The following is a 129,280-nucleotide window of genomic DNA, read 5'->3' as shown; positions in this document are numbered from 1 at the left end:
GGTTAGAGTGAAGGCTGAAAGCCACAAATCCAGCTCTTCCCCTTCCCCCCGACCATTCCCCACCCTCCCCACTTTTTTTTTTTAGACCATGCTTCGACTGTTACTCTGTTCTCACTGCTGGGAATGGCACCGCCTCCAGAGGATCCCAGGCTCGGCTCCTTAGGAAGCCTCGGCACGCCAGCTCTGCGAGTCAGCATCCCCTGGGTAAAGGGCTTTTGGTTTGGGATTAAAGCAGGCAGGCAGCACCGGGGAAGGGATGAAAGTGCAAACCCGGATGGAGTGGAGATCTGCAGCGCTACTGATCCACTTGCTGGAGGAGGGCTCAGCTGGAAAGAGAAAATGGGAGACCCCCCCCCAGTGAGCTGGGAAAGGGGGAGAGGCTGGCACTGGGACAGGCATCATGGTAACAGGCAGCACGTCAAGCGGCTGGTGTCCCTTCCTGGCTTTGAAGTGTGTCCTAATCGGTTCAGACAAGCATCAAGGAAGGCTCTGGTAGGTTCAGCTGCAGTTCACCTATTGATAACAGAGCAGCAGGTTGGTGCATGTCTGCAAGAGTGAATTTTGCATGAGATCAGGCTGGAGACTCTGAGCTGCAGGCTCCTGGCAGCCTGGTTTCGGCAGAGGGCTCTGAGGGGCTGGGAGGGAGAAATGCAAAAGCGTGCTGGAGCGTCAGGGACCTGGGCTGGGGAAATAAGGAGCAAAGGGATTCCCCTTCTTGTGGAGCCCCACTGTGGGTGCAGGACCCGCAGTTGGCAGGCAGGGAGGCGTCTGCCCTGAGGGATGCACTGCAGAACAGAGACTGGAGATACGTCCAGCTCTGGAGCCCTCAGCATAGGAAAGACATGGACCTGTTGGAGCAGGTCCAGAGGAGGGCCACGAAGACGATCAGAGGGCTGGAGCACCTCTCCTGTGAGGACAGGATGAGAGGGTCGGGGTTGTTCAGCCTGGAGAAGGGAAGGCTCCGGGGTGACCTTATTGTGGCCTTCCAGTACCTAAAGGGAGCCTACAGGAGAGCTGGGGAAGGGCACGTAGTGATAGGACGAGGGGTAATGGCTTCAAACTGGAAGAAGGTAAATTTAGGTTAGATATTAGGAAGAAATATTTCACTTTGAGAGTGGTGAGGCACTGGAACAGGTTGCCCAGAGAAGTTGTGGAAGCTCCATCCCCGGAGGTGTTTAAGGCCAGGCTGGATGGGGCTTTGAGCAACCTGGTCTAGTGGGAAGTGTCCCTGCCCATGGCAGGGGGGTTGGAACTCGATGATCTTCAAGGTCCCTTCCAACCTAAACCATTCTGTGATTCTATGATACGTTAGAGGGCAATCTGTTTAAAATCAAGCAGTTTGCACTACAGAGTTTTTTGCAGAGAGGTGTCAGGCTGTGAGAAGTGAGGTGGCTTCTGTGTAGCCCATTAGCCCCTGGGTTCCTCTGCCTTGCTCTTGTCAGGGCAGGTTGGCCTGCACTGAGCTCTGTGCTGCCCCTTCTGTCTTGCTGGAAAGGATCTCGGCGGTGTTGGGCAAGGAGCCTTCATGTCACTGAAGCTGCATGCAGGCACCCAGCTTTTCCCTCTCCGTCAACACATCCCCAGATCTCTCGTATCCCTGTTCTCAGAAAAGCTGTCTCCTTCTCAGTCAGCTCTCTGGGGGAGTGCATGCCAAATCAGCCAGCGATTTCTCCAGACAGCACTGCTGCTCAGCCTCACCATGCTTCCCTCATCCACTGGGGCAAACATCGACTGAGAACAGCAGGTCTTGGGTGACAAGAGCAAGTCCATTAGCACCTGGGCATTTGAGCTTGGTGTCTTCCTCTGCATCCATTGCAGAAGGGCAAGATGTAACAGCAAACAGTAAGGCATTTATTTAGTTTAGCCGGTCTTCCCCCTGCCAATTTATTAATGAAGGGTCTATTTCTCTAGTCATGCTGCTGTATTGTTTCCTCCCAGGTCCTGGGGAGGCTGCAAATGTACCCTTCCACCACATCAGTTCTCTTTTGAAAATAATCTCTTGCTGGCAAGCCTGGAGTTGTCAGCTCCTGTGGGAATTGTAAGGCTCCACTTGTCTTTGCCCCCAGAGTGGTATGTTGTTCTGTTCTTTGTGCCTTGCGTGTCCTGGTCAGTGTCTGTTGCCCGTGTCCTCCTGGATCTCGAGTGCTAGACTCCAAACAATGGTGATTTGAACAGAAAGACTCTTAAAATCCCACTCTCTTATGATTCTGTCTTGTAATCTGCCTTTACTATCCCTACCAGAACTAGATGTTGGCTTAAATGAGAGGGTCCCTTTGACAACAGGGAAGCATAAGGTCTCTGGTGTGGACACATCCTTCTCCTTGTTTTGTTCTCATCATTATTGGCACAGATTCAAACTGGGTGAAAGCGGCTACGGCCACCTTGGCTGCCCTGGGATTTTCTTGCTCAGTGGTGACATTTGGCTTGCTGTGCGCTTGTGCTTCTCTCTCCAAGGGCCTAATGTAGGCCAAGGCCAACGCTGAGGGTCCTCGTGACTCTGGGGAGATAATGGTGTGTGCTTGTATGTCCTGGTGAATCAGGAGACATTCAGTCATTGAAGCTGCAGTGGGTCATTAGTGAGGAACATGGTCCGCTTGTCCTTCCCAATGTGTTGTCTTTGAAATCTCCTACGCATTGCTTAAATTAGGCTGCGATGGCTCGTCTTTCTGTCTCCAGCCTCCAAGGTGCCTTGGACAGATGGATTTATCAAAGGTTTGGCAGGCCTTTTAGGTCCCTGGGGCAAAGACAGTCCTCAGAATAGGGACAGATTAGTAGGGTCTCTGTGCCCCCGTGCTTTAGCACCTGCAGCAGAGTTCTGCTTTCAGGGACCTTGTCCTTGGCTCTTTCTAGGCCTCTTGATGAGATTGCCTCGATTTATTCCTCTGGCCCCATTTTCAACCATGAAATCTTATTCTGGAGGTGGTTTGTCCAGGTGGATACACGTGTCTTTGAGGCATGGCTGGTGCTCTGGCCTGTGGGATCTACACAGTCTTCCTGCTGCTGAACACCTTATCCATGCACATAGTGCCAGCTGCAGCCAGGTCCCAGATGTAGTCCCAGTGCCATGGTCTGTGGCCGTGCAAGACCCACAGCACCCTGAGAAGAAGTGAGACCTCTCTCACTAGTGCTCTCTGCTGCATGCCAGGATTTCTTGGAGATCCCTTCCTCATATTATTGGCCCTCCAACCCCACTGCACCTGGGGGAGCTGCCCCCCTGGTCCAGCCTACTCCATTCTTGCCAGGCTGGAGAGCTTCCTGCCCTGTCTTAGGCTCAGGAAAGGGGGCTGGCATGCATGGGAATGGGACTGGGCAAGAGGGACAGGAGCTGCCTGGTGGCTTGGCAAAGAAGTAGTGGAGCTGAAGAGGACAGACTGAAACTGGGGTTGTGTTCCTTCTCCTTCCCCTTGCCTCCAATGGCAGGGCAGCATGTCTAGCCAGGCAGGGAAGTTTACGGCAGGCAACTGGGCCGTCCCTTCCCACCCCCAGCATGGGACGCAGCTGGCAGTAGGGGTGTGCGTGCGTAGGTTCCCTCCGAAGTGTTGGCGAAGGACCTCGTGCCCTGGGCAAAGGGCAGCTGATTTAATTCTCTTTGCAGCTCAGGTTATCAGCGTGGATATCCAAAGACAGTCTGTCCCTGTTCTGGCACGCAGCTTCTCCGTGGTGGAGTGGTCCCATCTCCCCCGGCACGCAGACATCCACCCGCCACAGCTCCGGGCTGAGCAGCAGTCAGGCGCCTGCTCTTCCTCCAGACTTGTGTCTGCTCTCTGCCGCGTCTGCGTCGGTGACGACGATTCCTTTGGCAGCTCAGTCGATGGCCCAGTCTGCTCCTCTCATGATAGCCTGCTCCCTTATATCTAACCTGAATTCTCCCTGCTGTATCTTAATCCCATTACTTCTCCTTCATTGACTGCTGAGTTTAATTGGCTCTGCTCCTGTTCCCCATGGCCTTCCCGACACAAGCAGGCGTTATCTGGTCTCTGCAGCCTTCCCTTCCCCAATCCCAGTGTCTTCTCTCCCTTCAGGATCTCACTGGGCAAACCCTGGCTTGCGTGATGGTATGCAAGTTTTCCCTGTGTAGCGGGAAGTCTGTCCTTCCTGCTGTGGGCCTGGCCTGGGCGAGAGGAGAGGGCCGAAGGTGTGAACAATGCCTTGGTCTGTCAGGCTGGCTGTGTCCTCATTTCTGGGGCAGAAGATTTCTCCAAAGCGAGCGAAGTAAACAGCGCAAGGGAAGTGTAAGGGAAGCGCAAGGGAAGCGCAAGGGAAGCAGGACAGCCTGCGTCACCCTTTGGGAAGGTGAAAGCCGGGTGCTTGTCAGTACAAGTGGGGCATATAACTAAGGGATCTCGGCAGCCAGACGGTTTTTTTCCATACATTATTCACCCGTTGCAGCTTTCCATGGGCTGAGAGTCAGGCTCAGCATTGCACTTGTCAGCAGGCTTTCCTCTTATAGCGGGAAGAGGGAAGTGGGAATGCTGCCAGCTCCTCTTCCTGGTGCTTTGTGGTGTTATTAATACATCCCTAGAAGAGAGCTAGTCCTCGCTGCTGCAGGGCTGGATAAGAAGTTTAGGCTATTTGGTGTTTCCCGTTGCTGCCAGCATACTTGCCAGGTACCTAAAAGCTCTCCAGCTTTCCTGAACTAGAAAAAGAGAGAGAATGAGCGTGTGAGAAGCTCTGGATTAGCTGATCTTCAAGACACCTCAACACCCATTTATCCATCTTTCAGCACACTCTGGAAGCTTCCCCGATAGCGCCCAGCTCTTTGTTCATGGAGAACCTGGCAGTGACAGCAACGAGCCTGGTCGTACTCCTTGAGCCCATTGCATGTCATGCAGACCATGCCAAGGAGGGAGATTTCAGAGAGGGCTTTCGGGTTGAGCAACTGTAGGGGCATTAGTGAGGAGGAGGAGAGGGAGTCTCATCTTACGGCCCATGCCAAGCCTTTCAGAGCCGCACAAGAGGCAAATACTCAGGATTAGTGCTGGGGAAGCTGCCATTTTTCCGATTTCAAACAAGCACACCCCCCCTCCCTTTCTGCTCCCCATAAAGGGCATGTGTTGGAGACCCAGCCCGTCCCTGCCCTTGTCTCTCCACTCGCGCTCGAGAGGCTGCAGAGCTGTTTAGTAACTCTGGTGGATGCCCAATGAGGGGGGGGACTGCAGGAAGAGGTCTATTAGGTGGAAGTTTAGGAAAGTTCAGCAGCATCCGATGCCAATAACTCACTGCCTGCTGATTAGCCTGTGGGAAGAATAATATCTTTTAAGCTCTCTCTCCGGCCTTTCCAACCATGGCTCCAGTATTTCTGTCTAGTATCACCAGGGTGCTGCCTTACTTTTAGCAGGGTACAACCTTGCTGCAACGTGCTCCTACTCTGCTGCGGTAGCTGTAGGGCATGGGGCTGAAATACTCTAACACCACCAAGAAGTCGTGTTACCAAAGAGCTATAAGCCTCAGTTTGTGATATGTGCTTCTAATCATGTTTCATTCATATTCAGTAGTTAGAATAAGGTCTGTATGAATATGATCTGGATCCATACAAGCTCAGAAATGGGACATGGTTTAAGTGTTAAGCTCTATTTGGTAATACTGCCTCCTGCGATGCATGTGGGCCTGGAGTCTCCACTGACCCGGCTACACATGGGCACCAAAGGTTGGTTCATAGGACCCGGGAGCCCAGTGGGGACTTGGAGCTGAGCCCACCTCGGGCTCTTTTCCCTGTGGGCATTCTGAAAAAAGGGGAAAGGGGCTTAGTCACGTTTCAGGTAAAAATCAATGGGCTATATTCATTCCTAGTGTAACTTTATTGAAGCCAGTGGTACTATACCAACGTGAGCTTGGCTTAGCAACTTGTCAGAGCGGTCTGTCCTTGAGACAAATTGATCTGTCACAGTGTTGCTTTGATGCATAGAGCTTGCGTTGGGACTTGACCAGCATGAATGAATGTTGAATATCTACTGTCTCTGCAAGTGGTGGGTTGAATTGTTCTGCTCTACTGCCTCCACCACAGCTGCACCACCAAGGGAGATGTTAAGCCCGTGGATGTGGTCTCGTCAACTTCCTCAAAAGCAAGCTAACAAGCAAATTGACCTCCACTGCACTGGGAGAGGAGCCTTCTCCCACAGGACCATAGCCTTTCCGCACATGAGGGAAAAGAGGTCCCAAGGACAGAACTGAACCTGCAAGACCCATGGCCTCATGGCCTCCCCTTCCTCCTTCTCTCCTCACCTCGTCTGTCTGTCTTGGGGGAGGGACAGTTTCTCTGTGGAGTTCAGCAAGCTCCTCTTCCTGCAGCTCACAACCAGGCTCTATGAACAGGTATATCATCCACCTATGCAACACTTCCAGAAGCTGACGAGGTTTTCAGGAGCCCATTACAATGTGCAGCGTGGCCATCCAGCACTGAGAATAAGCACAGCGGCTGCTGGAAAGCTAAGTGGGTTTTATTCTTCCCCTCCTCCCGAGAAAGACTTTTTGTTGGGGCTTTTTGTTTGTTCGTTTGTTTTTTGTAAAATTCATTTGGGGAAATGAAGCTTATGAGAAATTGGTGCCCATCCTGAACCCTCCCCAGTCCTTTGAACTTCGGGAACGGGTGGATCACCTACTGTGATTATAATTTAGCGGACTTTGTAGAGCAAAGTAACTTCACACACAGACACACGAGGTTCTTTCACTCTCCATCAGCACAAGCTGCTTCTGCAATCTTAGCTACTCACATTAGTGAAAGAAAAAGCCTAGCTAGAATGTGGTGAGATGACTTAGTATTTTGTATCAGTCCCATGGTCCCAATGTCCATTAGCAGCGCCGTCAGCTGCCGTGCTATGAATTCAGACTTTGGATGGCAGCCCACGAACTGGTCAGGGTGAAAATGTTTGGAAAAACCTGAGCCTGAGTCTATACGCCTCTCCAGAAGCAGATGAGGAGAGAGCATCAGCTGAAAGCAGACGTCAACTCCTGCTCAGCCCAGCCAGAAACTGGTGGGCTCTGTTTGTGCTGCCCCTGCCCTCCCAGGGAGAGCCTGTCCCCAGGGACCAGCAGAGGGGAAGGAAGGTAATGGACCATCTGACAAAGCAGTGTGCACAGCACCGTTCAGCCGGTTAGGAATAAAAAGGTGACAACTAGACCCCGAAATAAGAGGATTTCACTTTGGAAATGCCAATGGCTGTTTCAAACTGAAATGAGACTAAAAGCCCTTAACAGTTGTGAGGAGTGTTTCAGGTTGCTGTTCCTTGCTTAAAAAATTTAATTTTTGAGGATGAGGTGGGTTTAAACACCAGCTCTTCAGCCATCTCTGATAGAAATGTGCAGTGCTGGTGGGGAAAAAAAAAAGGTCAAGGAAGATTGTGGATGGTGGCCCAGTGGCTTCGCAGTGGGGTAGGCTGATCAGGAACGCAGGCTGGAGTTTAAAGTCTTCCTCTGCCCCTGGGGGGACCTGGCCATCCACCCAAGCGTGTGTGTGTGTGGCAGGGTGTGCTGCTGCGTGCCAGGACCCGCGGCCGTGCAGAGTGCTGGTGTGTTCATGGCTTTGGTCTGTTGTCGCCCATCAGGACAAAGTGAGGGCTTTGCAGGGTGACAGAGCATTGCTTGTTCCTCGTGAGATGAAACTCCTGACCTGTTTTTTGAGAGGAGATGCTGTGAAGTGTCGCATTTGCTGCAGCAGTGGCAGGGAGCAGAGGTAAAAGCATGGAGCAAGCTGTGTTTGAGAACAAGCTAATCCCTCACTGGCTGCCTGAAATGGGAGAGCTGCTGGATCTGCTCCCTGGCCAACCCTCTCCAGCTCTTCTCACCCTCCCCAAACCCGATGTGCAAACTGTCATTCCTCTGAGCTAGCCAAAGCATCCCCCTCCCCTGATCTCCTCCGAGGCTGTGCATTTGCATCATTTTGGTCCTCTCCCTGCTAGGCGCCACGGGCCAGCCGTGAAATGCCAGCGGACGCGTGATGACCTCAGACGTGCTGGTGGCCAAACCTTGCCATAACCCCCTGGTTTGCCTATGCACGGCCTTCCAACAACGCTCCGTGCCCTGGCATGTCTTCTGCTTCCTTGGAGGAGAGCCTGCAGAGTGTTGCCATACACCCTGGTCTCACTTCTACATCACTTCATACTTTCCCAGAGAATTTCACGGCACTTCTCTGAGCCTTTGTAGACAGGGTAAGTTCAACAGACCAAAGTTAGAAAACAGAAGCCCTTGACATTTTGATGGTCCTGATCTCCAGAGCCCTGGTGCTGTCCCTGGGGAGGAGAGGCAGGCCAGCTGTTGTGGCAGTGTGGCACCAGGGGACAGCATCGTGGTGAAAGCAGCATGTCTGCCGGGGGGGGTGTCTCCAAACAGGGGCTCTGTGCTTCTCCGCTGGGTCCAAGGGCAGCTTCACTGTGGGCTGAACAAGGCGCAGCTAATGGAGGAGCTAGCAGAGGAGGGCAGAATAGCAAGTAAATGCTCAGCAAGACGTGGAAAAGAGGGGCTGTACGAGAACAGCTGTAAAAAGCTTTCCAGATGTGGTGGTTTTCACAGGAGCCACAATGCAAGAGAGGGCAGGAGGCTGCTGTGCTGGAGCACCGCTGCAAGGCAAGGAGGGTGGGGGACAAAAAGAGGGAGCGGGGCATTTGATGGAGAAGCCTGGGAGCAAAGCAGTCTTTCAAAGCAGGCTCTGGCCGAGGAGACAGGCGGGAGGTATTTCGAAGCTGAGGTGCCCAGGCCAAGCCTCACCGCATCATCCGAGCAGCGATGTTGCCTCCCAGCCCAGCGCTGACAGCTCGAGCACGTGTCACCAAACCACAACGGGCAATGCAGCCACAAGGTGTAAATGTCACTAATGAATAAATTGCCTTGTGCCTTGGAGAGGCTAATCCGTCACGGCCAGGGACGGGGATCTGACAGGCTGGGCTATTTCAGGCACAGCCTGTAGGGAGGAGGAACTGCTTCATTTCTGAGCCATCCCCTCTGCCCAGGGAAGCCGGTGCAGGGCTTGGCTCTGTGCTGCTCCTCGGCTTCCCGGCCCCATGAGCTCAGGCTTCATTCCTCTTCACTGTGACTGAAGGAAGAAGCAGGAGAGGGTCTAGGTTAGCCAAAAGTGCCCTGTCAGCCGGGCGGTGTGTGGGCCTCGGCGGGGGCTAGCTGGTGAGGGGATTTGGAGGGAGGCTGCTGCACACAGGGGATGGGTGGTGTAGGTGCTGATAGGGGTCAAGCAGCGGGTCCCCAGCAATCAGGAGAGCTTGTGTCAGTTGTCTGAGGGGCAGCGCCGTGGCCTGCACCGTGCGAGTTTCAGGCCAGCGGTGGCTGGGGCCATGTTTTGCAAACATGCTGTTTACTCCCCAGTTCAGTTTCTTAGCTTGTCCCGATAAGAAGTGACCTGGACGTGCTCCGAGGCTGCCCCAGCCCAAGCCCTCACCCTCTCCGGAGACATGGCTCCACTAGGTTGTCCCAGGGGCACCGCACAGGCCCTCCCATTTCCCCCATGCTGTTGAACCCCTGCCACCAGCACCTCAGCTGGCTGTGCAGAGGGCCAGCAGGTCCCTGGCGGGCAGGGACAGAAGCTCAGCGTGGACATATCCAGCCCCGTCGGCACAAAGGGATGCTGAACGCAGCAACGATTTCCATGCACAGACTGTGCCCATCCTGGCGGCAGCCTGCTCCGCCACCCCCAGTCGGTGCTCGAAATCAACCTGTCGTCCTGTTTTTACGGCATATGCCAGCGTGACACCTTGCAAGCCGATGCCTGGGTCGCTGTGAGCAGAAGTCACCAGGCTTGGGAAGCTGGCCACCGGCTCCTGTGCTCAGAAGCCGCTGAAGCAGGGCTTGCCATCTGCTGCGGGAGGGAGCCAGCCGGGTGCCCCTGCTCCGGCCCCATGGGGTGCCCGCTGGCATAGTTGAAGTGAAAGCCCTTGTGTCATTCCTCTTCCACCCCCATGTCTTCTCCCCCCCCCCCCGCCATCACTCTGGCACAGACCCACGGGTGGGGGGATGCTCCCAGCTTGGCTGGAGTCCCTCTGCTGCTGAGTGCTGCCCGGTTCTGCTCATGCCGCATCAGCAGATGACGGCGGGAGGGAACACCAGCTCCCAAGCAAGGCGCTGGAGGTTGTTCCGTCCTCCAGACGGAGGCCCACAGCTGACACACCCCTCCTCCTCAAAGCCCTACGGTATTCCTTGGGTGTGGGTCTCATGGGAGAGCTAAGGGGTCCGTACTGGCCCTGTGCCATCACGTGCCCTTTCCAGCATGGATTGACCTGCTAGTGACAGCTCTGCAAGGCAGTCCCACACCTCAGCCACCGGACCTGTAGGTGACAAGTGACTCATCAATGATGGAGTGTTCACACTCAGGCAATCTGCTGTTGCTGTCAGGGCTTTCATTTTTACCAACTTGGGCAGTGTTTGAAATGTTTCGAACACTTGCAAACAGGCCAATAGTTGGTTTTGGGTGGGAACGAGTGGTGCAGGCTGCTTGGTTTGGGCTGTGCTCTTTGGCCAAGAGAGGGACAGGAGGGAAGGCAAAGGTTCTCCAGGCAGCAGCTACCTGTCCAGGCGTTCCCATGTGTGGCAGCCCAGGAGCGTGTTTGGAGGGTGCTCAGGAGGTGTTAACAGTCTTGGCCATTTGCAGGAAGAGGAGCCATGAGTATTCTGGAAAGCAAGTCCACAGTTGTTTTGAGGATGATACGTTTTCCCAGGCCCTTTTCTTTCCATCCCTGTTCCTCGCCGGCTTTGGTGGCCAGTTTCTCCTCATGTGTCCGCTAGCATGTCTGAGGGATCTCATCGCTGCCCTCCCAGCACGAGCTTTCATTGCACAACTGGCTGACCAGATGCAGCCCTGCACTTGGAGCTACAGGCAGGCTTGCCCAGGACCAAGCCACCCCCATCAAGCCCCTGCACCACCCTCGCTGCTGGAGCTGTTCCTTCATCAGCCTGATGCTGATCTGGGTCTTTTCTGCTGTTTCTGAACACGAGTTCTCATCTCATTCAGGTGTGTCATTCAGTGGAAATATTTTGTAAATGCAAATAAAAAGAAATAAATCTATTCAATACCTCGGTCTCGAGGATGGGAAACAAGTAGTGGGAGACGCCTGGGTGGGCAGGTTTCACAGCTGCTGCCACCGGTTAGATTTTCTGGCGGACGTAGCCCCTGGAGCATCCGTGAATAGTTGGGAAGGGAGCTACGCAGACCTGCGAGGGCTTGGGGCTGAGCCCTGTCGGCACCCCTCGCGCGGCCACCACCGCCGGGGACAGCCTCGCACTCCATCCTTTCTGATCTATAAAAGGGGTGACACGGCGCAGGTAAAGGTCCTGTCGGCCGGGGGCCGGCGGCACCGCGGGCATCTGTATCCATCAGGCAGAGCAATGCAGAAGCGGGTACGTGGCGAACAAATTTCTTTTTGTGAGCACTGGGAAACAGTTTTTACTTTTCAACTCTGTCAATATGATCTAGCTCTGTCTGTCTCTCTATATATGTACAAACAGTATATCACAATGTTGCCTTTTTTGTTGGAAATATCAAAGTACAAAGATTGTAAACCAAATCGGTGTAATAAAAGTTTCAGATGATTCACTGAGGTGGCTGCCAGCGGTGGGTCTGTGAGCGCTGGTGCCGGGCATGGCTGGGAGACACGTGAAGCCCCTGTGTTGCTCAGAGGGCGGGAGGGGACGGAGGTCAGCCCGCTTGCTTAATTGCCCGCTGACCTCTCTGGAGGAGGGGGGGGTCAAAGGACCGAGGCGATCGGTGCCCTGTCCTGTCCTCAGGTGGCCACAGCCCATGGGACAGAAGGAAGCTGCTCCGTTTTCCTCCAGGCCCAAGGAAGCTGCTTTCCCTTTTTCAGCCCCGTGGGATGCGTGGGCCAGCAGTCCTGCCGGAACCCCTCTAGCCTGAAGTTATGCAAAACACAGATTTTTCTGACCGATTTGCCCAGAAGAGCCTCACTGACTGGTGAAGGTGAGCATCTGCTTGTAAAGAATTTGCCTGTTTGCAAAGCAGTCTAGCACTGAACAATGGCATAGCAACCCAAAGCAGGGAACTGGTGGAGAGACCTATCTTTTCTTGAATTTATTTTATTTTACTTTTCACCCCCCATATCTGAGACTCCAGACAGGTTTTGCTATAAAAACAAATAAATCCTTGAGCAGAACAATAGCCAGAAAAAGCTGCTGAGGAACTAGAAACAACATTACCTCTATCCTCTATGCATCTCACATTCCCCTCAGGAAAAAGCCCAAAATAGCTGTTTTCCCTGAAGGTTAAGTCTGGACTAGACCATTTAGATGGTGGAGAATTCACCTCAGCTGTTTTACAGGTGGAACAACATCCAGCTACCTGAACTAAGCTTGCTGCCGGAGCACATAAGATTTAGTCTCAGGTACAGTGAGAGAGAGAGCTCAAAAGGCAATCTGCTTCTGCAACGCTGCTGCAGCCCCATGAGGTCTCGTGCCTGTCTCATGTGAAGACACAGGTTGGATGATGGAGATCTCTGAAAGGCGGCTGCTGTGGCAGCTACAGGTTGAGCGTTTCTCAGGAATATAAATGAAAACAAGCCTCTGAAATACAGTGTCTCCAACACTGCACCTGAAAAGCTCATTGTGTTCTGGAGCGTTTTCTTCAGAGGAGCGTGGCGGGGGGGTGCTGCAGAGACCCCATCCTCGCCGCTTCCCGGTTGGCCCACACAATTTGGTGTATGAGGTACTCGGTCTCCTGGCCCACCTCTGCCAGGCGGAGGTCGAACTCGGTCAAAGCCTTGTTGTCCGCCAGCCCATCAAGCAGCTGCTTCCCACCATCCTGCAAACAGGTGAGAAGAGGGGGTTAGAGGAGGAGATCCAAAAGTGAAGCGTGTTCCTCCCTTTCCTCCTTCCCAGAGCAACTTCTGCTGCACTTCCATCCTGCCGGTGATGGGGAGCCCATGAGACAGTGACAAACGTGACAAAGGCCTTTGCACAAACCCAAAGTGTTGCTCACAGAAGTACAGAGAAGGAGTGTAACCTTATGCAGCACTCAGTGATATGACACATGCTAATGACTCCCTCTGGGTACCGTGTCAGGAGTCCTCAAGCTCAGGCTGGTTAATAGCACGGCTGACGATGATAACCTCAGAGGAGTCTCTGCTGTCCCCTGTCCCCCGGTCCCTAGCTCACTGCTGGCTGGGGACAAAAGGCAGTGTGATTCGGTGTGCTGCTTCTCCTCCCTGCAGTGGCGAGAGCCCCAGTACTGGCAGGCTTCTGCCTGGATGCCATTTCCAGGCTGGGTTGGCTTTCCTGGGGGGAACATCTCACGCAACTGAAATCCCGCCTGCATGGGACAGAAAATGCGATGTAGACACCCTTAGGGAGGCAACTCACTTTGGGGCATTTCCCTCCCTTACCTGAAGCACTGTCTTTAGGGATGTGACAATTTGACTTCTTCTTCCCCCCACAGCTATTCGCTTTCAGGTACCAAATACACCTCCTGCCCTCTTCTCCTCCATCCAGGCGGTCCCCTCATCCCAGCACCCTGCCTCTTAGACCTTTTGCCAAAAAGGACAGAGCAAAAAGGACCGTGAAGGAGTTTCTTTTTAATGGGGTACAGAGGTCGGCATTTGATGCCTCTGTGGCAAAGACACCCGTTTCCCCAAAGATCATACCACCAGCCCACTTGCGGGGCTGCTGTGGACCTTCACAAATGGGTACCAGGAGAGCTCATCAGAAGGAAGATGCCAAGCGCAGCGATTATTATTTAGTAAGCAAAAATCCTTCTCTCCTTTCCAGCCTTTGCCCCCTTGTATTATTAAACTCAAATGGTTTTCCATGTCCAGGATCATAAAACTCAGAACTCACTAAAGGTTTTCTGCCATCAAATCCTTTTAAAACCGTTGTCAAACACATCAATGCCGATATTCCTGCCAGCAGGGACAGCTGGTCTTGCTGTCTCTTTATTGTGACAGTCAGAAAAATTGAGGCAGCGCAGAAAGTTTAAAAGCCAGCATGATTGCATTTGGCTGTCTAGTTTCAGATTTCTAAATCTCTTTTTAATCAGCAGAAGAGAAGCGGTCTGGTTGGTGGGCATGTTGCATACTGCAGCTCTTAGGGATGCAGTAAAGTCTGTGGATGCTCCTCTGTCTAGAAAACGTAAGCCGGTGGTTTAGGAGCCACTTACAAGCACCCAAATGTGACACTTTTGACCTACCGCACTGCTCCAGAGCTGCAGGATGAGTTTAAGGAGCTCAGCAACCCAGCCAATTTTCTAACAGTCTCCTCTGAGTTGCGTGATGGACAGGAGAGATTCTGGGAAGGGTGACACTATCTGTGTGCTGCTGAATGACAGATGGCATAGCAGATCGAAAGCACAGAGGATATGCATAAGGCCTTCGTCTCATGCCGCCTATCATTATTATCTACTCACACGTGTGTGAAGCGCCTGTGATTTTTCCCAGACATACTCCCCAGTTTTCAGTTTCCTGGGGGGGGAAAATCCCTCTCTGCTCAAAAGCCCAAAGCCTGGAAGCCAGATTCAGCCCTGTAAACGGAGCTAGATGTAACGAGTGAGATAAACCCGTGTGCGTGCACAGAAGATGTCCTTCTCCTTCCTGCCGTCTGCTAGAGTCTTCCCTGCTCACAACTGATTGTTATCACAGCGGGACTGCAAAGTGAAAGATGCATTTGCCTCTGTGGCTTCGAGGCAGGGCAGGCTCAGCATCTGCTTTGCTGGGCCACCACGCCAGCTCACAAACTGCCAGGGGAAGGGGTTTCTCTTACCAGCCCCAAGTGGTTGCATGAGAAGTTGACACTCGTCAGGGTGGTGTTCTGAGCCAGGACCTGGGAGAAAAGCGTGGCAGTTGGCTCTGACAGGTTATTACTTCCCAGGTGGATAGACTTCAGGGTGGTGTTGGTCAGCAGGGCACGGCCGATCGCCTCCCCGCCTTCGTCCTCCACGCAGTTGAGACGCAGATTCAGGGAGGTCAGGGTGGAGTTCTCAGCCAGGGCTTGAGCAAGAGCCTGAGCCCCCACGTGATGGATCTGGTTGTTACACAGGTCGAGGATTTCTAATCTGCCGCGATTGATCAACTTGCCAATAGCTCGTGCCCCCTTGTCCCTGATAAGATTGTGGGACAAGTTCAGCTCCACCAAGCAGGGGTGATCCAGCAAGTTATGGACCAGCAGCCTGGTCTTCTCATCATCCACTTTACTGCGTGTCAGCTTGAAAACCTGTGGGGATAAAGAACAGGCACACTAAACCAGCCAGATCTCAAGAGAGTTAAGCCCATGGACCACCAGACAGGATTCATTTCCCTTCACCTCAGACCCTTTTAGCCAGCAGGCTCAAGTAGTCGCTTTTATAGTGGGCAGATGCTTCCAGCAGGCAGGACATGCCACTGATGTCCCACGCCTGTTCTAGGGAGAAATGGTTCATCTCCTGGAACCCCCTGTTCCTCTCCTCCGAATCCACAGGATCTCTGGGGGGGGACTAAATTAAAATGAGATAAAGCTGCCCAAACATCTGCAGACAGTAACAGCAGAACTCCCCCCAGATCACAGTCAAACCCTGTCTGAATGAGCATATGCAGTGGTGGTAACCACAGTGCTCTCCGTGACGGGCAATGCCCTGCATGGCCTGGGCACCTCAATAGCCACAGGAGAAGTAATTTCTCTTCTGGAAGCCAAGCAGACAAATATTTCCCAAAGCATGCTAATCTGCGGGGAAAGCATTCAGCCAGCTCCCTCTGGCTGTGCTCTGGCTAGCAATGCCCGCTGACCTTTTGGAAGGGCTGAGTGTCTGCGCTGCAGTTGCCACAGACCTGAAGATTATGTTAGCATCCATAAAGAAAAAGCCTCATCACTCCAAGGCAAGTGTGAATATTTCCCCATACTCTTCTTGGGAGGTCTCTGCAGCTCCGGGGCACGTTGATATATATTTACTGAGCATAACCACCAAGAAAAGCTCTCCAGGCTTCTCCTCTCCTCCCTCCCAGAACCATGTAAGGAGTTAAAACAGGAGTGTTGCTTTCTCTTGGGTTACAGGGAACATGTTTTGTGGGTGCAAGTATTTCTTTCACCGACCCTCTGACAACCTGTTCTATCAAGGACATACGCAGAACAAGACACTCAGCGCTAGGGCAGCAAGTTAACATCTCTGTGCTCTGCTAGACTGCAACTTGCAAAGGGAAGGGTCCTGCCAGCGACCAAAGCTGGTCCCTGGGTTTCTACTCCTGGGCAATTTGAAGATCTAGCGGAGGAAGAAAGGTTCAGTTTGGGACACGTTACTTTCAAGTTGTGGCACTTCTTCACGGCAACAGCCAGGTTGCAGCAGTCCTGGTAGGTGAAGTTAAAGAGGTTCCACTCGAAGTTCATGCCGCAGTCCTTCACGCCATAAGTGAGATGAAGCTCTTCAAGGTGAGGGAGAGCAGTAATGAGGACTCCCAGGTTGTAGTGATGCACAGAGACCTCACCGAGCCCAAAATCACTCCCTGTATCAGAGAGATCATCTCTCTCCTCCTTTTGATCCACCTTCACCGGTGGCAGGAACTGATCAACCTCCAGTTTCCGCACGTAGTCTTTGCAGATCGGGATGAGGTCTAGGACCTGGTTGGGGTCTGTGGTGTTAGGGATGAAACATTTCAGGATGTTCTCCAGGTGACGTTCGAAGAACATCCGTTTCCAGCTGTCTCCGTAGTTGGAGATGTCACAGACTTGCCAGCGCTCAGTGCAGCACCTCTTCCAGTAGTCCTCATCGCTTATCAGGTTGGCAGTCACAGCAAGCGGAAGGCCAGTGGAGAGCCTGTCCAGCACCTTCCTTTGGTGCTCAGGCAGAAGACGGTCCAAAATAGGGTTCTCTGGATGGGATGAAGAGGAGGAGAGGTTGGTCTGGGCTGTAGGAACCATGGTTGGCACTATGGTTCTGCCTGGGCCCCCAGCTGTGTGCCCATGGCCTCCCCTCTGCTGATACTGGCTCTTTTCTCTGTTGCCAGCAGCTATTGCAGGGAGCTAAGCTGGCAGAAAATGTGTAGGATTCATCTCCTACACTTCTGTGTAGGATTTCTAACTTTTACAATAAAACATCAGCGTAATTGGGCTTACTCCCATAATATTTGGGAACTGCATCAGAAACAGCTCCTAGTTTAAATTTAGTTTGAATGCAGTTTATATTCAGAGCAGGACTTTTGCTCCCAAGAGAGCTAAGTCAGCCTTACAGCGATGGGAGAGCTTGGCTTGTCATTTGCTGAACTTTCTCCCTTTGGCTTCTAAGCATATTGAAGGACAATATTTGAGAACAGCTGTCTGTGTGCTCTTCATGCAAGTCCTTGTGCCTTTTTATCTTAAAACTCATGTGTCTGTCTTACCCCAAACTGATTCCTGTTCCTTTCAACTAAGACGCACTCTTAGCCTTTAGGTCCACCTTGTTTAAATAAAAGTTCTCTTTCTCCCCTCAGCCTCTTTCCTGATGCTTGCCCTAAGTCTCTGCTGGTTTCTGTCTGATGGAAGTTCTTTGTAGTAAGAAATGCCAGAGAAAAGCCGTATGTACTCAGACCATGAATGCTCAGTGACACGTACATGGTAGTGTTGAGTAACAGAAATCATCAGGGGAGAGGCCTACCTGCACATGGGAAATCAGATTTTGAGATACAAAGTGGGGTTAGCTTTATATTTCCTCTGTCTCTGTGGCATTTCCTTCCTAAGGACACCCAGAGTTTTACCACAGCCTCTTCCTGGTGTCTCTTCTCCACTGTCCTACAGCTGGTACTGCAGTGACCTTCTCTGCAAAGTCCCACAGTGCAAGCAGAGGTGGGACACGTATGGGCAGAACTGGGCTACCGTCACTCAGGCCACAGCAGTGGGCAAGATGCAGCTGCACAGCTCAGGTAATGGCATGAGGGTCCCCATGACACCAAGCACACTGTTTTTACGTGAACCCAACGTAGGTCCTTTCCATTTGACATTGAACTCACTGATCAGGCTGCTTGATAGGACTGTGAGGCTCTCCCAGCTCAGATCCCCAAGTACCGTCAGCTCCTGGCGTAAGGCAGCACTGAGCTCCTCTGTACTGTCTTACAGTCCCAGTGTGGACACAGCCTTTGTTCTTTGCTGTCACTCCACTGAGTCAGTCAAAAAGACCCCCCTCCCCGTCAGTTCCCAGGTGAGACATGCTTTTTCTGTCTTGCTATGCTTCATCAGGCCACTTGCTTCAAAAGCACATTCCCTGCTTGGTGAGTCACCGGAACAGGTTGCCCAGAGAAGCTGTGGAACTTCCATCCCTGGAGGTGTTCAAGGCCAGGCTGGATGGGGCTTTGAGCAACCTGGTCTAGTGGAAGGTGTCCCTGGCTGTGGCAGGGGGGTGGAACTAGATGTTCTTTAAGGTCCCTTCCAACCTAAACCATTCTGTGATTCTATGATATAACTTGTCACATCACCACCAAAAGCTGTGGAAAAGGCCTGAGACTGTGAGTACAATGCGTATTATGGGCTGGTAGCTCCTCTGAGGAGCTCTCCATCTCTTTGTATGGCACTCAGCACAATGGGGCTCCATCCTTGAGTGCTACCCTAATGCGTACATGGGTCAAGAGAAGGAAACAGCGACTCCACAGCCCTGGCCATGGTTAAGGTAAGTGAGTCCAGCAGAGCAGGGAAGGAAGGAGAAAGGATAGGACAAGGTTAGGGCAGAGTCACATCCTGGACAGCAGCCCAGAGGACTACAGCTATCCCCGGAGTGTACAAGTACACACTTAGCAACTAAACAGCTTGTTTAACTAGCTGCCTGAGGGCGTATTTCTCCCCAGCTGTTCCTTTGGCAGGGCTGGGTACCGCACTCTGCCTTGTTGACCCTCTGCTCCCCGGGACCGACGCTGTCTCTCCACGTGTCTGGGGGAAACGCGCTCCCAACTTACTTTCGAAATTGTGAACAACGTGCCGGAGGCAGAGCTCAGTGAGGTGGGGGACAGTGGCGAGGGACCACTCGGGATCCTCAATGATGCGGTGTGCAAAGCACGAGTCAGCAGCGAGGCTGGTCTGGGATGGACGCAGCCAGGGAGAAGCTGGCTGCTGCATCCTGCTCAGCATCCACTCGGCCTTCAGGAGAAGCCAGGGGAAAATCACTTGAGAGCAGGAGTCACTGCCACATTTTCCAGCTGGGCTGCCTGCAAAACAAAAAGGCAACTTTAGAAAGAGGCCAGTGACGAGAATGCTCTGCTCACACTGCTCTCCTGTAATGCACTTGGCCCCTGCCCTTTGCCTGCCTCCTCTGCTCGGACTGGGAGCACTGCAGCAAAACAACTATTATTCAGCCTTATCTTTATACACTGCCCTGTACAAAGAGGTCTCTAGGTACCACGTGTAATAAGCAGATAATAATGTGGTGTTAATTCAGAGTGCTGTTGAAGAGGATGGACAGGAGTTGGTTGTTTACTGTCTTTTCCAATAAAAGGTGAAGCTGGCAGGAGCTGGGTTTAAAGCAAAGGAAAACAATGTCTGCAGTTGAACTGGGGAATTCCTTGTCATGGGGTGTTGTGGATGCTGAGAGTCTGTGCAGGTTCCAGGACAAGTTGATAGAAGAGAAACCCCTCGAGAACAATTCAGTGCACAGAAACTACATCTGGCTCAGTGCGAGTTGAACACAGCTGGAGGCACGGAGAGTGCTGGAGGAGAGAAATGCACATACTTACATTGTTTTTATACTCTTCTCCAAGCATCTGCTTCTAGCCACTGTCAGAGACGGGATACTGAGACAGACTATTCCCTGGGCTGATCCAGCATGCCTGTTCTTATGACTCTATAAAGATGGATGCTTTACAGATGAATACCCTATAAGTGTATTCAGGGTTCTTTTTTTTCTTCTTTTCTCAATTACTCACCAGCTGAACTCCTTCCAAACATCCATTAACTGGTGAGATGGGTCAGACCTGTTCAGACCGCACTGAGCCTAAGCAGATACGAGCTAAAAGAACCAGCCTGGAGCAGAAGGCATGATGCCCAGTCCTATTAGCTCTGCAGAGCTTTCCCAGACCAAAGTTTCCCATTTGCCATTTCCTACCCCAACCTCAGGGCTGACACTTTCAGCCATCAGAATCCCACGTGTATGGCTATTGCCTGGGAGTCCTAATGGTTCCCTCACCAGCCCTGCCAGGCTGAAAGAGGCAGAGAAGACACTAGGAAGGAGTCTGTCTCTTGAGTTCTGGGTTCAACAGGAGCGCCCCAGCTTGGTGAGCATCTCCCATGGCATACAGACCCATGCTGATCCTTACTGGGGCTAACTGGACTTAACAGCCGGGCAGTTAGAGACTGCAGGACACCTAAAAGAAGCGTGAAGCAGATGGATGGATGGCAATGGCAGAGGTGAGGACAGCTTCCTGCAAGACCAAGAGCTTGCCTCAGGCAAAGGTGGCTTCCCACCACAGCAGGGCCAAAAGGATCCTGTGATAACAACCTGCACAGAAGCCAACTGCCGTGCAGTATCTTGTGCCACAGCATCCCTCACCCAAATGGCACTTTGATCCCAAACAGCTCCCCCTTTCTGAATGGTGTGAGCCAGATGGTGCTTCCCAGATAAAACATCTTATGTCCTTCTCCTGCACCGGGCTGCTCCCTTCTCCTCTGCCCTCCCAGTTTGTGTTTTCTCAGTCAGCGTAAGCCCCTCTTCCTGAAAGCTTTGTATCTGTCTTTGCTAGTGTTCATTCCTCTGGTCCTCTCCCCTCCAGAAGGCATCTGAGGAATGGCCTGCAAAGGAACCTGCAAAAGGGGGAAGAGAGGAGAGCTGTGAAATGCCGAGAACTAGAGGTGAGGAACAAAAAGATTCATGCTGCGCTGCAGCAAATATGCCAGCAAAGGCTTCTTCCAATGCACTTGAAGTGGGTCCAAGAAGAGAGTAACCGTTTCAGAATGAGAATCAGGAAAGAGTGGGGACGGCAGAAGCAGGGCATCCTCTGGCACAAAGCAGGAGGATGAAGGGCACCAAGGGCAGGGAAGCATTATTTCCTGGGAGACACTGGTGTATGGATGACAAAGGCAAAGGCTGTAGAAAAAGGGAGCCTGGTCTGAAGAAGGGTAGGTGTGGAAGGAGAATGAGTAGGTGATAGGCAGATGTGAGGACTAGGAGTCCTTTCTCTGCGAAGCTCCCTTCCCCCAAAGGAAGGTGCTGTGGTGGTAGGTTACCATTGAGGGGGAAGAGAAGAGTCCTGATTCTCCACAGCACACCAACCCAGCTGAAACCCAGCTCTCCGTGCTTGATGGGCTTCAGCAGAAGCGCAAAGCACAGCCAGATGGCAGCGAGGTGGCATTAACAGAGGAGAAGTGACTGGGAAAAATGTTTTCTCCTTGCCCAGACCTTTGTCCTATTCAAAAAGCATCTGTATCACTCTGTCCCCCAGGCCAGTGACAGCTAATTGGAGCTTCAGATGGCTTTCCTGACCTTTTGGAACCAATCATTAAAGGCCAGCTGTTGGGGAAAGCCAGTGCAGCATCGGTGGCCTAGGATTATTTCACGGCTGCGTTCCAGCAGACGACCTGATTGCCAGTTTCCCGATGCCAGATTGATTTTTGGAGGGTACATAACCCATAGTGCATGCGGGGCTGCCAAAGGGGCTCCCAGAGACCGAGTGGGAGACACAGCTGCCCTCAGGCAGAGCTGAACCCCACCTCTAGAAACAGTGCAGCCCCCCCGTCCGTTGGACGCAGCTCGCTGAGCGAAGCTCGCCTGCAGCTGGAGCTCAGCCCCCGTGCGCTACCCAGCTGTGGACCAGCCCCGACGTAGGATGGCCCCAAAGCAGAGGCAGTCACCTTGGGGTGCCACTGTCCTGCCTGAGGAGTGCGGAGGAGCTCTCCCCGGACCTGAGCTCTGCACCACATCAGCTCTCTGCTGATGCCGCCATCCCCACTTTGGCATTCGGCGTGAATCCAGCCCGAGCAAGGCTGCCGGCGTGCGACAGCCGGCCCGCAAGGCGGCTGAATCAAGCCCACGCCTGCGGTGCCGGGGAAGGGGGGGGGTGAGTCTGCCACTGAGTCACCGCTCGCACTGCATCCATTCCCACCGCCCCCAGCGTGCTAAGCACACCCCACCGGGATGCAGACCATCAAGGAAAGGGCCTCTTTCACCCCTGCGTCTCCTCCGCCTTGGCTGCAGGAGTCTCACCCAGCCAGAGCTGACACGCCAAGGCAGTTCCCACAGCTGGGTTTGCTGAGCATGTATTTAAACACTGGAGAAGCGTCGTAATTCGCTATCAATAAGTCAAGTCGACGGTGTTAATGCATGCTCCTTCCCACCCACTCTACATACATATCAGACACCTACGCTAAAAAGGCTTTGTTAAATGATATACAATGAATGGGGTCATGTAGTAAATTCCCAGTTTATGTCATTTAACTCCTAGCTTAGGCTGAAAGGTAAATGATACTAAAACTTCTAAAAAAACCAGAAATGACACTTCCCTTCCCAGGAAGAAGCCAACAGAAATCCACTCACAGCCAACTTACACTGCAACCTAGCATGCCTAACAAACCTTCTTCGGTTGAACCTGTTTTGATCTGGAAGTAAAAGATTTCTGCTCTTTTGATTCACACCAAAGCCCAGAGAGACCAAAAAAAGGAGAGTTGCATGGAAACCGGTGACCTTTGGCTGATGCCTCCTACCAGAAGTACAGTGATCCAAGAAATGGAGCAAGTGTAAATACCGTGTTTACTGAAGAGTTTGTAAGTGCAGGAGAAATGGTTATGCCCTGGCTAAGATCACGTTTGCACTGAAGCTCGGTCTACCCAGAAATCAAGGAAGTTCTCATATCACTGGATTGTTCACCCACTAATAGGGAATGTGAGCTGGGATTAGACCATCATGAGACAGGTTAGTTTTACCCTACTGGTGATGTGTCATTGCAATAGCAGTGCCCTGAAAATGCCGCTGTTCTGCAGGTGTCCTGGCCTTTGGGCTGTTACCTCTACTCCAGGTGGGCTAGCGGGGACATCGGCAAGTGACCCAGAGTGCTGGCTAACACCGCTGATCCCGCTGTCACCTGCACAGACTTGTGACACTCCCTTGCACTTCGAAAGGCTGATGCTAAGTGTGCATTAGGAGAGCGTATCGTGGGCTCATCAAGGGGCTGAGTCTCTGCAGCAGGTTTTAAGTAAGGAAAAAAAAAACCACACAAAAAAGCACGCCAAATGAGGAATCTATTTAGCTTCAGGCATAAAGGAATTTGTCTGTGACTGGAGATTGGGCAAAATGAGGCCAGCTGGCCGTTTGGGAATATGGTTAATGTCATCACTGTAACCCAAAGGGCCGACACGCGGGTCCCGAATACCTCGGCACCCCAGACCCTGCCCAGACGAGGGTCACTGCCCAACAGGGGCTTCAGAAACACGGCAGCCCTTTAGGACCCGAGCATTGCCTGCTTCAGCCCTGGCCGCTGCGCACAGCTGGCTCTGTCCTGCCAAGCCCCCGGGGAGGCCAGGAAAACATCTGGCCGCCGCTGGCCCCCCCCCCCCAGCCCACCTTCCTGAAACGCTGGCGGCGCTACCCTCCTCCCAGCAAAGCTCCTCTCCGGAGTCCCCGAGAGGGAAGGAAACCTCATTAGCCCGGCCGCTTGATTAAGAATCATCATTAGCCCGGCCGGCCCTTACCCGCCGCCGCCGCTGCCGCCGCCGCCGCCGGTCGCTGGGGACGCGCCCGTTGCCGGGGCGGGGGCGGGGGCGGCGCAGGGCTTCTGCGGGGGGTGGGTGGAGGGAACAGGGTGTGGGGAGCCCCTCCGGGGCCGGCCACGCGTGGCAGCCCCATGAGGGGGTGGGAGGTACGTGGGGGAACTGGTCCCGCGTGGCAGAGGGGGGAAAGGAGGGGAGGGGGTGGTCGCGGGAGGGTGTCCCCCCCCCCGCTCCCGGGGCAGGGGGCCGTGCTCCGCGGCGGTGGGCGTACCGGGGAAAAAAACAGCGGGAAGGCGGAGGGGATGGGGTTTGGGACGGTGCTCCCTCGTCAGGGTGCCCCACCAAAGCTGCTGGAACCCGGTGCTGGGCCTTGGCGGTGCCGGAGAAATAGTAGAAGGAAAAGGTACAGTGAACCGCTGTGCAGATGTGGCCCTGGAGAAAGAACAGGAGGACGCCATAAATTAGCCAAAACAAGGCGATATGGAGGAAAGCACAAAGGGAACAGGATTGCTAACAAGGCCAAAGAAGTCACTTGAACTGTCCTAATTAACATAGTAAAAAACCCACCCTCGGGCAGGGAAAGACCCCTACTAACAAGAGCCCCCCTCCTCACAGAGCGTTGGTAGTAAAAAAGAGAGGATGCTGTGACACTCAGTAGAGAAGGAGGGACAGCAACTGTTGTTCAAAAGGTATAAACGTTTGACTGTGTGCCAGCTGAGGCATGCTAGTTTTGTGGATGAACCACCTAGCACTCATCTCTGCGCAGAAATTAATTAAACAAATATCTCGCCTCTGTGTGTACATCGGCTTCCTGCTCACTGGGCTACAAAAAAACCCCAGATTTGGGACAACAGTGGGAGCCCCCTTTTCCAGCACAGAATTAGCATGTGAGCTAACCACAATGTCCCTCCCACCCCATTGCTTCTCCTGGAGTGCTGGTGGGGATATTTGCCGATGTCCTGTCCGCTCCTGTGGTGACAGCTGCTGCGGCATGGAAAGAAGAGGGCAAGCACTGCTCCATGAATGGTTAGGTACCAGTATGCAAATGGTGACTGCTTTGCTGTGCTCAAGATACTTGTTTTGTTGCACACTTGTATTGTAAAGTCCACCAGTATTCTCAACCATTTACTTGGTAAAGATACGCTGTCGATGCCTGAAACTGGCTTGCTTCAAGGCCTCACATTTCGGGGCCGTTACCCCTGAATGACAGGTCGCGGGCAGGTCCGAGGGGGAGGAGAGCAAATCTGAGAATTCCACTGACAGCAAGAAGATCTTGGTCCATCTGCTGCCTGCCCATCTCTCTCCTCCTCGGTCTGCTCCTTTTTCATCCTGCGGAGCAGGGGGTAAAACCCCAAATCCTCGGCACAGCAGTGACTGCACACGTAAAGCTGTGGCATAGAGAGAGTAAACAAAGGGATGAAAACGTGCATCTCCTCTTTCCCATTTCTCAGTTCTAAGCATTTTGGTATTTGTCAGTAGATTCTCAGACTGTGGCTTTATTTCACTCCTCCAAAATGCTGACGCGCTCAATAGCGGGTACATGACAAGCATAGCCAGCCTGTGCCCTGTGGGAGCATACATAATACTGGTGCCAGCTCTCATGATAGTCTTGCAAGTCCCACAATAGCTGGCATTTTTGGGAAGCTACACTGACTTTCATATAGAATATGATCTCCTGGTCGTGAAGAGGATGTTACAAATGTGATCCAAGATTACCCGACAGGCTCTGCAACAAAACCATAAATGCAAGGACGCATAGATTAAAAAAAAAAAAAAAGGGTCAGGATTTTGAGGCCTCCTTTGTGAGTTTCAAAGATGGGGAGTTAGGCTTTGGCAGCAATGTACTTCTTTTCTAGGTGTGTCCTCATTCTGTCACTCAGCTCCCCAGAAGACAGTGACACCGCCTGCGAGTCAAGCTGGTGTTTCACACAGCGGGGCTGTCAGACGCCTTGCAGAACCCTTCGCAAACACTGGCCCCACACTGACCATGTTATTCTTGGGAACACGTCTTCAGGGCTTTCATGATCTTGAAAAGTAGAAATGAGAGCAATATAAAACTAGAAATACTTTCTCTTGCACTGATTTCCATGCACGTCTTGGGTTTGACTCCTGAACAGCGAAGGAGATAGCCAAACCGGAGCCACAGAAATAGCCCCCCCCCCCCCCGAGTTGCCTGCACAATTGTGCTCAATTTCTGAGCTGAGCCTTCAACAAGCCGGCAACAGGGAAGTCTTTAGCCCACCTCACGGCTAATGTAATGCAAATGTCATGTTTTGAGGACTTCATGGTCCAATGGAGTCCAACGTTTCTTCCCAGAGTCATTGATTCCCAGAGACAATACTGCCCCAGTATTGCAGTCATTTGTTGAACTGGATGCAATCATGCTTGAATCAGGTGCTGAAAACAAGTAGTGGTAGTGGAAAAAAAAAATGGCTGTGTTAACCCTTTATCTACCTTAGCATTTCTTTCCATGCGTGTAAACGTCAGCATGTGTTTCCAGCGGGGTGCACAGTGGCAGTTACTCCTCAGATGCTACGGAGTAGCTGACGATGTGGAGGGTAAAACACCCGTATTCATTCCCATTCCCCCTGTTCACATGTGAGGGAGGGAATGGGGCAAGGCGCTGCTTCCTGGCCTTACTGACTACAGCATCATCCTATCAGCAAATTCCAGCTGCCCTCTGTATCCCTTCAGGGGTCTCAGATTTCCCCCAGACAGCACCTATGGTGCTGTTGTGCGTTATCAGCTCCGCCGTCTTCTCCTGGAGTTTGAGGACAGTGTAACAGTAGTCGAACTTCATACCACAACAAATAAATAGGAAAGGAAACAGGTCTTGCAGTGCCTTGTGGGGGGATGATGTATCCCACAGGGCATCCTCTGCTGCTAATGTGAAGATTTGGGTGCTGTTCTGGAGACGGGGCTGTGGCTGTGGGGTGACAACCTTTTTTAGTGTCCCAGCCGTCACGGACTGGAAGCAGGTTATCCTGCCTGGCTTCTCCCACCCTGATTTCTTTGGCTCTTTGAGGGCATTTGTAAGGACTTGCTGGGAGATGAGCCGTGTGGGGATGAAGGCAGTACCACGTCATCCTGGGAAGGGGAGAGAAGGGAAAATCCTTGCTGTATCTGCCCACGACTTAAGCTCACAACTGGGTGTGATTTCTGGTGCTGTGTCCTGACTTGAGGTAGAAGAAAACCAATTTTCTTTTCAGTAATTTTACTTTTCAGTTAAGTTTCTTCTAACTGACTGCATTCTCTGAAATTAATGGTATGTTTTTCAGACAGTGTCTGTGCTTCAGGCAGTGATAACCTCTGATGCTTATAGTTAATACTAAGGAATGGTATGCAGGGAGGGTCTTATTGTTATAACACCCAAGGCAGCTAACTTCGTTATTTGCCCCGTTGGAGGGTCGGAAGTGCAAAAGTGTAGAGGGGTCTCATCTGCGGGGAGGAACGGACAGGACAGGTGACCCAAAACTGACCAACAGGGTATTCCATCCCATCTGCCTCATGTTCAGTATAAGGCTGAGGGATCAAAGGAGTCAGCCCTCTCTTCTTCAATGGCCGGTGTCTGAGGAGGACTCTGTCCATTCTTCTGCCTTTGACCCCAATCTGTGTGTTCCTGAATCCAGTTTCCATCTTCTGCTGAGTCCAGTCTGGGATTTTCCCAGTGCCTGTCGGCAATGTGATCGCCATCCTGGGAGATCAATATTGGTTTTGTATATATTTGTATATATTTCATTATCTTCTTATTAATATTATTATGTTTTCTTTTTATTGTTAATATTTCATTAAAGCTGTTTTAGTTTTTTTCTCAACCCGTAAGTCTCTCTCCCTTATTCTCTCTCCCTTCGCCTTCTGGGGGGAGAGGGGTTAAGAAAACATCTGTCATTCATTTAGTGGCCAGCCCAGCTTAAACCTTGACAAGCTGGGACATCAGAAGCTCAGGCTTTGTCAGAGGGCTACAAACCCCTGCTCCATCCCCAAATGGTCTTTCATAGCACCTCAGGCTGCGCTTGCTGAAGACCATCCAGAGACTGGTGGCCCGTGTGTTGCAGGGACCTGCAGAAGTTGAAGACCATGTTGCCCATCCCATCCATGGCTGGACTGGGGAGCTCTCTGTTTCGACCCAACCTGCGCTCTTAAGTTTCTCTTCTCGTTTGTCATGGTTTCTTTTGGCAACAGGCTCCAGCATGAAGCAGAGCCTTCCTCCTCTGAAAGAAGGTGCTGGATGTGGCCCCTCTCAACCTAGGCATCTTCCATTTCAAGCTTAGCAGTTGAGAGAAGGGGACCCAAGGCAAACCCTCACCCCAGCAGCTCTGAGCGCGAGGATTGCTGACAGCCCAGCGGCACCGGCAGTGAAACCGTGCTGGGTGTTGCTGGGACAGGGATTATTGCCAGGCATCGCCTAGTGCCAGAGCAGAAGAGGACAGTGCCCAGGGACAGCAAGGTGCCTTTCCCTCCTGCAGCCTGCTTTGCCCGGCCACCGAGACACCCCGCAGCCAAGCAGCTCTCCTCTCCTCTAATCTGCTTCTTGGTTTCTCCCTGGTGGGGTGGCACTAGCACCAGCTGTCTCCTTGGGGACTGCGCAAATGCATGTGGTGAGGTTTTTGCCTGTGGCAAGCAGCAGGCTGTTTGGTTGCAATGGCAGCTGGAGGTAGCAGGAGTGGAAGGGGGACAAAAAACACCCACCCTCTGTGCATGTGTCCACCCGGTCAGCTCTGCTAGTGCATCTCCTGCAGCCCCCTTTGTCCTCACATTGCTCTGTGACGGCCAGAAGTCACCATACGGGGTCAGGATATCATTTTATTTGCGTCCTTTACGTGCTGTAGGGCAGCTTCTGTAGCTGACGCCTTCGGCGAGGCAACCCTCATCTGTCAGATGCGCTTCATCTCCCCAGGGGGAAGAACCGCGGGCGCAGCTGAAGGTCAGGTTTGAGAGGAGGCAGTTGGTGTTTGAGGTCTGCCTGACACCAGAGGGGTTCACTAAGGCAGGAGCCAGCGAGGTTCGTCCTTGGCGCTGGGGGAGTCCTCTTATGTGTATGGCTTCTACCCTTTTCAATGAGAAGCACAGAAAGTTTCCAAAACTGGGGGGGGGGGGGGACGGACACTCAGCAAATTGAGGATGCTGAGGAGCAGGGACTGGCCCTCCTCTGGCTGGCTCCCTGCAGCTTTAGCTGGAAAACACTGCTTAAAAGCAGCCGGCATCTCCTGGAGTCCCGGGGGAAGCGGCAGAAGAAATGGCATCCTGGAAGGAGGAAAAAGCCCCCTGCGCCGCCAGCGCTGAAGGATGGGGGAGCAGGATGCTCTCCGTGCTGCTGCTCCTCCCAAAGCTTTCCGCTCTCCCTGGGTCCCAGCAGGAACCGTGCAGCTGCTGACAGCTATTAATAGACAGGGAGAACGTGGGCTCTGTCTCCTACGGCTTCCTGGGATGAATGGTAATTACCCTTAATTAGACTGGATTTGGTTCCACCTCCTACCTTCCAGCCCCCTTGCCTGCGCTGGCAGGGAGAGACGGGCCCATCTGCCACCTTTGCCGGCTCTGTGGGGAGCAGGGCTCGGCAGCGGGAGCGGAGGCTCGTCTCCCCGGGACATCCCGCAGGCCTTGCCCATGGATGCTGGGCACAGGGGAGGAGGCAGAGCCTGCCAGCTGGCGGGATGCGGGAGCTCCTCTCACCCTGCCCTTTCCAATGGCACACAGGAGCCCTGTGGGGAGGTGAGATAAATCATCCCACCGAAGCCTGAGGGTGCAAGTGGGTTGGACGCTCTCTCTTTGAGATTAATTAAAGGAACAAGACAGGGGAAGAAATAACCAGGGGTTCTGACCTGTCGTCGTGGTTGGCATTCCCACCACCATGCATCGCAGCAAGGTCTGTGAAAAGGGGCATCTTTCCTCCGCTGCTGGTTCAAGCCAGTTCAAGGGTGCGCCTGGACCCCATCTCCCACGGGGCACAGCCCAGCTGCCGTAGGGTTAGTCAGGATACAACCTGCCCACGGGGGATGTTTTTTTCCTTCTTATGCCACTTCACCTCTGGCCCGAAGTGTGAAGCAGGAAGGTTTCCTTCATCCAGGTTACTTTAACTATGATGCTAAAATAGTGCGGGAGGTTTTCTTCACCCGCTGAGGCTGCGCCTCCCAGGAATGACATCCCAGGAAGGTGGAGGCAAAGGTGGATGGCTGTTAAATCTTTCCTTTACATTCCAGACTCTGGCTCTGGGGCAGGACACCCTCTGCCCCGGTGTTTGCCCAAGATGCTTACCAAGGCTGGACTTCACTAACCCTCTATGCTGTCCTGCCCATCTGAACAGTCACAGTGTTGAAACAAATCCTTGCTGCTCCCCCAAAACTTGGAGATATCCCTGCTTGTTTCAGCTCAGCAGCTGGCAATGCTTTCCACCACGAGGACCCCTTTCCTTCAGTGACCCTGGCTGCCTGTAGCAGGGTGAGCGAAAAAGGGTGGACACACTGCCTCATCCTGCCAAGCTGAAGCTCTCCTGAATCTCAGCTGAAGGTGAGACAATTTATTTACCTTTTCTTAGGTGTTTTTTTTTTTTTTCCCAGATTGTATGTTTTTTTGACTGAATCATGAAAACCTTTCTGTGGGCAGGATCTGTGCCCAGGGACCTACTGGCTCCCATTTGCAAACGCCTCTCCCCTTGCTGCTGGAGCCCTCTCTCCTTCCCTCGCTCCGAGATCCCTCCAATGTCAGGCCAGAAGACTCAGATCCCTCTGCTGCCTCCCACTCAGCCCCTCACGTTGCATCCAAATGCCAGATGGCAAACCAGGCTCTGGCAGGAGCTGTGCCAGGCTCTCCTCCCTTTCTCTCCACCCTTCCGTCTACAGAAAAGAGATGGAGGACCAGCACAGCCAGGTTTCAGGCTGCCGTGTTTGCCCCAGCTTCCCTGGTCTTGAGCCCCAGTCGCGGTGGGACTGACGTGGGCCATGCTGGCAGAACCCCAGACCAAGGGGTGCCAGGCAAGAGAGGACCTGCTCTGAAGCTCTTCCCTGTGCCCAGCTCCCAGGCGATGCTATAATTAAGAAGCGATGCCTAGGACGTGACCACAGCTGCAGCTTCCTCCATGCTCCCTTGCCCCCGCTTCCTTCCTTATTTGTTGGAAAATGTCTTCTTCAGTTGGGGTTGCTCACCACCATTGGGTGGTTCCCTGCCTGCAAAGCACAGGTCTGAAGGTTTAGCAAGCAGCTCTGGGGCAGACCAAGCCCCCAGTCCCCCCTTATTGAAATGAGAAGGAGGGGGGAAAAAGCAGAACAACCGTCCTGCCAGAAAGTGTGTGTCAGAGGCTGTGGGCAGCAGAAGTGTCCTATTTGTGAGCCCTGCTGGGAGCACGGGGCCGTGCTTGGGAAGCAAAAGGGACTCGGGGAGGATTTGCTCAGATATTCCCAGCTTTTCTGCTTCGGGTGGCTGTGTTAGTGCAATGCCCGCTGCTTTTGTCTCAGAACTGGGTGGCCCCTTGAGCAATCCCTCCTTTCCTGGAGGGACTCTGACACTTTCTCCTAGCTCTTCTTGATAGCCAGGGATGGGCAGCACTGCCTGAGCTCGAGGGTCTCCACTGTCACTACTGTGTCACAGCAATCCCCACAGATCCTGTCCCTGGAGCATGTGTCCCCTCACTTCCAGGTCGCTGCCACTCATCTTAGAGGGGAAGGATGGGGAGGACATCTCCCGTGGCAGACTCCAGGAGGAGACATGCACAGAAACAGTGCTAGCTGCAGCAGGTCAGCCCATGAAGGGGGTCATTAATATAGAAACGCCGGTCACTGAAGGCTTCTGCTAGCCCTTCTCCTCTGCACCCCTGTTCCTGTGAAATGGGGCGCTGTTCCACCCTTGCCAAGGATGCCAGCTGCGGCCAGCTCCCCTCGGCTACGCTGGCCACGTTCCTCCCTGCCCTGCACACTTGGCCACCGGCTGCAGGGCTCTCCGACATGGACGGCGTCACCTCGCTCGGCAAACCTGGCAGTGGGTGCGTGAGGCAAGCTGGGGTGCGGGGTGGGAGAGGAGAGCTGGCTCCGTTTTCACTTGGAGGAGGGAAAGCATCTAGTTAGTGGCTTCTATTCCTGTCTGGGCTTGTTGCAGCCTTCACGGCATTCAGAGCAGGTGTGAAGCTTTTCCCTTCCCAGGCTGGAGAGGAGAGAGTCAGTGGGAGGCTGTTTTCCAGCACTCTCATGGAGATGCTCTGTTGGTTTTGCGTGGTCTCTTTTTTCCCTGGGATGGTCCATGCTTCGCATTTTAGCTTGTGACTCTGTGTCATCCCCTCCCCTGCCCCAGTTTCCACCTCTCCCTGTTGTGCTGTGTTTTGATAAACCCGAGGTGCTTGCAACAGGGGTAAGTGCTCTAGAGGGACGTGGAGGGGCATCAGGTCCCACAGCACAGGTGGTGCGCAGCGAGATTTTGAAAAGCCCAGAGCAGGCAGTGCAGCATCTTTTCCTCTTGTGGCCACCAGAAAGCAGCTCAGAGGCCCAGAGGCTTTGTTGTATTTGAAATGAGGGCATCACCCCTGCTTGCCTTATTTACCTCCGAGGCCATCTTGGCTGGGATACCCCCTGCAGAGGGACACGCGATACCCCTTGCAGGGGTCTACCACTTCCCTTGAAGACTGGGGATGCTCCTCAGAGCCTGACCCACAGAGGATGGAGAGCAGTGGGGTGAGCTCTTCCAGCACCCCTGAGCCAGCTGGGCTGTGTGGGCTGGGGAGGTGGGAGTGCCTGGGGAAGAAGGCGCCTTTTCCATCTCTCGGACCCTTGGTGTCTCCCAGCAGCAGTTCCATGCATCCTGTGTGAGCGGTTGCAGGGTCTGGTGTGGGACAGCCAGGGGACCGAGAGGGGGTACCCTGCCCACCCGGTCGCAGCAAGGACAATGTCGGGGCGGTCGCCATGGAGGGAGTCAGACGCTGATGGGATAGGACAGCCTGGGAGCTTGCGCGCCAAGGGCTGCTGAGTTGACACTGTCCTTTGGTGCCCTCTTCTCACCCCAGCGGGAGCTCGGCACCGGCAGGGCTGGGGAGCTGCCAGCTGCCATCACCGTCCTTCCAGAGCCACGCTCTGTGACAGATCTGCCTCTCGCCACTGCTGTGCCCGGCTCCTGGGTGCTCCCCGGCCCCGCAGCGAGGTGCGAGGGCCACGGCAAAGCGCCGGCCCCCTTCATGTTCCCTTCCAGGGCTCAGCCGGTGGGGCAGGGGAGCCTGAGGCATCACGCTGCGTGCTGGGGCGAGCTGGGTGCACGCTGCCCAACGCCTCGGCTGCAGCTATCTGCCACCGCCTGTCTGCATGTCTGCCATGCCAGCAGCATCGCAGACCAGCTCAGGGAGAACCACCGGGCTTTCCTCTTCCCACCTGTCACCCCATCAGGATCGTGCTGGTAGAGGGACCCGGGCTCAGCCCCGGCAGGCCGTGGGCTCTGCTTGCAGGTGCTGAGCAGGGCTGCCTGCGAACGGCACGCTCGAGGGTTTGTTCAAGGGCCGGAGCCTGGCCTGATGCCTGCAAGGCTGCCTTTGAACACACGAGGAGTGACCCAGAGTATTCCCAAGGACTTCCGAAGTGCCATCGGTGTGCCAAGCCTGGCTGTTGCCTCTGTGCTTGGCCAGTCCCTGGGTTATGCCCTGCAGTGCTTCCTCCAGGCCTGCGTAAAGCCTTCCATCCCTGATTTCTAAGCCCAGCCATACTCCTCGACCGTAAGGCCTCCAGCTCCTCCTTGTTAGGGCCGACTCATCCCGCTTGACCGTGCTTTTTGGCTGCGTTGCTTGGTGGGTCTCTCCTTCTTCCCACCTCCCTGGCCGGGTCCTCGGGGTGACGCTGCTGCCCTGGGGCGGGGGGCTCCATCCCCAGAGCCCTCGCTTGCCATTTTCTCGGCAAGGAGCCACCAGCGTGGCATCTCTCTGGCCCTCGGATGTGGACAAGGGAGTCTCTTCTCCCTGAGCCTGACTCTGGCAGGGAGCGGTGGTGCCCGTGGCAGGAACACCCCAGACATCCCACCCTGTGTCGCTGCTGTGGGGCCGTGAGAGCCGGCAGCTCTCGGGTCACTCTCAGGGCAAACAGCCCCCTGCGCTGCGGGGGGGTCTCCGGGAGAGCAGGGCCAGGACAGACCTCCCATCCCTTCCAGGCGGGTGATTCCTGTCTTTCGAAGAAGGCGGGGGAAGAAAATTAAAAGCCCAAGTGAGCAAAGCAGCCAGGCTGAGCCAGGAAATGTCAGAGATGCCTCTGTCAACACCACAGCCGCGGCAGGCAGGCAGGCAGGCAGCGTTTTAATTATTGATGGCGCTTATAAATAAATGCTGGGACAGGGAAGAGAAGGTTACCGAGGAGCAGAGGAGCCGCTTCTGGGTGGGGGAGGGAACCTGAGAGCTTGCTTGCTTTAAAGGTCATTTAGTTTTGCATCTCTTTCCCCCTTTCTCCGTAAAACGCGGTGATATTTGAGTTGATGCATTATCTTCCTTGTGCGCTGCCTTCTTGCACCTGCCTGACCGGGCCAGCCGGGACCAGGAGGAGGAGGAGGAGGGAGGAAAGGCACTCACATGTGGGGGCAGCAAGGGAAGGCAGGGGGAGGGAGGGAACACCATTTCAAATGTGGGACAAACAGGCAAACGAGGAGACAACAAAATTAGTAGAGCAGCAAATCCCAACCCGAGTGTAAATAATTCCTCACCATGTGAAAAGAAGGTCTACGTAGGCTCAGATTTATCTTCCCGTTCCTGGAACTCGAGCCCAGGCAACCTCTGATGCAAAGCACCAGGGAAGTGGGTGAAACGAGGCTGGGCAAGGACTACATGGAGACACAGGGATCTTGGCTGGGGACTGGAACAGTAACCCAATGTCTGAGTAGCCTCGGGGACTTTCGCAGCAGGCTCGGGGTGGAGCATCTCAGAAAGAGCAGATGATCTGGTGACAATAGCTCTGGGATAGGGATCTCACAGCCAGCTGAAAACCCAGGAAGGGTTTTGGACTGGAATCGAAGCAGGACTTTGAGGCTGACAGCCCCCATGGGAGCCTTAAGTGATTATGGATGGGAGGACTTCACACCTTAGTCTGAAGCCCCCCAGCTTGCAAAAGCAACACACAGGCACTGAGTGCAATACAGACCCGGGTGAGATGGAGCTCCTTCCCGTCTCCCCCACAGCAGACCCTGCAGGACAGGGCTCCCTCCATACCCATTCCAGTCTCAGGGGAGCCATTACACATGGTGGGCAGCTGTGCCCCAGTACCTGGGGCTGGTCGTGGGTGTAGCTTTGCTCATCTTTCCCCTGGGAGCCTGCTCTGGTTGCACGATGGCAGGGTGAGCGGCTCTGCAGTGCACGGTGGATGCAGTGGTGCATAGTGCCCTGGGGGGTGGGTCTGGATGCAGACCAGGTGACACCATGGCAGCCTCACTGGCACCCCCTCTGTGCTGACACCCTGGGCCCCCACCAGCCACCCTCTGGTAGGCTAAGGCCCAGAATGGCATAAATCAATCAAAATTCATCCTTCATTCCCTCCAGTGGGCTGTGCCCTGGTGGGGAGGGTGGCCTCAGCAGCAGGGTTCTCCCCATGGCGGTTGTGGGGGTGGTGGTGCTGGTGGTGGTGAGGATGGAGGGGGAGTGGGGCCCTTCTCCCAGCCCCCTGGCTTCCCCCAGCACTTTCTGGAGGAGAGAGGAGCTCAGATTGCAGCCAAGCAAATTGCTACTCTCAGCAAGCGGCAGCACAATGCCCGCTGCAGTCCAAGCTGAGGAGAGGACTGCAAGGCACCAGTGCTCTCACCCGGGGAACCGGCTGGCCATGAAGGGCAGGTAGTAAAGGCAAGCTGCCAGGATTCACCCCGAAACCCTTCTCCTGCCTCCACTGGCTCTTGGCATGCCGCTGCAGATGGTGCTGTGGGTGTCTGCCCGGCTCTTTGGCCAGCAGTGCTCCCCAGGTGCCAGTGGCCCAGGGCTGGAGTAGTGATTCAGCCGCGGGACTGCTCCTGCCCTGCCCGCACCCCCTACATGCTGCCTGTCCCTCAGCTGAATCCCTCGAGCTCAGCCATCCCCTCCTTTCCCAGGCAGCTGGGATGCAGAAGAGAAGCGGCAGCACCAGCTCAGGGTGGCCATGAGCTGCTCCTGCGGGATGCGACGTCCTGCCTTGCCACCAGTGGTCTGGGTTCGTGGGTTCACCACTGCAGCCCTGTGTGTGCTGCACAGCAGCTGCCCACACGTGGGTGCTGCTCAGCGTGGGCACCCAGCTGCTGTGGGAGTGAGGAGCCCAAGTGAGAGCCTACAATTGTAACCCAGAAACCCCACACCTATGGGGATGCGTGGTTTCTGGGTTACACGCGTGTACATGTGTGACACAACTAGCTCAGTGCACACTATCACTACACATACAATCATAGAATCGTACAATAGTTTGCGTTGGACGGGATCATAGAATCATAGAATTCATAGGGTTGGAAGGGACCTCTGGAGATCATCTAGTTCAACCCCCCTGCCAGAGCAGGGACACCTTAGAGCAGGTTGCACAGAAATGCGTCCAGGCAGGTTTTGAATGTCTCCAGAGATGGAGACTCCACCACCTCCCTGGGCAGCCTGTTCCAGTGCTCTACCACCCTCAAGGTAAAGAAGTTCCTCCTCATGTTTAGGTGGAACTTCCTATACTCAAGTTTGTGCCCGTTACCTCTTGTCCTGCCACTGGGCACCACCGAAAAGAGCCTGGCCTCATCCTCCTGGCACCCACCCTTTAAGTATTTATAAGCATGGATCAGGTCCCCCCTCAACCGTCTTTTTTCCAGACTAAAGAGACCCAATTCCCTCAGTCTTTCTTCATAAGAGAGGTGTTCCAGTCCCCTAATCATCTTGGTAGCCCTATGCTGCACCCTCTCCAGCAGTTCCCTGTCCTTCTTAAGCTGGGGAGCCCAGAACTGGACACAGTACTCCAGGTGTGGCCTCACCAAGGCAGAGTAGAGGGGGAGGATGACCTCCCTTGACCTGCTGGCCACACTCTTCTTGATGCACCCCAGGATGCTGTTGGCCTTCTTGGCCACAAGGGCACATTGCTGGCTCATGGTCATCCTGTTGTCCACGAGGACTCCCAGGTCTCTCTAAAGGTCTTTAAAGGGATCTTTAAAGGTCATCTGATCCAACCCCCCTGCAATAAGCAGGGACATCTTCAACTAGATCTTGTTGCTCAAAGCATCATCCAGCCTGACCTTGAATGTTTCCAGGGATGGGGCATCTCCCACCTCTCTGGGTAACCTGTTCCAGTGTTTCCAGGCAGTGTGAGGGAAATCCCACCTGAAATCGTGTGAAGGGAAATCTGTGTAAGTATAGGTGCGAATCCTTACGGCAGGTGCTTGGGAGGCGTGTGCTGGTGCGTGAGGGTGTCCCCATGCACACAGGGAATCTGTTGCTTCTCCCTGCTGGTGGGCACGCTCGGCTGTGAGCCGGGAAAGCACTTACTGCTGCTATCCCCAGGGCAAGGGGGATAGTGGTGGCCGATGGGTGCTGGGGAGATCCCAGCTGCTCCTCGTGGCCCACTGGCCACCCCTTGCAGGCACTGGTGGCAGGGATCGGGTGTCCCAGCAGGGGAGCAGCTGCGCTCTGGTTCCCAGCGGCAGCCTCTGAGCTGCTCTCCCTCCCTGCACAGCTCTGCTTGGACGTGCTGTGTTATGTCCCAAGTCTCCAGGAGATGCTCAGCTCCAGCCACGAGGGACCAAGCCCTGTGGCTTTGGAGCCTGTGGCTCAGCATGTGTTCAGCATCCTCTGTATGGCTCGGCTCTGCTACCACTGCTACGATCCCAGCACCTGCCTGAAAACATTCCCGTGGGACCCAGGGTGCAGCGCCTCAGGTCCCTACGGCAGCCAGCCCCAGGACTGGGGGTGGCCGGGGTGCCTCAGGAGAGCTGGGCTTCTTGCAGGCACTGTGTGCCAGCCTCTCATGCTGCAGCCCAGGCCACCAAGAGCAAAGCTCCTGGAGCAACACGGACGAGAAGAGACAAGCGTGTAGTTTCCGCTCCCCTCTTGCCAAAATCAGGTAGCTGCTTGGGACTGGGACTGGCCAAACCCTTGCATTGCACGTGCCCTTAAGGGACCTTGGGGTCCATCTGGACTTACGGAGGTGTTGCCAACCTGACAGCACCTGTTCACAGAAAAAAAAACCATCATCTCTTTAATTAGTTTCTCGCTTCCTGCTGTCCGTTCTGCGTGCATGTGTTTGGAGTTGCAAATGTGTGCCCAGGGTACTGCTCGGACCTTAGGACCTTGATGACTGTAAGGGAATGTAGGCTGCTATTTTGGTTGGAGAGGTACTCCACTCACGTTTCATTCCCCCAAGCACTCCCAGCTGAGCATCGCTTGACCCAATGCTGAAAGGCAGGGTGGCCCAGCCAGAAACCTGGCAGCTACTGCAGCTGCAGCATGGGATGTGAATGTGTTGTCCTTCTGCAGCAGGGAGAGGGGAGGATGGGATGGAAGTCTGTGCACTGGGGGTTGGCCAGGAGAACAGCAGGAAACGCTGACTCCTAGGATCAGCGATGGCCTGGCATGGCCATGGCTCAAAACCCAGCATTTCTACTGCAGCAACATACTTTACCAGCCTGAGGTGATATGGGCACCACAGATGCCTCCACAAAACTATTTTTTGGTAGGATAAGATCCTGTTTCTCCTTCAATTACACAGCAGGCTTAGTGCTACTAAGCTTATGAGATCTAGTAAGATCGTGACTTGGCTATACTGTGACCTGATTGATGACCCACTTAAATCTTTGCAGGCTCAGAAAGAGGAAAGGAAGTAACGAATTTAATTCCCAGAAAGGCCAAGAGGGGCAAGAGGAGAAAGAAAATGGGCTCCAAGCTGGAAGGTGCCCCCAAGACTGCCCTGGCTGAGGCAGTGGAAGAGCCAGGAGGCTGACCAGGTGGTTTTTAACATTTATGGGAAGGTGGTACAGGGAGTCCTGCAGCTGCTGCAGATGCAAAGAAGGGGCTGTGCTTCCAACTGGCGGTGCAGATGTTGAGGAATGTGGATACCAAACTGGTGTGGAGATGGTATAGGACTGGTCTGATGCCACATGGTGGGTGGCTGTTGCAGAGCAACTCCCCCAAGCCTGAGCAGGTGTCCTGATTCCGGCAAGGATGGGGTTAATTTCCCCAAGGAGCCGGCAGGGGAGGCAGGTATTCCATACCACATGCCCCATGCCCCGCTATAAGAGGCGCTATCTGGGGAGAGGGAGTCAGTCGCCACTCGGGGCGGGCTGCGGTGGAGGGGATCCGGTCGGTGTGCTGCACAGCGGTACTGTAATCGCGTTCTTATATTCCTTTACCGGTGTTATTGTTTTTCTTTCTTCCCTTTGTCTGTTCTGTTAAATTATAATATTTCAACCCACGAGTTTTGCCCTCTTCTGCTGATTTTTCCCACGGCTGTGGGAGTCGAGCGAGCAGCTGCGTGGTTCTTTGTTGCTGGCTGAGGCCAAACCACGACAGCAGGTCTTTCAGTTGTGCCACAGGTAGCCATGAGCACAAAGAAACTGTGAAAGGCTGTGCAGGTGGTTGAGTGCTCCTTGCTCAAAGATGTGCTGCTACCACCTCCAGGGCTGTTTGATAAGCTGTGGGACTTGCTCCTTGGCAGCCTTCTGCCACTCTGGGCTACCTTCTGGAAAGCCTGGCTGCAGAGGGCTCCAGAGACAACCCACAGACCCTATGTGGGATGGCCCTATTGACACCCCTACTCTGCTTTAGGCCCCCTGTAACCTTTGCTGGGTGGTGTGTGTGCAGGGTAAGGCTGTGATGGGGCTTTCCCATTGCCCACCTTCCACCATCGCTTGCCCAAGCTGTAACTGCTGTCATGTAATCAACACCTTTGGGTTCCTCAAATGGCCTGGAATTGGCTGCAGGATCATTAAGCTTTCCTCTACTGCCCCTGCTTGGGGGGTGGGGGCTTACTTCTCAGTGTAGGTGGGTCTGTCACCCCGAGAGCAGGGGGAGAACAGAGCTGGGGTGCTGAGCCCTCAGGCTTTTGCTGCTCACTCATTGCACAGCACTGAGAGAGCCCAACAGGTCCCACAGGAGGTCCGCACCTCCTTCCAAGGGCCACCACTCCAGTTGCCTCTGCAGCAGCAACCCTTGGCCCTCCAGAGGAATGATAAGGGGTCTCAACTTCCCCATCAGTAAAGGGATTAGCTTGAAGGTCAGTGCACAGACCCCTGCCCCTTAAGGGGGACAGACGGGGAACGGACAGATGCAAAAGTTTACAAGGGATCAGTGGTTTTTAATCTAAAAAGTCAGGCCAAAGGGGGCTAATTTTATAAGGCTGCTGCTGGCAAGCTCAGGCTCTGCTTTTGGAGCACAGTGCAGGAACAGCTCAACCCATCATTCCTCTCCTCCTCCTCACACCTACTCTCCAATACCAAAAGGAGACATCATCTCCTGTAGCAGCTATTAATATGGTAACACAAGAGCACACCAGGAAAGCACTTTCCTAGTAAGACAGAGCACCTCTTCCCCTCACCAAATCTGGTATCACTGTGGTCCAAGTGAAACACAGGAGCTGTGCAACACCGGGCACTAACGTTGCTTTCAACTGATGGCATGAACTGTCCACTGCAACTCCATGCACCCTCTCCACCCCTCTACCAGCCTTATCACAAGGTCCTCAAAACACTGGGGTGGATGTTCCAGCTCTCCCCTGTGCTCAGGTTCCTTGCAGAGATGTTACGAGTTTCAGCAGCACCTCTACATCCAGAAAAGGAAAGAAATTCGAGAAAACACTGAGCTGCTCTGCTGCAGCATCTGGGAATGCAGGCAGGGCCTGCAGTGGGCAGGAACCTGCTCCACTGGCAGGGTGACAAACAAAATGGGTCTGTGCACCCCCTTGATGGCTGAACTCTTGGTGGCAGGGGCAAGTGCCCAGGGACTTTGGCTCATAGCCCCCTTTGCAACAAGCCCTGCTGGCTGGAAGTAGCATTTACGGAATGAGTAAAGTCTACAGTCCTGCTGCAACTGTAGCTGTCAGTGCTTTGGGGGAGAAGAGGAGGACAGTGAGGAGCCCTACCAGCCCCTAAAGGCTTCCCATTCCTTCTGCCTCCAAGTCCTCATACTTGTATCAGACACTTAACCAAGCACAAAACCAGCTTCCCGGCACTTTGCAAAGATGAGGAACCTTAGGGACCACATAGGAGATATTGGGCCGGACAGCCACTGAGATAAAGAAGAAAACCCCTTGACCTCTAGTAATGCCCTTAAGTCCACATCCCTCTTTCCCCAGGTGACCTGTTCACTGAAGAGAGAAGGGAGAGGAGGCTCTGCTAACAGCAGCTATTCACCCTCTCCCCCTCACAAAGACAGCTAAGAAAAGTGGAGGAAGTGTCTCATTAGGAGACTGGGCCATTCCCCACTACATCCTCTTCACCAATCCTTATCTATGTGACAGCCATTTCCTGCTCCCCATCCATCACAGCATCACTGTGTTTCCACCCTTCCTCCCCCTCCGCCCAAAACCATGCAGCTACTGCCTCCTCCACAGCGCCAGGCAACCCTACCTGCTGGTGAAATTCATCCCTGTCAGGCTGCTGTTGCTGCTCACGGGGTGAAACCTGCTTGTTTCACTATCCTGTTGCACCTCTGCATCAGCTACCACTTGTGATCTCTCTTTATTTAGGTCACTACAGTATCCAAAATAACAGTGCTTTGGCTAAGAGCTCTAGACATCACTCTAACAACGAAGTCTGAAATGCCTTTGTGAGTTGAGCTTACTGTGTCTGCTAGTACTAGTGAAAAGCAACCAGTTCAGGATGGAGACCCGCTCACCTCATTGCTAAGCATCCTGCTGCAGGGAGTTCCACACTGCAACACAGCAAAAGTCCCCGTTCACACAACTCACCAGATGCGTGGCGGTTTTTAGGTAGGTGCTGGTAAGAAGCCAGGAGGCAGCGTGAGAACGAGGAAGTTACAAGGGAGTGGCAGGAGGAAACAAGGATGAGAACATTCACCCAAAGCAAAGAGGCAGAGGCTGGGATGATTTTGTCCCCTTCGTGCTTCAGTACCAAGGACTGGCTTTAGCACTACTGGTTGCATAGCCTAACAAGTACAGGCTGAAAAAGCTGAGCCTGTAGGTGGGGATGGGACTTCTCTCCCCATTTCTAAATTACAGCAGTATAATTACAGGGCCGCAGGGACAGAACAAACCCCTTTGCCAGATCAAAGCAGGAAAAAAAAAAAAAGGGAAAAAGATGCAGCTAACAAGAGACATCAGAGGATCAAACACTCTCTACCATTTAATTGCTTTAGGATAACACTGTGCCATCTCCCCATGCCCTCATGGAGCCTCTTGGTGCTGGTCTTGTCACAGCAACTGCACTGCTCCAGAAGAAGTAGGATCTGCTGTTGCAGCTGATGCTTTCCGGGGCTTGATCCCCATATGTCCATGCTGAGAACAGGCAGCATCATTCTGTGAGTGAGATCAGGAATGGGGTCTCTGCTGATCCCTGATGGACGGAAGCCAAATGCTCCAATGCAGTGGTTGCAGCAATATTCAGTGTGAGAGCTGCTGAACCTTTCAGATCAGCAGAGTATAACATGTGCTCTGCATCAAGTGTCCATGCAGCTTGCATGGACATCACAGTTATTTCAGAGTTTACTCTGAGCAAACTCCAGTGCAGTAGTCAGAGCTCCCTGCATGCCCTTGGCGTTTCCACTGCCCTTCGCGACAACGGGAGAGCCTCCTGCCTTCCCTTCCATCTGCGCACAGACTGCCACGGCCCAGTCAGCAGCGGAGAACACGGGGAGGCAATTCTGAGGAAGAGACACAGAGCAAAGTAATCCGGACTGTGGAGCACTCTGCAGTCTGGAGGAAGAAGGGTAACAACATTCTCCCCTCACGCAGCCTGGGCCCTCGCTAACCTGGGGCAGTCACGACGGGGAGGACCACAAAGACTGAGCTTACACGTTAATTCTGTGTCCTGCCCCTGGGCAAACACAGCCTAGAGGATCCAGGGATATCTGTGCCCAGCAAAACCTGAAAGCCCATCTGGTCCCAGTGTGGTCATGTCAAGTCCTAAACCTGCGTGATTAACTAATGCTGAGCAGAATTCCAGGAAAAGCCTCAACTGGGAGCTGCTAAACTGTGGGTCCAGTCCCCCTTTGCAGGCAGATTCTCCATCTTTCTACCAGAGTTCTGCTTACCTTGGACACCTGACAGGCACAGAGCACCTCACCAGAAACCTGAGGGCTGAGCAGCAGGACTGATGTGCCAGGAGACTTGTCACAAAGCTGGTTCACTACCTTCATTAGGATCTAGGAGAGGCAGAGAGAAGAGGGGTCAGGCTACAGTGAAAGAAACTAGCATGCAGCATAAAATGTGCCGAGCAGCTCCCTCTTACTCTGTGCAGCACCTAAGGTATCGCTGGGCCAGCAAGTAACATGGATTACTCACAGAGAGGGAGTCAGCTGGGATGGTATCGATGATGACAGGCTGGTTGCAATGTTTTTCTAGCAGGTTTTGTGCCTTCTCTTCAGCCTGGAGGAAGAAACACGCAGCACTTGAGGAGCTATAGGTGGCACAAGGTGGGCTGGATTGGCATATTACAAATACAACATATGTACATAGGGAATGGAAGTGCTGCTTTGTGGGATAGAGGGGGGATGTATGTTAGCAGAAGACCAGCAGACTGAAATCTCCTCATGAAGACCTGTACAACCCCCCTTTCTCAAAAGCAAGCAGAGATGGACCCCTTTCAAAAGCGGAATAGACAGTGACCTGTTCAGTCCTCAGCCTCTCTCCTGGACCTACACATTGCCACATGTCTCATGCAGGCTCCTGCTTTAAGAAAAGAATAGTTCTTGCTGAGAATGCTAAATCACAAATAAGCACTTCCAAAGGGCTTTTAATGTAATCATGTAAATTAGCAAGACACAAATGCAGTGGGAAGCCAGAGCACTATCCATACGGCTGGAAGAAAGGCTCTATTCTGCCACAGTCTTACTGCGTGACCTTGTAAAGCCCATTTTCAGGTCCACCTCATCTTCCCCATGTATAAATGGTGAAGTGACACCTATCCACCTGTTGGTGTTTGCCAAAAGTGCCAATATGGGGCTCTCCATTCACACAGGCAGAGAGAGACAGGGATTCTGCAGGTGCCAAAAGCCCAGTCAGTCATTCACTGCATTTTAAATGATGGCCCTAGTTAATGCCAGTGAAATCAATCTAATACAGGGTTTGTGTTGCACCATGTGTGATTGTACCTGCTTTCTTCTGCCTTCTAATGGGACTGTGACTGAGTGGCTGTGAAGTGTCACAGAGACACCAAGTCCACTGGTGTATGCCACACAGTGCTATTAGCAGACTGCAAGTGAGTGTGCTGCTGCCACAGTACCTGCTGTATCTCCAGCTTCTTGATGGCTGTATTGGCTGTTCGCTGTAGTGCTTTGAGGATAGTCTGTAGTTCTTTTCTTTGCCACTGGGGCATTGCAGTGCTAGCTACCACCTGCAAGACAATTTGCTGTGTCAGGACACTGAACTGTATCTAGAAATAAACTGCTAGTTCTTCGGGAGGTTGCACTGGAGCCTGGCCTCTTCCCAGGCCCTCCTATACCTCTAATGTGATCAGGCCAGGCAGTCACTGTGGCGTGTAGCCTTCTCTTTTCAGCTAAGCTTCTACAGACTGGGGAAAAGCCTGGGACCCCATTTTCACTGTTTTACCCTCCCCACCATCTTCTCTCACATTCCCTCTGGCAGCATGTCATCTGCAACAGAAGCACCTAGACTCCGGTTGAAATCTTTGCAATCAAAGTGGCACCAGCAGGTAGCAACATACCCTTGCTATTGACCACAGTAAGATGAGAACCTATGGTTTCAGCTGGGAAAGAGTTAATTTTCTTTCTAGTGATTGCTGTGAATGGAATGTCAATAATGCATATTGTTTTAGTATTGTTTTAGTTGTTGCTAGGCGATGTCTATACTTTCCAATAACTCTTTTCAGCTTCCCACAGAAGCTGAGGAGGCGCATAGACAGAACAATAGAATGGCCAATGGAATATTCTGCACCATAGCTGTCATGCTCAGTATATAAATAGGGATTGGCCGGGGGGCAGGAATCCGTGATCACGCTCCAGAACATACCAATTCACTGGGCAGTGAGAGTGACTTGTGTCATTATTGTTATTATTATTTTCTTTTTCTGTTATTGTTCTATTAAACTGTATTTAGCTCAACCCACAAGGTTTTTTAATTTCCCTTTCCCCTCCTTTTCTCCCTCTTCTCCCTGCCCTTCTGCAGGGAAGGAAGAGGACTGCAAGAGCTGCTGCGTGGTCCTCGCTGCCAGATGGGGTTAAATGACGACAACCTGGTAGGGAAAAAAGTCATGTGCCTCAAGTGTATAGAGTCCATGCTGGGATCTTTCTATACAGGAATGTAATCCTTACTTTGGTCAACTGGCCCACTTCTTTGGAGAGGTTCTGCATCTCAGGAATAGAGGTGCTCCTCTGCTTCATTCGTAGGGAGAGAGAGTCCACTTCCATAGCCAAGCACTGGCCTACTTCCCGGGCCTGGAGAGAAGGAGGGAGAGAATGCTTCAAATACAGCAACAGAAAGAATGAATGGGGATGGAGACAATGGGGAGGCAGCACAGTCATAACCACTGAAGTACTCACTGGATGCAGAGCAGAAGACACCTACAGACAGAGGCTTTAAGAATGGCTGTCCCCAAGAGACTCTGGAACAGAACTTTCCTCTCTAGATTTGCAACCAACACTAGATGGTCACACCCAGGGGACCAAGCTGCTGTGCATTTATATTTCCTCAGTATCTCACACCAAATCATCAGGATTTCAATGAGAAAAACTTGGGAGTCCTGTTTACTTCTTAGTGCTCTTTTTTCATTAGCAAATGCAATCTTGAATCTAATGAACAAAAGAGACACTAAAACTAAAGAAAACTCATTAGCTGTTCAAGCACATTTCCTGAGCACCAGTTCAGCTGGTCTTGGTGCATTTCTTATTGCCTTCCCCAACACCAATGCTACCATTAATAAAAAAGCTAATACAAGTTTTTTTACCAGTGAAAATCCTTACAGTTTGGAGCATTTAGTCTCTATCAGACCTTTGTGCCCATGATGGCCCTGCTAGACTGTAGACCAGGACAGCAGACAGTATCTAAGAAAAGCTGTGGACAGTGAGGACTGCTCTGCCTAGCTAGGATACACATCCCTTGTTTCATGTCACTCCCTCATGCCTGCAGTCTCCCTTGTCTGATTATTACATGCACACAGCTCCTCTCGGGGGCTCTCCAAGTCAGCACTTCCTGCAAAGCATGCAGATGTGCCCTGCAGGTTTTCATTCCTCGGCACCAAGAAAAGCCTTCCTAGGGACACAGATGCACAGGGGACAGCCAGCCAAAAAGCAACAGATTTGCAGGGGTGGGCTTTGCCTTTAATATTCCGAGTTCCACTGACAGTGAGTCACTGTACTCTGACTGCAGCCTTAAAGGAAGCAGGCAAGGTTGCAGGGCCCCTGACACTTCCAGATATTCAAAGGACAAAGCAATGTCATGGACACAATAATAGGTTGCTTAATTTTTATACAGACCATTTAGCAGAAAAAAGACTAAAGAAAAGAAGCAAAAAGGCTGTAAAAATGAGGCCAGAGCCCTCTAACCATAAAGTGCAAATCCAACTGTGATAGTCAGGAGGCGAAATCAAAGCACAAAGGATCACACCTTTAAATACCTATATGGGGACTGAAATTTATAGTCTAGAGAGTTCCTGATATTTTGTGCCAAGTTCTTGTTTTGAAAAAGGAGGTCTGAGGGGAGGAACAAAGGTCGAGGAGACAGGAGACTAGGACAGGGGGAGTGGAGGTGAATAGTGAGGTACGGAAGCAGGTCTAGGTCCAGGGGTGAAGGAAGAAGTCAGATCAGGCATAGCAGGGAGGCTCCAGCCAAAGCAGAGGGAAGCTAATTGCCTAAGCAGGACCCTACAAAGTTGAGTGCTTCTGGGATTGCCTTGACATGGCAGAAATCTCAGTTACCGCTTTCTTACCTGTTTGGCTTGTCTCCCTGTCACTGCAATGACACGGCTAATCCCTTTAACAAGCTGACGCTCGCTGATGATGGCCAGATCTTCCATAGCTCCTGCTTGTAGAAGGTGCCTGCAAAGTCAGCAGAGAACAGGAAAGAAAATAAGCTGCTCTCTGGGAACAGAAATCAGGAAGCCTGCTTTCCTTTTAGAGAAGTCTCAAGTCCAGCAGCCCCTCCCCAATCCCAATAGCTTCAATCCTTTCCCATCCTTAAAATCCTGATGGCACCCTGTCAGACAAGAGACAGCAGAGTTGAGGCTACTCCAGAGGAAGCTCTGTGCTACCTGCCCAGCAGGCTGCTGTCAAATGGCAAGTTCTGCCTTGCTTTCCTCTCCTTTCCTTCAGCAGTGGGACAAATTGGGATTTTTCTCTTCTACTCAGCTGCTGCTGAACCTTGTAGAAAGTAAGTAATTTTTTCCTCCAACTCCACCACTCTCATCAGGCCAGCTCACAGACTGGCCAGTAGACTCCAGTCACAGGCTAGTTGTGCAGTCGCAGGGCACTAACAACCTCCCCTTTCCTTCTTGGCTATTCAACACTGGATATGAAAACAACTACAGTGTCTTGGGTTCTGTTACCGCAAGTGATCATTTCAGACAGCTTCGCAAGAATTGATCATCTCCACTCCCATGCAGTTTCTTGTCCCACTACTCCCACAAGAATGATCTCATGACTAGAAACTTGCTCATTTTCAGCTCTATCTGCTCAAAGGCCAATTTGCTTCTGTTTTTTTTTTTTTTTTTTTTTTTTTTTTCTGTGTCAGCATTGTCCTAAGATTGATTAGCTCTCCTACTCTCATCACTGCTAAAAGCAGAAAAGGGCAAAGATAATTAACTAAAATAATCAGAGCGGTCTCAAGATCTCACAACCATCTCGGAGTCTCCTGCTGGGTCCCCAGCTCTCCTACAAAGCCAAAGCACTGTAATTCTGGTGAGACAGGCCCCTTCCCACACTCTGCTGGCACCCTGCAGCTTCCAGGTTGGTTCCAGACTATGAAGCAATGAAAGATGCTTTGCATTTCACTGAAATTTTCTCACCCTAGGACTTCCAAAACTTTGTAACTGGCCCATCTTGTCCTCAAGATCTTTCCAGTGACAAAACTTAGTTGCATAGGGAAAGGGAGTGGAGTTTCTTGCAAGAATGTCTCTCCCTCAGCCATCAATGCCCACAAACACACCTTCTGACTGAAAGTAAATGTCACTTACGTCCCACAGCAGAGCTCCACAGAGGTCTGCATTGCAGCCTCAGAGTCGCGGGTCAGCACAGTCTCCACAGGGACCCCCAGGGACACTATCCTCACTGGATCTGGATACCCCTGACAGAGGAGACAGGGATCAGCAGCTAACACGGTCCTTCAGAGCACTTACAAACTAACTACATGGCTTCAGGTCTCTGCCTCACTTTTCCCCAATTTTAGAGCAGTCCCAGGGGCAGCACTGCTCCTCCCCCACAACCAGCTGCCACAGGGAGAAAGAAACAATTGGGTGACACTACAAGCTTTTGGTCCAAAAAAAATGAGTAAAAAGCCTATGTATCACCAGCCTCCATGTTCTACAACACAGTGCTCCTGAGATCTCATCTCTGTCCTATTTTCCTTCCCGAGTTTTGGGAGTCAATTCCCTATTTTCCTTCCCGAGTTTTGGGAGTCAATTCCCTATTTTCCTTCCCGAGTTTTGGGAGTCAATTCCCTTGCAGAAACATCTCCTGTGACCCAGATGATTCCTGCTGAAGGAAAAGGCTCATGAAGATGTGTCCTGCCATCCTGTCATACCTCATCCACTGCACGGAGTCCCTGAACTCTTCTTGCCAGCGTGAGGGGAACCTCAGCCATATACACAACATCATTTCGTTTGATCACATCCTGGACCACTTGCTCCACTTGCTGCAGCTGCTCCACAGTCACAGGGCCCTGAGGAAGTAAATAAGCCATCTTCAGAAGAAGCCTCCTGAGAGGTACAGGACAAAGGAGGGAGAATTGTGGTAGGGCCCCCAGGCAACTCAGCTTGGGCACACCACTCTCCTCCTGCATCTTCCCTGCTTGTAAAAGGGAATTGTGAACATCATGACTCTCTCACCCCTCCTCCCATAAGGGATAAGGATTTTTGACCCAAGAGCATCAACCAAACTTTTCAGGAGAGATGCTGCAACGAGTGACAGGTTACCAGACCCAGTGCTTGGCCTGACCAAACTGCTTTCAGTTTCCAGCCCCTCTCACCCAGACGACCAGAACAGACATCAGACACGTGCCACAGCCAAGCTGGTGAATCTCTGGGAGACCCCTTTACACTACTCAAGTCAGCCCCATGATCACTGGCCTTGCCAAGTCCTTTCACTTCTGACCGCCATTCATCCCCTCAGCAAGCCCTGCTCAGTCAGGTCAATGCAAAGCAGAAGCAGTCACATCCCGACAGGCAAGTTTCATTGCTCAGATAAAACATGACTCGTCTCTAAAGAAATTGTTACAGTGAGAGGAGAAAAATCCCTGGAGAGAAGGTGAGTACTGGGATGTTGGTACTGCTGAGAACAAAAAAAAAAAAAAAACCCTGAAGTCCAGTGTCACCTTGGTATCAAAGTCGAAGCGCAGCCGCTCTGCTGTCACATGGGACCCTCGTTGCTCTGTGTTGTCACCCAGGATGTGGCGGAGCGCAAAGTTCAGCAGGTGGGTAGCGGTGTGGTTCGTCATGCAGGCTAGCCGCTGGGCCTGAAAGCACAGACAAGTTGGCAGGGAATGCTGACTCTCCACAGCTCAGGGAGATCAGGGGATGGCAGGAAGAGATAAGGGAAAGGCTGCACGTACGGGGATGGGACAAGATGGAGGGAAAAACAACAAGTAGCACAGCTATCGTGAAATTATGTCACAGGGCAGATTTAATTTCTTTTGCCATGGGATCACCTCTGTAAAACAGCAAAGGGCAGGCTGGATACTTCTGGACAGACTAATGGCTCAGAGATTACAGAGTTACTTGTGAGGTCTCCTTCCCACTGCACAGCACAACGAAGAGCAGTCTCAGGAACACAAGGGACAAGGCTCTGCTGTGCCCAGGTTACTCAGGACATCACAGGACTCTCAAGGCAAGACTAGGAAAAGGTTAAGAGTAGTGAGTTATCACCTCATTCACAAAGAGCTGCACTTGGTCCCCAGCACGCAGGGTTTCCACAGCAGTGACCTCATGGACCACATAACCACCACAGAGATGAACTGATTCTACAGGGAAGAGTACATCCTGAGGAAAGAAAAACAGAGAGATGAGTTAGGACACAGGGAACATCCAAAGACCTGTGCCTGCTTGATCTGCCTAGGAACCACAATCCCCACTGATCTCTAAAAAGACAGGAATGGGGTGGGAAAAGCAGTGACAAACTTACTGCCAATGTAACCAGAGTACCTCAGGCCTTCCCTGCATCTAGCTGCTTGCTGCACAACATGTTGAGGCTGTCAGCTTGCAGTGGAGGGGCAGAAACACCACCCATGCTGATGAATTTTCCTAACAAGGGTGCTTGTCCGTAAGAAAATGGACAGCAGCTGCCAAGGCACCTGTCTCAGGCATCCAAGGTGCCATTTCTGCTTCACTGGGCTGGCAAGAGAAAGTTGATCCCTACTTCAGCTTAAGAAGTGCTGAGCAAGGCACTATCACATTCTGCAAAGCTGAAAAGGCAGCATCAATGCCCAGGGGTGATTCTCAAGAGTTGTAATGGGGGAGGGAGAAAAAGCTGCACCCCACATAACTTCCTAGGAGAGGGTGAAAGCTCTCCCTCTGGCAAGGTTGAAGAACATGCTGCAGATATGAAGATCGTCCCTGGTGCTTTTGGAAGAGATGTTTTTGCACTGGGTTTCAGGTTGGGCACTGCTTGCAGCTGTCCAAGACTGGCCAGAGACAAGGTACTCAGCTTGTGGGCTCTCCCATCATTGATTGCAATGCAGAGAGAAGGCAATCTCAGCTGGCAAGAGTGCAGCACATCAAAGAAGACTTTCCAGTGTTCCCCAGCAGGAAGAAATTGCAAAGGGCTGAGAAAGACAACCAGAGAAACAGGTCCACCTCTGTGAAGTTACTGCTACTTCTTCCTCACTCCATCAACCCTGAGGCAAAGCCACGGGAACTATCAAGACTCATCAGCTTGCAAATTAACACAGTAAAACAGCTCATCGGTTGGGGAAGTCTGCCTGGCCTCACTATTGATGGCAGCCTTGGGTTCAGGCACCAAAGGGTCTCACCTGTTGTCCTAAACGTATCATGTAGCCTTGGTCACAAGCTTGCCCGCCCTGTTCTGCATAGAAGTTAGTCCTGTCCAAGATGACACCACAGCGTTGCCCTGTCAGAACCTCCTTCTGGAGAGACTGATCTCTGTACAGCATCAGGACAGTGGCCTGGCATGGGCTGAACTCTGTCAGGGAAAAGAGTATGGCAACAATTAGTGCATATACCCTGTAAAATTGCAATGCGAAAGGAGGGGGTCACTTCTCCACGCCAACCCTGCCAACACCCCACCTATAGTGAAAGTTGGCACTTTCCTTTGCCTTGGTAGCAGAGGAACAACTATTCGCAGAAAGGATTTGTTATTTGGAACCACGTCACCCCTTACCAAGTGGCAAACCTGCCGGATAGCAGCTAACCAGGCCAGGATGCCCAATCTGGCTCCGCATGAGCCTGATAGAGCAAGATATGGCACACAGATGTCTGCATCTCGCTACAATGCATGCTTGGCCAACCTGACTGCCTTCTGTGAAGAGAGGACTGGCTTGGTGAACAAGGGAAGACAGGGATGTTGCCTTCCTTGATGTAGCAAGTTTCTAACATGCTCTCCTGTAGCGTCCTTGAAGCCAAATTCGGGTGACATGGACTGGGCAGGTGGACCATAAGGTGGGTGTACAACTGGCCGGGCAGCTGGCCCCACAGAGAATTGCTCAACAGTTCAACTGATATTCAGTTACCAGTAGAGCTACTTGGGTGGCTTATATTAGGGCTCAAACCATTTAACCTCTTCATTAATGACTATCCGTGACAAGATGGGATGTACCTATATCCTGCTTGTGTATGGCAATAAATTTGCAGGGACTGGTTGACACATTGAAGAGCAGAGCTGCTTTTCAGAGGCATCTCAGCAGGCTACAGAAACAGACTGATAGAAACAGTGAGGTCCTGAGGAGCAAGCCGAGCACAAGTCACCAGGGTGCCCTTGCAGCAAGACAGACAGTCTGCCTGCTGGGCTGTAGCCAGCAGGTCAAGGAAAGTGGTTATTCACCCCTATTTAGCATTTGTGAGACTATATCTAGAGTACAGGAAATTCTAGTGGTACATAAGCAAAGAAACGTTTCACACTAAGAGTGATAAAAAACTGGAACACAGAGAGGCTATGGGATCTCTTTCCTTAAAGATACTGAAAAACTTAAATGGACAAGGCTCTGAGCAACTTGATCTGACTATGAAGCTGATGTTCCTTTGATTAAGAGATTGGACATCCAGAGATTCCTTCCAGCCTCAATTATTCCACTATTCAGTGACTGAGGTGGGACAGTGATAGCTTGGAGACTCCAGCCAGTGTCACTGCTGTTTTTTTTTCCCTCCATTATGCTCCTGCTGTAGTATATATAGTTTGAATCGCCTCACTTTCTGCTTAATGTGGGTTGCCCCCAGCACACTGGGTAAGAGGGAGCTAGCTGTACACAGCTAGCTCTAATTGTTTGTGACAGCCACACCACCTCTTACTCTCTATGGTTTAGCTTTATGCTTTCCCTAGAGCATCAGCAACCCGTCACCCAAACTGATAAAAAGCCTGCACTGGCATCTAGTGGTCTGCCGAAGAAATAGCAAGTGTACTTTTTCAACCAACTACCTAATTCCTTTGCATAATTATACTTCATTCTCCCTAGCACTCACACCCAGAAGCCTAATTGCTGGGGACAGACATCTCTAACCAGATATCCAACCCAGAGCTCACAGCCTTGTCACCAGTCCAGAGCCTTTCTGGGGACACACAAACAACAATAAGAAAAGCACCTACTTTGGGATGAGGTACAGAGGCAGAGAAAAGATGCAGCAGCAAGGCAGACAGGTTTGAACCACAAAGTACATGTTCTGCACGCATGAGGTTAGGCAGTAAAAGAAGCTTTGTGAGGGGTTCCAGTGCCCTCAGGCAGAGCTTGCCTTACAGATGGGACCCAGCCACTTACCGTACTGCCCGTGCTGCCCAAGCGTGTAGGCATACTTTGGGGAATCATCAGTAGCAGGCACGTTGTTGCTCTGCAGCTGAGCCAGTGAGTGCACATCAAGGTGCGTGTTTCTGTCATCCAGCTGTCCTGCCTGTGGGCCACCAGCCTTCCGCTACAGCAGAGCAAGGGCGCAGTTAGATGAAAGATACCTGGGGGCACTCAAACCATTAACTGGAGTTACAAGGCTTGGAGTAACTTCTTCCACCTTCCTGGAAAAGGCTTGTTTAGATCCAAGCTGATGGAAACTACTGCTAAATCAACCCCATTCCTTCAAACCCCACAAGCACTCAATACACCCTGTGCTAGCCTTGAGGCAGGCCATAAGTAACACAACCCTTCCAGCACAGCTTGCTGTGTAGCCGTGAAGCTTCCAGGTTGTTGAGGTGCAGGAGAGTAAGGCCTTGAACTGATTACTGCACAGGGTGGGCAGTGCAAGTCTTCCAGCACTACAGAGACTGAGAAGATTCTGTAAACTTCATAAATCACTTGTGCTTTGGGCTAAGCTGGCTCTGCTTTGTGTGAGGAGTTGAATACATGACTGACAGAGGACACTCCTAACCTATGTAATTCTGTGATAACCTCCACTCTAGCAACAGTAAGCATCATAAAGCACTTTTGCTGCTCTGAAGAGAACCACCAGCCAAGTACTTCTCAGTCCCACATCCACAAGCAAAGGTACTGTGACTGCACTGCTGTTTCAAACCCATTTCCCCTTCAGGGATAAGGCACATGGCCCTGTGGTGCATCCAAAGAGCCTCAGCAGTGGCAGGAATTCTGCCTCCATGCTCACAGAAGAGAGAGAAGGCTCTGAATTCTTCTGACATGAGTCTCCCTCTTACCTTTGCATCTTCCAGAGCAAGTTCGTTAAAACCAGCTGAATCCAAACTGATTCCCTTTTCTTCAAGCATCAAGTCAATCAGATCCAGGGGGAATCCCAAATTCCCATAGAGAGACCAGGCTACTTCAGCTGTAGGACAAAAAGGAGGACGTGAGCTCTGTGTGAACGCAGAAAGCAAAGACATCTCAAGATTTGCTTGGATAGGACCAGTCTAGTGTGTCCCTTGTAACTGGATTCATCTGTGTCTGTGCAACTGCACTGGTAATGGGGGAGGGAAGAGAAGCCATGCAGTTCTTCTTGTACAGGACCGAGCATTAATGATGTCCCACAGCCCCATCCCTGCTCAAATTCAGTGCAGCACATCCAGACAGGTAGCTGCTCTGGTTGGGTCCTGAACTCCTCCTTTCAGCTGTGTCTTGTAAGGATCCAGTTAACAAGTCAATAAAGCAGCAAGGGAATGCTTCTAACTTTCCTGATCCTAGTTTTTCGTGAGAACAAAGTACTAGAAAACAATTGTAATCCGAAGAAAGGAGCAACATCTACTCCTCTGCCCAAGGCTAGGTCACTGAAACATGTGGGGGAGGCAGACATCCACCAGAGTTTTGACTTCAATGCTTGTGAGAGCCTGGATCAAACCATCTTTGAGAGCAGCTTGCCAGAGGAGTGAGATTCACCTGGGAAATTTGTGGAGGGCTCCATCTGCTGCACTGTCCGCTCGATGATGCGCCTCCCACGTTCAAGGGAGGACAGAAAAGCTGCCTCGTTCTCATTGATGATATCCATGATCTACCCAAGGATCAGAAGAAGGGTTAGCAACAAGCCTCACCGAGTTCCCCAGCTCAGCTCAGCCCTGCTACCACTGGGCTCCCTGCTACAGTCGGCTCAAAGCACATCAAGTAGGTGTCTAACAGGGGTGCTGTGTCTGCGTGAACCAGCCTTTTTGTTCTGTAAGTTTCCATCACAACACAGCTCTGATGGCACCGTTTAGTAATGCAAGTCATTGTGCCTCCTATCACCATTCCTGTCAAGGAAATATTGACCATCTACCTGGGGAAGGCTGGAGGCTGACAAATGCTCCCTGTTAGACATTCATGTCTGTGACACAATTAAAATTGCATGGCTGGAATAGTCAGAGAAATTGCTTGTCACAGTTGCTGTCAGCAGAAGCAAGCCAGGACTAGCCTTAAATCACCAATCCACTTTTGACAAAAGGTACCCAGGCTAGGACAGGCTGTACTTGCACTCAGCAGAAGAGCTACCCTAGCTTTTTTACAGCAACAGCTGCCTTATACCAGGACAAGCAGTCCCTGGTAAGGATCTAGTACAGCTCCCACAAGGAAATCTGCCACAGACGCTTCTTGTGCCCAGGATAAAAACATGTTCCCAGCACATCTCAGCCCACCCATGAGAACATGCAAACTCCTTTAGCTAAGTTCCAAGGAAGGGCCGACTTCTGTCCCCGAGAGCAGTGCCTCACAAAGATGAGAGAGGGGGGTTTCTCTCCAGCGGATTCCACATTGCTCACCTGATCTGCATTCTTCGTCAGCTCTGGATAGGCATCTCCCTGTGGAGTGAGCATCAATTAGTGACAACATCCTCAGCATCTTCCTCAGGGGATCTCATAGCACACCACAAGCATTATAGAGGTTTCTCAGGCAGGTGAGTGTGAAGGGACCCCCAGTGCACAGCCCCAGGGCCAGAAGCACAGGGGAAGAATCACACATGGACTTACAGCTACCATCTCCTGGCTATTTCCCTGTGACCTGCCTCTGCTAGCCCCTCCACAGCATCTCTTGGCAAACACATCCATTCACAACAGGAAGAAAGCATTGTCTTTTAGGATGCTGTTAGTACTCACAGGGACCAATTTCTTTAACCAGATACGACAGCCACCGCCCCCGGGAAACAAGAACATACACTTGCATACACTTACACACACACTTGTGCTGACTGTACTGCTGGTCACACTAGGCCTCCTCCCTCCCACCACAAATGATCAGGAGACAAGAGATTTTTACTGCTGTGATGCATAGCACCAGATACACCCTTCCTGGAGCTCCTTTATATGCAAGATTATCTCCTGACAGTGTACAGGAAAGGGACATTGGGCTGAATAGGACATGTGTGATACCCTTTTTTTTAACCCCGCAAGACAGCAGTTTTTACTCACCAGCACTTCCACTACGGTAGGCACCAGGGAGGCCAGGAGCCCAGGTGGAGCATGAAGGACTTCAGAGCAAAAGCGGACAGCCCTGCGCAAGATCCGACGCAGCACCAGTCTGAAAGCAGAACAGAATTCCCCAGGCGGCCATGTGAGCGTCCCTGCCCAGCTCCCACATCCAGCACACCCTGATCTATCAACACAGGCCAGCTGCTCCCCACACTCTACACCCATCCAAGGATGATGAGCCTGCAGGCTGGAACCTCTTCCAGGCTCTCCCCTTCCTGCCTCCCCAAAGCTCATGCTCTCCCTATTTTGGGCTCACACCAGAACCTCTCCCTCTGGCTGTTCACATTCCTTTCTAGACCTAACTTACTCCACCACATGCCATTTCCTTATGTCCTTACTCTGCTCCAGAGAGGCCTGGGTAGATGCCATCAGTGATGCAAATGCACAAGGTACGCACATGATCTGCCACCACACGGTAAGCCATATTCACGCGCCCAACATCAGCATCCCCGACCAGACCTTGGTATCTGGGCCCCCCACAGCCCTAAAAGGGAAAGTAAGAAGACAGATCAGCAGAAAGTAATGGCTGCAGAAGGAAAAGTTTCAATGCAAGAAGCAGCCAGCTACACTTGACATCATGCTTCTCTACTCCTGAACCTTGTGCACCTAAGATGTACTCACTAAATCCTTCCAAAGCATTGTAGACCAAGACTTCCATACTTACAACAGGTCAGCCAATGCCCTTGCACTGTGGAAATTAAGAAACTTCAGGGGAAAAACAGATCAGTAATGCTGATACCTCAACGGATTTCCAACCTGGAATTCTCCCCAGTTTCCCTAGAATGCTGGTCTGGATCTGGCTTGACATATCTCCTGTCTCAAAATACCACACAGTGGCATGTGTAGAGAAGGCTGTACCATGGTACCAGGCAAGCAGTCTGCATTCAAGGAGCTTTTGCTTAGCTGTGACTCTGAGCAGAAGCACTGTCACCTTGTGAATGGCATCCAAGATGGGAGTGAAGAGATCTGTGTCGTAGTTGGAGCGTTTGTTCTGCAGAACCGCCACCAGCCTTTCCAGTCCCATTCCTGTATCCACATGGTGCTGTGGCAAGGGAAGCAGATTCCCCTCCACCTCTCTGACAGCCAGCCAGGAAAAATAAAAGGCAAAAGAGAAGCAAGGGTCAGTTCAGGAGCAAATAAAAGGAGCAGGGGAATCAAAGAGAAGGGGAGAATGACATAAGATGGAAACAGCAGGTGACCCAACAAAAGGAAGCTCAGGGACAAAACTAACAGCAGCCTGCCTCGGCACTGTCAGGCAGTCAGGATCTGACCATCAGGTAGTCAGGATAGACTACAATGTAGAGAAAAAGGCCTTCCCTGAACAGGGGCCCAAGGCCTTCTGCTCCTTCTGCAGGTTTCTTGGGGCTGGTGCAGACCTCAAGAGACCTCTGGGATGCAGCAGTGAGGGAGAATAGGTAGCAGAGGTTGAAGGAGGACAGGACAAATAAAGCATAGGGGAACAAGAGTCACACTGGACACATCTCCACAGCTTCCCTCTTGCTCCTGTACTGCCCTCTCCTGGAAAGCAGTGACATGTCTGAGAATATGCATGCATGATTCTGGAGTCAGACAGGAGGAAAAGCTCGAGTTCAGACCAGATGCCCGGTACCTGCTATACTGCATGAAGACCAAGTTCCAGATCTCCACTACATCGGGGCTGCCCTGGTTCACCAGTGCTGCAGCATTTCTGCCACCACCCACATGGTCATAGTGGATCTCTGTGCAGGGACCACAGGGACCTGTGTCCCCCATTTCCCAGAAGTTGTCCTTCAATGGAAAAGGAAGCACATGACTGGCAGGCACCCTGGAAAGGCAAACAACAGAGGTGGCAGCACTGGGGCATGCACACAAAGCACACAGTAACCTAGATCACAAAAAAAAGTTGTAAGGAAGGATTCCTTTCTGACTACTACAAACTTATTAACTGAACACATTAGGATTCCTTTGCTTCTGTTCACATGGAATTACTTTCCTTAGCAGAAACAAGCTGGACCAAACCAGACAGGATCCTACTCACTGCCCAGAATGTCTGCCAAACCCAGTCTGGCTCCTGCTGATAGAGACAGGCTCTCCAATGAGCCTGTGGAGGTCTGTTTCCTTCTTCGAGGAAATTCCAGCAGAGCTAAGACCTGATCATAATGCACAAGGCTGAACAACAGTGGCACAGAGCTGGCTGCCTTGGGTTCAAAGCCCACATACAGCCCAGAACAAGCTCCCAAAGCACAGCAGTACCCTCAGCAACAACTTCATCTTCACGCTGAAGCAGCCATTGGTAGCTTTCAGAGGAGAATGTACAGACAATATGACAGAGCTCAGGAGAATGTATTCATACAGCTCATGACGGAGAGGAAGCAAAGGATCAGAGATAATTCATATGCTTCATCAGTCCAGCCAGTCTTACGTACACAGCACCCTACACTGATACCACCTGAGAAACAGCTTAAATGTCAAGTGCCCCAGAGTGCTCAGAGCCCAGCTAACTTTTGACAGCCCAAACAAACCAGAAATGAAACGAAATTTAAAAAACAACTTTTCGCCTCTATATCTGATTCCATCAACTAAAGTGCAAATGGGAGACCACAGAAAGTGAAATGTCAGCATCTGCTGCTCAGAATCTCTTCTCTAACACACTTACCCCAGGCGGAGCCATACATCCCTGCACTCCTCATCTGCGCTCAGCCCCAACGAGGAGTCTCCGCCAAAATAGGTGACATAGAGACGATCTCTGGGGATCTTGTAGACCTCTGTCAAGAGCTCCCAGGCCATGCTACATGCCTCCTCCTGAGCAGACAGGGAACATAAACGAAGCACGGTAATCCAGGATGCATAGCAACACAGGAAGGCTCTTCAGAATGGGAGTCAATCACAAAAGGTTATTTCAGCTGCTCTCTCCCTTTCCAATTTTAAGGCTTATTGCAAAGAGCAGGATGAGGGTCAGGTGAATGAGACAGTTCACTGCTGCCTGTGGAAAACCGACACTTCTAAATTGTCAAGAGACACTCAGGACCACAGCATGGTGTATGTCCACGTGCTTACCAGCAGTTACATGGATTATTTTCTTTCCAAAGAAAAGAACGCATTCTATGGCAAAACATCTAGCCCCATTTATTCTTCTTCCCTTTTCAAACTTTGTAGTTACAAGCATCAAAGGAACTGGTAGCCTCTTTTCACCATATTAAATAGTCAACACTAGCATTTACACACAAAACTTTAATTTGTATGTGTTGTTCATAGCTTTAAAAGGCTGAGTGCTTTCAGAGTCTGTAGGACACATTTAGTGATTCAGTACACCGGCTTACTGTCTCTGCTCCAGGCCACACAGCTCCCAAGAAGTAACTAAGAGCTCACCAAAATGCCTTCTACAGACAGTCCTATGGCACTACAGCACAGCTTTGAAAGAAAGGTCGCATTTTCCCCTGGAGAGGGTTCGCTCCTATCACCTCACCTTAAAGTAATCCCCAAAGGACCAGTTCCCCAGCATCTCGAAGAACGTGTGATGGTAAGTGTCTCGGCCCACGTCCTCCAAGTCGTTGTGCTTCCCTCCTGCACGTACGCACTTCTGGCTGTTCACCACCCGCCGGTGCTGCGCCAGCTCGCTCCGGGGGTGCACCGTGCCCAGGAAAATGGGCTTGAACTAAAAATCAAGGCAGAGAGACATCCGCTATCGCTCGATGCCACCAGCGCTGGGGGCTGTGCCGGGGCCTCCCGAAGCACATAGACACGGCACTGCGAAAGGGGAGGGCAGCGGGGCGCTAAGCCCAGCCCGCCGCAGGAGAGCATGGTGAGCGGGGTCACTCCGGGACGGGCCGCGCTCCACCGAGGACGCAGAGGCCCTGGGAAGCCGGTGGAGGGGACCGGCGGGGGCGGGCGGGCGACGGGGCCAAGCCGGAGCTCCGGGCCGTGCTCTGGGTGGTGGCTTTCGGAGCGGGGGGGAGCACCTGGTTCATGCCCGCGTTGACGAAGAGGAGACGCGGGTCGCCGCGGGGCCGCACCGGGGCGGAAGGCAGGCGGCGGTGGCCGTGGCGCTCCTGGAAGAAGCGGAGGAAGGCGGCGCGGACCTGCCCCGCCGGCGGACAGCCGCAGCCGCTCCCCCCGCGGCAGGGACTGCAGCGCCAGCGCCACGGCACCGCCAGCAGCAGCTGCCGCCGCAGCCGGCCCGCCGCCGCCATGGTGGCCGAGGGCGGAAGGCGGCATGACGGCTTCCGGAAAGGGGCGGGGAGAAGAGAGTCTGCCGGAGGGGCCGACGGGATAGCGGAAGACCGTCGCAAAGCTCGGCTGCTAAGGCGGGCGCCGCGCTCTTCCCCGTCGAGCTCTCTTAGCGCGCATGCGCCGCCCCTTCCCTCGCTCCGGGTTCGATTAGCCGGGCTGCTGGGCGCTGCGTTGTCTCGCGCCTCGCAAGAGCGCCGGTGCCGCCGCCGCTGCAGCAGCGATTGCTCTCGCCTGTCGCGGCGGGCGGGCGCGCGCCATGGCGGCGTGCGGGGCCTCGCGCCTGGCCTGGTGCCTCCGCCGGGTCGGGGCCAGCGGCGACTGGCTCCTGCTGGAGGCTGGCACACAGGTGAGGTGAGCCGGGCCAGGCCCCCCACGGGCTCCGGCCCTTCGCAGGGGGCGGGTGGGGCGCGGTCGTCGGCGCCGCCCGGGGCGGGTGGGGGGCGTTACCGGCGCCGCTGGGCTGGAGTCCGGTGGCGGCCTGACTGTACCGCGGGGGGTAGGGGCGAGCGGCTGTCGGTGCGCTTTGTGCTGGAGCCTCCGTGCTCCTCGGCGCGCTTCCCGGGAGGGAGCAGCCCCGCCCCACCCCGTCCCGGTGAACTGGCGGCGGTCGTTAATCGCTGTCAGGAGGAGCCGGCCGTGCGCCCCGGTGCACCCCCGGTCCCCCTCTCTCCGAGGGGCGGCTCGTCGGTGGGCTGCCGCGGGCGGGGGAGGGAGGGGGAGCAGCGGGAACGGGGGAGGGGGCGGAGAGCGGGTGCGACGTGCCGGGGCTTCGGCTGCTCATCGCTGTTAACGGCGTCTCGGGTTTACGTAGTTGTTGTTGGTGTGACAATGACGTACGCGGTGGCGGGGTGTGTGTGGGGAATCCTTAGCCTAATTAACAGGGTGATGCTTTGGCGAGATTAGCAGTGCACGAGGTGTTTTGTGGCTTAAGTTACCCAGGCGTAAACGACGTCATGTTTTAAATCCACTTCAGTTATGTTTTGGCATGGCCCAAAATAACCCTTTTTCAGTGATTGCCTTTTTTGATTGAAAAGCCCCAATAGGTCCTTGTGCTCTTTCCCTTAACCCCAGCAGGCACGGGCGTGTGGGGGGTTGGGGTGCTGCCAGGGAGGGCACTGCTGCTCCCGCGGCCGACACGGGGCAGTTGGGTGTCGGGGGTTCGTGCTGTACCTAATGCCTTTGTGCTTACGCATTGCAGAGGGTCCCCCTCTTACCTCTCAGTGCTGGGCAACTCTTAAAGCAAACGTATAGTTTTGTTTTACTCTCCCATCGCGGATTTGAGGCCAGGAGGTGTGTGCCTATGCTCAGTGAAGGACTTGAGTTCGCACATCTGCAAAACGTGCAGCTGGGGCTCTGCTCATTCTGCAGAGAACCTCGTTCAAGGTGTTATTGCCCCGGTTGTCTGCACAGCGCTACGGTCCTTGTCACAGGCAACAGGGGGGACTGACGGCAGCCAGGCTGCAGACCCTGCTGTGGCTGGGGGGTTGGACTAGATGATCTCCAGAGGTCCCTTCCAACCCCTACCATTCGGTGATCTTGCCATCTTGTAGGAATTGGAAGGTGTGACACAAATGAGTTGGGATTACAGGGGAAAAGGACAGCCTTTATCTAAGGCATAAAAACTAGAGTGCGCTTTTATAATATTCTTCATCAGATTTAATTGTGGGTTTCTGCTGAAAGTTGTTTGTCCTGCTTTTTCTGGCTGTGTCTTCCTGCGGTATTACATTGGATCCATGTAGTTGTCTAATTACGTGATAAGCTGACTGGAAACTTGTGCAATGCACAGATGAATAAGAAAAGTGTGTATGATTATCTGATCATGCAAAGGAGGCAGTGGAGGGAGTGAGAGCAGAGCCATGCTTTAAATGGCAGTCTGCAATTAGATCAGATTTAATAAGATAGCGTGAAACGTTACAATTAAATTATGTCCCTTCTTCCAGAAGATGCTATTAGAGTCTAATCAGATTATTTAGATCACTTTCACTACTGGTTATGAACTGCATGTAGCTTAGTTTCCGAGCCATAAGATTGATGGTGTGATTTAGAAAAGTATTGCGCATTTAGGGCATGGTTATATGTGCATTTTTTTTATGGTAATTTTCTGGGCTGGTTTTTCCTGCCTCTTTCCTGTTCACAGACAGTTGAACAGATGAACTAGTGAAAGAAGAGAGTAAGAAGTAGTCTTAAGACCTGCAAACTATTGTACTGGTTCGAAGAAATGGTGTTTAGTTAGGTAATGACTAAGGTGGGACATGGATGGATTGAGAGTGGATTTGAGCAGCTTTGCTGCTGAGGAAGATTTCCATGAAACCAAGGCTTAACCTGCCTTAAGGCAATCAGATTTTCCTCAATGGGAGAGAAAGAGAATACTTCAAATTTTGTATGTTTCCATTTTCTATCTACTCTTGAATTTAAATGCAAAAAAACCCCAAACTATATTATCCCAAATTCTTTGGAAATAGCTATAAGATGCTTATCTAGATAGATTTCTGCTGTACTTAAATTAAAATGACATAAACTGAATTTACCATGTTGTTGCTGATTGTGGTTACTAAACTACTTTATTTTTAGGTAACTATAGGCCGAGGATTAGATCTCACATACCAGCTGGTGTCAAAAACCTGTCCCTTGATGATCTCTCGTAAGCACTGTGTTTTCCAGCAAAATGCAGAAGGGCAGTGGACTGTCAAGGATAACAAGGTACAGAGACTGATTAAAGACTTTGTACGCTGCGATTCAGTGAGAAGAATGCCCTGTTTGGACTCAAACGATGTATAGGCTATGATGTTATATGACGTATTTGTGATAGAAGGTCCATGAGAATGTGTCTTGCCTGTTGTGCACTTTCAGCAGGAAGCTTCAGTCTGCTGCAATTGGAATGAAACCATATTGCTTTCTGTATGTAGATTTGTGTCTTGGTTTAGCATTTTTCAGACAGTTGTAGTCTCGACAAGGGCACTTTGCAGTCTGTTTCCTATTAATTTTGGCAGAATTCAAAAGGATAATGTTCTTGTACTGCTAACGAAAGGATGAACTGATACACCTTATTGTAGTGACACAATTACTTTAATTATGATCAAGTACAACAATCATCTATTGTTAGAAAAAACATGCTTCATGTTATGTGTAAACAAGTTTCTCCTGAAGGTCTTCCTCAGCTGATTAGAATAAAGTGCTGACATCAGAGTCCCCACTTGGAGTGGGGTCTCGCGTTGACTTCAATAATCTGAGTGTTTTTAATATCATGATCTCCACTTTATCCTTCAGGCTGAAAACTAAAAATCAGTAATTTGCTTTAAAACAGCACTGGTAGAACAAAAAATGTTTAACGTGTCATGCAGATTTGAAGGATGTTTGTGTCAACAGCAGATTATTCAGAAGGGAATGGAGTGGCTACTACTAAAATTACACTGCTCTTAAACAAAACTCTATTGCAGAACTTGTATAAACTTGAAAAACATGTTTTTTGCATGATTGGAAACATCTACAGTAGATTAGCTACTAATGTTTCTTCTGTGTCATCACTGCTACCATTTTGTGAAGTTTTTTTATTTAATCTCTTTGAGATACATCAGTTGGTAATGATTCTGCAGTTCATCGTGAGCACAGATCAGTTTTGCTGTTTTTCAAAACTATTTCTTGAGCTAGTGCCCAATTTAAAACCCCTTTTTGTGCTTTGAACATTATCTCTAGACGAACATTTTCCTTCATGTTTGTATTCTACTTGTATTTATGGAGAACTGTCTCTTTTGTTTTTTAGACAGTATAAGCTATGCTTCTTTTTCTTTTACAGTTTCTTCTTGGATTTCAGGTGACATTAATTGTCAAGAATAATTACTGCAATATCCTGTGTTCTTGACAATGATCTATTGCAGAGTCTTTTCATTCTGTTGGTTAGTTCTTATTTCCTCTGAAGCTTTTGGGCAGTTTTTTTTCCCCTTCGAGTTTGTTCTTTTTCTCCTGCACAAGTACATATATTTATGTTGTTCTTAGTGCTTGTACACAAAATCTGTAATGTTGGAATAATGTATGGTAAATAATATAATGGAGTAACAGTAATAAATGGGAGACTAAGCCAATAAATTGGATATTGCAAGGTTTATTTAAAGAGGTGGCTTGTTCTGCTTGCAACACTGAAGAGGTTGGATATGTTTACAGTTGCCAGAAATAACTTGCAGAGGATTCTGTAACTGCATATTAAATTTTGCTGATTCTCTGTTCATTTGCAGAGTCTAAATGGAGTCTGGCTTAACAAACAGCGCCTGGATCCCTCAAAAGCCTATCCTATCACTGAAGGAGACCGTATTCAGTTGGGAGTGCCTTTGGAAAACAAAGAGACTGCTGAATATGAGTATGAAGTAGTTAAAGAGGAATGGGAGAAAATCAGACCCTTTTTAGCCCAAAGGAATGACCTGGGAAAAGCAAAGAGTTCAAGAACTAAACGTAAATTTAGTTTGGAGGAATTGGAGACATCTGGATCAGAAGGCCCTTCAAACTCCAGATCCAAAAGAGACAGAGTGTCCTGTGGCAATGAACCTTTGTGTGAATCATGGGGAAGGGTAGAAGAAGCCAAACAGTTAACAGAAAAGGTGGATGTCAAGCTGCCTTCTCCTGGGCCAAGTGAGGAGGATAGTGGTCCAGTGTGTAGCAGCCCTGTGCACTCCGAGAAAGCTGTGTCTATCGTCCGTAAGGACAAGAAAGGCTCTGGTCTTGCAGAGTCATGGACTGGCTTGGAAATGCTGAGGAAAACTCTAGTAGATATAATGAAGTTAAAGGTTAAAGTGCAGGAGAAGCAGACAGCAGTTTTGAATGTGAAGCAGAAGCGCAGGAAGTGTGCTCAGAAGGACATCCTGGCAATGGAGCAGGAGCTGCAGGAGTTGCAGGACCAGCTATGCATGGAACAAGAGCATCATCAGCAGCAGGTGGAAGAGCTGGAGAGGACATTCTGTAAAGAGCAGCAGAAGCTAGAGGTATAATGGTGGTAATCTTTTTGGTCTGTGTCTTTTCATTTTTATGTAATGCCTAATATAAGACCGATCCAAAATAAGATCTTGAACCATACAGTAACACAAATAATGTCTGTGTGAATTACTCCTGTTAAAATTGTCATGGAAGTATTTCATTTCCAGGCATGTATACCAAAAGAAAGTGCAGAGACAGAAGGGATTGCGCTGCATGGGGAATTAAGAAAAAGGCACAAAATACTTTTTAAAATATATTTTTAGAAACAGCAAGATAGTAAAATTTCAGTGAATAAAAATGAGTGTTTAAAAAAAAAAAAAAAAACCAAAAAAAAACAAACAAACAAAAAACAAACAGAAGTTTCTGCCTGATCTCCTGTGCTTACAGAGAGGACAAGTTGAAAAGTATTCACCTTCAGTGTGAATTTCTCTCTAGTATATGGATGAATTAATGCTCAGTTTGCATGGCAAATCCATTTTTTTTCCATGCAAGTGAGTTATTGTATGCCTTAATCCCTGGAGGGAGGGAGATTTTATTTATTTTTTTTTTCATACTTTCAAAAAATCCTTCCTTGCAGTCTGCAAGTGTCTGTCCTGGTTTGAGCGACACAGAACTAATTTCTCTCCTAATGCTTGGGAAAACTGCACTTTTAGAAGATCTAATGTCTGAATTTATGAAAATATTTACTTTATAGCCAGCTATGGTATGTGAGTTTCAAGGACTCAGTGTTTTTGAGCTCACCAGGTGCAGGGATGAGGAGTGAGACCTGGGCACTTGACCTAAGGTAGCCAACAGAATTGTTTCATACCATGAATGCGACATTCAATATAAATTAAAAAGTTTGCAGCGAAGTTCTGTCTCCCTTGATGGCGGTGGTATTCTCAGGCAGAGAATTTCTTGCCTGGGTGCCAGACACCTGAGGCCTTCCCTTTTTCCCCGAAGCTATAGCACTTGCTGTGCCCAACGTGTGCTGGGAGTGCACAGCTTCCTACTGATATAACTGCCTGAGTATAATCCTTGAATATTTTATATTGGCATCGGGATCAATACTGGTTCTTTAGTATTATTAATACTAATTATTTAGTTTTATCCTATTAAATCTATTTATATTTCAACCCTCGTGTTTCTCTGTTTTTCCCCAGTTCCCCTTTCTGAGTGGGGAGGGGTCATCAGGTGATAGAATAATTGTCTAAACGACAATAAATTGTTGTGGGTTTCTCAAACCATAACAGTGTCTTCAAGCAATATGTGCTTGTTGATAAGTAGCTTTTTTAGATAACAAGCTGAAGTCTTTCTATTTGAGTTTGCTCAAAATCTGGTTTAAAGGAAGTCAGAATTCATCTTGGAGTGAGTTTCATAATTTATCAGTTACTTCCTTTAAATTCTGCTGCTAAAGGCAAGATACCTGTATCAGAAGTACAGAAAGTTTGGAGTTGTGTGTTTAGACACATGGGGAAGTTCAGCTGGAGCTGTAGGTATTTCTGGCCTCTTTGAATGTGCTCAAAGATAGAGCTGCAGTTTTTTCTCATGTTTAAGTTGTTGTTGACCTCTGCTGCTATGAACATGCTGGTGCCTTTACAGCTAGAATAACATGTTGGTGTTCCAAGTATGTAACTGTAAATGATACATCCATTTTAACTCTTCACAGTAAATGATGGCTCTGATTTCTGTTGTAAATGTGTAACACTAGAGTGAAACATCTCAGGGTTTCCCGAAAACCAGTGGTGTTTCTTTAAGCATATCCTCTAAAGAGAGTGTGCAAAGTAGTAATTTTCTGTTCCTTGCTTTCTTCATATCTGTGGGTTGTTTTGTTTTTAAGAGTTTTCCTCCAGCAAAAATAGTCTTGTTTTGTTGTTTGTTTCCCCCCCTCCAGGGAGTAAAGTGGCAACATGGGGAAGAGAATCTGAAGGAGCAACTGGCCCAGGTCCTGCAAGAGGCAAGTAGTTACAAGTCTAGATTTAATCTAACTGTATTTCAGATATTTAAGTCTGTCTTAGTGCTGTTGCCTCTTGGTAGAAGACTAAGACTTTGCCTCAGGTTCAGATTGGATGATTTTCATCAACAGATCAAATCTGTCAGCTGCAGACCTCCCTTTGTGGGAGTTGCTATTTGCCAGCAAATAATTGTGAGAATATGCATTCAGGTTGAAAGCACTAAGTAGCTGCAGTGTTTTTTATTTGAATTTGGTCCTTGGGCTGGTGGGCTTTTTTTGTCTGTCTGCTAGGTATCTGTTTTAAGGAAGTTTTTTTGGCAATTTTAACCACACGAAAAACATTCCACTCTTGATTAGAAATGCTTTTGAAAGAGATTGCCACACACTTAGGTTTCCTAGGCTTTTTTCAAAAGGCTTTTCCTTTTGGAAAACTAATCTGAAAACAGCTTCAGGTAACCCTGCATTCAGTGACAGGTTTTTTTTTTGTGATCCTTATGTGTCAAATGCCCCTTGATACTCAAATGTCTCAGATGCACTCAAAATGGTGACTGTAAAACCTAACTGAAATGAAAGAGTAACCCGCGAGAGGGAATGAGAAGTGCCGTGACCCTGGGAAGGTCATAAATAACTGGCACTACATTCCAATTTTAAGGCTAAACTGCCTTAACATTCCAATTTATATAGACATATGTTGCTTTTTTAGGAGGAGATTAGGAGAAACAAGTGTGCTGAACCTCGTGATTATGGCCATTTATGTTTAATAGGATAGCTGATAACGGTATTCTTATAATTTCTGGGATGGTGTTGTTACAGCATCATGCTTTGATGGAAGAACTGAGCCGTAGTAAAAAAGATTTTGAGGAAATAATTCGAGCCAAGGATAAAGAACTGGAAGAAACCAAGGTAAGGTATAACTGAATTCTCAGTTTTATTCATAAGTGAAACATGATATGCTGCAGCAGAGGAAATGGTTTATTTATCATTTGTCTTGACTATACTTTGCCTCCTGTACTGAAAAACTCGTGTATTTTGATGTGGCAGCTGACTCTAGTTTCCAGGACTGGGGGAGGGTATACCTTGCCCTGTTCATGAAGTAGATTGAACAGTCATCACTAGATCCTTTTCAGTCGTAAAGAAAGCCCAAGGCACCTGAACTGTGTGTTGAGCAGAAGTGGGCCCATCCCACCCTTTCTTTTTAAAAAAAAAAAAAAAGTGCGTTTGAAAAGTGAGGTGCTTCATTTTCAGTTAGAGTAAACTCAAGTAAAAACTGCAGTGTTCCAGCAGTCCTGCAAGGGAGTGTAGCACTGAAACAACATGGAATTTGAATAATGAGTGAGAGAAGCCACATTTCTTTCTGCCCTTGACACAAGGTGATGAGTAGAAAAATAATTAAGGAGATCTTTTCCTGTGTCTTAATCTTGGAAATTATTGTGTTATCCACCTCTGGCTGTTTGCTTTATGGGGTGGTTTGGTTTTTTTTTTATGTTGTCTTTGCAACTCTGTTGCTGATTCAAGTATGGCTTCTATTGGAAGAATTTCTCTGTTATTTTTAGAAGACAGAGGAGGTACCTAGGAGCCTAATTTAACTCCAAACAAAAAAAATATTATTGGGCAGTTAAATGCAAGTAAATGCTTTAAATTCTTATGCTTCCTTTTTTTAGTATTTGAGGTATTTTGTCTGTTGGGTGTTTTGGTCTTTACATCAAAGAACTGTTCTGTTGACTTAAGCCAAACTCATGCCAGGAAGAGGTTGAAAGATTCTGAAAAGATTGATGCAGCTGGTAGTTTCTTTAGGCTGCTGTTCTTGCTTGTAAGTTCTCTGCAGTGGGTGAGAACATTCTCAATACTGCAAAGACTATGAAGAGAAGAGAGGTTGCAGATCTGGATATATAATAGACACAGACTTGACATGTGGAGACAGGCAGTTGTATGATTTTTCTACTTGTACTACCTTCCCCCGCACATGCACTTCCTGCCAATATTGTATTGAGTAAAACCTTGTTCTTTGTTGATGTGTGACCATATGCACTTTTCCACTAGGAAGAGAAGGAAAAGGTGAGAGCCCAAAAAGAAGAGGTGCTGAATCAGATGAATGATGTGTTGGAGAACGAGTTGCAGTGCACAATCTGTTCTGAGCACTTTATTGAGGTATACTTAAACTTGTATGGGTTTGCCAGTAAAGAAATGACTTGAAGCTTTCGCTAGTTCTAGTGAAGTAATAGTCAAGCTTATTTCTTTACTTTGCTAGCTTAACAGTTGCAGCAGACCCACAGTGAGTTCTGGATAACGGCTGGTCCAGAAACCCATTCTGTCTGCCCTAACTCTTCTGGGCAGCAAGTTCAGCTTTAATGTCCCTGCCTGCATAGACATGAGTGCTTAATCCAAAAATGCGTATAGGCTTGCAGCAGTTTTGGGTGGTTTTGCACTGTTGCTCTGAGCTGCTGCTGCCAGCCTGCTTGGGGAAGAATCATTAGCGGACCTTGCTTTAAATTGGTTAGGGTTGGACTGCTTCAGGTTTAGATATAGGAAGAGGTTAGTAAAGGAAGGGAGGTGCAGTGTTCAGTTAAGTCCTGCACTGTTTATATTGTTCAGATAAACTCTTTTTTTGAGAAAGAGAAACTGGCCTGCTTTCATTTGATTCTAGAAGTAGTCAACAGGCTGCACCTGAAATGTAGATTGTTACTTCTGTTTGTGTTTTGCTAGAACTTCAGTTTCGTTACAGTCATTTCAACTACAGGAAACCAGATGTGTTAGGCTTGTTTTAATGATTTAAGAGCTAGCTGAAATTTTAATTTCTGTTTTCTCAGTAATTTAAGATGCTATTCTGTAGTATCTGAGTTTTTCCATAATTTATCATTTTCAAATTGGGGAAACTTAGAACAGAATTAATTCTTTTTGTCCATGTTTATGACTTGCTGTGATCTAAGGTGAATCCATTAACCAACTTGTAAAACTTGTCTGCACTCTGGCATGGGAGAGTTATTCTACGTGTAACCCTTAAAAAGGCTAAAGAATGGGTCTTTGGGCTTCCCCCTCTTCCCTTATAGGAAGTGTTCATCTACCATTTTTCTGACTTCAGGGTGGTTCTTTTTCTTGACAATGCTTGTGTGAGCATTTTCTGATAAGTATTCTTCCCTCAAATTCCACAGGCAGTCACTCTGAACTGTGCGCACAGCTTCTGTTCCTACTGTATCAATGAGTGGACGAAACGTAAAGTGGAGTGCCCTATCTGCAGGCAGGAGATCAAATCAAAGACACGCTCTCTGGTGCTGGATAACTGCATTGACAGGATGGTAGAAAAACTGGATGTGGAAATGAAAGAGCATCGCCTGACCCTTATCAGAGAGCGGAAAGGTGAGAGGTGGGTGGATGTGGCATGATGAGTACAATCTCTCATTCCATCTATTTTGTACAACTTTCTTTGGCACCTATATACCAGTGAGATGCTCGGGGAATGCAGCAGAAACACTAGAAAATTAATTTTAAGGTATGCTGTGTAACTAGCTTTACTACACAGTAAAATAAAATTAATAAGAAGTTTGGAAAAACATGTCAGTATGAATTACTCAGTCAAGTAGGACAACTTAACTGTACTAAAGATTACGCTGTTTTGGAGAGATCACTAAATAGAAGCAAAACTATATAGAATGGGCCTTGAAAAATTTACCAGGCACCTTTTGATTAAACTATTGACTACATCGTTGCAAAAACTCAGCAGAGCAGTGCCTGATGAGAAACTCTGAATTCTCTTCCATGTGCTCGATTTATGTAGGAAATCTCTGAAGGGAATGTCAGTGTGCCATGTAAGTGTATGGCTGAACTGGTAGTTCATGTTAATTTTTATGGACTTGACCACTGTGGCTTAAATGCATAACCTCTTGCCTAGTTGTAGCTAAAAGACTCTGCATGAGAGTGACAGCTTTAAGTCAAACTCCAGTACGGGGTATTCCATTTCTGCTTCCCTCCTCCAAATTTGTTTCTAGAGCACTTGATACTGGTATCTAGGTGTGGAAACGTAGAAGTCTTTTCCTGCTGCCCCTTAACAAATTTGTATTGCTGTGTTCCCTTAAGTAATTGTCTTGTTTTCCCCTCGCAGAGGTGAATGCATGATCCTTCATTTTGCAATGTGTCAAGCCTTTTACCTAATGAAAGGTGTTTTTGAAACATTTCAAATTCTCCATGGTGACACAGAATGACATCGCTAAGCAGCGTTAGTTCAAATCTGAAATTATCACTTATTTAACCAACTCGGTCTGATTCCCTCAGGAAATGTTACATTGCTCAGAGGCTGCCCAACTCGACTTCGTGAATTGCTGTCACCTCTGCAGAACTGATGCAGCTCTTGTGTAACGTGCACATGTGCAGAGCATGCCATAGCACTACTGAAGTGTCTCCTCAGGTAGCTAATGGTGATAGGATGAAGTGGTGCCTTTGTTGGAGCCCACTTCATTTCTGTATGGTAAACCAGAGGTCTTCATGCTTGTTTGAACAAAAAGGAGATAAGCTCGTAGCCTACCTCCACATGTGATAGATGCTCTAATTATTTAAAATTATTAGTTAGTAGGAAATCGTTTAGCTTCACCATGATGCACTTCAGGAGGAAGGATGAATTGTTTCTGTGTGGTCTTTTTATTCAATGATGGAAATATGTGGGTTGAGATGAAGATAATCATGTGTCTAGCTAAACATGAATTCCTAAGAAGAAATTGACTGAAAGAGAAACAATGATGCAAGTGACACTTGGGAAGTTCAGTCAGAGCTTCCCGAGAAGCCTTTCCGAGAGCCCTAGTATAACAGGCGCCAATAGGACAGCTTGCACTCTTAAATGTATGGAGGTTTTGATGTGGCCATAAGTGTCCTGAGCAGCCATTGTTTGAGGGCTCCTTACCACATTTTGTTCCTTCCCTCTTTCTTACCTGTCAAGGCACTGTAGCAGTTAGCCACTTCCATTGCCAGTTGTGTGCCAATGAAGGGATGGAGAATGTCTGCTCTCACCTGTGCTATCTTAATAGGAAAAGGCATATAGGAAACTTAGAAAACAACCAAAAAAAGTCCTTTGATCTTTTAATGCTGAAAATTGCAAAGAAAAAGGCCTGTACCATGCAGCTTGACAGACCTAGTGCAAACTGACAGTGAGAGGCTGTAAGTTTCAAAGAGAACTAGTAATTTAGCAGTGTTTGTGGGTACAGTGGTCACTTCTAACTTTTGTATCTGTCTGTTTTGAATGCAGAGAAACAGAATGTGTTGGTGAAACCAGCCATGGACAATGATGGCAACGTGACTTCTTCCATCTACTCCACCTTTTCGATAAGCAGCTGTGACAGTGAGGACTCTGAGGAGGATTCATACTATAGTGAAAGCTACTGCATTATCTAAAAACTATTACTGCAGACTTGTTTGCCTGTGTGCGCCCAGAGCCAACCTAATGGTGTTTGGTTGACTACTTCTGGATGAGTGGACTAGGCGTCTGAAAGGAGAGATTCTACAAAGAGGCTGGAGCTGAGAACTAGCAGCATTTGGAAAAAAAGACTTTATTTTTTAAATGAATGTACAGCAGCTTGACCTCTAAAACAAAACTGGGATTGTGAGAGAACAAACTGCCATTTTGCTAGATGGTTGACATACAAAACCTAGGCTTCCATGATCGCTTGTGACCTGTTTGGCGTAATGTAATAGTTTGTGTGCGTCACTGCCCTTTCCTTAGTGAATGACATGTTTAAATGTGTACATCGGCTTCCCTTATTTCAGGCAGCAGAAGGAATGGCCCAAGCTATTTGAGAACTTGGCCATCCCCACCAGCAGACAGGAAAGGTATATCAGGAAAAAGTGCTGACATTGCTTTTCCTCTTGAATTTCATATGGCAGCTAGAGTCATCCCAGGCCTCTGGCAGTACAGGAAACAAAGGGTGAGGTATGGACTCTGTCAGCTTAAGTGTGTTGTAATCTTAGCTGCTGGCCATCTGTTTGCTCTCTTGATGTTACTCATTTTCTGTTAGAGAGGGATTGAGAAGATTAGATCTTCCAGAATTCCTTAGCTAGTGCTCTTTTCATATAGTATGTTTGGTTTGTTCCCTCTTCAGGCTTTTGCATAAAGGGTTTTAGAACTGGGAAGCAGTGCATCCAGAAATTATTAGCAATGACTTCAGAAACACATAAAGTTCTTGTCAGCAGCAGAGAGGAGCCTCTGCCTCTTCAGAAGTGCTGCTGTCTGAATTAGTGAAATGTCCTTTTGGCAGGGTAGGAAGGAAGCATCTGTAGGCAACCACAAGGCACAGAAGGAAGCATTTAGTTTTATTGTTTACAAAACATTGCTGTTGAGCCGTGGGTTGTACTACCCTCACAGCAAATCACTCATCCCTAAGAGATGGAGCAAGTCTTGCCTCATCCTATCATGAATGTCTATGAAGTTCCATGTTCAGTGGCATATGCTTTTGGCTTAGCTGTTACATGGAAAGGACTGTTTTACACTGTGAGAAGAGGATGGGGGGAAGCTCTTCTCATCTGTAATATTTCTGTGGCTATTTGTATGTACTTTCTTGTTTCTATGTTTATTTTGTTTAAGAAGGAAAATATAAATCCATTTCTGCATTAGTCTTCCTTGGTACAACAGTTGGGATGAATCTCGTTCTCCTAGTTGTCCTTTTTTTTTTTTTTTTTTTTTTTTTTGGGAAAACACAGACTATCTCATTTTAGTGACTTTGCTTCATGTTTTAATTGCTGTAAGCAGTGTGACTATTTTAAAGTTCTTTGAAAGACTTGTGTATTCAGGAATTGATAAAAGACAACCCAACTCTTGAAGCCTGTGGCTACCCTAACAGTAATTTAGTAGATAAAATCATACTCTTATCTCCTTCCACTAAAGAAAGATCCCATTAAAAAGGTGCGTGAATGATGATGCTGTCCTAAGGAAGCAGTGCTTTCTGACAGATTTGATTGGTAGGACTTAAACAGGGGAGGTAGGTACAATCTGTGGGCCAGGCAACTTTTTAAGAAAGTTAGTGTAAGGTTTCTTTTGTGAAGGAGACTCTTTCCCATTTAATGTTCATTTTCTATAGGTGCTCTTAAAAGTTTCTTTTGTGAATATATGCTCTCTAGGATGTCTGAGAGAAGAGGGTTCCTCAAAATGCTTGTAAAGTAGGCTGACATTGGAACAGGCATTCCTGATGAAGAGGAGTAGGAGGAAAATACTCTGGTTACCTAGGACTGCAAATTCTTCTACTTTGTATCTCTTCCATGTTGCTGTGCTTTTTTTGCTCATTTCATTTTGCGAAATATATTTATTTTGTTATGTTGGTGTTTATGCATATTGCAGAGAAGTATAATTCTTCTCCTAGTAACAGAGTAGTTCTTCGGTGTGATTTCTGTGTGTGTCCTCTTTTCACTAGAATATGAAGAACATAAGCAGTATACCAAACCTTTTCCACTGTTACTGGTGGGTACGTAGTGTGTAAAGGTTGAAGGAGAGAGGTTAAATAATAATACTGTTCACTTGCAAAAGCATTTCACTGACAAAAGCAGAGCTCACCTTCCGGTTCACTAAGTTCCTCATTAAAACTACTGTCAGATACAGATCTGATAACTAGATGGTGAACTATCGCGTTTCTGGAAAAGATGTCCGTATTTCTAATACTGTGCTCTTCTTTGGTCTGAGGTCTGGATCCTTTCTTCTACTTGATTGTACATCTGAATGTCCCCTTGGGGATGTCATGTAGTGTGATAATCAAACACTTTCAGAGTAATATATTGTTTATCAACATGAGCAGGAATAGCTGGGAAGGAGTGCTAATGGATTGTGGAACGGGACCATCACAGAGGGACAGTGTGCTGTTCAACTCCTGCAGATCTGTGGATTCCAAGATCAGTCTGACAATCGCTTTTCTCTTGCACGTGTAATCTACCACATTAGTGTTTGATGAGCCTTAGAAACAACCGTCATTTAACTTTGCAGAACATGTAATAGGCAATTTAACAATCCAGCTGTGTTGTCATCCTCCCCCAATTTAAGTGTGTGTGGTTTTTTTTTTTTTTTTCCCCAAAGATGTGTTCTGACTAGTCAATGTTTTGCTTCTTGCTCATAGTCCTCCTTCCCTTCTGCCAGTCTCTCTTGCCATAACTTCACATATTTAGATGCATACCTTACAGTGACTACATAAATCATAAACTACACTTTCCAAATAGTATACTCCTGGCCCGTGGTGCTACTGTGTTTGTTTTGGCTTTTAAGATTAAGCGTTCATGCCTGTGTCCTGAGCTATATGCCCCTGGGTTTCAAGCTTAATGCAAAGTACAAGACAGCTCAATTAGTGTTTGAAACCCTCATGACAAATAATCTATAGACATGTATTAGGCTTTTATTGCGTGAAAGGCTCTATTATCACTGGACTTACAAAACCTGTTCTGGCTCTGCTCGAATAATGGAGCTATAGTTAGTTAATGGTGAAGTGCCCGGTGGTGAGCAGGTTATAGGCTTCTCCATAGGCAGACAGTTTCTTAAGAAACAGGCGCTGCCTGCAGGAGCCGTGACATTTCCAGCCAGCGTGTCAGGGCGCGGCCCTGTGCAGGGAAGGGGGTGTGCTGCCCGCTGTCACCCCCACGGTGGGGGTGCCGCTAAGTAGGTCTCCTTCAAGAGCATTAAAAAAAGCTGTGGTTTTTTTTTGTTTTGTTTTGTTTGTTTTTTTTTTTTTTTTTTAGAAAGTGCCAGTTTTAAGGCAGTGGCTAAATTATTTGTGCATTAGCGCACTTTATATTCATTTTTATACACTTTATATTTACAAAGATATTATATATATAACATTTTACATAGAATTCCAATACATATTCACCCCTATGCATCCCTACCTCACCTCCATCGGGAAGGACTGAGCTCCGCCGGCTACCTGCTTCCCCAGGGAGCCGGGCCCTGCCGGTGGTCCGCTTTCCCAGAGAGCGGTGCCCTCGCCGCGGGCAGACCGGGGCGGCCCAGGCCCGGCAGGGGAGCGGCGGCCCTGCCCGCCGCCATGCCGCTGCCCCGCCGGCGTTGCTTAGCAACCGGGGGGTGGGGGGGGGCTAACTTCCGGGTTGAGGCTGCCCGCGGCGCGCCTGCGGGAACGGGGCCCCTCGGTAGCGGCGCGGGCGGTGCGTCACCGCCGCGCGCCGGCGGGCTGAGGAGGACCGGCGGCGCGGGGGGCGGTGACCGGCGGCTGCTCCGACCGGGGAAACGAAACTGCCGGTGGCAGAGCAGGAACGGGCCCGCCTCCCCGCCGCCGGGCCCTCGGCAGAACGGGAGCTGGGTCGAGGTAACCCCGCCTGCCCCCGCTCCGCCGCTGCCGCCGCCTCCTCCTTCTTCTTCCGTGAGTGCCGCCCGGTTCGGTGTCCGCGGGCTCCCCGCCGCCTGCCCTGGGTCTGAGGGGAGCCGCCACCGGCTTGCGTGGCTCCGGTACCGGGAGCAATGGGGGATGGAGGGGTATCCTCCCCCCCCCCCCCGCTCCCGGTACCGGAGGCCACGCAAGCCGGTGGCGGAGCGAGGGCGGATTGCGGCATCCCGTGGGGGTTGTGCTGCGAAGGGGCTTCTCCCTGCGTGTCTCCTGAGGGCCGGGTTGCCGCTTAACCGGCCGTTAATTTCGGGTGGTTTGAAATGTAGCGGGAAAACGGATGGGCTACCGGCACCCTTGGTGTAGGGTTAGGAGGGCGGGGATCTCGACAGGAAGGTAGCAGGGGGGAACTAAGAGTGTGGTAATCTGATAAAAGAATATCTCAGAAGAAATAAAAATTTGCTCTCGATTTGTTAGGGGTAAGCAAGCAAGGGGGGGGGGGGGGGACGGACCCACCCTGAATTGACACAGGAGCAGATAAATATGAGTTGGCTGTAAACGAACTTCTGGTGGAAGGGAGAAGATTTCTTAGCTGTTGTGCAGTGAAGTTGTGGGATGATTTCGTAGTCAAGAGTTGGGATGAATAAAGGAATTGGTCTTAAGCTGCCCTCTATATGTTTGTGGAAATAAGTTGGATAGCAGAGGGTTTGAACCGGTGACCTGGGGCATCTTTTCTGGCCCAGCGTTCCTATGTGGAATAATAAACACCAATAGGTTTTTGTTTCTTTTTCTCAGTAGCAGGGAAGTTTAGCTAGTTGTCCATGCATCTGTACCTTTTCATTTTCATCTGCTTTCCTGTTCTTTTGTTCTTGTCCTCTGCAGGCCTTCCCAGCTAGCTTCTATTAACTCCATATTAAGTGTTAGTCCTTTCTCTGGGTTTATGTGAAGCTTAGCAGTCACATCCAGAAGCTTGGTATCTTGCCAGTGATTCCTGGTGAAAAAAACCAAACACCCTCCAACTGGAGCATACGTATTTAGTGAAGTTATGGAAATCATGTAGGAAAGCTCTTTTATTAATTAATATTTGTAGAGGTGAGGTCAGAGTTGTTCTGAGCCTCTTGTGAGAAATTGTTCCACCTTGCATGTTCTCCATTAGATTGATCTTATTTTTTCCCTTTTTTTTCTTGTTTGTGTATGTGTTTGGATAGAATGAGTCTTTGATTCAGTAGTAGTAACCAACTGTCATATATTTAAGTTAATCTAAGTGCTGATGTCTGGGTTGTCTTCATCCACTAGCATTTAATGATAAGTAGTTTGTAGAAATTGTTTGAAAGTCAAGTTAACAGTAACAGGGAAGCTTCTGCATAGATTTCATGTTCATTTAGTTGTTAGAAAAAGGTAGGTTCAAAAGAAGACAATACTTTTACCCAAAGCAAGCTTAAGTTGAGAAGCATAATACTGAATAGTCCATAAAATTATCTATGTCACCATGGTGCCGTGCCTTAGCTTCAGCATGCAGGAGAAAGCTAGCTTAATGTTTACCAAGTGTGATCATCTTCTTTCAGCAAAAATGAAGAGAAGGACAGAACCTGAGTTTGGTAGCCCCCAAAAGAAGCAGAAGAAGAGGATAGAAGACTTGAGATTAACCCTCAGTTCTACTTCAGATGATGAAACTCAATTTAGTAATCATACTACTCAAGGTAAAGTTGGAGATAAGGTATATGCTGCTGCGGGGAATCTAAATATTAACTAGGAATTGAACCCATGTCTCCTAAATTCTAATTGATAGCCTGAACTTCAAGGGCATACTCTGTCTTTAGGAGAAAAACTACATTTCTGTTCAGAGCCTTGGTGTGACTTTTTTTTTTAAAGTTTTTTTAAATCGCATGTAAGTGGTTGTTCTGGGAATTGTATGAATTCAGACACAGGAAACAGAACTTGAGGTAGATGACAAGCGCATGGTCCAAAGCTGTAAAGATTCTTGTAATATATGAGCAGCATTAATCTTCTCAGTCTCAGCAGTTATTTCTGTTTTGGAAACTTTCAGTAGTGACTAGTTGTGGGTGTTGTGCCATAAAGAAACATCATAATCCCTCATTGTTTAAAAAATATAAATAAAGAAAACAGTAATCTTACCACATTTTTGCAAATAGGAGAAATGGAGATGAATACAAACGGGTTTGGACTCCTGCATTGTAGCACCATCGCTTTTGCTGGCTCAGTGTGATTTTTGGGGGGAAGAGGGGAATAGTGAGAGCTCACAGGTGTTTGGTTTTAGAAAGAAAAAAACACCTCAGATCTAGGTAAATTAATTACCTACCTTTTCTCAAGTTGGAGTGTTCTTTCTCACCTGGAGATTGGGGTATACCAAAGATGAGGTGAGTGCCCTACACAATTGGTATCACTGTTGTGGGACACTCTAAACTCTCCCAGGATGGTACTTCAGGTTGCCTCACAGTCATGCCTGCTACTCCTGAGTCTTGTGATTTCCCGTGGTCATAAAGTGTTAGTGAGAAAGGGCCTGCACACGTAAAGAAGCCTCCATCTTGTGAAAATGGGAGGGGATGCGTATGGAAGATGAATGGGTCAGTTTGGGAGCAGTCGTAGTGACAGGGTGCAGTGTATGTACCTGTCTGGCAAGGCTGGAGGTGAGTGAGGAGGCTGGAGGTGCAAGGTGTGAGAGGTGGGGTAGGGAATGTTGTGTGCACTCAGGGCTGAGCTAAAAAATTCAAACCAATTTTTTTTTTTCCCTTGTAATTATTGAGTTCATATATGGGCCAAAATGGGCTGTGAGTCTTAGTATTTAAGAAGCAGGTTGATACAGTTCAAGGACATTTTTGGATAGGGCTAACTGTTTACTAGTCTGTTACACCTGTTGTAGTTTCCAGTGAAAGAAAGAAGGTTAAGGGAGAGAAGTGATTCGAGATCTGATCTCAGCTGAGCATGGCCTAGCAGATATTAAAAGCAAGAAGAGTTGTGAAGGGACTTTCTTGAGATTCATGTAGTGGGTGTTGTGTTTGAAGCACATCATGAGCCTCTGGAAAATAAGACACAGCTCAAAAGCAGGCAGGAAAATTAATTGAAGCTGTGTATTGGAGAAGCAGAAAGCAGAAACTGACCCTAAAGCAAAATCTTCTGTGATCTTGTTCATATCTAAGAACTTCGTGAAAGAAAGAGACATGTAGCTTGTTTGACGGATGTTTGAAAATCAAGATGGGTATATAATATTGCAAACACAAGTTAAATTGTAGCCTTCCTTGTCTGGAGCTGGAAACCTCAAAGGTTGATACTGTAAAACTCTAGCATAGTGGTTATGTGGGGACACAAGTCCTTAATCTTAAAAGCTGATAGTTCAGCAACAAGGATTGAGCACACATTGAAAGTGTTTTAACTACAGTTGTATATTTCACTATGGTGTCTTTAATTTTCACTTTACTTTCTTGTAATGGTCTTTCTTTACTAATTCTCCAGTGGTTTCCTGTTAACTTTACTGATGCTCAGTTTTCCATAACAGAAAAATACAGAGATCTGTGAGTTGGGAGAGAAATAATGTGTTTTTTCTTAAATCAGAAAAACATAAGAGAAGTTCAGTCCTTTCTAGGTAATTATCATGTCTTTTTTAACACTTCTATGGAGCTAGATAATTCCTTTTTAAGTGATAAACAGAAAAAGATTAATTCTGCTAACGACAGTTTTCTGTATTATCTCAGGGCAACTTATGTAGTTCAGCTTCTCCTAGTTGTATGAAGTAGCACAGAATGATTTCTAGCACTCAGTGAACAAGGGAGGCTCAAGAGGCAGAGGTCCAATGAAGAGTGTGGCTGTGCTTGCTGTGGATTCCTGCTCCAGTGGTTTGCGTGGCCTGCCCACAGCATTAATGGTATGATTGATGTGGTGCTAGGCAAATTTCAGGAAGGAGATACGTGCCATTGCTTCATCCTGGTAGTGATATTACCAGAGGAGAAGTGGAAGGATTTGGTGGGTTGTAGGGCCTCCCTCGCTACCCATCTGGTGCGGAGCTGGCCATGAGACAAATCGTATGATTACCGTGATTCCTGCCCAGATCCCAGTTACATCCAGCCCAGAGAAAATAGGTTTGGGCATCTTACAGCTGTAGAGCAGCAGTGATGACTATACAGCTTATACAGGCCCAGGTTCTTCCCAAGTAGATCCCAGGGTAGAAATGGGCATAGACAGAGCTTCATTTTTGGTGCCCACGAAGGCTCTGCTGTATCTGTTTCAGGTGACTTTCAAGTGAAAAAAAAGTTAATTTTGAGTGCCTGCTGTGTATGGTGGTGCATATTGCCTTGATTGGACCATTGACTTGATTAACTTCTTCCTCAAACCCTTGTCTCTGTCATGATATTTTTAAACTAGATTGGTGCCTTCTGACATTATCTTTCACTTGAGTTTGTATGCATCAGTAAGCTCTAGAGGTGAAAAACTGTCTCACTTGCTGTAGTGAACTTGTGGATCCTCGCTACTGGGGTGGGTAGTGGGGTCAAACTGAAGTTTATTATGGGGACTAAGGGATTCAACTCTCTTCTTTCTGCAGTGTTGGCCATCTGGTAGGGGCCTATGTACTTGATGGTGGTTTTTGGTTAGGTAGAAAACTGAGGAAAATCCAGTATGTTTTATCAAGACGTCAGTAATTGTCATTATTCTTGGGACAGAATCTCTGTGGACTTTCTCAGCTCCTCAAGATCATTGCAAAGGTCAGGCATGCCACGGTGTACTGTCGTGGCCTGCTCTGCTGCTGTTTGCCCAGCCCTTTGGGGGGCCTGGAATCCATTGGCTCAGAGAGGTTGTGTGTGTCTCTGAACCAAAGGGGCAGATAACCAGTTGTTGGTTCCACAGGGTATTTTATATTACACCTGTGTGCTTCCAGTAGCACATTTTCGATACGGAATTGTTTGCTGTGTGCCTGTTGAGAGTATTTAATTAGTCATACTGTATAGTTCTTACTGCGGTATCTTTCTTCCATTTTCTTTTTATTTTCATACTCACTTTTGTCACTTTTTTTGTTGTTTTTAGAGTCTTCCAGTAGCAGCAGTGGGTCTGACAGTGAGAGCGATGAAAAAAGACCGGTCTTCAGCAATGAGTTCAAACAAGACTCTCTTGTGGAGGGTACTTCATCTCGCTACTCAATGTATAACAGTGTCTCCCAAAAGCTCATGGTAGGTCAAAATAGTTTTGGACCAAACTGTTAAAACCTGATGAGAGCAGAGTGAAAAGACCAGTCTGTTTTAAAAGATTTTGATTTTGATTCTGATCCTCCTTGTGGCAAGGTTCTCTGCTTCTTTGAGCCAACTGCTGAGCAATTGGGGGAGACTGAGAAAGCTTGGTTGAAGGGGATCTGTTAAAAAAGAAAGTTGATTCATGTTCAAGGCCTTAGAGCAGGGATGTGAATGTGAAGGGAAGGATGTCTGGGTCAGACAGCTTGCTGAGCTTGAAAGAAGGGTCCTACCATGTGTTATTTTGCAATGCTTGAGTTAACAAATGCCTTGTAAGAAAGGCCTTAACAAATTCTGTGATTGACATTAATTTGTTTGGTCTTGGAGGCTGGCTGGCATACTGTTGTAGAATTATTACGGTATTTTTCTTTCAAGTGGTGCCACTCTGCTTTATGTAGGGCCAGAAATTTCTTGTAAAGGCAGGGAGTTGTGTGCGATAGCAAATGTGACAACTGAACTTTGAAGGTGATTGCCAGCCCCGTGATTGCACAGTGTTAGTGTGGGGAAGAAAGTACTTTTAGAAGTTCTAACAAAATAGTTGACAAAATCAGCAACTTTTTCCTGAATTTAAAGGCAATAATAGGCTGTAGAGAAGAGGAATTTCTTTCAGTGCATGGTGTTACACTTATTTCCTGATGCAAACTTTGTCATTGTGGTATCGCAAGTATTTCATAATCCTGGAAGAATTTTGATTATTGATAATGGAGAAACCAAGTATTATTTCCAAGGGCAGCAGAGGAGATGATATGTCTAGTTGTGTATTACTTGAAATGTGACAGGAAGTTTGGGACTCAGTGGGGGACTGAATTCGAGTCTCCTTTTGTTCTGTGCTGGTGCTGTACTTACAGAAGCAGGTGTCAGCAATTTTTCCATGGTGGTAGGCCAGCTTGTACCTGCCTTTGCTGAATTAGAAGTTCAATCTTCTGCTAGAAGCTGGGAAGTGCTAGCTGATCCTAAGAGTGGGAAAAGGGAGATATTGCCTCTCAAGGAGGTAGAACGCTGCTGACCAGCAGGGTCATACTTCTTTTTTCATGTAGAACTTTCACCTCCTGCTGAATTCAAAACTCAATGGGATCCAGAGGCTGAGAGTTGCTCATTGTGCCTCTCTGCAGGTAGACCCTGTTGCTGATCATTCAGAATCTGTCCACGTGCATTTCTGACACTGGGCTGCAGTTTGCTGATTCTAGCACAAGACTATCTTTCACTTGGAGAGTTCTCTCCTGAGCCAATTAGGATATGTGCTTTCAATCACCACAGTACAGGACCTTTTACTGCTGAATTCACCAGGTTTTTGTTTGTAAGGCCTCATAAATTTGAATGTAAAAATTGAGGTGATATCAAGTCTGGTTGAATGATTTGGTAGCATTAGGTAAGTAAAAAGAAAATAGTCCTTGATTACTAGATGTTCAAAATTCTGTCCTCAGAAAACTTGTATATAACAGGCTCAGTGGGGTACATATTTCAAGGTCTGATTCAGAGCCAGGTAGCAAAGGCAATGGGAAAACACCATGTACCTTTGTATAAAACCTGTCAGATGTTGTTGTTTTGTTTCTCATACAGATTGGTAATAAACAATGTTTTTGTGGCTTCTCACAGGAAGGAGTATATGGATAACATTAATTCAGTGTGAAACTTAAGGATTAAGTCTTTTATTTACTTAATGTCTCCTAGATGCATACTGGAGGGAGTGAAATTGACTGCATTTGTGCTTTTTGTTGTTGTTCTCTTGTTGCTAAAATTTATGAAGAGAAAAGCCTGAAAAACTAGCAGTTAATGAACGTATTTCTTTCAGCCTGAGAGATGGAAATGTATATCAGGAGCAGTGTGTCTTGCCTTCCTCCTCTGAGTTTTAGGTGAAGTTTTAACTGATGCTGGAAACGTATGTGAGTGCATGTTCGCAACAAAAAATATCGTAACAACATGAATTTTTTCCTGTGCCAGCATCTTTTGTTTTATGAACCTTCCATGCTTACTGAACATTGTGATGAATGGCTCCAGGCTCCTCACTACTTCTCCCTCTGAGCAGGCTGTTCCCGCATTACTGAACCTTTTGTAATTTGCTGTCGTCTCAAACATCATTCTTTAGATCTAGTTTTTATGTGTCCTGCCTCAGTGAAGTGAACTCAGTATTAAGTCCTGAAAGCTACAACTGAGTTTAAAAATGCTCAATGCGTTCAAGTCACTTCAGGGTTATGTGCCATTTTCCCTGCTAGTCTTTGAGCCCAGCAGTAGTACATAAACTCAAGTCCACTTGTCTCAGTGTGCTCCCTTTGCTTTCTTTATAGGCCAAGATGGGCTTCCGGGAAGGAGAAGGTCTGGGAAAATATGGCCAAGGCAGGAAGGATATTGTTGAGGCTTCCAATCAGAAGGGGAGGAGAGGCTTTGGGCTGACCCTCAAAGGATTTGATGGGGAGCTCAATATTGATTGGCAGGATGAGCCAGAGGTAAGTACTTCCTGTTTTGCATCCCTTTTCTGTTGCTGTGTTCAAGATTTGCCCTCTGGGAACGATGTTTAATGTTGTCTGATACAACTGGCTACCATTGAGAGGCTCTGCTAGGTAGACCCAGGCCTTATTTTGTCCCAGAAGAGCGTGGCAAAACTTGTTTTCTGTCGCATGTGCTAATGTTCTGGCACAAAATTGGTTTCAGATGGATTGTTGCTGTGGTCTGTAGGATTTGTTTCTAAGTTTGCAGTAGTGAATGTGATTGAAAATTGTTATCAAGCTCTTTTGGGTTTACCATTTTTATTTTGTATATAATTTTTCATGCCTGTATAAGTGATCTATTTTTAAAAAAAAATCTTTCTGGGTGTGTTTAGTAGCCCCAAATAAAATGCTCAGGTGTTCTACTCCTGTATCTTGTCAAGCTCTTCAATGGGGAAGAACATTGGGAAATAGAAATAGATGTTGTTGGGAAAGTAAAGCCCGGTTTTGATATTATTTGGTGTGAAATAGCTGCTGTATGTTTGTATTTAAAAAGAAAAAATCAAAACACAACACCGAATCCTAGGGATCTGGCAGCTGTAGAGTAAGCCAGAAGGTCCCAGCCATTGTTAGTCAAGGGCAGCAATGCTTGTGAGGTCATGCATGGCGAATGTTATAGTACTTTGGTCTCCGCTCTTTGAATTGATTTCAGCAGTTGAAAATAATATCAGAGGTTATTCCTTGAGAGCCAGGACTTTCAGACCTGTTCTGTATGCTCACAGGTCTCATTCTCCAGTGTGTTTCTACAGCTCACAGCAGTTAAGTGTCGTGTATGATTAATCCTTGTGCATGCTACTACTATAATAAATATAAGAAGGTTAGTAGAGCTTAGCAGCCTCTCATTGTGGAGGAGTAGCATCACTTTGATCTTAACTGCTAAAACAATTCTTTCCCAAGATTATAAATATTGTTCCAAGCCTGAATTAAGCTGTGGAATGAGGGAGCCTTTCAGAAAGAACTGGGAGAAAGAATGTGTGAAGCACCATCAGGAAGTGTAGTTTTTTGGCAACTGTCTCTTTTGCAGCATCTCTAAAATGTACCTCAAGAGTACTAGGCTTTTGCTTTGTCATGTTTATTTATCAGACTGTAATGAGAGGAAAGTGGTGTGGGGTTTTTTTGGTGGAGTTTTTTTTTAATTTGTTTTTGTTTTGTGTGTGGTTGTTTTTTTTAATTTTAAATCCAAACAAATAAGACGTGTTTTAGGTTAGGAGAAGGCCAACCAAAGAGTTTTTCCTGAAGTTATGGCATAACCCCCTATGCTAGAATTGGGAGGCAAACTTTTGAGGAGCAATTAGTTGTTATATTTTGCTAGCAAAAACATCTTCGGCTCTTCCCGTCTTGTGTTTGCAGCCCAGTGCCTACGAGGAGGTGGACTGGTGCCTTGAGTGTACCACGGAAATCCCTGATGCCCAGGAGCTGAAGGAGTGGATGACTGTGGGGAAGGTAATTTTTTAGATCTCGGTACTTGCCAGACTACTCAGCCTGAAGCAATCACCTTGTCAGAGTTGTACAATAACCTAAGCTGGAGGGGACCTCTGGAAATTGCTAGTGCAGCTTCCTGCTTAGAGCAGCTCCAACTACATCAGATTGCTCAAGGCCTTGTTTGATTGAGTTTTTAATATCTCCAGGGATGGAAATTTCACAGCCTGTTTGGGCATCTGTTTCAGTGTTTGATAACCTAGGTGACAAAAGAAAAATTCCACATGGCTAATTGGCATTTTTTGTTGCAGCTTGTGTCCATTGTTTCTTGTCCTGTTGCTGTCTATCTCTAAGAGTCTAGATCAGTCTTCTCTATTTTCTGCCATTAGGTACTGATAGATAGCAATAGGATCTCCCTTTCTCCATTCTGAACAAACTGTTTCTCAGTCTCCCCTCATAAACTGGGTGCTTCTGCACCCTCATCATCTTGGTGGTCCTTTTGCTGAGCTTGCTCTAGTATATCTGTCTTGTACTGGGGAGTGCTAAACTGGATGCAGTATTCCACGTCTATTCCAGGTCTCAAGATGCCTAACAGGGGAGAATAATTCCTCAGCCTGCTGGCTATGCTTTTGCTAATACAGCCTAATATGTGGTTGGCAACCTTCATCATCCATTACTGGTACACATTGAATTCTGAAATGACTGATACCGTGTTTGCTAATTGTTATCTGTGTTCTCATCCTGTTTCAGAGGAAGATGGTGATTGAAGATGAAACAGAGTTCTGTAGTGAAGAGCTTTTACGTAATGTCCTACGGTGCAAGGTGAGTCCCCTTCTTTAGGGAGCAACTGAAGTTTTGGGGAAGCAAGTGAAATAAATAATTGAAGAGGATTGAGTAGTTTACTTAGGTGATTGGGAAGAGTTCAGAATGTCCTCTTTCACCTCCATGCCACTGTCTGTTCAGCAACCTGTTTTGCACCTCAGCCTGCAAAGAGATGAATGAAAACAGTCTCCCTTTCTGAGTCCAGCTGAAAGGCTGAAGGCTTGAATAAGCTGAGGAAATTAGCTCCCTTTCTTTTCTTGTGTGTTTGATCTTTTCTCCTAGATTTTGTCATGCCCTTGTAAATTGTAGTAGAGTGTGAGTGTGTGTATATGTGTGAGAGAAATACCTTAGGCTGAGACTGCTTTTGAGGTGGCTAACTGCATTATTGGGCTCTGGAGCTATCACTACAGAATTCTTCAGTGTCACTGAATTTGCTTAAGAAAATCAGGTAGCTTAGAGGAAGAGTGAATATCATTATGTGACAGAAAAACATTCTGTATTAGTGAACCAAATCCTGCACAGTGTTTGCTGTCTAAGAAGAGAGAATCATGAAGATATGCAGGCATGAGTATTTCCTATCCCTCAAGCCTTGCCAGGTCCAGCTCAATTTTGTTTCTGTTTGTGCAGAGTGTATTTGATGAGCTGGATGGAGAGGAAATGCGTCGAGCCCGAACAAGATCTAACCCATATGAGATGATCCGTGGAGTTTTCTTCCTGAACAGGTTTGCAGAACTTCTGGCAATGTAGTCCCTTTCCCATTTATGTCCACCTTCAGTCTTGGAAGCCAAGGGTGAAACTTAATAGGTCCCTGTTTATGTGTTCACAGGGCTGCAATGAAGATGGCAAATATGGACCATGTCTTTGACTACATGTTTACAAACCCTAAGGACTTTCATGGGGTGAGGGCCTCTAGTTAACTTTCAACAGCAGTACTTTATCAGAGAATGGAGAAAGTGGGGAGAAAGGAGAATCCATAGGATATTAGGTGGGAAAACAGGTGCTTGAAAGAGACTTCTCTGAGTAGTGCGCTTTATGGTGTACCCTGTTTGACTGATGGGAGCTGTTACTGGGTCAGTAGAATTTTTTAGTTTCCTTTTGCAGAGACCCTTGATAAAGGAGCGAGATGCAGAGCTGCTCTACTTTGCTGATGTGTGTGCTGGTCCTGGAGGCTTCTCTGAGTATGTCTTGTGGAGGCGGAAGTGGCATGCGAAAGGATTTGGCATGACCTTGAAAGGACCAAATGATTTTAAACTAGAGGACTTCTATTCTGCTTCCAGTGAGCTCTTTGAGCCTTATTATGGTATGTAGTGCTTGCGTGAGTGTTACCTGATGTTTTTGCTTATGCTACAGCCTCTGTATCAGGAATGGGGCTGGTATTGATACCGGCACGGGGATCTAAGAGAAGCCTGTTTACAGGGAATCATTTTGCAAAAGGTAGAAGGTAACTGTCTTCTGAGAAAAGGGGTTGAGATTGGTGAGCTTGCATATCAAGTCACATTTCTGCACTTATTTCCAGTCTGTTCTGGGAATGTGTCCCCCATTGTAATAGTTCACACCTGAGTGCTTTGCTTATCTGAAGATTGTAGAGTGCTTTAAGATTGCTTGACAGTACTTTTCCCACTTCACTGGTGTTGGCCTGAAACACAGTGAGGAGATGACTTATCATAGAAGGTTTGGGTTGGAAGGGACCTTAAAGATCATCTAGTTCCAATCCCCCCTGCCACGGGCAGGGACACCTCCCACTAGACCAGGTTGCTTAAAGACCCATCCAGCCTGGCCTTGAACACCTCCAGGGATGGGGCCTCCACAACTTCTCTGGACAACCAGTTCCGTTGTCTGTCTGCCCTCACAGAAAAGAATTTCTTCCTAATATCTAATCTAAATCTAACCTCTTTCAGTTTAAAACAGTTACCCCTCATCCTATCACTATACTCCCTGATAAAGAGTCCCTCCCTATCTTTCCTGTAGGCCCCCTTTAAGTACTGGAAGGCTGCTATAAGGTCCTCCCAGAGCATTCTCTTCTTTAGGCTGAACAACCTCAGCTCTCACAGCCTGTCCTCATAGGGAAGGTGCTCCAGCCCCCTGACTTGCCCAAGGATCTGTTAGCAGAGCCAGAGATAGAAACCTTACTTGCCTGACTGGCAATATGCTTCTATATCAGACCTCCCTTGCTCTGCTTTGATAAGTGATTGAGTGCTCTTAGTAAAGATAAATAAAAGAGATTTGGGCTAGCAGCTGTATCCGAATCACTGTGACTAAATGAGCTGCTTAATCCGAAGAGGTTTAAGCTAACATGTTTTACCTTGCTTTGAGACAGACTAAGCAGGTGTACACTGCTGCTTCTCACCTCACTGGATGGTAACTTGTTAAGCTCGCTGATATGTTTGAGCCCTCTATCTGCATAGCTTCTAGGAATAGGAAGGGAAATATAAAGATTGCTAGTATTCCTGCTTCTTATTTCAGACTGCATAAATGAAACTCAAGTGTGACTGTCTTGTAGAGAAGAAGGTTTGCTTTTCCATTTTTGTGCTTTGTTTTTTCCCTCCACCGCTCTGACTCTTGTTTACTGCAGCTTTTGACACCTGACCATGAACTCTCAGAGAATGGTTAGTGCTTCAGGATTAGATCTGTTAAAGAGAAGGTTCATGGCAAGGGCAGCAAGGCAGATAAACACATTGTTCTAACGGGTGCAGCATTTGGATCTTCATAACTCACTGCAAAATGGTGTTCTTACGGAGGGATGGAGATACCTAGAGAAATGAATAGCTCAATGACTTTGATGCATTTTCTTGATCCCTTGCTGTCTATTAGGCTATAAAGTCCAGTGAGATGTGTACAAACTCCTCCAGTGATGGGAAGGAAGTAGACTGCCGTGATATTTGTGTTGTGAAGAATGGTAACAAATTCTAGTGTCACTTCACTTACTGACAAGATGATTGATGAAGAATTTAGTTATCAAAGCACTATCATGCATCCTGATCTCTGCTGCTTGCTGGTCCTCTGGTTCAGTTAATAGAAGCTGTTGTTGTAGAAGATTTATAGGGGCTAATACCAAATAGAAGTTCAGGCTTCTTCAAAGTCAGAATTGGTGAGCTCTAGAATATGCCTTAGATTAGCGTTCTAAAACACCAACCTGGGGGACAGTGTTCCTCTCTTTTTAAAGAGCCGTACGGGAATACTGTGTGAACATTCACACACAAGCCCTATTTCCCTTTCCCTACTCCCTTTATAAACTTGTTTATGGGGATTTTTTGGGGGTTGCTTTTCTAAATTCCAGATTACATTGTGTTTACAGTGTTTACATTGTGTTTCTTTGGAGTGATTTGATTTCTTAGTAGAAGGTTGCCAATGCACAATGTAAAAACATGTTATTAACAGATGAGCTGTGCAATGAGATTGAACCTTACATTTTTAGTAGGTTCAGCTATGTGTGGTTTCTACTTGGATGAGAATATTATGTTGTGATGTAGTCGGTTCTCATCTCAGGGGAGGGCAGTGAATGGCTTGTCTTTGGCTGAGGCTAATGTACAACTCTTAATTTGAGCATGGTTATTATATGGCTTTGTTTAGGCCTGACCACACAATCTGAATAACTTTCTGAAATTAACAAGCATCTTTGGTGGTGAACAAGGGAATGTGTTAATGTTTATTTGCCTATCAAGGTTTGTGTAATTTCTGAGTAAACATTGATTGAATACAATAGATCACCTGCACATACTGATCTTTTGTCTGTACTTGCAAATGTGTTAGTAATTGTCTCCTCTTTTCCCTTTAGGAGAGGGAGGGATTGATGGAGATGGAGACATCACTCGCCCAGAGAACATTACTGCTTTCCGGAATTTTGTTTTGGACAATACTGATCACAAGGGAGTGCATTTCTTAATGGCTGATGGGGTTGGTCCATTTCTTTTTCTTCCTGTACTAATGACCAAAACTGTTATCTCGGTTTGCATATAGTAGGATATTTGACATGTGTCCATAGTTATAATGTGAAATTCTTCAAGGCTTGCCTTAAAAAGTCCTGGTGGCAGTGTCTTCTGTCTTAAAGAAACAGAAACTATCATGATTCTGTGTATGGAATCCTTTGCTTGACCAACAGACTTGTGGACATACTAATCACATACTATGTGCTTTGCAGGGTTTCTCAGTGGAAGGTCAGGAGAATCTGCAAGAAATCCTAAGCAAACAGCTCATGCTTTGCCAGTTCCTTACAGCACTGTCCATTGTCCGGACAGGTATGTTTTATCCATTAATCTTCCTTCTCTAAGGTGTGGGTGGCATTGCGGAAGGATGCTGTACGATTTTTATTAATGTGCCACGAAGTCTACTCTGCAGTGAGGCTAAGGTGCACAGCATTGAGTGTGTACACATATGTCCTGAGATGGTTGTCACAAAGTTAAGATAATTGGGGCAGAAAAATAAGATTTATCTATGTCAATTTTGCTATTAATTGAAAGCATGAGGTAAAATGCATTAGTTTAAAGCTCTTACAATGTGTTATATTATGTAGCTGTCTTGGGCTAAGGTCACTAGTGTGATAACTGGACACTATATCTGAGTTTTATGGCACTAGCTGGACCAACTGCTTCTTGAATATTCTAGCAGGCTGGTTGGAACGGAGTGGTGTTTATGCACTTCATCCTTCCCTCTAACTTGTAGCTTTTCTCCTTTAAACCTGCCGTCTCTGTGATCAGAACAAGATGATGTCTCACATTGCCTTAGCTCTACCTCATTTTTTGTCAAATAATGGACATTACAGCTCTATCTGGTTTTGATGGCTCCTCTCTTATGCTGACTTTAGTTAGCATTTGGCACTGACTCAGAAGATAAAAACGCTCATTATGTTATCATTTATATTGTGCCCTATGATTAGAAGTGTCTGAGGCAAAGTAGCAACCTTCTTTAAGTCTTTCCTGTCTGGATAGATAATAGCTCTGTAAGACTGACTGCTTTTTGCCTGGGGAAATTGGGAATCTTGTTTGAAGGTGAAGGGTGACAGACTTTTTTCTTTCTAGATGGTGAGTTATTCTGTTTAGGTAACATCTGTTAGTTTTCTCCTCCAGCCTGAAGTTTCTTGTTGCACATATCAGAGCTCTCTTCTGTAGAGGCTTTTGTGTAGCATGCTGCCATGCCATAGGGCACAGTTTGGACCTGGAAGGGGAGAATGGGGGGTAGGTAGAAAGTTTGTGAGACGGCATGCATACTGATTTAATCCTCGTCAGGGAAATGCTTTTCTCTTTGCTGCAGAGATGTGGGGAAGATGGTTCATGAAGCCCCATTGGCCCTCTTCATGAATGTGTTTTAGGTGCTGTTTAATTGTACAGAAACACTTACCAGTTCTGCAGAAGAGAAGGTCATTGAGGTGCCTGGTATCTCCTTGTTTCCTTATAAAGTGCTGGTATCACTGTGCTTCCTCTCTTTTTTTTTTTTTTTTCCAGGAGGACATTTTGTCTGCAAAACCTTTGACCTGTTTACTCCATTTAGTGTGGGACTTGTTTATCTGCTGTATTGCTGCTTTGAGCGAGTGTGCATCTTTAAACCTGTGACAAGCCGTCCTGCTAACTCAGAGAGGTGAGAGATTTTTGAGCTAAATAAACCCTGAGGGACTGCTAAAGAAACCCTGTCCTCTAAATACAGTGATGGATGGATTTGGCTAAGTGTAGTGGAAGCTCTGTTACTTGCTTCAATTGGCAGCTGTCTTGGAGGAGGAAACGTTTTAGATGCTTAGCAAATTATGATGTTTGAGAAGGTAAAGAAGATATTTGCCAGATTTCCCTTCTGGGGAGAAAGCAGTGGAACTAACTATATAACAGTTACAGTTCCATTGAAGCTAGAGCATATTATGTGTGTTATCACTGTACCTGTCAAGTTTAGCAGAATTGATTTTAGTACTTGAGGGAGATCTGTGGGGTTTTTCAATAGGGTTGAGTTTTCCAATCTTTCCTGAGTGTAGAAAATGTACCTTGTGATAGGTGAGACTGCACCTTCCTAGGGATACCCAGGAGGAAAGAATTCCTGGGATTTGGGAAACTATCCTGATAATGGGAGTGTGGCAGGAAAGTTGGCTGTGTGGCAGAACTAAACCACATGATCTCTCTGCCTTGCTCTGCAGGTATGTGATATGCAAAGGATTAAAGCTAGGTATTGATGACGTGCGGGACTATCTCTTCATGGTGAACATCAGACTCAACCAGCTGCGCAACTCTGATGTGGATGTGAATCTTGTTGTCCCATTGAACGTGATCAAAGGCGACCAGGATTTCTACGATTACATTGTCCAGTCCAATGAAAAGTGAGTGCCCATGGGCAATGAGGGCTGCTGGCTGTCAGCCGGTTAACCAGCATGGCTTTCAGTTGTAGCTTCCTGTGCTCATGGAGGTACTTATTGATGTTGCTATGCTGCTCTGCTTTTGCTCCCTGAGAGGCTTAGCTGAGCAGAGGGGCACTCTGCAGGGAGAAATGCTGTATAGTGTTAGAGCCTGAGTACTGTCTAGAAAGGAAAGGAGGCTACTGCCTAGTTCTTTCCAATGGTCTTGCTGTCACTTTGAATCGTGTTGGCAATGATCCATCACTGCTCTGATGATCAGACTGGCTTCTTCCTGTTGTCCCAGCACTTTTCTTGTTCTGAACAGTAGAACAATCTTGGTGGTGATTAACGTGCTCCCTGACTGAAACTTGTCCTCTCTTTCAGCCACTGCAAAGTTCAGATAAAGGCACTAGCCAAAATTCGTGCCTTTGTTCAAGACACGTGAGTATATTCCTCTGGCTTTTGGTGAGGACTGAATTAACCTACTATAAATGAATTGCTTTGCCGTTATTTAATGTGTTATTGATTTGAGCTGGTTTTTGGCTTGGCCTTTGGAGCCAGGAAAGTGAATAGTGCTTTTAGGTAGCTCAGTTTGTGTCTCTGCCCAAGTTATTTGCAGAAATGTGTGGGTGGCTGGAGGAGTCCTGAAAGTTGGTGGTCTGTTATCACCCTTGTTGAGAAGGCTTCCATGCGTTGCATGATTTCCCATTCCCATAAGTGGGTCTGCTTCTTAGCACAAATGTAAGCAGAAAAGTAACTCCCAGCTGGTATGTTCAATTCTACAGTAACCATCTAAGTTGGGTGTGGTTCATAGCTCTTCATTTCGCAGGGGCAATTAAAAGCATCTAAGTTATGTACTTAGACTTACCTAAAGTTTATGAATTTCTTGCGTAAAACTAAAGCCATTGCAATGTATAGCTGTTTCCCTGGCATGACTTTTCTGTTCAGGTGTCATTCAGAGGGAACACGTAGTAGAAAGTTGAGTGAGTCTGGTAGCCAAGAATTATCTAAGAGTTAATCCAAACACTGACAGTTTTTTGTGTGACCTTCAGCAGGTCTTCATTGCTATTTGTAAATAGGGCTATGTACCCAGCTCTTGGAGATTAGCACAAGTTCATACTAATACATAACTTCTTGAAAATATTGATGCCCAGTGGTACTTTCAAGGGATGGAGTCATGCAGACTATGAAACAAAGCTAAATATATGGATTGGAGATGGGTGGAGGATGTTCCTGTTGAGGAAGAGTGTGTGTTTGTCATTTCCAAGCCAGACACTGAAAGATGCAAGTTTTATAGGGCTTGGATATGTAATGCTGCAAGAGCAAAGAGGTTTCACCATCTTAACGCTCTGCTGTCTTTCTCTAGGACGCTGATTGAGCCACGGCAGGCTGAAATCCGAAAGGAGTGTCTCCAGCTATGGGGGGTAAGCAAGCTGACAAGCAGGGAGGTTGTGAAGATGTCTTTGCTCTGGTGAAACAAGAATGGAGCTGCGGTATAGATAGGACTTTCTAGCCAGAGGTTTAATATGTTGTCTTGTGGCAAAGTCAGAGACCATTTCAAGCTGTTTAAGTAAGAAAACAGGATGTTTGATTCATTATGTGTATGGCTTAACTGAGCAGGCTTCTTTGCTGCAGCTGAGAATACTTCATTGTACACAGAGTGAACTTGGCACCTAGTTCCCAAGCAGCAGAGCTCTCTGAAAGGTCTTGTTTTATGAATCTGCAGTTTCTTTTTCCTGAGCTTGACTACATAGATATGGTAGTCAGTTTCACAGGCTAATTGTCTTTGCAATAGTATTTCATTGAAACATGCATGAAATAAAAGATTTAGCCTGAAACTTTCTGAAGTTGCTTGTTGTTTCCTGTTTGATACGGTATGCCTACCTTAAATTTGCAATACACATGAGACCTTTTATTTGCTCTCCAGTGACTGGATTCCCAAGAGCAGGAGGAGTTTCAGGGGGCAGGATGTTCTGTCATGTATTGAAAGCAGAAAGGTTCCTATGAATGTGCCAAAGAATAATGCTTATTGTCAATTGTTTGGATTTCTTTTCAGATTCCTGATCAGGCTCGTGTTGCTCCTTCATCTTCAGATCCCAAGTCCAAGTTCTTTGAGCTGATCCAGGTGAGACCTTACCTAGAAGCTTGTTCTGAGTCTTTTCATACAAATAGAACTTTTCCCCGTAGGAATTAAGAGATAAAGAAGAGAGTCCTGGATTATCGTTTCATGTAGAAGTTACATTTACCTACCTGTTGATGTATTGTGTCTAATTTGCCTTTTTCATACTTTGCTCTTTAGGGCACGGACATTGATACCTTCAGTTACAAACCCACTCCTCTGAATTCCAGTACACTGGATAAAATTCGCCAAGTGTTAGATTATCGGTGTATGGTGTCTGGAAGTGAACAGAAGTTCCTCTTGGGGCTAGGGGTAAGTGTTGAGAACAGTCCGGGCATTTTGCTCGTTCATTTCAATGCTACTATTCTGCCTTGCAGTTTCATTCCATCCTTTCCTGTCCTCAAAGGCCAGAAAGGATCCCCATCACCAGTCCTTGAGACTGCTATTTATTTCACGCTTCTTACTCCTGACTTCACTGCTTTTCACACTAATTAACCCTGTTTTTGTACAGAGACCTGTACTCTTGTTAGTGTCTCTAATTATCTTCACTGTCCTTTTAAATCTGTTCTGGTTCTTTGTGCGGGCATGAAAAGTCACTGGCAGATTAGAATCAGTGTTTTTTGTTCCTTTGCTGTAGAGATTAAGGTTCTTCCTTAAAACTTCTGACAAAGAAACTGCCTGTGACAGCCTAGGACAGAAAGAGTCTCTGAGGGCTGCTCTACAGTTAGTCAGAGGTCTCCCCTCCACCCCTGGCCTCATGAGACTTTGGCTGAATCTGACTCTGCCTTCTACACACAGAAATCACAGATCTACACCTGGGATGGTCGCCAGTCAGACCGCTGGACAAAGCTGGATTTGAAAACTGAGCTGCCACGAGATACCCTTCTCTCTGTGGAGATTGTTCATGAGCTGAAAGGAGAGGTAGGAGGCGATTCTCTCCCTTACCGAGTGGCTGCAAATATAATGAGCAGTTTTGCCTATTCTCTGTAAGATACTGCAGAATAAATGTTCCATCTGTGCCAGGTGCAAGGTTTTTTTGTATATGATCTTTAGAGAAACTATTTTGGATTAAGTTCCTCTAGTCCAGGGCTAGAGATATGAGCTTTTAACATTATTTTGAAAATACTTTGGATCTGACATGCTGCTGTTGTCTTAAGTGCAGCAGCAAATGACTTTGCCAACATGACTTAATGTGTTCTGTGGCTCTTTGGGTACATAACTGCTCAGTAGTGATTGCAGGCCTTGGATAAAGATTCTTGTAGTATATTCACAGTGTAAGGTATTGCTGCCTGGGAGTCTGCCTGTCCTCTGGCACCTCAGGTGAGGATGCTGTCATGCACTGGGCTTTGTGCTGTGCTACCTGATCAGGCACAGAGAGCTGGTGGTGGCAGCTGTGGTCCTGCCTTCTCTCCCTCCCCTGAGACAGAACTGTGTAGTTGAGACACACCAATTCTAGGAGGATGACATGTTATGGTACAATGGGCAGCAGGGAATTTGTGTGCTTCTCATATCTAGAAAGGTGCTTTCTTGCTAGAAGAGAATGATGTCCTGTCAAAAAACAGGCTATAAATCAAAGCTGAAATAGCAACAGTCTGAGTAGTAAGTCTCTGTATTACTCTCCCTAGGGGAAGGCCCAGCGAAAAATCAGTGCCATCCACATCCTTGATGTCTTGGTGCTGAATGGCAATGATGTTCGAAAGCAACATTTCAACCAGAGGTATGTAGGATCTGGAGAAGCTTCTTTCTCGTATGTGGGTATGATTACGAGTGACTGGGAAACAGTGTTCACACTAAAACCAGAATGCTGAGCACAGGGAGACAAGTGCATTCAGATGAAACACTGCCGTAGAGATGAACTGTGAATGAACCTGCTCTGAAGTGAACGGTTATAGCCTTTTCCAACTGTACCTTCTCTGTGAATGAGGGCAGGTGTAGCCCCTTAGTCTGGGGTGAGGCAGGCACAGGCTGGGTAAACTGGGCATCCTGGGAATATGAATGAGCATAGCTGATAACTGGCTGAGGGAAAAGGAACGAGCCTGTCTATGTCCTTCCTCAGGCACATGATGTCTCTACTAGTCCTACTTTCCTGCTGATACATCAATGTGTTCAGCAGCATGTGGGCTTGTAGCGGAAGCTATGGAGACCCATTCCTAATGGCCAGTATCACTGGGCACTGAACTGGGAGGGCAGGGTGAAAAAGTCTTGCTTAATACCCATTTGGGTAGCAGTGGAGGCAGTCTGCATGTACTGAAGTGTCTAATCAGTTATTCTGCTGAAACTGTTACCTACCTGCTGTGCCAAAGATCTTGCTAAATTGCTGGATTCTCTTTCCATTTTCATTCAGGATTCAGCTGGCAGAGAAGTTTGTCAAGGCCGTTTCTAAACCTAGCCGGCCAGATATGAACCCCATCCGGTGAGTGATGACACCTTCCCTCAGCCTGGTGTGCTTTGGTTTCAGTGTCTTGGAGGATGAAGATGAGGAGCTGAAGAAGTTAAATTTCAAGCTGAAATTCATAGTTCTGTTATGTTCAATGGAAAGAGGCTAAAAGCCCTTTAAGTATCTAAGATAAATGCTGATGCTGGAGAAGTTCTGTGCTCCTTGCACATACCAGACAGTCATGTTTTCATCATAGGTGGATTGGCTGGTGCTGATTTCAAATATGTGCTTTAGTAGGTCTAGCACCCAGTTAGCTTAATCATTGCAAAAACTTCTGTGTTCTTGTCTGCCCTGAAGGGTCAGCAGGGGTACAGAGATGCTGTCTGTTAGTAGATTAAATGAAGTGCTGACCAGCATTTACAATCTCCAAATGGTTAGTCTGAGGAGAAGGCTCTAGGTACAATCCCAAGAAAGTTCCTGACAAAGGGATTCAGCTTTGTTTGGCTCCTGACCTTCCATTTCATTAGTTCTGCGACGGTGGAGCATAAAAGCATCATTGTACTGGGTATCAGATAGGTATTGTGGACAAAACAGCTTCTGTTTCAGAAGCTAGAAGTGCTGTGATATTGTGAGAGAAGCTGGAGGAAGGGAAAGAGGATGTTCTCCTTGGTGGCTTAATGAAAGATAATGAGTGGGATCTCAATTAAACTCAAGACAGACAGTTCCAATAACTGGAGGAGCTCAAAATGTTCAGGAGGGGTGAAGGTGAAGTGAGGAGAGCTGTAGAAATGGTTTTTAGAGGGGTCCTTTGCTGCTCTTGTGAAAAGGTGTTCAAACAGTGCTCTTTGAAGCCTGATGCTTGTAGCAGTGTGGGAAATGGGTGGCTGGGGTGTCAGATCAGAGGCAGTGCTTTTGAAACTTTTTGATTGTCTTTCTGTCTCAGAACAACAAAAACAAAAGCAGTTTGACATAATGATAAGAATGATGACTCCAAATCATCTTTACTGATTTAAAAAAAAAAAAAGTTTGTTTTTACCTTAGGTTAACTAACGTGTTTGTGGCATCCCTGAGGATAGTAACAATGAGGATCAGGCAGTTTAGTTTTACTGCGAGGCCAGCATGCTGAGGCCAGAACCTGCCTGGGGCTGACCTTGGTGAATTTACCTCATGGGAAAACAAAAGCACCTGACTTTCATTGTTCTTCCTCTTCTGTATACTCAGCCTGAGGTAAAAATGTACAGCTTCCTTAGCAGCGAGGATGCTTGTATGCTGCTTATGGCAACCCAGCCGTGAGCATGCAGATGTCAGATTTTCTCAAGCCAGGAGAAATAAGGCACTGGAGCAGAAGACTGACGAGAAAGGTGAACCTCAGTCCTGCCTGACCATCTCCTGCTGTACAAAATGAACCGTGTGGCTGCTCCCTGTAGCTGGGACAGAAAAAGAGGACAGTTTAAAATTATTTGTTTTTTAAAATCACATTTTTGTCTTTTCCCCCTAGAGTGAAGGAAGTGTACAGATTGGAGGAAATGGAGAAGATTTTTGTGAGGTAAGTGATAGGCACAAATTAGAGACTTGAGGGCCCACTAAGGTTATCAGCCACCAATGCACAGGAGTGGGATGGATATGCTGATCTATGCTTGAGGAGTCCTGGAGAAAGAGCTGTTAGAGCTTGTGCAGCATTCTGAGATGCTGCTGACTCAGCATCATCCTGCAGAGTTCTGATGCCATAGATGTGGCCAATGCACTTTACAACAGTAGGAGTAGCAAAGGTGATCAAGTTTATGTGCAGAAGTGTCTGTGGCTTTTTGGTGGCTTAAAAGATTAACAGTTCATACCTGAAATGGGAACCTCATTTGGATTAAGTGTGGTAGATCATCACAGATATTTCATTGCAACGCTTAATTTGCTACCTGATCTAGTCAGCTCTGGCTGGTTTAATCTGGTCATGTGCGGGAGGCAAGAGACTGAATTCTCCAGGATGTGATGATTTTGTCCTGTCGTGTGTGGTGCTGTCAGTTTTCACTGTGACACTCTGGAGAGGGTGTGCAGGTGTCATGCTGTGTGCAAGAGGATGGTAAAGGAAGAAGCAGGGAACCTCTATCACAGCCTTCTCTCAACACTTAGGTTAGAGATGAAAATCATCAAGAGTTCAGGGGGAATACCCCGGCTATCCTACACTGGACGAGATGACCGGCATTTTGTCCCCACAGGACTCTACATCGTACGGACTGTGAATGGTAGGAAGAGAGAGTCCCTGCTCTTACTTAACTTTTCTTTGTGTCTTCAAGTAAAAGTATTGACCGGGCTTGCTCCTGTTGTAACTTGGTAAAAAAATTAGTGGAAGTATTCCAACAGCTAGACATGAACCGTTTGCACGTAATGAGGGTAGCTTGGATTTGGATGAGGTTTAGGGTATTCATATGATTGATAGGTTTTTCTGTTGCAGGTTGATTAGCTATTGTGTGGGTAATTCCATTTATTTACATGACTGATGACTTTCTTTTTTAATGAGATCATAGTTTTTCATCAAGATGATATTTTCTAGAGTAATAGTACGTGGAAAGATCCTATTTGGAACGTCAACTTTTAAATGCAGGGAGAAGGCAGTTTTCCTCAGTGAATAGAGAACAGCTTGGGAAGCAGGTCTTCTTGGGGGAGGGAAGTTGAAAAAGGAGTAAGAGAAGGATCACAATTATTCTTATAGGTTCCTCCTCCCTGCTTGCACTATATATGTATTTATACTGTGCTTTTTTCCCCCTTTCCATTTTTTTGTCTGATCCTTGTGACTCTTCTGCAAGATCCCTGGACAATGGCATACAGCAAAAACTCCAAGAGGAAATTCTTCTTCAACAAAATGACCAAGAAAGCGACATACGACCTCCCTTCTGAATCCATCGCACCCTTTCAGTGAGTACAAGCCAGAGCTGTGGCTATGGAAGGATAACTGTGTGTGAGTCTGTGTGCGTGAGTCTTTGTAAGGGAGTTCAGGCGCACTGTCCTGTGTTCTTGCAACCGTTTGCAGTGCAAGCGCAGCTTGGTTGCCAGTAGGGTGTGCTGCAGAAACTGGCGCCTTCTCAGACTTTTAGGAAATTGCTCATGTGGATTCGTGGCTTTTGCAATTAATTGCTATGAATAACACACATCTCACAACTTTGTTCCCCTGTCTGCAGCAGACTACAAGTTACTGAACCTCCCTGCACACAGGGATGTGGAAATTGAGCCCAGCAACTGTAAGTTGCTGCATCTCTGCATTTTAAGATGCTTGGTTGGAAGTTGCTAATTTAAAAGCAAATCCCAGTTCATTTAGCCCAGGCTCTGGAATAAACTGTAGGCAGCTGGGAGCTGTTTAAAGAGAGAGTGAGAGAGAAAAGCAGCAGCAATTTGGGAAAGGATGGAATGGCTTTTCATTGGACAGTCATTAACACTGTGGCTGCTGAAGCCCATCTGTATCTACTGAGTATGAGGCAAAGGCCAAGTCTTAAGTACAGCAAATCCTGAGTCTGTGTGACACCTCAGGGCTCATGGGTGATGTCCTGCACACCCTGCCCTCAGGTAGTCTCAAGAGATGCCCTCCACCACCACTACCCAGGACTGTGCCTCTGAGTGACAGCTTGATACGAAATAGGGGTCCTGATTTTCTCACTTTGAATCTCCTTACCTACCTTACAGCAGTGCTTTTAAGAGTCCTCAAACTTTCCTTAACCAGCTAATGGAAGAACAGGCTTAAAACTGTAAAAGCAGAAGCACATGATGCTTTTTCCCTCCATGTGTCAGGATGGGGTTAGTTCTGCCTATGTACTCAGTAGGCCAGCACCAACCTGCATGAATGGTTGACGAAGTGGAGGGAGTGCTCCCGTGGGACTCCAGAAAGGGATGTGTTGTATTGTGGTTAGTGATTACTAATGTGTCTGTAATTAGCCATTGACATGTGCTCTTGTCGCTGTGCTAGTACTGCTTTGTTAGAACAGTAGCACTAAATAAGCTATGAATATTAAGTGTCAGTAATTGTACAAAACTAAAGGCTGCTGTGTCGGTAGTAATTAGCAGCTCTGTTTTCATTATGACTGGGACTATGTTGAAGCAGTGAGGAAGGGCTGTACTTGATGGATGGAGTGAGAGATGGCGTTGTAGGACCAGAACTCTCAGCAGCCAAGTGGAGCTCGGTTATTTCACATGAGGGGAAAGAGGGGATGATCCTAGCCGCTTCTGTACAGCGTGAAGTGCTGTTCATTTGCAAAGCTCCATAGGACAGCTATTACTGATTCTAGTAGGTTTGTGGTGAGTGATTAGATTGCTGCTTGCTGCTGCTGGCAGACTTTCTAAATTCTTCATTAAGGCCTTTCCATTGCCTGCAATGACAGTTTCATCCTCTCAAAAACTTGGGGGGAGGTAGGTTTTCCCTAATGACCTGTCTCCTTCCAGCAAATACTGAACTGAATCTTGAGTGAAGCTAGACTTAACAAGTTTGTTTCCATGGAAATCTCTTAGGCTTGGAAGTTGCAGTACCTTAAGGGCTGTAGAGTTTTTAAGGTGAATGAATGCACTGGTCTTTTTCTAAGACATCCCTTGGTCAGAATATCCGTGTGGCTCCTACTGCAGAGGCAGCTGTCTCTGTAGTGCACTTTGTGGTTAGGATGACAGTGTGTTCCTTCCCCTCCCCTGCCAAACTAACCTTGCTCTCCTCTCTGCCCACAGCATCTGCCATTACAGCCGCCTCTTCTGGGAGTGGGGGGAAGGTGTCAAAGTGCACGACTCTCAGAAAAGGCAAGATCCAGAGAAGCTATCAAAGGAGGATGTCCTGTCTTTCATCCAAGCACACTACCCCTAACCCTGCTCTCTTGAGGGATGCAGGGGAAGCTGAGCCCAGCTTGGATTCTTCAGGGAGTGACGAGACTGTGGGGAAGCTCCACAACTTCTATCCTGGTCTTCTCCAGAGCTGATTTCCTGGAGATGATCTAACCAGGGGGTGGTATGCAGAAGGCACAGGACGAGGCTCTATACCCTGGCAGTGTATATGAGTATGGCCCAGGTAGCGCCTGCTTCCGGAGTACCTATGGTGACTCCTGGAGCCAAGGCCTAACGCCCTTTTGTCCTGACCTACTGCATGCATGAGGCCAAGGGGCTGGCAGCTTTTTTTGCTCCTGTTCAAACATTCAGCAAGGTTTGTGGAGCTCTGTGTGTGCCAGAACTCTCCAGGCTGGTGCTTCCCTGGCAGTGTGGGAAGGAGCGGAGATGTCTTGGTGGCAGAGCTGGGCAACAGCACATTGAAGCAGCCCTGCATTGTTCCTGGCAGCTGTCTGTCTCCTCAGCCTTGCCAAAGACCTACGCTACCCAGTTGGAGGGTGTTAACTCATTGGGGAATGCTAGCTTTGGGATGCAAGTACATATTCTTGATGGTGTCTCCAACACTTCTGCTTGTCAAGGCACTTGGCTGGCCACTGGCAATTCCTATGTGATGGTATCCTGTTGGACAAAGACCAACGCAGGTGATGAGTAGAGTTCCTGGCACAGATTTGATGTGCTCAGTGCCAGGACTATCTCAGACCTCTAGAAGCTGCTATGACAGGAATTTCCCATCTTCAGGTCAGTGACTTGATTCTGAGCCAGCAGCCTGGGGTTAATTTGTGAACGTGTCAATGCCTCATGGTAATTCTGAGACCAAGGTGCTTTGATTCTTGGTACTCAGTATTACCCAAATTTGCAGGGAGGAGAGCAGAAGTGGAAGGGAAGACACAGGAAGACTGGGATGCTGGAGGTCTTTGGAGGAAATCATGGGAACATCTGACTTTGTTTAAAAAAAAAAAAAACAAAAAAACAACAACCTAGGGCTTCAGTGAAAAGAGATCTTGACTTTGACCATGTTGGTTAATCAGAAGAAATCCTGTCCCCTGACTATGCCCACTGGAAAGGTTACCAGACTTTCCTTTTTAAATGTCAGTGTGGGCTTTGAAACCCTCCACGTCTCATTTGGCCCTAGAGCTGCATCTGGGGTGAAGGCACAGAGCTGTGAAACTCTCAGCATGGTATTTGTGTGTCAACAGACTTCTCCATGCACTTCTGTGCTGGGCTCAAAGTTGTCTTCTGTTGCATGTTTTACCTTCACTTCTAGCTTCCATGGCACTTGTGCCAGGTCTTCCACATAAATCAGAAGATAACACACAGTTGACAGTTGACTGCTTTTGACCAAGCAGCAAAATTGCCCCTTTTTTTTTTTTGTTCTTGGCTTGTTTTTAAACAGATTGGCAGTAGGGAGGAAACTGATTTAGGGGTTGTCTGAACTGTGCCTTAAAGAAAGCTATAGTTCTCCTAGAATCTATAGCAGTTGTTTAGATTCTTGTTTCTTTCTTCCCACACCCATATGTATGATTTGAACAAGCCTTATGCAGCAAGACATAGAAATCTTCACTTGTAGGTGGTATAGGTACATGGGTGCCCTGCACCCCACCCAAAGAAGCCAGAACAAGGATGGCATGTTGTAGAAGACCCACCTCTACCCTCTAAGGCCCAGCATCATGTGTAGGTTTTGTGCTTGTTCTTAGCACACAGTTGAATGTCATCCTACAATTAGGCTGTGCTCTCTGAGCTCGGAGCACTTCCATGTCTTCACAAGCAAATTGTCTCCATATACCCATGTATTAATTCTCCACAGTTTGGTATAAATGAACTTAGTAGCTGCACCCCCTCGCACCAGGGAAAATTATATGCAGGTTTGATCACTGCAGAACCACACTCCTGGTTAAAGGAGCAGCACAGAAGTTGGCATGGTCTGCTGGTCAATGGAAACTGGAGGCAAAGCTCAGGAGCGGATGGGAGGTTAGCTTACAAATAGGTACCCCTGAATATTGTGCAAGGCAGCTATTCTGTTTCTTTTGAAGCTCTGGCCAAAAGTAAGTGGGTTAAACCTGCTTTTTCCACATCAGTGATTATTAGTTTCCAGACACAGTTAGGTCTACCAAGGCAGTAGAGGGGCAGCATGCTGTTAATGCATCCTCTTGCTGACCTGTACAACCCCTCTGCTCTCAAGCATCAGTAAAACATGTATGAAAGAAATGGTGGCCCTTCCCTGCCAAAGAACAAGAGGCCTGTCACTGGCAGTTTTGTTTCGGCAAAGGCACTTCCATGAGGGATGAGGAGGAATCTCTCCCAGTGGGCAATAAAGAACCTCCAGCTGTGTGGTTTCCAGGCCTGTGTGCAGCTGGCTTTTTAAACCAACCAGTAATTTGAGTTCTGGCACTTCTTCGGACTGCCTTGAGGCTGTTCCAATGCCAGCAAAGCATGCTGCTCCCTTTGCAAGGCTTGTTTGCTAAGTGTTATGTCCTCTGCTCAGGTCTCCTGCGGGCTGGCAGACAGAAGGGTGACTAGGAAGTACACCTAGGTTGAGTGTAGGCCTGACGGTACAAAAAAACCTGCTTAGCCTGCAGGCTCGCTTTTATGAACAGATACTTTCTGTTTACCCAGTTGCCTCCAGCTCTTCCTGATTTTAATTTGCTTTTATTTTCAATTTTATTTTTATGCACTGAACCCTGATTCTGAAGCCCCCTTCAAGGCGGCAAGCATGAGGCACCATGCTACTTGCTTCCCTGCTGCAGAGTAAATACGGAGGGATTATGTTGGGAAGGGGGGTGAGGAAGGTCTTGCTGAAGGGAATGTTTATGTACATTAATTGCACAATGTATTGTTATTAGGCTGTGTATCATTTTGTGTTGAATTTTCTGCTTTCATTGTCTCTATTACCAATACAGCCCCTTTAGTTCACAACAGTGCTTGTTTACTTTGCTTCCCACAAAATTCTGGCCAGCAGTGTGTTAGTGTGAAGGAAGGGAGAGAAATGCTTTGCACAAGTTAAATATTCAAGGCAGTCCCCTTTTAAAGGCTTTCCTGGCGAGTTAGAGCACACTCAGGGCTACCTAGTGTATGTCACTGGATCAGAATGAAGGCATTACAGAGGCCAGTCTCCAGTACTCCTCTGCAGCATGCTAGGCTGCTTGTCCTCTCAAAGGAAGCAAACACCCATACAGATTCCAGACCACGACAGACCAATAACCTACTGCTGAGACCTCACTGACCAGGGATGTTAAGTGCCTAACCCAGTCTAGGCTTACTGTGGTACAGTGCATACCAGCACGGAGATGGCAGGATGAGAATAAAATAGTGGCTGAGAGGTACGTTACAAAATAGGAAAAAAAGAAAAGTGGGAAGTTACAAGGTCAAATTATTTTATTTAAAGTCCTGCAGAGGCACTTCTATGCCTGGGAGTTAATAGTAAATTTTCTTCTGCAAGTGTTGATTCTCAGAGGCACAAAATGGCTACCAAGCTCTGATGCATTGCAGACTTTCTCAAAGCCCAGGCACCCAGATCTCAAGTTGGATGCTACCTGCTTGCAGAAAAAGAGATACCTCCCTCCCATCTGTTTTTGCGGCGGTAGTAGGATTCCTTTGGTCCTGTAAGTCAGTGTGGAGGAGAAAACATCTCTGTTTAGCTCAGCTCTGGGGATAGGTGGAGTTTTTAGATCACAATACCCACATTACCCTTTGATTCAAAGAGCTTGGTGTCCCTTCAGCTTATGGCTGAGTCAGAGAAACCAAGAAGGTGGCACATATTCTGACTGGGCTGAGCAGAGAGCACTTGTCTGCAACCACAGAGGTCCTCTTCAAAATGGAGAACATATTGCCTTCCTGCTTCAGGCTGGATGGTCTTGACTGCGTTTTGGATAAGACAGCACCCACTTTGAGCTCTGCTTGACCTGATTTCCAGCTGCAAGTGTACCGTGATTTCTGGTTTGTCTCCTGTCCCCCTCAATTCTCAGAGAAAAAGCTTCACTACAATGAGGCTTGGAGAGGATAAACAAGAACAGCAATTTGAAATGCTGATCCTCACCCTTGGGGGAGGCACAGTGGTGAGAGGAGGAAGAGCTCCTTGCAGCAGAGTCATTTGGTCAGCAGGGAGAATTCTTGAGTGCAATCACATCGTCCAGCAGGCGTAAATAAGAGCAATCAGTAACCCCATGGCCACAGCAAGGGCGGCATTCTTGCGATTTTCTTTACGAAGCACACTCAGTTCTTTCTCTGGAAAAACAAAAGCAAAAGCCTTGCCTGTGAATGTTCTTCGTATTGCAGCTACATCTCCTTTCAAAACCACCTTAAAAGTACAATGCTAACTTGGCCATGGGCAACTCTTGGGATCAGTATGCAAAGCTGCTAATAATATGTGCTGAACAGGAAGTAAACTAGCAGGAACCCTTTCATTTGCCAACTCTCATCCTGTCAATCCCAGCAGCTGTGCTAGGGAATACTTCAGCGCCAGACCAGTTCCTGTTTGCAACTGACCCTGTTCTAGGACCCTACTAAGGACAGAATGGGTCATTAGAGTAATCGCTTGTTCCCGAAGACACTGAAGAAGACAGAGGGTAGAGAACTATTTTTACTATACTTTTTTCTAGTGCTTAAATTTACTTAAATACAACTGTGGCCACCTTTGAATGTTGCAAAACGTGAGTTTCCTTGTGCCCCAGAAAGATGAGTGTGGAACAGGTCTGAGCCTGGATACTCATTCTGTTGGGGTCCACAGCTTTTTAGAGATAGGTCACTTTCCCTGGCCCTGGTTTACAAAAGAACACACACAGATGCAGAGAGAGGAAGGAAGTAGCTACCAAAAATACGGAGTCCTACTGATCTCTATTTCTGTTCTGTTCCTTTTACCAAAGATGTGACCCCCATTCTTGCTGGTTCTGTTCCACAAGACTTTGCTTGATATTATAGGCAAGAAATGAGGCCCTACAGCATTAGATGGCCAAACAGTAATAATTATTTTGCAGGGTGAGGTTGGGTGCAGGCTGTCTTCAGAGCCAGATTACTCTTGCTGATGAATTCAGCTGCAGTGACTGCACTGGTTACTGCCTCTGTGGTTTGTACTAGCAGCCTCCAGGGGGAATGCCCTGGTGTTGCAGGTTCCCCAGCTGGTGCTGGTATCAAAACAGACTTTTAGCTGTTCTTTCACCCCGTTCTTCCACGTGCTACAAGCACTCTCATGCAACCACAGCACAAGCTGCTTGAATCTGTAAGGCTACAGAGGAAGTGGTAGGGGCAGGAGGCCACATCACCCCAAGCACAGCAGTGCCATCTTAAACTGATGGAACAATGCCATTGTCAGCAACTGCGGTTCGTGGCCTCAAGTGTGTCAGCTGGAATAAGCAGAGTTTTCATCAGAGGCCATAGCAGTGATCTAAAAAGGCTGTGTGCACTGTCTCTTCTGTTCCAGGAGGAGCAGCCTTCGCCATTAGGTGAGGCTGTTGCTGCTGTCTGAGCAGCCTGTCAGACTGCTGTGTTGATGCTAGCAGTGATGGCTGACTGCTAGTAAAAGGGTGGCAGCGTTCTCTAGTGGTAGGCCCTTAGGGAACAGCTTTGAATCTGTTTAAAATAACTGTTAGTCTCTGGAAACGGTCCTTTAACATGAGTTAAAATTATAAATTTGCTGGCCACGCCTCAGCTTTCAACTCTCCAGGCCTAGAAGAACACTTCTGCTTTCCCTGGTGCAGAGTGCTGTGAAGCAGTTAACGTACTGATCAACACCAGGAGCCTGAAGACACGCAAAGGAGCATCCCCAGCAGAATGGAAGTGCTGTCAAACATGCATAGCTCAGAAGGGCTCTCATTTTAACTGTCTACAGCAGGACTTGCAGCAAGGAAAGACCCTGGATCTCTGGAATTGCACATAGCACATCAGTGTGAAGTCCTATGCTTGTGTTCTGATGGGCCCCAGAAACTGATGCAGTGAGAACCTTGCCCAAGGAAAGTATGCTTTGCTACACTCCAGATAGAGGCTTGCTAAGCAAGCTGGCAAGTGCTATTAAAAAACAAAAGGAAAAGAGAAAAAGGAGGGGGGGATGTTAAAAGCCACTCAAGTCAATCTGTTGGCTAAGATTTTCTAAGGACTGGTAATTTGGGGTATGTGAAAGGGAAATCTTTCCCCTCTCATTAGCTGATTTTTATTTTTTTTCCTATGATAGCACAGCTCAAGCGGGAGGATCCAGACTCCTATTATAATATGCTGACTAGATTTTCCTCAGTCTAGCTCCCTTTGGTTGAACCTAAATTCAAAGGCAGAAGTCAGAGGTGGCAGGAGCTTGAAGACGAAGCTAAGCTGCAGCACTGATCCCATCTAGCCCAGAGGGACCATTTTTAATGAAGCTCTTACCATAGTTGTCAGCTTTGGTCATTAGTAAGTTTCTCTCTCTCTCCAGTGACTTTCTGTAATGAGAAGAGGAGCTCATTACCTGTAAGGCACAACACAGTCTATTTCTTTGCTTATATGATGGAAGAGAGATTGTCCCACTACCAAGGATATCTGCTCACAGAATGAGCCCCTCACCCTTCACTGTGGAGAGGTGAGAGTTTAGAAACCCCCAGCTATGTAAGACAAGAGATGCAGCAGTTTTAGATTGCTTTTTCTTCCCCCAGACAGCTTCATGTCTCTCCTTTCAGGACAGTGTCAGTGTACGCAAGCAGGCTAGAAAGGGGCCTGTGTGTCAGAGCCCCCTGCTCTGCTCCCCCAGGCGGGGTAGGAAGTTCTGCCACAGCAACGGGATGGGGCAGGGTCCCTACACGCTCTCCACAGCATCCTACCCCTCCAGCACATCTGGCTCAGTGCTGGAACACTAATTCTTCTCACCCATTGAAGCTGGGATTCCTTTGTCAGAGTTATCCAATTTACACAAATGGGTCAACTCAAGGAAACAAGCTGAATCCAAGCCCTGTAACAACCAGTTAAACAACCTGTTATTAGACTGAAGACTCAGGATAATAACAATAAAGAGTAAGTCAGGCCAACCCAGCCCTTGTCTTAAACTGCACAAGATGATTAATTAATATACGGTTTAAAATATAAATGCAAAACAAATTGCCTGAAAGCAGCAGCGTTTCCATTACGGCAGTGAGGACACGGTCACTCCTTTCAGACAGCGTGCATATGAATAAACACGCACTAACAAATTATCTCCCAGTTCAGATTAGACAGAGAAGGCAGTAAGTGTAACAGAGTTTGTTGTTCCCCTTGGGGCAGAGCAAGAACCTGTAGGAGGAAAGAGATCCAAATCTATGCGTACAGCTAGTTAAATAAGGGATGGCAGGAAAGCAAGGTATGTCAGAGCAGCAGGAGAGGAAAGGGCTCTCAAAGGCAACTGGGGAAAGGCAATGTGGAGTGCAGCCAGGAGGAAGTGAGAAGACAGATTTACCAACATGACTGAGCTGCTACTTAGAAACTTGCCTTGTGAAGAGAGTCAAGAGAAGAGACTTTGAGAACGAGACATGAAGAAACCATGACAACTGAATGAGAAAGCAGAGCTCTCCTTTGTGTACTACTCACTAAATCAATAATTTTGATCATGGTACCTTCCTTCAGGGTTTTTCGAATGGTCTGTATTAGGGCAACAGAATTTCTATTTCCATCTCCATACAAGTTGTAAAATTCAGAAAAGGCCCCAGGAGTCCCTATTCCCAATTCTTTGCTCTAGGCTATGTATTTCAGAGAAATCATATATATATATTCCATCTTGTCAAGTTACCACAACTGTAGGTTTGTGGTGGCCACCTAAGTACCAGATAAAGAATTCAGACAGTAAATGTAAGAATTTAGGCCTAGAAAAGGACTGTTGAGATGAGGAGCTAGAGAGATGAAGGACAGGGGGTGACAAGACCCTGTTCAAATATGGATGGGGATATAAAACCCCAGTAAAGGGGTGGGGGGTGCAGACAGAAAGTGGAAAGGAGGAACAAAGAAGTTAAGCTGAGGCTCATAAGTATCAGGGCGTGGAGATGCCACTACTGCTGGGATCATTTCTAACTGGGTTCTGTAGGACAGTACTGTAGACCAGACACCAGGAACAGGACTGCTTCCTGGGCCTATGATTGAGCTTCCCAGCCTTTTTTGCTAGGAGCAGAGCAGTAAGATGCTGGTGACTGCAAGAATGTTCTCAAGCAGAGACCTGAGAATCAGCTGGGCTATCTAGGATCTCTTGCTTCACACTCTAGAGAAAATAGCAGGTTCTGCCTGTGTCTGCTACAAAATCCAGGTCAAAGTCCTTGCTTGAATCCCAGCTCTAGCAGCCTACAGTTGCCTCTTCCATGTCAGTGACAGATTTCAGGGGAATTGTCCCTCTTACCTTTCCCAAGGAAAGCCAGTGTGTCACTGCATCCCTACATCCAGATACATTTGCAACACAGGCACGGGGAATAATTTCCTTCAGCCCCTTTTCCAGTTGCATCCCAGCCTGGTTTGGCCGTCAGTAGTAGCTGCTGCACATCTCCCCTGACTGAACTCAGGCAGCTTCAGCAAGGCTCGAGTAGGAGCAGGCAGTGAACCTCTGCCAAACTCACAGAGCTGTTTCCTAGCAGACCAGGAGCCATCTCTACAAATGAACTGGCAAGTTTCGGGCACTGCTTGGCTGGTTGTAGTGCAGGTTGGAGAACGAGGCTGTTGATAAGATAAAGCGCTCTCCATGTATCACTGAACTTCTCACCCTGGCAAATTCCCCAAGTAAGCTCCAAACTGGGGGAAGAAAGTCTTGTCATGGGGAGCCACACATTCTCATTCCTTCAAGAGCCCTTGCTCAGTGGTACAGCAGGATGACAGCTAGCTGAAGCGCACAGCCACAGCTGTGAAAGGAGGTGGTCATCAATACCTTCCTTCAGGACTGAGCTTCTCCCTGCGCAGTTTAAGATCCACCTCCTCTATGCTCTGTCTGCAACACGCCAGCTTCTCCTCCAGTCCATCGATCTGGAAAACACCACACCAGTCACTGTCATTTTGTCTCCCAGCTAACATGGATCCATCACCACTCAGATGGGAACAGTAGCAGCTCAGCCACTCCACCTCCTTCCTCCCCAAATCAAGGTGTGAACAGCCCCAGCTCTGTGTAGACATCACAGCACAGAGCCCCTCACCTCCCAGATCAGTGTGTATTATACCCCAGGCAACTGTGACATTGTAGTCCCAGACACAGCCAAGCCAGCTCCAACACTCCCACTCGTGTGGCTGCCCAGCACCTTTTTGCTAAGATCTGATCCTGTTCCAGCCTGTTCTAGTTTCTTTGCATGCAACTCCACATGCAAGGATGTGATCTAAGGCATCTTTATGCAATTAAAAGAGGATAAAATGGGAGAGATTGGCCTTGGCCAAAGCCTGAGGGACAAGGTCTTGATTTAGTGCTGCAAATGGATGCAGAAGTTCATGGGATGTGACTACAAAGCACCCTCAGCTGTCTGCTTGGGTGAAGAGGGGCTAAAATGGGAGACGCTACCATCTCATTTACCCACTAAATCTACAACAGCAACAGTAGTTTGCACAGTACGCTCAAAAAGAGCATTCACCACAACCTCCACACCTTCAATGTTCACCAAGTTTTGGAAGCAATGTGTTCCCATGCAGAAAAACACTGGTCATCTCCTCGTGTCTCCTTGTCAAGTTTTCTAACAGCCGCCCTCTCCCCATGTCTTCTTGTGGACAGGAGTAACCGTGCATAAGTACTCCAGGAGGGCTGATTTACTTGTGTGCAAATGGATTGCCCAGGAGGGAATCCTACCACAGACAACAGTTCTCCTGGGAATCATTCCTCTTTTCTGCCTGGTAACCAGAGTGTAGACATCTTTAGGAATAAAGTTCGTCTTTCAGGCTTGCTTCCAGCAGGGCAACAGTGGGACTAATCAGATAATACGAACCCAACATCCTAACCTCAAAGAAAATGGCCTTGGTGCCCCAAGGCAGCAATTGACCTCTCTTTTTAGCTACTGAGCACAACACTCCTGCTGTGTTTAGTTCTTCAAGCAAGGCCAAGGCTGACTAGATGGCTGGCAGCATGGCCTCTTTGTGGTGGGAACCTTCACAAAGAAAAAGCTAAGAGGCAGCATGGTCCTGGGTAAGTACTGAGGTGGACTGAGACACCAGCTACCCGGACATCAGCCTCAGAGGTGGTCCAGAGCACAAACACTCCCATAAGCAGTGATATGGGAAACAAAATCAAAGGTAGTGATCCCTAATTATTGCTGCTTTGGGGATCAGCTCCATCCTGAGCTCATTAGCAATCTCACACCTTCTGCCCAGGAAAAGCAGGCAAGCGTTATAAATAAGCAAGATGGGAGAAGAGGCTTGATGTGAACGGGAGAACTAAGCAGGCTGTGAAAAGGAGTTTAACCAGTCAGTTGAATAGTCTCACTGCAAGGGGCACTGCTGGGGAGAGGGCCACATGTAACAAGGCTTAAATAAATCTTACTAGATAGCAATTTCTGAGTCCCTTGTTATTAGGCAATTCTGCCAGGGCTGTTGAGATGCCAAGCTCCCCAGAGGTACCTGCACAGCTTGCCCTGAGCCCAAGGGGAGCACCCAAGGTACAGCACCTGATCCCAGAGCACAGGGAATGGCGCTTCTGTGTCTGGCAATGCTTGGGTTTGCCTGGATCAGGACATGGATATTTTTGAAGTATGCTAGCTGAAAATGCATTTGGTCAGGACAAAGATAATTGTCCTCCTCTATATCTAGCTGTGCCAGTTAAGAATGTTAATTTCAGCTGCTTATCACTATCTGTGATCCACTACAGCTCAGTCAGCGAGGTGCATTGCCCTGCTCTGCTTCAGGGCCAACTAAGGGCTTCACCCATGTCAGCTCTGACCACGCTTATCACAGAATCACGGAATTTTCAGAGTTGGAAGGGACCTCTAGAGATCATCTAGTCCAACTCCCCTGCTAAAGCAGGATTGCCTAGAGCACATTACTCAGGACTGCATCCAGGCGGGTCTTGAAAAATCTCCAGAGAAGGGGACTCCACAACCTCCCTGGGCAGCCTGTTCCAGTGCTCTGTCACCCTCACCGTAAAGAAGTGTTTCCGTGTATTTGAACGGAACTTCCTGTGTTCTAACTTGTGCCCATTGCCCCTCGTCCTGTCACTGGGAACCACATAAGAGCCTGGCTCCATCCTCCTTCAATCATCTTAGTTGCTCTTCGCTGGACTCACTCCAGCAGTTCCCTGTCCCTCTTGAACTGGGGAGCCCAAAACTGGATGCAGTATTCCAGTTGTGGCCTCACCAGTGCAGAGTAGAGGGGGAGAATGACCTCCCTTGACCTACTGGCCACACTCTTCCCTATGCAGCCCAGGATTCCACAGGCCTTTTTGGCAACAAGGGCACATTGCTGGGCCATGGATAATTTGCTGTCTACCACGACCCCAAGATCCTTCTCCTCGGAGAAGGAAGTTCAGCAAGTTCATTTGAATGCAGTGGAGTGGAGTGGAGGTGTGGTGTCCATCCAGTCCAATTTAAGAATGACCATCTCCCTCACCAGTTCCTATCATTTGCAAATGACTGTGTCTCTGCTCCCTCTTCTGTTGGAAATCCTCACACACACACAGAGCGAGAAGAACTTCAGAATGTGTTACCTGGCTCCTCCTTAGCCAGTAAACTTATTATAATGTACCATGCCTTTTCTGGAAGCACGTTTTAAAATCCTGTTAAATAATACAATTTAATGACAGCTTTGGTTAGTCAGCTGCCAACCCCACCACTAAGTTATCCATGTCATTGCACTTCCTATCCTCTCCAGAACTGCTCCTCCTGCTCAGACTGCAGTTGCTCTCACTAGTACATTCTCTGCCCATACTTTTGTCATTTCATGAGACATAACAAGAGGATATTCCTCCCAACTCTGACAATGCTTTTACTTTCTGCTGACTAAAAATCTCCAGATTCCACATAATACTTTAAGTTTCAACTGGTTTTACTGCTCTTAAATCAAACCCAAAGTTTGGGTCCCCTGCTGGAGAGCAATAATTTGCTAATAAACCACATGCCCTAGAACTGCACTATCAGCTTTACCGAGCTGAGGACACAAGGGACAGAAAATAATCCAAAAAAAAAAAAAAAGCAAGGAAGGAGGAACAAATTGCTGAATGAACAAAATATTTTTCCTCCAGAAGGTCACTATTTCTTTTCTTCAGGCTAGTCTGAGGCATTAGGGGTTGTAAGGAAGGATGAGAGAGAGGATTCCCAGTTGTTACCCATTTACTGTACCTCAGTTTCCCTACTTACAAATTAGGACAATACTATCTGCCTCCTGGAGGTGGCTCATTTACACAAGGTGCTTCAGGTACCAACCCAAACTATGGGCAGAGCGCTATCTTGATATGTCGGTGCCATTGCCTCACTTTGGATTTGGGATCTGTTCCTCCAAGATAGGAATCTCTCAGCAGCTCAGCCATCCAAGTAACTCTTCACTGTAGGGCATAGCAAAGACAGAAATAGAAAATAAGCACAAGGAGAAATCAGAGTAATGCCTGGGAATTACTGATTACTCTCTGGGCTGCTGCGGAAACTCCCAGGGGGGCTGTAGCCTGTAAAGCTGTAGCACAAGAAAACCTGTAGGGCTTTGGTATAATTCCCTGCAGCAGCTCTCCAGGAGAGCAATCCTAGAAGCAAGTGCACACCTGAGCTTGTGGTGGTTGGAAAGCTTTCCCTCTCCACACCCAATACATAAGAAAGGTAGCTGGGGTATGTACCTAGGCCTACTGGAAGCCTGCATGAAAACAAAGAGCCAAGCTTGCTTAGCTGAACCACCACTGCACTTCACACTGGCTTATCTTTTTAGTGGCAATCTCAACACAGTGGCTTATAAATTGCAAAGATGAACCCTTGCTCTTTCTGGCTCTCTTTCCATGAAGAGGATCCTCTGGGACAGAGCTGAAGTGCAGCATGCAGAAAGTTCACATGACAGCTCCTCAGGTTCACATGACTTGTTGCAGGGACACAGGACTTCACTGGCAGCAACATCTTTAAGTAGTGTCAGTTAAAAGGGCCAAGTGAAACAGGTGCTTCACATCCAGGCAGCAGCTCAGAGCACACAGAGTTGCCCTTCTGCTCCTCAAGAGCCACTCTAAAAAGTCAAGTCCCACCAGCTTTGGACACACACACAGATCTAAGACCAGATGCCTCCCTTGCTCCACAAGGTATGACAAGGCATTGAGCCATTTTCGTTTAATTTTGGCAACACTTGCTCACAATCTGGAGACCTTTTCAAACCAGAGAGACCTGGAGCGGATTTCAATCCAAACTGACTTACATACTTATTACAAATCTCATTTGTTGGGACCATCTTGGGCAGGGAGCCCGAAATGGCTCACATAAAGGCAGAGACAAAGACAGAAGGAAGCAGCTTTGCTTACAGAGTTGAGCTGGATCCCTTTTAATACATTTTGTAATGAATTAATAAAAGCTTTCTTTCCAGCAGAAAGGCTAAAAGCGCTTTTCAAGAACTGGCATCCACCCTCCGCTTTTATGAATTCCCTAATTAAGATACTGGCAAAGAGCCATATCACACATACGTCGACATCCAACAGCATTAGGTAATGAGGTTTTCATCTTCTGACCCTCATAAAACAGATCAAAGCCAACTGAAGAGGTGGGGGCAAAGAAAAAAAAAAGCCTTCCCCAAGCAGTCTTCTCATGCCTTGTCACCTGCCAGCACACTTGAGCAGTTCTTTTCACTGAAGAATTAGTGGTTCCTACATCCACAAATTTGGCTGGATTGTTAAGATCAGTCCAGCAGAGATGAGTTTTGTTTAAATTCAAATGCCTACTTGCAGTTCATGGACACACTTCCATTTTCACCATGCTTTTGGAATCATTTTGCATGCTGGCAAATCATTTCACAGATGCTGTGCCCACAGCGTGCTTGGAAAAATTTACCAGGCAAGCTACGACACAATAGAGGATGATCCAACAGCAAAGTCTAAGATAAATCCTAGAGGTCAGCCCTCTATGTTGGTAAAGGATAAAGGGCTGGATCCTACTTGCACCTCTTCCTTAAGCCTTGAAGAGACTATCCAGTTAGCCTTCCCACCCTGCCTCAGCTCAGACAAGCAGCTTTGCAGGACAGCACACAGATGTGACCATGCTGCACCACCCACAGCTTTTTGAAAAAACTTGGAAGAACAGCTTTACTGAGATGTTGGCCTTTTCCCTATTCTTTATGCTCTTGCATAGACACTGATCAGCCGCTGCCACGTTACAATACTTTCTCCAAATGTGCACTCAACATTTTGCAGCTCAGGCACTGTTCTGATCACAGGGTGTTCTCTTTGCATTTAACAGCCCCACATTTTTGCTTCCATGATTTTTATTTTCAGTTGTTTCCTGAGCCACAAGTATATTTTTAAGGGTTGCAACATCCTGTGGCAAGGAGTTTCACAGCACAGCCACAGATTACATTAAGAACCAACCCCTCCTGTTTGTTCTGAGCTTGTCAGCTGCTGGTTCTATTTGATAGCCCTAATTTTGTATTGACAGCGAACGTTCATTCTTTGTTTAAAACTACAAATAGCATACAGACGATATAGACCCCTATCAGGTCCCCTTGCAGTCATGTTTTCAAGCTTAAAAGGACCTGGTATGCTTAGTTGTTTCTTCCATAGAAGTTTTCCACACCTTTGATCATCCTTGTCGCTCTCTTTAAGCTCATTCCATTTTCACTATTTTGCTACAAAATGGACCAGTCTTCTCAGTTTCATTTTCCTGACGGGTTTCATCGTGAAAGTTCTGTGCAGCTCAGCACTGTCAATGGGGCTGCCTGTCGCAAGACTACAGAGCTATATGAAAGGAGAAGTGGCGCAAGTTTAAACCACCACCAGATTATGGAGACACATTTATATCCGTTTAAACCAGGTCATATCAATTACACCTGCAATTTGTAAGTGCAAGCTAATCTGATAAGTGTCCATATAGAAAATTGCATTCATTTAGCATCATGATTTCAGTTAAACAAGCATGACTCTGCCTAGATTAGCCCTTTCAAAGCTAGCCATGCATCATGTCATATTAAGACTCATTTGAAAAGTTTTTACAATCATAACAGCTTAGAAGGTAATACTCAACCAAATGAAAGTTTAAATTATGAAATCAATATCTTGGTTGTCACACATTTCTGACACCTGAAACACAGCCCTCTCTTCCTCTGGTTTAAAATGATTTTGTTTTTTTCCTCCCTAACTTCTATTCAGTACATTTCTCATCTCTGCAACGGAGAAGGATTTTACCTTTTAGTAGTATCTCTACAGTGAGAGCTTAAGTTTTCATCTGTAACACACTGAGGAAGAGTAGTTCTACAATCCTTTCAGAAGTAGTGTATTCTGTCATGAAAACTTCTAAAGAAAATTAAAGATACGACAAGTGCCCAAACACTTTGCAAGAATTTGCTATGGCAGCTAAAATCAGTCCCTTTTCATTCTGTGACCAGCAGGTCCCTGAAACGCTCACCCTTTTTACCACCTCTCTTTTTGTAAGGTAGACCCTACTATCTCAGCTCTCCTTGTCTGTCACATCTCAAACAACAACCACCAAAAATTCATTATTTCAACTCTCCCTGCTAGGCTCACTGAAGAGAAGCTTGGACAGTCAGCACGCTCCCCTCTGGACTCCCTTTGGCGGTTATATTTGGGTAAGAGTGCCCAGAAATGTCTGTTTCTCTATTGAAGCCTAACTAGATGAAATAGACCAGAAAACTACTATAAACTGAACTCCCATTGGTATGACACAGTAGGACGCTCACCTTTACATTATTGGCTGATGAAGCATATATGACAAGCCCCAATTTCTCTCCCTGGCTTTTCTACCCTGGCCATCTTTGTCTGCTGTGCATATACTCATCTGAAAGACTTCAGGACAGACAGGTGACCAGTGAGATTCACTGGATCAATTCTGCCCCATTTCAGCCATTTTTCAGGAAGGTTCAGGCTTTTGCTGTCCCCAAAGTAACCACAACCCACAGACCTGAACTGCAGGCTATCCACTGCCTCCTCCAAGCCAGTCCAGATAGCACTGTTCAGTGCAGGAGCCGGAATTAGGTATGCTTCAGAGAGCCCTTAACTAACATGCCTCCGACTGCTAATGCAAATATAAAGCTTAAATGAAGCTTACCAGCAGCCCTCCCGCCACTCAGGAGATTACGAAACACACAAGCGCAACAATAAAAAGGCAACTTTAGAAGGAAGGCACACTCTTAAAAAAAACAGTCTATTCCCCCTCTGCTTGCTGTGATTTACAGGCACCTCATGTGCTCGCTGATCACTGGGTTCCTCAAAAGCAGCAGCCTGTGCCCAGCACACTGCTGACTTTCACTGCCACACATGCAGGCTGGGCTGTACAAAGATTTGCTAGCGAGGGGCAAGAGCTTGCCTCAGCAGCCTCCATGGGCACAGGCACCTACTGCCTCTCCTTGCATGGCCTCAAAGGCTCAGCAGGAGCAAGGGCACCAAATGCCATCGCTCCATCAAAGGCGTGGGACGAAGGACGGGCACCCAGCTCGCAGGAAGGCCCAGTGCAGGCTGATCCCACCTCAGCCTCCTCTGCCACCCTCACACGTTAAGATGGCGGCCAGGCCTGCCACCAGCGCAGCCTGGAGAAAACAGTGCTCCTGAGCCCCCCACTGCCCCGGTCCCCCCGCCAAACACCCACCACGCTCTTGTGAAATGCTTCGGCAGCGACAACCGCCTCGCCTCACCTCGCCCCAACCAAGCCCCAAGCCAAGCCAAGCCCAGCCCAGCCCAGCCCAGCCCGGCCGTGGTCCCGGCCGTGGTCCCCGCCGCCGCTCCCCCCCGCCCCTCACCTCCCGGGCCAGGCTCAGCCCCTCTCGCCTCCTGCCCATGGTCCCGGGCCCGTCCGCAGCTGCGCATGCGCAGGCTGCCGCCTCCCGCGCCACCGCCCGAGCACGGCCACGTCCGCGCGGCCGCCGCCATCTTTGTGAGGGGCTGCGCTGTAGACCGGCCGCCATCTTGGTGAGGGCGCCCCTGCCCAGCAACCCTTCGGCGAGGTCGCCCGAGGATGGCGGCGGCTGTGGTCGTGTGACCCCGTTTTGGCATGGTTTGAAGACAGACGAGGACGTACGGCAGGGTGGCCTGCGACAGTCTGAGCGGCGCCTGCTGCTCTGTGCGGGCGCTAGCCACAGTCAGCTCCACCTGCGCCAGTCAGCAGCAGATGAGGGATGGCTGGGGAAGGACCGTCAGACCAGAAAGCCGTGGTGGGACCTCTTGGACCTGCCCCTCCGCCCCTCACAGATCCCTGCTCCCTCGGGGGGGAGCTATTGATGGGGGTTTGCAGTGTGCTGACTGGCCAGCCATGTCCTCCGGGCCTGTTAGAAAGCAGATGTGAGCTGATGAGTTGGTTTTCCCCCAGGGAGAGCCAGCTCCATCCTGCTTCGAGCTTCTGCTCTGGTCAGGCTGCTCCAGCCCAGGTCTTGCATTGCTGGAGGTCGGGGCTCACCTAGGAAGAAGGCGATGCCTCAGAAAAGCAAGGCACCAGCAGGACCACCGTTTTGCTGGGAGTTATGATCAATGAGAGAACTTCAGGTTGTCCTTGGGGCTTCCTTCCCAAACGCTAGCTTTATGCTAAAGCAGCTGCAGGAAAAGCCAGCTATTTGATCTACCAGGAGATAGTACTTTGTGCGCTGCTAGCCAGTTCATTGCAAGATGCTAATCAGAACATTACATATGCATGGCAGCTTTTGTCCTGACCCAAGAAAGCTTTTTGTAAAACACTGCTATCTATCTTGTATTAAAAAAAAAAAAAAAAAAAAAACCAAAACACAACAAAATGAAACACCACCAAAACCAACCCAGCAAGAAACACCACTGAATTGCATCTGTCTTCAGGGTAGGACATGACTGCTACATGACAGAGAACAGACAAGCTATTTGCTGCCTGAAAAATGGAAGGTTGGGCAGCAGCAGCATTTGTTAGAAACACAGACTGAATTTCCATTTTGGCTAAATACCCCCTGCTGACTGAAATTTTGCTTAGATGGCAAGAGTGCAGCTGCCTGTCACAGAAGGAGTGATAATACTAATACCTAATTTGTGTGTTTCACTTTTCTTTCAAAAGATCCACTACATTTTTGCTACAGGAGGTGCCATGTGTTGGTAACAGCATCAGTCTCATTTTCTTTCTGGAGAAGCTGTACTTTTCCCTGCTTCCCAATCTGGTACTTGACTCTGTTACGGTGCCTACTCTGCTGAACCCAAAGGAGCCAGAACTCCCATCTCCAAGGTGAGACACAGATAACTGTTTTCCAAGTAGAAGCAGCTCAGTCAGAAGGCAGTAAAGAAGCTGAGTAGGACCCAACCAGCAGCCCTAGGAAAGCACAGCACCAGGGGGAGGGATGAAATGAAGAAGTGGGAGAATGTTATTTTTTCCCCTCTTAGACAGAAGACTTGCTTAGTGAGTGTAAATACAATCTTAAAATGCATAGAGGTTTGAAGAAAACCCATCTGTTATGGTTTGCAATGGGATGAAATAGACATCAGTTCAGCAAAAAGCATTTTCTCCTTTACAAAGGTAAGTATTGATTCAGGGGAGGACTGTCAATTCTTACATATGCACTTGTCCACAGAGACGCACATACACTATTTTGCGGGCAGATGAGTGTCACCTTTGCTGTCACATCTTTTGGAAAGACAGAAAAGGGGAACTGGTTCCTCCTTCACAGGCAATCCACTATTCCCACCATTGCAAGCAGCAGTTTTCTGTTCACGTGTCATTCCTCCTGGCCCTCCTGAATACATTAAGCTGATAATCTCATTATGCCTGCCACCTGGTCTTGGCTCTCCTGGTTCTGCCCTCAGCTGGCACCCTCTCTTCAGCCTTTCCTGTGTTACATCTCCCTTTCCTTTGTAATGTCATTCAGGTCATCTATGCACTGACACAAGAAAGAAAAACTATTCTTTTTCCTCAGCAAATGTATAATATTTTCCTTCTTGAAACCTGAAGAACAGATCTGGAAGTTTTTCACATGCAATGACATCAGCTTCTGTATTTTAGAATATCCACAGACATGAGCATGAATTTGAACTACTCCATATCAAGTGGCTGCTGACTGGCTACAAGCGTATTTAGGCTGGAAATCAGAAGCTTCTAGCTGTGAGAGCAATCAGATTATGGAACAAACCTCCCGCAAGAGGGGTGAGAGGAAAAGAATGAAATTGGTTTTAGTAATCTCTTGAATGGGATGGTCTAACACAAAGCCTGTAAGAGAAAGGTGCAGGATGTGATGACGTACAGATGAACGCCAAATAACATATACAGTAATGAGACTGGATAAGGCCCTGGTGAGACCCTGCTTAGGGTCTTTGATTAGGCTGTCCCTGCTTCGTTGGCGGTCACATCCCTGCAGCCAAAACGAGTGATGAAGTGATGTTAGAAACTAAAAACTACACAAGTGTCAGTCTGAAAGGAACATTCAGAAGTCACTCCGTCTACGTGCCCAGAGGCAAGATCAGATACACTGACAACACCCAAGCAGGTGTTTGCCTTACCTGCCCTTAACACACATCAGGGATGCTACCACCTCCTTGGTACCTGTTACACTGCTCATTGACTGATAGCTAGGAAGGTTTTCCTCCTCTTTATAACCTAATTGATCTCGTTGCATCTTGACCTATTCTCAGGAGACGTGGGGAACAATTGATCAGCATCTTTCTTGTAACAACCTTATAAATTTGAGGTCCATTATCATATTTCCTCTTCTGTTTTCTCCCTGCTGGACTCAATCCTCTTCTTTCAACCCTATATGTTTTGCACCTCTTACACTGTTACCTTCCTTCAGTCCAAACCTAGACTAAGCCTGTCTTACTGAGCCTCTAGTAATACAGCTAAGAATTAAATTTGCCTTTTTATGCAATAGCTTCACAATGTAGATTCACATTTGGTTCATGGCCCTGTAACTCCTCGATCCGTTTCCTCAGTGCTGTGGTCTAGCCAGCTGTTCCCCATTTCTTTACTGGTGCATTTAACTTTTTCTCCTTCTCAGTGCAGTATTTTGCACCAGTTTTATGGAATTTTAGCTGGCTGATTGTGAGCCGTTTCTCCAACTTATCAAGATCATTGTTTTTCCTATCCTGCCGTCAGTCTACCAAGCTCTTCCAGTCTTGGAGCCAGTTACGTATTTTATAAACATAATTTATTTCATCATCTAAGTCATTGAGGAAACTAGTTGATAGATCTGGCCAGGCACCCCTGGGACTGATCTCTATAAGTCCTCCTCGTCTGACTGCAAACTAGTGATAACTAGTTTCAGAGCACATACCCTTGACAAATATCATACAGGATTGCTTCAAATATCCTTACTACACATCAAGATAGCCTGCATTGCTGCACCAGCTCTCTCCACTATCCCAGTTACTGTAGCAAAGTTAGTTAACCGGTTTGACATGATTTGTTATTGGCTTTCTCTCTGCTGGCTTTTTCTTATCACCTGATTATCTTTAAGTGATAACGAATTGATTATTTAATAATTTGTTCCACATTCATTGAGGAGATGGAAAGGTAACGACTGAGGGCTGAGGAGTCAACATTTTCAAGAAGGTTTAGGGACACTTGCTGATTTTTATCAGGGTAGTGCTGACTTTGAAAGTAATTTAATAGAACAGATATTAAGTCTTCACAAGTAATTAAGTCTTTACTAGTAAATTAAACAACATCAGGAAACGTTCCCAGAATACAAACTCAATCATCAGAATTAAGTGTCAGCACACCCCCAGAGTGGTTTGGCTTGGTCCCACTAGGACTGTCCCAGACAATTTCCAGGCATGATTAGGGAGTTATCATAGGCAGAGGACTATTCCCAGTAGGCTTTTGCATGAGGTCATGCTGTTTCAGAGGTGAAGAGAGTTTAATAATATGGATGTGAGCCATTCAATGCTAGTTTGCAGGATGTGTCTAGGAGAATGTTTCTGGGCACTCCTGATTTACTGCCTTCCTACCTCTTTTTGCCTTCTCCATCAGCAAGATTCACTGTGCTTTGTAAGCACAAATGAATCAGTCCTCTGACAGGTCCGAGAGGAAGCTGAGACCAGACATCTAACTTTATAGATGTGAAGAGTAAGGCAGTATCTGACCCATTCTCCACAGCAAGTAAGTAGCTGGGCTAGAACTGAATCCAGGGGCCTGACCTCTTATCCTTGCCTATACCATGGGGACCATTCCCTCATCCCCCAAGCATGTCCTTCCCCAGCTTGTCAGCCAGTGCCTCATGAAACGTGAGACAAGAGGGGACCTTCCAGGGACCTTCTGAGAACAGGTTTCCCCAATAGAGCGGGTGTCTAGCTCTAGCCCTGTGCCATGTCTCGTCTCTTCTCCCAGCTGTACCAAATGCAGCTGGTCACTGGGGTCACAGAAGGAAGAAAGTCACTGCCCCATGTCAAGGGAGAAGCCTGCCCCCAGGGGAAAGCCAAAGTGAGAGCAGGCAGGGTGAGTCTTCCTCTGTCCTTATACTTGCACGTGTGAAGGATGAAGGGAAACATCTTGCTGCTGAGGGCAGCCAAAGATCATTGGGACAGGACAATTCCCACCCAGCACAAAGGAATAAGCAGGAAATGTCACCAGGGGCATAGGTTATGTGTTGACCTCATGGAGGAAGAAAAAACTGAGTGCAAGGGAGTCAGACAGCAAGCTGAGTGGTGCTGGGAGCTAGAACTGAGCTATGGAACTTTGTTTTTCCCCCACTTCCCTCCTGTAGGACCATCGCATAAATTCCCTTCTCCCCAAGCCCTATAAGCAGGGATTAAATTGCATCTTTGTGATGATGACCAGGGAACACAAATTCCACTGCAGACATGTCTGCCCCTAGCAGGGACAATTGCAGAATTAAATGCCACCAGGGAACAGAAGAGTGACAGAAAACACTGTCAGACTTCTACAGGCTGAAAGATGCTCCTGTAGGATGGCGTGTTTTTTCCTCTGGGAAGATAAATATAGAGAAGCCAATGGACTGCATCTTCAGTTTGTGTGCATCATGTTCTCTGCTCCCACCTTGACAGTCTCCACACAGATTCTGGGAACAGCTTGAGATGATAGAATTAATTAAATGAAATTAATCAAAACAACCTACCCAGAGACAAAACTGGCATTGGTGAAATGCAGAGTTGGGCCAAGAAGGGATTCTAGCCAGGGCTGATGCCTGCCCTAATCAATAGGTTCTGTTTGGATGAAATCCTGTGTCCTACATGCCTTGGTCAAACATGAGGGGCTCTGAGGAGTTGTGTGCCCCATGCAAGATCATGACTGTCCACACAGTACAGTAATTGCAGTGGGAACAGATGGAGTCCTGCTTTTCATGGAGCCAGGCACAGCATGTAATCATAGATCTCACTTTGATACTAAATGAAGCTGAGCTCCAAATTGTGCTGTGTTAGTCTAGAGGATGCGGGAGAACTGAAGCAATGGCTTTTAGAGATGTGATCTAAGAGGAATCCATGGGTCCAGTGGGTGCTCTATTGAGCAAGGATAAGAGCACAGTTACAAGAAGAAATATCTGACTGAGTGTGAAGTGCTCAGATATATTGCGGAGATGGGTCCCTTATAAATATCTGAGAACACAGAGAGAGACCCAAGCAGCTTTATGAAGTGCTGTGTTATTGGGGCCACAACCCCATTGCTGAGTTTATTCTGCAGCCAGCAGAGGTGCATCCATCACAGAGACGGACACCGTGTGCAGAGGTCCTGCTGGTTGCCCAGGAAGTCATGGGAAGCTGTGTTTTTCTGAATCAGGGCATGGCTGAGCGGAACAGTGTGCCCTGCTTTTAACATTTGTCAGGTATCAAGGGAGGAAAAATGTGGCTGTTGCTGTTCCCCAGGACAAGTTTGCTTCTGAGCTGTGTGGGAGGTCTTGGAGAGCCTTTTGAGGAAGCCCCCCTGGGCTCCATGTCACTTCAAAAATGGGTGACTGGACTGGCTTTATAGCTGTGTTTTTAACTTGGGGTCCCTCGGCTACATTCAGAAGAGCCTGGAAGTCATTAGGAGTTAATGGGCCAGTGCCCAATTCTCTCTGTTTCCATCTTGACTTTCCCACTCAATTTATGTGTGGCATTTCCCCGTCTCCTTGTTCCAGGGGCATTAAGATCTCCAGTATTGGTTGATGGTTCTGTGAAAGGCAGAAAGGAAGCTGAACCATGTCTGCTGCTTGTCAAAAGCGCCATGTTCTCTACCAGACCCCATGGGGTGTTTGTCCTACAAGGTTCCAGGTGCTGTTAGAGTAGCAAAGTACTCAAGGATTTCATAGCCTTGCTGACAGAGGTGGGAGAAGCCAAATCTGTTCTTCTACCATGTCTTCTGCAGGCCTGTCATGTAGCAGACAGGCTGCTGAGTGCCATGGCCGATCCAAACAGAGCTGTCACTTGTTATGAGAGAGGACAGCCATGTAAATGTATTCCCCGGCTCAGACACCTCGCTGTGAAGTCAGGCTGAGTTCATCCCCATCTGCAGGGACAGCGAGGGACTTGCTCTCTAATGTGTCCTGTGGTTTTCTAGATGGCAGGATGCTCTTTGAAAAGAAAGTGCCTAGTATTTATGCTGAGCACTGTCCTTCCCAGTCACCCTCTTGCTTCAAAGCCCCTCTTGCTTAGCTTGGTGCTGGCTACTTGTGGGCAGGCTCCGTGCTCCTAAGGAGGACATGGCCAACCGTTCACTTCTTGTTTCCCCTGGGCAATGGGGGAGAGGCTTGTGAGGACAGGAGGTGCTCGGGGCTCCCTGAGTAGGGAGAAGAAAGGAGTTTGTTCCTACACTGAGATGTCTGCAAATGGGAGGTGACAGCCCTCTGCATCCCTGTGTGCTCTTCTGTTGTTTAGGTAGAAAGGGAGTGATTATATCCTTCCAGGTCTCTGCTGAGCTCCAAGGGAACGTGTGGCTTGCTGCCTCTGATCAAGGGGCTACTAGGGAGTCTGAAAATAGCATTATTTCTCCTGCTATCATTTCTGCTTTCTCAAATGACTTCCTGGGTGATTGGTGGAGACAAATACTCCAGAAATGGGAACCTGGCAAAGAATCTGAATGCCCTCAAGTCTGAGATGGTCTAAGAGCTGAAATCAGACAGACACACACACACACATCATTAGCTGCTAGCCTGCATGTGAAATGAATTGAGATTTCTTGAGCTGGGATCCAGCTGGCACCCTAACGAAGACTTCCCTTCGTTCTTGCAAGCAGACAATATAAAACAATGCAGATACACCCCCAGCTTCCCCAGGCATTTCTGTTCTATAAGTAGTCCGGATCTTGATCAGTGTTTCTTTGATTATCTCTGTGCGCCCACATAAATATACTGTGTGTGCGTACACACAAAATCCATCTATTTATCCACCCCACAAACCATTTTGCTGAGAGACAGCATGGTCTCCTGAATTTTTTATGGCTCCGCTTAGGTTGGAAACAATCCAAGGGTCAAACATTGTGCTGTATCTCCAGTCACCTTGCCAGTCAGCGCAGAGCATGGGTCTCTGATACTTTCTGAATCTCTGATCACCCACAGGGCACTAAATTACAGCTATTACACCGCAATTCGCTGTACAATTTTATTCTTTGATACACTACCTGCCTTTGTCTGTCTGCATAGCAGTGAGAGCAGTATGCATTATTTACCAGGCTAAGTACACTGCTGCTGCTAGTGTTGGGGGGAAAAAAAAAAGATAAGAGAACTAGAACAGGCTTGAAGTATAAAACGATGGCACAAATACAGCTTCCTGGGAAACGGCTTTGCAGTTATATAAAACTTTCTGAGATTTTGCAGTCCCTTTTGCCTCGCTGCACATGGGTGTGTCTGTGGCCTTCCCAAGCTCTTCAGGAAGAACAGAGGTACTGGGGCAGATGGGGAGTCCAGTCTGGCCAGTGCTCTGACTTCAGGAGGACGCCAAGGCAAGCACTGTGCCTGATGGGGAAGGAGAATGAAAGGTACATGGTGAGGAGAGAAGGATGCCACTCCTCTCCTCATGGGGTACTCCAGGGCTTTAAATTGGTCTGTTTTCTGTCTGTTTCAGACAGAAATCCTTCTAGGCGTTCCCTCCAGGTTGTCCCTTGGACCTAGTGGGGCAGGGATTTGGGGAATAAAATCAGTTCCAGAAGACTTCTCTTTAGTGCAGAGATTATCAGAAAAGATCACAGTCCTTTACTTTTGCAGCCTGAGAAAGGCAAGCAATAGCTGGGCTTTGCTGCCCTGTGCTGACTCCTGTGTCCTTTGGGCTTCCTTCCAGGGCAAGAGTCTGTCTGCAAGGCAGTTTTTGGACTGTGCCTGGGCAGAGCTGGCTGGGTGATGCTGTCCCCAGTTGACCTGCTGAGAGGCAGCTCCAGACTTCTCTGCAGTGTAGGCAGTGTAGGCAGCTGGTGGAGGTGCCAAGGCAGAGATGACCGAATCCTGGCAGAATTGAGTGGCAGAGCCAAGGCCAGCCCAGAGAGGGAGAGCCTGGGAGAAGCAGACTCGGTGCTGCTGTCTGGTAAGACGAGGTGGGATGTGTATGGTGACTGAGTTGTTGCTTTCTTTCCCAAGGGCTGTGCAGATATTACCTTCACTTCTCCCTCATCAGTGGCAGCAACAGCCGGACCAGCTTGCCGTGGCTCTGGTTTAGGCACTACACAGAGCAATGGTCAGAGAGCACCTTATCCATCAGGTTGTGAGTACAGTGGGTGCTAATCTTGCAGGGAGAGTGAAAGCAGCTGTGCACAAGCTGTCTGTAGACAGAGCTGAGCAGTCACGCACTCAAACCAGCTCCTGGTCTTTTATTTGTTGAGATAAGCTGCAGCCAAAGTGGTTTTAAATTTAGTTTGTGGTCAGGAAAATGTTTGCTCACTGGCTGAATGTTATGAGGCAAATGTAGAAGGGAGAGAGAGCTGGGGCTCTGATTATTGCAGAGCTGGTTGAAGTGGCATTGGCCTGTATTGTGGCAGTCGGTGCTCTGATTGTTTTCACTCTCCCCAGTGTTTGGGGGCCTTATTCACTTTCTCTCCATCTGCTTTCCATCTGAGCTGGACCCATTATTGCTCAGCAATACAAAGTAGATTGCAGGTTACTTTCTCCATTCGGCCCCCAAAGCAGTCCTTACAGGAGATGGATTTCTGATTGAAATCCTCCCTGTCAATTGCTGCTGGGATTCTTCCGACACAGCATGAAGACACTTCTCATGAAATTGCTAGCAAGAGAAGGCTGTGTTTCCATGAGGCTCAGGCTCCCACTTCTTCCCTTTTCTTGGCAATGTGACACTGTTCCCATTTCAGAGATGCTTCACACCCCCTCTAGCTTTTGCAAGCCCCTGAAGCGGGAGCATCAGAGCAGGCCATGGAGGAGTGCCCCCAATCCTCTCCCCTCAACAAGCAAGACTGTGGGCTGTGCCTCCCTAGATAGACATCTTCCTGAAATCAGTGCTGAAAACCGAGTATTTTCCCTTTCATGCTGAGGTGAACCAGCTATGGGTGAACCCCGAAGGCTGTGTTTCTGACACACAAAGCGTCAACTGTATTCCTTGTCCCTTGCAGGGAGCTGGGCTCAGGCCACTGGCAGTGGGCTGCTCTGGGCAATGTTGCCCTTCCTTGTGCCTGAGCAGTCCTGACTGTGGGAGCAGGAATTGAACCCACACTTGGATGAGAGCCCATTCCAGCTCTCCCCTTACAGCCAGCCTCTCAGCATTGCTTCAAGGCTGACAGTGTATTTTTTTTTAGCCCAGTCAAACTGTGCTCAAATATGGGATCCTCTAGGAGATCAAGTGAACCTGTGCATACAGGTTAAACACAGTGTAAAGATTGGACGGGGTCCTGTGTCCAAGCTGTGCTGGGGGGGATGCAGGAGCATCCTTTTTGTCGCTGGTTCTGGAGGCTGCTCTGACAGACCAATGTGGATACAGTCCGAGAGACTTTTTAGCTCAGCTGGGAGGCGGTTCAGGCACAGTTTGGTGGGCTCCTGCCTCGTTTCAAGGGTGGCACCTCAACCATCAGGATGCTGTGTGAAAGGGGAGTTGCCTTTGCTGCAAGGCTTTCCTTCTGTGGATAGCAGAGCCTGGGTGAAGCAGGCTAATAGCCTTATTACCTTTTCTTCTCAGATTGTCTGGCTGATTAATGGGAAGAAGTTAAACATCAGCACCATTTTCTCTACTTGTGTCTCAGACCTGAGAAAAGGTTTAAATGTCCAAAAGCTCATCTGTCTTTTCCAGCTACAGCAGTTGGAAAAACAATTCTCCCGCCTCACGTATTAGGGATAAAGCATCTGCCCTAGTTGGGCTTATTCCTCTCCCAGGAAGAATATGACTGCTCTGTGCTTCTCTGATGGCTCTGAACCTGGGGCAGCATGCAAGTCTCCAAGATGAGGCCAGATATAGCTGGCTGCGCTGCTCTGGGCTGTGTCTCACAGTCATCGCCTTGGCTGTGAGTGCGGCATTGGCGGGCAGCAGGGACACCAGGGCATGGAAGGAAGCAGCAGGGGAAAGAGGCTGTAGCACA

At 48.2% G+C, this 129,280-nt stretch overlaps 5 protein-coding genes across 7 annotated transcripts; 2 read left to right on the top strand and 3 right to left on the bottom strand.

Annotated features, from left to right (window-relative positions):
• Positions 1-12,571: 12,571 nt before the first annotated feature.
• Positions 12,572-26,356, bottom strand: DRC5 (dynein regulatory complex subunit 5; the record flags this gene model as incomplete). The annotated part of the gene is made up of 6 exons (XM_082480690.1): positions 12,572-12,748; positions 14,698-15,147; positions 16,204-16,772; positions 18,822-19,002; positions 23,539-23,621; positions 26,278-26,356. 6 exons carry the CDS (start codon positions 26,354-26,356, stop codon positions 12,572-12,574), a joined length of 1,539 nt encoding a protein of 512 aa, XP_082336816.1.
• Positions 26,357-41,763: 15,407 nt separating this feature from the next.
• AARS2 (alanyl-tRNA synthetase 2, mitochondrial) lies at positions 41,764-60,036 on the bottom strand. The gene is made up of 22 exons (XM_082480627.1): positions 59,788-60,036; positions 59,295-59,483; positions 58,485-58,630; positions 57,459-57,653; positions 56,781-56,925; positions 56,188-56,333; positions 55,790-55,898; positions 55,145-55,183; positions 54,294-54,405; positions 53,621-53,748; positions 52,743-52,893; positions 50,787-50,956; positions 49,684-49,797; positions 49,134-49,274; positions 48,345-48,482; positions 47,779-47,888; positions 46,537-46,645; positions 44,924-45,046; positions 43,876-43,986; positions 42,936-43,019; positions 42,686-42,796; positions 41,764-42,295 (listed from the first exon to the last, which is right to left on the bottom strand). The coding sequence occupies exons 1-22, from the start codon at positions 60,016-60,018 to the stop codon at positions 42,131-42,133; spliced, it is 2,967 nt and encodes a 988-aa protein (XP_082336753.1). The 5' UTR covers positions 60,019-60,036; the 3' UTR covers positions 41,764-42,130.
• A 278-nt stretch (positions 60,037-60,314) lies between these two features.
• RNF8 (ring finger protein 8) lies at positions 60,315-73,533 on the top strand (the record flags this gene model as incomplete). 2 transcript variants are annotated; one of them, XM_082481090.1, is made up of 8 exons in its annotated part: positions 60,315-60,404; positions 62,630-62,758; positions 64,288-65,028; positions 66,894-66,956; positions 67,767-67,856; positions 68,994-69,101; positions 70,103-70,307; positions 72,184-73,533. In XM_082481090.1, 8 exons carry the CDS (start codon positions 60,315-60,317, stop codon positions 72,327-72,329), a joined length of 1,572 nt encoding a protein of 523 aa, XP_082337216.1. In that variant the 3' UTR covers positions 72,330-73,533. The 2 variants fall into 2 exon arrangements, with proteins under 2 accessions (XP_082337216.1, XP_082337217.1); XM_082481091.1 differs by having other exon boundaries at positions 70,103-70,314; positions 72,184-72,338.
• Positions 73,534-77,813: 4,280 nt separating this feature from the next.
• Positions 77,814-101,861, top strand: CMTR1 (cap methyltransferase 1; the record flags this gene model as incomplete). Its single annotated transcript, XM_082481599.1, has 23 exons — positions 77,814-77,943; positions 81,278-81,420; positions 83,763-83,921; positions 85,311-85,403; positions 86,130-86,201; positions 86,829-86,923; positions 87,028-87,100; positions 87,303-87,501; positions 89,977-90,095; positions 90,340-90,436; positions 91,640-91,772; positions 92,314-92,493; positions 92,893-92,949; positions 93,875-93,932; positions 94,565-94,633; positions 94,808-94,939; positions 95,426-95,548; positions 96,253-96,344; positions 96,972-97,040; positions 98,503-98,550; positions 99,129-99,241; positions 99,803-99,911; positions 101,700-101,861. The coding sequence occupies 23 exons, from the start codon at positions 77,814-77,816 to the stop codon at positions 101,830-101,832; spliced, it is 2,496 nt and encodes an 831-aa protein (XP_082337725.1). The 3' UTR covers positions 101,833-101,861.
• Positions 101,862-105,209: 3,348 nt separating this feature from the next.
• Positions 105,210-118,684, bottom strand: CCDC167 (coiled-coil domain containing 167). 2 transcript variants are annotated; one of them, XM_082481930.1, is made up of 4 exons: positions 118,641-118,684; positions 110,680-110,774; positions 108,198-108,250; positions 105,210-106,070 (listed from the first exon to the last, which is right to left on the bottom strand). In XM_082481930.1, exons 1-4 carry the CDS (start codon positions 118,677-118,679, stop codon positions 105,967-105,969), a joined length of 291 nt encoding a protein of 96 aa, XP_082338056.1. In that variant the 5' UTR covers positions 118,680-118,684; the 3' UTR covers positions 105,210-105,966. The 2 variants fall into 2 exon arrangements, with proteins under 2 accessions (XP_082338056.1, XP_082338055.1); XM_082481929.1 differs by lacking the exon at positions 118,641-118,684 and adding an exon at positions 114,140-114,215.
• Between the last annotated feature and the right edge of the window lie 10,596 nt (positions 118,685-129,280).

Source organism: Vanellus vanellus, assembly GCF_965231255.1.
Source record: "Vanellus vanellus genome assembly, chromosome: 3".
Classification (NCBI taxonomy): Eukaryota; Metazoa; Chordata; class Aves; order Charadriiformes; family Charadriidae; genus Vanellus; species Vanellus vanellus.
The sequence above is the reverse complement of the archived record's forward strand: the minus strand, read 5'-3'. Positions and strand labels throughout refer to the sequence as shown.

Bases quoted from the DNA above. Each gene is read 5' to 3' on its own strand.
- CCDC167 (XM_082481929.1), bottom strand. From the start codon at position 114,181: ATGGCACCGACATATCAAGATAGCGCTCTGCCCATAGTTTGG. The intron at 108,251-110,679 runs GTATTGATGACC...TTCTCATTACAG, and splicing joins AAGCTCAGTCCTGAAGGAAG to AAAGTCACTGGAGAGAGAGA. The intron at 106,071-108,197 runs GTAAGAGCTTCA...TTGTTTTTCCAG, and splicing joins GACCAAAGCTGACAACTATG to AGAAAGAACTGAGTGTGCTT.
- AARS2 (XM_082480627.1), bottom strand. From the start codon at position 60,018: ATGGCGGCGGCGGGCCGGCTGCGGCGGCAGCTGCTGCTGGCGGTGCCG. The intron at 59,484-59,787 runs GTGCTCCCCCCC...CTTGATTTTTAG, and splicing joins TCAACGCGGGCATGAACCAG to TTCAAGCCCATTTTCCTGGG. The intron at 57,654-58,484 runs GTAAGTGTGTTA...TTGCCTTTCCAG, and splicing joins GATGTATGGCTCCGCCTGGG to GGTGCCTGCCAGTCATGTGC.